Source organism: Emys orbicularis, chromosome 12, assembly GCF_028017835.1.
Source record: "Emys orbicularis isolate rEmyOrb1 chromosome 12, rEmyOrb1.hap1, whole genome shotgun sequence".
In the NCBI taxonomy this organism is placed as follows: Eukaryota; Metazoa; Chordata; order Testudines; family Emydidae; genus Emys; species Emys orbicularis.
The window spans coordinates 47,272,395-47,394,290 of NC_088694.1; the positions used below are offsets into that span (position 1 = coordinate 47,272,395).

The 121,896-nt window shown below is 49.4% G+C and overlaps 3 protein-coding genes and 2 pseudogenes across 3 annotated transcripts; 3 read left to right on the forward strand and 2 right to left on the reverse strand.

Moving 5' to 3' along the window:
* LOC135886976 (mast cell protease 1A-like) overlaps positions 1–2,971 on the forward strand; it is a 3,165-nt pseudogene extending 194 nt beyond the window's left edge.
* An 11,776-nt stretch (positions 2,972–14,747) lies between these two features.
* On the forward strand, positions 14,748–19,488 carry LOC135886977 (cathepsin G-like; annotated as a pseudogene).
* Positions 19,489–42,615: 23,127 nt separating this feature from the next.
* LOC135886347 (granzyme B-like) lies at positions 42,616–47,107 on the forward strand. The gene is made up of 5 exons (XM_065414142.1): positions 42,616–42,673; positions 43,624–43,780; positions 44,011–44,146; positions 45,966–46,226; positions 46,964–47,107. Exons 1-5 carry the CDS (start codon positions 42,616–42,618, stop codon positions 47,105–47,107), a joined length of 756 nt encoding a protein of 251 aa, XP_065270214.1.
* A 24,182-nt stretch (positions 47,108–71,289) lies between these two features.
* Positions 71,290–90,615, reverse strand: LOC135886982 (HLA class II histocompatibility antigen, DP beta 1 chain-like). Its single transcript, XM_065414758.1, has 6 exons — positions 90,525–90,615; positions 90,102–90,377; positions 89,505–89,774; positions 89,124–89,411; positions 72,496–72,600; positions 71,290–71,441 (listed from the first exon to the last, which is right to left on the reverse strand). The coding sequence occupies exons 1-6, from the start codon at positions 90,598–90,600 to the stop codon at positions 71,314–71,316; spliced, it is 1,143 nt and encodes a 380-aa protein (XP_065270830.1). The 5' UTR covers positions 90,601–90,615; the 3' UTR covers positions 71,290–71,313.
* A 12,706-nt stretch (positions 90,616–103,321) lies between these two features.
* Positions 103,322–106,294, reverse strand: LOC135886981 (DLA class II histocompatibility antigen, DR-1 beta chain-like). The gene is made up of 6 exons (XM_065414757.1): positions 106,115–106,294; positions 105,693–105,968; positions 104,962–105,231; positions 104,581–104,868; positions 104,028–104,132; positions 103,322–103,449 (listed from the first exon to the last, which is right to left on the reverse strand). The coding sequence occupies exons 1-6, from the start codon at positions 106,182–106,184 to the stop codon at positions 103,322–103,324; spliced, it is 1,137 nt and encodes a 378-aa protein (XP_065270829.1). The 5' UTR covers positions 106,185–106,294.
* Positions 106,295–121,896: the final 15,602 nt, after the last annotated feature.

Below are 121,896 nucleotides of genomic sequence, written 5' to 3' on the forward strand. Positions count from 1 at the left end.
GCTGGAGTGCCGTGGGACCTGGGGGGCTAGCAGTGTTTGCCCAACTGGCGAGCCTCAGGGCAGTGGGGTCTGGGGATGGTTATCAGTGTGTGTGTGCCCAGAACAAAGCTGAGGTGCCCCACAGCCATGGGGTCTGGGGGCATCGGTGTGTGCCCAAGACACAACTGGGGAGTTGTGGGGTCTGGAGTCAGGTGGGCAGGGAGCTAAAGGGGCAGGGGGAGAGGAGGGGATTGATGCTACCACAATAAATGCCCTGAGAGGGAGGCAACACAGAGAAGCTCAATAAGGGCTGATGAGAACAGTGCGTACCAAGACAGGAAAGGCAGATCTGTGCAGCCTGCGTGGTTACAGCAGGGAGGCTGGAAGCCAGGACGCCTGGGTTCATTTTGCAGTTCCACCACACATTGTGCTGGAGGGAGTCACTTTCTCTCTTTGTGCTGGGATTTCCCAGTGTGTGAAATGGGAATGAGGCTCCATCCTTTAAACTCTCTGGAGCAGGGATTCTCACTCTGTTTCTGTGCAATGCCCAGAACAAAGGGGCCCTGGGGGTCTGTGCAGCACCCGACACAATGGGGACTTGATCTTGGTTGGGGGTCTGTGCAGCACCTGGCACAACAGGGGCCCTGATCTCAGCTGGGGTCTGGGCAGCGCTTGGCACAGCAGGGCCCTGATCTCTGTCAGTGTCTATGCAGTGCCCAGCACAATGGGGCCCTGATCTTGGCTGGCAGACAGATACACGCGCTAGCTCTTTGGGGGGCCTGAACTAACTCCTTCTCTTGGGGGCTCTGCCAGGGGAGATCATTGGGGGACAGGAAGCCCAGCCTCACTCCAGACCCTATATGGCTTTCGTGAAGACAGAGACAGAAGGAAAAGGAGGAAGCAGGTGTGGAGGGTTCCTGATTCAGGAGGACGTGGTGGTGACGGCAGCTCATTGTAACTGCAACTTTGGGTTAGAAATGCAAGATCCCCTGTCCCTGAGCCATCAATTCCCCTTCCCTGCTTCCAGGTCAAAGCTGGTACGCCCTAAAGGTGAAAAACCCTGGAGCACTGGTTTCTATACATACATCTTGAGTGCAAGGCAGCAACTACACACACCCACTTTAATGAGGTTAACAACCCATGACTGAATCCAGAGTGTTCACCTGTCCGCATCCCCTTGTATTTCCCAGCACCATCACTGTGCTCCTGGGGGCCCACAACAGTTCTGTACATGAACCTGGGATCATGCAGGAGATCCGGGTACATCATCGAATCCCCCACCCAGAATACAACGATGAAACAGATGAAAATGACATCATGCTACTGCAGGTACCACCCTATTTACATCACCCTGCCCCAATGAACTCACACGACTGCAGGTACCACCCCCATCTCATCACCCCGCCCCCAGTGACCTCACACTGCTGCAGGTACCGCCCCCATCCCATCACTCCACCCCCAGTGACCTCACACTGCTGCAGGTACCGCTCCCATCTCATCACCCCACCCCCAGTGACCTCACACTGCTGCAGGTACTGCCCCCATCCCATCACCCCACCCCAATGACCTCACACTGCTGCAGATACCGCCCCATCCCATCGCCGCGCCACCAGTGACCTCACACTGCTGCAGGTACCGCCTCCATCTCATCACCCCGCCCCCAGTGACCTCACACTGCTGCAGGTACCGCCTCCATCCCATCATCCCATCCCCAATGAGCACATGGCATCACGGTGTTGTGCAGTTTTCACGGGGATGCCCCATTTGGTCCCATCTAGCCCCATCCCGCGGTGGCAGATCCGGCCCCCAAGAGGAGTTTGATTTCCCTTTTCTCACCCTGATCACAGCTGAGGCACAAAGCCAATCTGATCGAGACTGTGGACACCATCCCCTTACCCCAGAAGAAGGTGAACCGGGGGATGTGTGCAGTGTGGCCGGCTGCAGCCAGACTAGTAGCAAGGTAAACGCCTGGCCCTCCCAGACCCTGCAGGAGGTGCAACTGAAGGTCATGAGCAAGGACGTCTGTCTGTCCCCACCCTATCTGCGCTATGACCCGTCCGTGATGCTGTGCGTGGGGGATCCCAAGGAGAGGAAGGCATCATTCCGGGTGAGTGTGGGACAGGGGCACCTGGCGCCCGGGGCAAGGTGCTGCTATAACAGGAGACTGACAGAGCTGGGCAGAATGGGGAGAGCCAGGATCCATGGTGAGCCAGGCAGATCCCGGGAATGAAGGACTGTAATGGGCCAGATACTGGGAATCATGGATGAAAGCTAGAAATCAGGGGCAAGAAAGAGGCAGATCTTTTAAATGGGGCATGAGTCCTAATATTGGTACAGAAACTGGCAAGATCATAGAAATCAGGGACAGAAATCTGCTGCATGTTCAACACAGACAAGACTCAATCAGATGTATCATACTAGTCAGGGACATATTCTGGAAATCAGGGTTGGGAATCAGCTGGATCCTAGGAGTCAGAGGGGGGAATTGCTGAATCAAGAATCCAGGGGTGGATCTGAGAAATCAGCATGAGATCCTAAAAATCAAGGGCAGGTGTCAGCCAGATGCTGGAAATCAGGATTTTGAATCAAGGATGAGAGCTGAGCAGATTAAAGACATGAGGGATGGATGCTAGAAATCAGACACTGGAACTGGCCAGATCCTAGAAATCAGGGACAGGGGTCGGCTGGATCCCTGGACTGGGGGGTGGGAGTCCTGGGAGTGACTTAACCGTGAGTCCCCAGGCAGGGGGATACAGAGCTGGATTTCAGGACTGTGAATACAGAATGCAGCCTGCCCTTCTCTTGGACTTCTGTAACCCCGCGTCTGGTGTTTGCTTCTCAGGGTGACTCTGGGGGCCCCCTGGTCTGTGAAGGGAAGGCCCAGGGCATAGTCTCCCATGGCAGTGCTGATGGGTCACCACCCAGGCTGTTCACCAAGGTCTCCAAATATGTCTCCTGGATCAAGAAAACTTTGTGCAAGCAGAAGCCTTAGAGGGGAGCATCCATCTCCTCTAGCATGACTGGAGAGATAGCTGGGTATTGCAGAGCAAAGGCTGGCTGGCTGGCTGGGTTTTGCAGTTGGATGGATGGATGGATGGATGGATGGATGGATGGATGGATGGATGTGTAGCCAATGATTTTGATTTATTGTCCGTTTATTTTTGTTATGATTAACTAACATGTGAGATCATATATAATCATTGTATGCTAAATAGAGTTAAATTGTTGGATTATAGAAGTATAAAATTGATCAGTAATTAGAAGTGATAATTTGCTATTAGGTATCTAAATAAGGAAGACTGAAACGCAAGGCCTACAAGCTGAGGTCTGTAAGATTTTAGCTTAGCCATACTACGCCATAGGCTTAAGAAATTCTTGACATAAGTAAGTGACCAAAGAATGACCCTGTCAAGGCCGATTCCCCACTCTGTGACTTTGAGTGCAGAAGGTGGGGTCCCGCAAGGATTCTAAAAATTAATACTGGCCACTCCAGGCTTGTATTACACTCCCAAGATTACAGCTTTTCTCAGACCTTGGCTTGATAAACGCTGCCACCACCCAAATGCAAAAAAACCCTTGGACCCAGGAAGGAGCACTTTTGAATTCCTCCCTGTGGGGTACTCTCAAGCCCTTTCACCCTCCCCCTCCTCCCCCCAGGGGAAGTGCTGAGAAAGAAAACAAAGGAAATTAGCTGTTGCCACCAGATAATCAAAAAACGTATGTACAAACCTCTTAGGACACCAAATATCCAATCCTGTTCTTAAAAAAGGTAAATTTTATTAAAAACAAAAAGGAAGAAAATACATCTGGAACTTAGGCTTTTGCTAGATTTTAAAAAAGAGCAATTCCAAAAAAAATTAAGCACCCAAAATAGCTTTCTTGGGGGTTCATCTTAAAGGTTACAAGCAAACAAAAGCATCTGGGGTTAGCACAGAGGAGATCCACAAGTCAAAATAAAGAAATAAACCTGATTGCGTTTACCTAAACATTCCTTATCCAAATGGTTCCTTCTAGGTATGGAAGATAATTTTTCACATGTGTTCAACCTTACACAGCATTCCTGCTTATAGCATTGCTGCTCAGTGTCCCTGCAGCTGAGAGAGAACAACAGACAAAGGGAAAGTTTCTTTCCCAATTTTAAAAAGTTCTAGCCCTCCCATTGGCTCTTTTGGTCAGTTGCCCACTTTTTTTTTCTTTACCTGGGGGACTTTTTAACCCTTTACAGGTAAAGCAAGTAGAGAACAGCTACCAAGAGGGATTTTACTGCTAACTGGCTGGTTGGGTGTCCATCAAAGGGAGCTACCTCCCCCCCACACACTTTATTTATCCCAGACCCTATGCCACAAGCTATTGGGAAAAGATGTACCCATGGGTGATATTGAGAAAAATTTACAGTAAGAGTAATTTTTTGCTTACAAGGTACCCGAAAGTGACATTTTCCCAACACATGCCCTTACCACAGGGTGTACAATGTGCATAAATGCTAATAAGCTATGGTCAGAATTGCATTAAAAAAGAGGGTGCCCAGATTAGGAAAATTACACTCCCTATGGGAAACCCCAGCAGGAACCATCCCTCTACTGATGACCATTTGGCCAGGCAGCCATCAGACCTTAAGAATATCGTTAAGAATCTGAGTGTAACTATATATGTAATGTGTGTCTAGGTCTCTATAGAATTTCTACATGCTTGGGTCATCATAATTTTAACTGTAACTTTAATAAAACTTGTAAAACCTACTGACCTTTGTACTTGTGAATGTACGTGTGGTCACTGTCATTGGTCTTTGTATCTTCTAGAGACTCTAAATCTGATGCAAATAGCAGAGGTGACTTTCACCTTGTGAGCTTGAAACTGTAGCTACCAGAGCCGAACCCACGGTGGTGTAACACCACATTACAAAGGTGAGAGATGGATAAATATTTCAGAAGGGTAGATGCTAAGCTAGATGGATGGATATTGGGGATGGATGGAAAGAAAGGGTAGACAAGACTTACGGATATTGCAGAAGAATGGATGGACAGATGGATATTGAAGGATGGATGATGAAGAAGATGAGAAGACTGTAGACAGATGTATATTGCAGAAGGACGGATGGAGGGATGATGGATGGATGGATGTGGCAGATAAGAAGACAGACAGCTGGATATTGAGAGGAAAGATGGACAGAGAGCTACTGATGTTCCAGAGAAATGAACAAACAACCAGTCGAGCCTGTCATGAGATTTCCCTCCAGTCAGAACTTACCTGTATCATTTTCCAAGACTACTGTCTCTGCCCTAGCCTTACAGATTCAATTCTATGTTTCTTCCCCACTATCTTTTTAAAATTCATATGGACGTCCTTTTCTGGCATCCCAGTGATTTCATATGTCATCAAACTCTGAGGATTTGAATGGAGCGGATAAGGAGGTTCCCTAGCTCGTAAGTTTCTGCCATGTTAATTCGCAATTCCTAGAGAGGACAACTCATGCACTTACCAGGTCAGCAGTTGGGGTCACCAGTGTCATCAGATACTGGCTGTGTGTGTTATCTGTGTGTGCGTTATTGGCTCTGGCCAGACAGCCTGTACATCAGACTTAGATCGAGCTGCCCCAAAAGACCAGAGACTCAGTTCAGTGGCGCAGGTGCTCAGCTGGGTTTATTTCCAACCAAGCATGGTATGAATGCCGTATACATGCTACAGATACAGTAATACATGGAGCCCATGACAGTGGACCCAGCTCAGTGAACGGCGAGACTTTCTGCTCCCCCCTCAGCTGGACAAAGTCACCGTCTCCATCTCCTCTTTTATACACTGATACAAACAAGTTCCGTAATGCCCCTCTGCATTGTTTAGTTACCACCCTTTACCTTTTACTTGTTGGTTCGCTCAAAACATCTCTATCCATCACCCTGTCATCCTGACTTTATCTTTAGGAGACGTCGGTGTATCCCTGTATCATCTTCAGAGAGTGTGTTTAACTTGTATTGGGGGTGTTTACCTTGTATTAGGATGTTCTGGCACCATCCTTCTGGAATGTGTTTGTGTGAATACTTAGTGCCTAGGAGTGCTTGTGTTGTTGCAACACCAGCCCTGGTCTTGGCAAGTTCATGTATCAGATAATGAACCTGCAAACAGGCATCTGCTTAGTTACAGGGCCTGACTTTTGCTCATAGCCTGACTCTTGCTAACTTTACTTTATCTCAGCAGGGCTTGACTTAAATTCAGGGCTTAGGTCTTACACCCGGCTCCTTATAGCAGGCCTCATGTCTCAGGATCTCTCTTTTGACTACACCCTTCATGTCTATCCACCCCTTCTATCTATCCATCCCTCCCTCCACCATCCACACCTCAGGGTGCTGCTTCGAACTGGGGTACCACTGAGCCAGCCTGACCCACCAGTCTGGGCTCCCTTTATACTGTACTGCTGTGACAGGCTCTCACGTCCCCTCCAGCATACATAGAGGTAGGGACACACCCAGCTGCAGCCCTGCATGGGAAGGCTCAGCTAAGGAATTGCCCAATACTCAAGTGCACCCCCCCCCCAGAGGCTAAATGCAAAATTGTACTGTCTTGCGCTGCCCAGAGAACTCTACAGCATAAGCTCATGAAATTTGCCCCCTCCCTCAATATGGAGAGGGACATGCACAGTTTTCTGCCCCAAGTTATAATTTCCACACACACACTGGTTTTAGACAAAACAAGTTTATTAACTACAAAAGAGAGATTTGAAGTGATTATAAAGTATAGCAAAGAGATCAAAGCAGATTACCTAGCAAATAAGACAAATATGCAATCTAAGCTTAATATACTAAAGAAACTGGTTACAAGTAGCAAATTCCCACCCTAAATGTTGTTTTAGGCAGATTGCAGAGATTCTTGAAGGCCAGTTGCACTTGCCTACAGCTTAAACCTTCAGATATTTCATTCACCGGCTAGCCAACTTCTTGCCTGGGCTCAATCCTCCTCCCCCCTACTCCTCCTCCCCCCGTTCAGTCTTTGTTTCTTAGATGTTTACAGCAGTCATCCTGGGCGGGGATTCAGTGAAGAATGAACCATGACTATGTCACCTGCCTTAAATAGGTTTTACATATGGCAGGAATCCTTTGTGTTCCAGTGTGATTCCCATCCCTGGATAGTGGAAAAATACTGATATTATCATGGAATCCAGTAGCAGGTGGCTTGATCACATGACCTTGCAGCCATAACTTAAAGGCTGTTTGCAGCATCCCCAGGAAGGCTTGCCTAGGAAGGCTCCCCGGTAAGAGATTAGCATCTTCTAAGATCTAGTGTTCTTCCTAATGCCCCTTGTCCGCCAGCAATCTAGACTGATTGCATTCTGTCTAGTGGGTATTCCCCAAGTGTAAACACAATTGTAATAGGTGCATAAACAATATTCCTAACTTCAGATCCAAAAATGATACATGCATACTCATCCTTCCTGCTAACACCTCTCGCTATCCAAATATGATAATCATGTTCGGTAAATCATAACCTTTCCAATGATATCTCACATGCTTTATCTTGCACAAAATACATAATAATTATGCCATACACATATCATATTACTACTATGAAGAATATGGGGTGTAATGCCACCTCCAGTGAATTCACACTGCTTCAGGTACTGTCCTCATCCCATCACCCCAACTGCATGACCTCACGCTGCTGCAGGGGCTGCCCCCATTCCATCACCCCACCCTCAGTGACCTCACACTTACTGCAGGTATCACTCTATCCCATCACCAAGCCCCCAGTTGGCATATGGCATAACAGATTTGCCCAGTTCTCATGGGGATGCTCCACCTGGTCCCATCTAACCCCATCCCCCCATGACTGATCAATCCCCCAAAAGGAGTGTGCTTTCCCTTCTCTCCCACCCCCACCCCCCATCACCACTGAGGGACAAGGCCGAGCTGACCCAGACTGTGGGCACCATCCCTCTGTCCCAGAAGAGGGTGAAGAAGGGGGCACTGTGCAGCATGACTGGCTGGGGCCAGATCAGTATCAAGACAAACACCCAGCCGTCGCCGACCCTGCAGTAGGTGGAACTGATGACCATGGGCAGATGCATGTATCTGTCTCGACCCTATCTCCACTATGTCACATCCAAGATGCTGTGCGTGGGGGACCACCAGGAGAGGAAGGCACCATTCCTGGTGAGTGTGGGACAGAGGCACACAGTGCCCCAGACAAGGTGCTGCTAGAACAGGAGACTGATAGGGCTGGGCAGAATGGGGAGAGTCAGGATCCATGGTGAGCCAGGCAGATCCTGGGAACCAGAATTGGACAGATCCTAGCAATAAGGAATAGAGGCTAGGAATTGGGGACAAGAAGCAGGCAGTTCTTTCAAATGAGGAATGGATCCTAATAATTTAGGACAGGAACTGGCTAGATCATAGAAATCAGGGACAGAAATTGGCTGGATATTCAACAGTCTCTAGAAATCAGAGAGAAGAATCAGCCACATCCTGGAAATCAGGGATGGATCTTAACAGTCAGGGACAGATCCTAGAAATCAGGATTGGGAATCAGACAGATCCTAGGAGTCAGAGAGGGGTATTGCTGAATCAAGAACCCGGGGTGGATCAGGAGAAACCCAGGAGAAATCAGCATGAGATCCTAGAAATCAAGGACAGGAGTCAACCAAATGCTGGAAATCAGGTTTTGGAATCAGGGATGGGAACTGAGCAGATTAAAGAAATTGGGGGTGGATGCTAGAAATCAGACACCAGAACTGGGCAGATCCTAGGAATAAGGGATAGGGGTCATCTGGGTCCCTCGATCATGGGGTGGGAGCCCCGGGCAGATCCTGGGAGTGACTTGACTGTGAGTCCCCAGAAAGCGAGGTACAGAGCTGGATTTCAGGACTCTGAGTACAGAATGCAGCCCGCCCTTTGCTTGGACATCAGTAACCCCGTGCCTCCTGATTGCATCTCAGGGCGACTCCAGGGGCCCACTGGTCTGTGATGGGAAGGCCATGGACATTGTCTATTATGGCAGTGATGACTGGTCAACTCCCAGTGTGTTTACCAAGCTCTCCAAATACATGTGCTGGATCAAGAAAACTCTGCGCAATCTGAAGCCTTAAAGGGGAGCATCCATCTCTACTGTGACTGGAGAGATAGATGGGTATTGCAGAGCGATGGCTGGCTGGCTGGCTATTGCAGATGGATGGATGGATGGATGTGTAGCCAATGATTTTAGTTGATTGCTCATTTATTGTGTGATGTTATGATTAACTAACATGTTATGTCATACATAATCTTTCTATGCTAAATAGAGTTAAGATGTAGGATTATAGAAATACAAGATTGATCAGTAGTTAGAAGTGATAATTTGCTATTAGGTATCTAAATAAAGGGGGGCTGAAATGCAAGGCCTACAGGCTGGGGCCTGTAAGATAGTAGCTTAGTCATACTAGGCCACAGGCTTAAGAAATGTTTGACATAAGTAACTGGTCAAAGAATGACCCTATGCCACAAGATTAAAGGAAAAGATGTACCCATGGGTGATATTGTGAAAAATGAACAGTAAGAGTAATTTTTTGCTTACAAGATTCCTGGTAGTGATATTTTTCTAACACATTCCCTAACTGCAGGCTGCAGTATGTGCCTAAATGCTAATGAGGAAGTCGGAATCACATTATAAAAATAGGGTGCCCAGATTAGGAAAATTGAGTTCCCTATGGGAAACCCCAGCAGGAACCATCCCTCTACTGATGACCATTTGGCCAGGCAGCCATCAGACCTTAAGAATATCATTAAGAATCTGAGTGTAACTATATATGTAACATGTGCCTAGGTCTGTATAGAATTTCTACATCCTTGGGTCATCATAACTTTAACTGTAACTTTATAAAACTTCTAAAACAGACTAGACCTTGTCCTTGTGAAATGTGTGTGTGGTCATGACCCTTGGTCTTTATGTGTTCCTAGAGACTCTAAATCTGAAGCAAGTATCAGAGGTGACTTTCACTCTGTGAGCTTGAAACTGTAGCCACTAGTGCCAAACCTACGGTGATGTAATACTACAGTACAAAATTCACTTTAAATAAAATAAAAAGGATACCGATGGATGGCTATTGCAGAAGGGTGGATGGAGAGCTAGATGGATGGATATTGGGGATGGATAGAAATGGTAGATGAGAAGACTTATAGATATTGCAGAAGGATGGGTAGACAGATGATGGACAGATACTGCGCAACCATGGTGGATGGCAGACAAGAAGGCAGACAGATGGATATTGCAGAAGGATGGATGATGGATAGATATTGTAAAAGGAGGGATGGATGAAGGATGGAACGATGTTGAAGCAGGAGGGAGGGAGGGAGGGATGGAGGGATGGATGTGGGAGATGAGAAGACGAACAGCTGGATATTGCAAAGGAAAGATGGACAGAGAAATGAACAACCAGTTGAGCCTGCTTTGAGATCTCCCTCCAGGCAGAACTTACTCTTATTATTTTCCAATGCTACAGTCTCTGCCCTAGCCTTTCAGATTCCATTCTATGTTTCTTCCCCACTAACTTTTTAAAATTAATATGGACCTCCTTTGCTGGCAATCCAGTGCGTCCATATCTCATCAAACTCTGTGGGGATTTGCAAGGAGGGGATAAGGGGGTTCCCTAGCTCGTAACTTTCTGCCATATTATAACGTGATTCCTACAGAGGACAAATCACATACTTACCAGATCAGCAGTCGGGGTCACCAGTGTTGTCAGTTGTTGGCTGCATGTGTGTTTTCTGTGTGTGCTTTGCTGGCTCTGGCCAGATAGCCTGTACAGCAGACTTCAGTCCAAGTGCCCAAGAAGGCCACAGACTCGGTTCAGTGGCGAAGGCGCTCGGCCAGGTTTATTGCTGACAAAGGACGGTATTAGTGCCATATATATGACAATGGGCTCAGCTCAGTGAGGGGGGGACACCCCTTCTGTGACCCCCCCTTTTATACACTGATATAAACAAATTGCCCCTCTGACGTGGTTAGTTACCACCATTTACCTTGTACATGTTTGTTCATTCAAAACATCTCTATCCATCACCCTATCATCCTGACCTTATCTTTAGAAGACATCCGTGTGTCCCTGTATCACCTTCAGGAAGTGTGTTTCACTTGTATTGGGGGTGTTTCACTTGTATTAGAATGTTCTGGCACAAGCCTTATGGAATGTGTTTACATGAATGCTTAGTGCCTAGGAGTGCTTGTGTTGTTGCAACACCAGCCCTTATAGCAGGCCTCACATCTCAAGATCTGTCTTTCGACTACACCCTCCACGTACACCCACCCTTTCTATCCCTCCCTCCCCACCCGCTCCAGCCACCCACCCCCTGAATGGGTTACCCATTGCTCAGCTCTGTTGGCACCTTCACTTTTGCCATGTTTTGTTGTTAATTTCACTCCCTGTCCTCCAGCTGCTGGAGTGTAGTGATGTTCAGTCTTATGGGTATTTAATTCCTTTCAGGGCCTTTTGAACTGGCCGCCGCTATCACAAACAGCCAGGCTGGGATGTTCAAAGCCTCCTGCAGGAGTGAGTTATCTAAATCCCATTGATATTCAGTAGGATCCTAACACGCTGCCACCCCTTTACAACCTGCAGCCCATCCTGTCAAGTGCTGGGGCTCAATCCCATGGAATCCCAGCACCCAGCATCTCCCAATGGGGGAATATGGGGAGATTTTCACAAGAGTCAAACATGTAATGGCCCCCCAAAAAACATATGGCCAGGAGCACGTACACACTGGAGTCCACTTAGTGCAATGGGAACAGTTCCCCATGGGATCCAGCCTCACCCTACACAGCTACACTTCATGTGAGGATGGGTGAGAAATGGATATGGGGCCTTTCCCCTCTAGGGGGCATCAGCTCCAATAAAGCCCCAGAATGAGGAATGGCTGGCTCCAGGGTAGTGGGAAATGGGTCAGGGGGTCTTTCCCCTCTAGGGGGTGCTAACATCCATCCAAGACTGGCTGGCTCAGGGGGGTTGAGAATCAGATTAATTTTTTCTGCCCCTGTCCCCAATCTGAGTGTCTGTGGGAAGCGGTGCTGTCACAGAAGGGGGAGGGGGGAATCTCATCTCCCTGATCCATGTCCCTTACCCCATCGCACACCCACACTGCGGGGGTGGGGGGAGCATTGAGAAGGATCAAGGGGCCAGGTTCCCACCAGAAGCTGAGTTGAGCCTTGGTCAAACCACGGCTCCCACCACAGTAGCACCAAGCCGGGGTGAGAGCTCAGACTCTGTTGTTAGCTGCTGAACATCCTCCCCCAGCTGAGCTGCAGATGTGTGTGGTATCCAGCAGTGCACAGTTGCCAGGGACACAAGGTGGGTCCCAGATAGGTGTGGTCCCATCTTAGCCTGGCACCAGAACAAGCATCCTCCAGCTGGGCAGGGCTCCGGAGCTCAGTTGTAGGGGGCGTGACCCAGCCAACCTTGATCTTCCCCCCCATCCCCCAGCCTGTGTGGTGGGTGTGACAGGATCCCTGGGGTGCAGCCTGGGACTGTGGGACTGCTGTGTCCCCTTAACTCTCTCTAACCTGGACTGTGTCTCACAACGCCTTGCTAGTGACCAGCAGCAAACCACTCCAGGCCTTATCATCACTCAGCACAACTGCATGTGAAGCCCCACACCCAGCTGTATTGCATGAATGCTCCCAGAGCCACTCATGAATCACACAGAGAAAGGCACCAGCCAGATCGCCCCAGAGCCTAGCACTGCACCTCAGGAATATACTGTCTTGCACTGCTCAAGGTGAGCAATGCAGATTTATTAATTGGTTCAACACTTCATCAATGGAAAGTGGATATACACCAACCTTTGCAAACTTGAGCAGATTTGCCACACACATCATACAAACTCACTGGTAAACATAAACAGTTAAATTTATTGACTACAAAAGATAGATTTTAACTGATATTAAGTGACAGGCAAAAAGCCAGAGTTAGTTACCAAAATAAAATAAAATATAAGCACACAGTCTAAACCCTCATCCCTATTAGACTGGGCAACATCTAGATTAAGCTGTTTTTCTCACCCCACTGGATATTGCAGTTCATAGTACACAGATTTCACCCATGAAATCTGGGCCAGCCTCCTCTGTTGGAGTCTTAAGTCTTCTTCTGAGTGTCTTTGTTGCTTGCAGCGTAGGTGGGTGAAGGAGAAAGGCCCAGCATGTGGCCACTGTGTCTGTTTTATACCCTCAGTCCATGTGCTTGGAAAACACAAGTCCAGGCGTGTCCGGGGGGCATTGTGAGTCTCCAGGCTAGGCTCAGCAATTCCCCTGGTGTGGCCTCATGCAGGTGAGTCTTTGCATTGTAGCTCCTTTGCTGGACAATGGCTGTTGATGGGTTGTTTGACACCCTGCCCGGGCATTGGTTACTTTCCTTGCTGTTGCCTCTGGGGAGCTAATATCTGACTGATCCCCCAACTTACAGCATGTTTTAGTGACAACCATACAACACAATTCTCATAACTTCATATGCATTAATGATACACGTATATGGAGAGAGAAATGACTTTTGGCAAATCATAACCTTTCCCCTGATACCTTACAAGGCATCATTTATATGTAAGATCACAATTATATAAAAGTGAGGAGTATGGGGGTTACAGGACACTCCCCCAAGGTATAAAGTGTCAGTGGGGTTTCCAGGAATAGAGATGGCTGGGACCCCACCTGGCAGGTTGAAACATCACACTGAGGTGTCCCCCCCACCCCCATCTCTGCTCCAATCTGGGTGCCTGGAGGAAGAGGCCAGCAAAGCTGGTTCAGTGGATGTCTCAGCCCCACCACACATCTCATCTGGTGCATGCACGGAGCAGGGCTGGGGAGCATCCAAACTTCATCAGGGCTCAGCTCCGCCCCAGATGTGCACAGCTCCAGGCTGTACCAGTGCCTGGATGTGCCCCAGCCCAGCCATGGAGGGCGCCTAGACAAAGAGGAACGTTCCTCCAGCTCCTTCACCTGGATGGGAAGAAGGAGGGGGTGGTGGTGCTGGTGGTGGCATTGATTTGGTGGACAGCAGGCCAGCGAGTCTGTGAGCCTGGGGCTTGTGAAGGTCCCAACCAGACACAAGAGCCCTCCCGGTGCAGAGAGACTCTGAGATGAGGCTGGGTTTTCCACAACACAAGTCCCAACCTGGGCCCTTCCTCTTAGTGGCTGAGCCATTTCCCTCCACTCAGCAGGGCTTCAGGTCACTGCCTAGGGTGAGTGCAGCCCTGCGATGCCCAGGCCCCCCCACCAGAATGGGCTCAGGGGCTGATGGGCCCCAAATAGCAACTCCCCTTTTCCGCCCTCCCCCACAGCTGGTGTGGTGTGGTGTGGGGTCCAAGCACTTAGACAGCAGGTCCCCCACCCATGCCCTAGAGCCCATAACCCTGAGGTTTCCTGCCTTACATCCCCGGTGCCCAGCCATGCCTGTAACCCACCTCCCAGGCAGATGCTGTCCCCTATGGGCCCTGATAGTGCTGCTGCTCCTGTTGCTCCCCGGAGCTCAGGCTGGTGAGTAGGGGAGGCATCAGGGTCCCAGATGTGCACAGACCCCAGGGCGTGAGATGTGCACAGCCCTGGACTACAGGGCCCCAGATGTGCACAAGCCAGCAGATTGCTCTCTGCTAGCTCTGCAGCGTGGCTGTTCAGTGATACCCATGTGTGAACTCCACCCCAGCAGGACTTGGGGGCTGTGGTTTACCCTGAGCCGAGTGGAACCTGGTGGCCCCTTCTTAGTCAGGTCTATAAATGACCCCAGAGGCAGATGTATCACCCACATCCCTGGACTCCCTCTGACGATGCTGCTGCTGCTCCTGCTCCACATTGCCTTTCCCCTGCCCCCTGGGGCTCACGCTGGTGAGTACACAGGGAATAGCCCCCGAGCCTCATAGAGAGCAGAGCCTGGATCTATTGGAGCTGTCTGCAAATCTGGGCTCCTCCCCAGTGTCAGATGCTTCTACCAGGGCCATTGGTGTGTCCCCAGCACCCAGCTGAGCTACCATGGGGTTTGTGGGCCATTGGTGCCTGCTCAGGACCCACCTGGGGAGCCTGAGGGCCTTGGGGTCTGGGGGCGGTTATCACTGTGTGCCCAGGACCCTGTGGAGCTGTGGGCAGGGAGCTAAAGGGACAGGGCGGAGGAGGGGGTTGAAGCTATTGTAAAAAATCCCGAGTGGAAGGCGACACAGAGAAACTTAACACAGGCTGATGTGAACAGCCAACTCCTAGACAGGAAATGCAGAGCTGTGCAGCCTGGTTAGAGTAGGGGGGGCTGGGAGCCAGGACTCCTGGGGTCAGTTTCCGGTTCTGGGAGGGGAGTGGGTTCTAGTGGTTGCGGGGGGGAGGGGGCGGTGCTGGGCATTCTGGGTTCATTTTCCAATTCTGCCACACTACGCAAGGGATCGGGAGTGAGTCACTTTCTCTTTGTGCCTGGATTTCCCAGTGTGTGAAATGAGATTGAGGATCCATCCTTTGTGTATGTAAACCCTCTGGAGCATGGATTCTCACGCTGTTTCTCTGCAGTGCCAGACACAATGGGGGCCTGATCTTGGTTGGAGTCTGTGCAGTGCTCAGGACAATGGGGGTCTGTAGCGAAGCAAGGTCAAGACTCACCGGCACGGCGCCTCCTGCTGGTTGTCCTGGGAATTCACTCTTTCCAGCACGCAGAGCGCCCTCTGCAAGCCGGTGTCTCGCCTGCCGCTGGCCCCATGTCCCTCCCGCAGTACCCCCTCGCTCTGGGTCTCCCCTCCCAGGGGAGCCCTCAACCCTCTAAACCCACCTTGCCTCAGTGGCTACTGCCAGTCATCACCTAGCCCCTAGCCCCCGCTCACTGGGGCAGATGGCAGTCTGTAAAAGCCACTCATCACTGGCAAGGGGCTAGGACCAGCTGCCTCTGCCTACCCATGGGCTGCCTCTCTGCAGCCCCAGTACCTTTCATAGGCCTTCAACAAGGCCTGCAGCCTGGGGGTTTACCCGGCTGGAGCTCCCCAGCTCCCTTTTACCCTTCCCCAGCTCTGCTTTGCTCTGCTATGCTTCAGGTACCTTGCCCCCAGGCAGCCAGCCCTTCCCACTCCAAGGCTAGAGTGAGACTCCTTCTTCAGGTCCTGGCCCACAGCCCTCTTAGCAGGGCCAGCTGGGCCCTAATTGAGCTGGCCACCGCCATGGCTGTTTCCCCAACCAGCCTAGGTTTGCTGCTTTCACTCCTTTTCCCCAGCCACAGCCCTCTCCAGGGCTGCTTTTAACCCCTGCTTACTGGAGTGGGGCAGCCGCCCCACTACGGGGCCCTGATCTTGGTCAGAGGAGGGGTTCACCAGCTGGCTGAAGCGGGGCCCTGAATTAACTCCTTCACTTGCCAGGGGAGATCATCAGGGGACAGGAAGCCCAGCCTCACTCCAGACCCTACATGGCTTTCGTGAAGATAGAGAAAGGAGGAAATCAAAGAAGCATAGATTCATAGATTCATAGATTCTAGGACTGGAAGGGACCTCGAGAGGTCATCGAGTGCAGTCCCCTGCCCTCATGGCAGGACCAAATACTGTCTAGACCATCCCTGATAGACATTTATCTAACCTACTCTTAAATATCTCCAGAGATGGAGATTCCACAACCTCCCTAGGCAATTTATTCCAGTGTTTAACCACCCTGACAGTTAGGAACTTTTTCCTAATGTCCAACCTAGACCTCCCTTGCTGCAGTTTAAGCCCATTGCTTCTTGTTCTATCCTCAGAGGCTAAGGTGAACAAGTTTTCTCCCTCCTCCTTATGACACCCTTTTAGATACCTGAAAACTGCTATCATGTCCCCTCTCAGTCTTCTCTTTTCCAAACTAAACAAACCCAATTCTTTCAGCCTTCCTTCATAGGTCATGTTCTCAAGACCTTTAATCATTCTTGTTGCTCTTCTCTGGACCCTTTCCAATTTCTCCACATCTTTCTTGAAATGCGGTGCCCAGAACTGGACACAATACTCCAGCTGAGGCCTAACCAGAGCAGAGTAGAGCGGAAGAATGACTTCTCGTGTCTTGCTCACAACACACCTGTTAATACATCCCAGAATCATGTTTGCTTTTTTTGCAACAGCATCACACTGTTGACTCATATTTAGCTTGTGGTCCACTATAACCCCTAGATCCCTTTCTGCCGTACTCCTTCCTAGACAGTCTCTTCCCATTCTGTATGTGTGAAACTGATTTTTACTTCCTAAGTGGAGCACTTTGCATTTGTCTTTGTTAAACTTCATCCTGTTTAACTCAGACCATTTCTCCAATTTGTCCAGATCATTTTGAATTATGACCCTGTCCTCCAAAGCAGTTGCAATCCCTCCCAGTTTGGTATCATCCGCAAACTTAATAAGCGTACTTTCTATGCCAATATCTAAGTCGTTAATGAAGATATTGAACAGAGCCGGTCCCAAAACAGACCCCTGCGGAACCCCACTCGTTATGCCTTTCCAGCAGGATTGGGAACCATTAATAACAACTCTCTGAGTACGGTTATCCAGCCAGTTATGCACCCACCTTATAGTAGCCCCATCTAAATTGTATTTGCCTAGTTTGTCGATAAGAATATCAAGCGAGACCGTATCAAATGCCTTACATGTGTGGAGGGTTCCTGATTCGGGAGGACGTGGTGGTAACGGCGGCTCATTGTAACTGCAACCTGGGGTAAGAAATGCAACATGCCTTGCCGCTGAGCCAGCCAGTTCCCCACCCTGAGGCCAAGTCAAAGCTGGCCCCTCCTACAGGGGAAAGACCCTGGAGTGCTGGCTTCTGTACATTCATCCTGAGTGCAAGGCAGTGTCTACACACACACACACACACACACACACACACTTACACACTTTAACTTGGTTAACGACCCATGACTGAGTCCACTGTATTGGCCTGTCTGCAGCACCTGGATCCCCTTGTGTTTTACAGCGACATCACTGTGCTGCTGGGGGCCCACAATGTTGCCATACATGAACTGGGGAGGCAGGAGATCCTTGTACATCGTCGAATCCCCCACCCAGAATTCAATGACGCCACGTTTAAAAATGACCTCATGTTGCTGCAGGTTCCGCCCCCATCCCATTCCCCCACCCCCAGTGACCTCACACTGCTGCAGGTACCACCCCCATCCCATCCCCCCACCCCCAGTGACCTCACAATGCTGCAGGCACCACCCCCATCCCATCACCCTGCCCCCACTGACCTCATATTGCTGCTAGCACTGCCCCTGTTTCATCACCCCACCCCAGTGGGCACATGGAATCACAGCGTTGCACAGTATTCATGGGGATCCCCCACCTTGTCCCACCTAGCCCCATCCCCCCAGGACAGGATCAATCCCCCAAGAGGCATTTGATTTCCCTTCTTTCTCTCTGTCTCCCCCCCCCCCATCACAGCTGAGGAAGACGGCCAAGCTGACACAGACTGTGGGCACTATCCCCTTGGCCCAGAAAGGGGTGAGGGAGGGGGCTGTGTGCTCTGTGGCCGGCTGGGGCCTGACTAGTACTGAGGCAAATGCCCGGGCCTCCCCGACCCTGCAGGAGGTGGAACTGATGGTCATGGGCAAGGGCGTGTGTCTGTCTCGGCCGTATCTGCGCTATGCCCTGTCCAGGGTGCTGTGCGTGGGGGATCCCCAGGAGAGGAAGGCATCATTCCGGGTGAGTGTGGGACAGGGGCACGCGGTGCCCGGGGCAAGGGCTGGGAATATTGGGGAAAGTCAAGATCCCTAGTGAGCCAGGCAGATCCTGGGAACCAGGAACCGGAACCGGACAGATCCTAGGACTCAAGGATGGAATCTAGAAATCAGGGACAAGAACTAGGTAGCTCTTTCAAATGAGGAATATATCCTAATAATTTGGGACAGGAACTGGCAAGATCATAGAAAGCAGGGACAGACCTCAGCTGGGTGTTCAACAGGTTCTAGAAATCAGAGACGAGAATCAGCAACTTTCTGGAAATCAGGAAATCTTAATAGTGAGGGACAGATCCTAGAAATTAGGGTTGGGAATCAGCTGGATGCTTGGAGTCAGAGGGGGGAATTGCTGAATCAAGAACCCAGGGGTGGATCTGAGAAATCAGCATGAGATCCTAGAAATCAGGGGCAGGAGTCAGCCAAATGCTGGAAATCAGGGTTAGGAATCAGGGACAGGAACTGAGCAGAGTAAAGACATGAGGGATGGATGCAAGAAATCAGACATATGAACTGGCCAGATCCTAGAAATCAGGGACAGGGGTCGGCTGGATCCCTAGATTGTGTGTTAGGAGCCCCAGGCAGCTCCCAGGAGTGACTTGACCGTGAGCCCCCAGGAAAGCAGACACAGAGCTGGTTTTCAGGAATGTGAATACAGAATACAGCTTGCCCTTTACTTTGCCATGTCCAACACCACGCCTGGTGTTTATTTCTCAGGGCGACTCTGGGGCCCTCTGGTCTGTGACGGAAAGGCCCAGGGAATTGTGTCCTATGGCAAAGTTGATGGGTCAGCACCCAGGGTGTTCACCAAGGTCTCCAAATACATGTCCTGGATCAAGAAAACTCTGTGCAAGCTGAAGCCTTAAAGGGAAGCATCCATCTCCTCTAGCGTGAGTGGACAGATAGCTGGGTATTGCAGAGGGATGGCTGGCTGGTTGGCTGGGTATTGCAGCTGGAGGGATGGAGGGATGGATGGACGTGTAGCCAATGATTTTAGTTTATTGCTCATTTATTGTTTGATGTTATGATTAACATGTTATGTCATATATAATCTCTGTATGCTAAATAGAGTTAATTTGTTGGATTATAGACGTATAAGACTGATCAGTAGTTACAAGTGATAATTGGGTATTAGGTATCAAAATAAGGGGGGGCTGAAACATAAGGCCTACAGGCTGAGGCCTGTCAGATTTTAGCTTAGACATATTAAGGGGGAGGGATAGTTCAGTGGTTTAAGCATTAGCCTGCTAAACGCACGGTTGTAAATTCAATCCTTGAGGGGGCCATTTAGGGATCTAGGGCAAAAATAAGGATGGTACTTGGTCTTGCTGTGAAGGCAGGGGACTCAACTCAACTCAATGACCTTTCAAGGTCCCTTCCAATTCTATGAAATAGGTATATCTCCATATTAAAAAAAAAAAAAAAAAAAGTCATAGGCTTAAGAAATGCTTGACATAAGTAAGTTACCAAAGAATGACCCTATCCCACAAGATAATGGGAAAAGATCTACCCATGGGGGATATTGCAAAAAGTGAGTAGTAAGAGTAATTTTTTGCTTACAAGGTATCAGGTACTCAGATTTTTCTAATGCACGCCCCAACCGCAGGGTGCACAATGTGTGTAAATGCGAATGAGGAGTAGTCGGAATCACAGTATTAATACAGAGTGCTCAGATTAGGAAAATTGAGCCTCCTATGGGAAATTCCAGCAGGAATCATCCCTCTATTGACGATCGTTTGGCCAGGCAGCCATAAGACCTTAAGAATATCATTAAGCATGTGAGTATAACTGTATTTTTAACTTGTGCATAGGGCAGGCCCATACAGAATTTCTTTATGCTTGGGTAATTATAACTTTAACTGTAACTTCAATAAAACTTGTAAAACAGACTAGACCTTGTACCTGTGAATGTGGATGGCTATTGCAGAAGGATGGATATTGGGGATGGATGGATGAAAAAAAAGGTAGAGAAGACTTATGGATATTGCAGAAGGATGGATGGACAGGTGATGGAAAGATACTGCAGAAGGATGAATGGATGGACATGGCAGATGAGAAGACAGAAAGACGGATATTGCAGAACGATGGGATGGATTGATGATGGGAAAATGTTGAAGAAGGATGGAGGGAGGGATGTGGCAGATATTGCAGAGGAAAGATTGACAGAGAGCTACTGATATTCCAGAGAAATGAACAAACAACCAGTCGAGTCTGCTGTGAGATCTCCCTCCAGTCAGAATTTACTCTTATTATTTCCCAAGACTATTGTCTTTGCCTTACCCTTTCCATTCTATGTTTCTTCCTCACTATCTTTTTTTAATTCATATGGACGTCGTTTGCTGGCAACCCAGTGCGTCCATATCTCATCAAACTCTGTGGGGATTTGCAGGGAGGGGATAAAGGGTTTCCCTAGCTTGTAACTTTCTGCCATGTTAGATTATGATTTCTACAGAGAACAACTCACCTACTTACCAGACCAGCGGTCGGGGTCACCAGTGCCGTCAGAGATTGGCTGTGTGTGTGTTATCTGTGTGTGCTTTACTGGCTCTGGCCAGGTAGCCGGTACAGCAGACTTCGATCGAACTGCCCAAGAAGACCACAGACTCAGTTCAGTGGCAAAGGTGCTCAGCCAGGTTTATTGCCGACAAAGTAATGGTATTAGTGTCATATACTTGCTACAGGTACATGACCACATGTATGCTTGTGACAATGGACTTGTTTCAGAACTTTCTGTTCCCCCCTCAGACGGACAAAGACACTCCCTCTGTGTTCCCTCTTTTATACACTGATATAAACAAGTTTTGTATTGCCCTCTGATGTGGTTAGTTACCCCCCTTTACTTTGTACCTGTTGGTTTGATCCGTCACCCTATCATCCTGACCTTATCTTTAGGAGGAGTTGGTCTTCCCCAGCCCTCCTTATGTCACCATCCATCTTTGCCACTTTCAACACCTGGGGCTGTAGGGTGGGTCTCCGCAGGTGTTGGGTGCTCTTATTCCTTCGCACTGGGGGTGGTACTCGGTTATTTTCCTGCAGGAGTCCCACACGGATCCAGCCGCCGAAGCTAGCTGGAGCTAGTTTAGCCACCTTTCGGCTCATCAGGCCAGGTTCTTCCCGCACCTACAGCCCGAGGTGCTGGGGATCACCGAGGTCGTGCTGAGTTGCCTGCTGCACCTCTGGGCTTTGGTGGACGGGCTGACACTGCATCTTGTCAACGTCTATGTCCTGACATCCAGCCCAGAGTGTGTGCATTTATTTCAGCAGGCGTCTTCCTTCCTTGGTTCTTTAGATCCTCGCGAGTGCCTGGTCCTGGGCGGAGATTTCAACTGCACCCCCGAGGAGCGGGACTGCACAGGGACTGAGCCGTGCCCAGCTTCCATGGACGTCCTCAGGGAGATCGTAGGTCATCACTCCCTGGTGGACGTCTGGCGCGACCACCACCTGGACAATTACTCTACGTTTACTTTTGTCCGGGTGGAGGAAAAGTGGTCGAGTCACTCCTAGTTGGATCACATTTATTTTTCTCGACATCATCTTTTGCAGGCCCACTCCTCCAGCATTCAGTTGGCCCTGTTCTCGGACCACCATTTGGAGGCTGTGACAGCCTCTCTTGTCTTGGAGAGGCCGGGGCTGGCCTATTAGCATTTCATTAACAGCCTGCTGGAGGATGTGGGCTTTGTGGTGTCCTTCCGGGGGTTCTGGCTGGCCTGGCAGGAACAGAGGTGTGCCTTTCCCTCAGCGCAGCAGTGGTGGGACGTGGGGAAGGTGTGCGCCCAGCTCTTCTGCTGTAGCCACACCCGGGGAGCCAGCCAGCGGAGGGATGTGGTGATAGAGCAGTTGGAGTGGGAGGTTTTGGAGCTGGAGTGTTCCAGGAGAAGCGGGAGGAGATCCGGGCCCTTGATGATCTTTGAGCCCGGGGTCCCTTTGTTCAATCCTGCATCCATCTCCTGTGGGAGATAGATTGCGGTTCCACTTCTTCTATGTCCTGGAGAAGAAGAAGGGGGGTTAAAGAGCACATCATCTGCCTTTTGGTGGCTGATGGTACCCCCTCACGGATCCGGTGGAGATGTGCGAAAGGGCCCAGGCCTTCTCTGCTGGCCTTTTCTGCCCAGATCCAACTGACACCGATGCCTGCGCAGTGCTATGGGACGAATTCCAAATGGTCAGCATGGGCGACCAGGACTGGCTGGAGCTGCCTCTCACTCTGCCCGAGTTCTCATGCCCACTAATAAATCTCTGGGCATGGACGGGCTCACTGTGGAGTTTTATCACATGTTCTGGGATGTCCTCAGCCTGGACCTTGCCATCGTCTGGGCTGAGTCCTTGGAGAGTGGGATCCTCCCCCTGTCATGCAGGCAAGCGGTGCTTGCCTTGCTGCCAAAGAAGGGGGACCTCCGCGATCTCCAGAATTGGCATCCCATCTCGCTCCTCAGCACTGACAATAAGGTCCTATTGAAGGCCATCTCACTGTGGCTGGGGTCCATGCTGGCGGACGTGGTCCACCCCGACCAGACCTGCAGCATCCCGGGCCGTACCATCTTTGATAACCTTTACGTGGTCCGGGATCTCTTGGAGCTTGGGTGTAGGGATGGTCTGTCATTCGCCCTCCTGTCGTTGGTTCAGGAGAAGGCATTCAACAGGGTGGACCACGGGTATCTCCTGGGCACTCTGTGAGGATTCGGCTTCGGGCCCCAGTTTGTGGGGTTTCTCCAGGTGCTGTACACTTCCGCAGAGTGTTTGGTCAGGCTCAACTGTCAGCTTTGGGAGAGGAGTGCATCAAGATGTACACTGTCAGGTCAGCTGTACACCCTGGTCATTGAGCCCTTCCTCCTTCTCCTTCATAAGAGGTTGATGGGGTTGGTGCTCCGTGAGCCGGAGGTGCGGCTGGTCCTGGCAGCGTATGCTGACGACGTGCTCCTCATGATCCATGACCCAGATAACCTGGTGTGGATGGAGGCTTGCCAAGTTGTTTATTCAGCAGCCTCCTCCACCCGAGTCAGCTGGGTTAAGAGCTCTGGCCTGGTGGTCAGGGCCAGGTGGTGGGTGAGCTCCCTCCCACCCACACTTCAGGCCATCTGGTGGAGCGCGGGTCCGCTACTCTATCTTGGCGTCTACCTTTCTGCCACTCATCTGTCTCCGCCGGAAAACTGGCATGGTTTAGAGGGAAGGGTGGTTGAGCGGCTGCAGAGGTGGGCAAGACTGCTACGGTGCCTTTCCCTCTGGGGGAGAGCGCTGGTGCTTAACCAACTGGTCCTGTCCATGTTCTGGCACCGGCTCAACACCCTGTGCCTGTCCCCAGGGTTCCTGGCCAATCTCCAGTGGTTGGTTCTGTAGGCTCAGAGAGGAGCAATTTCAGGAAGTGGAGGAGGACCCTTAACCCCTGGGAGTGTGTGACCAGCGAGAAGGATTATTGCAGTAAGGGGGTCCCCTGGGGACTGTGGTGAGCGGTTCCAGGGGTGGAGGAGTCTGCAGCTTGACCCTGGGAGAGAGATGGTGACCTGGAGAAGGGCTGGCACAGTAGGGGTTCTTCCTGGAAACCATGGGGACCTGAGAGCACACAGGCCTGCGAGTCCACAGCAACTTGGGAACAGCGAAGTGATGGCCTATCACCCTCTCCTTAAGCAGATCGAGGGACGTGATCATTCCCCTCTATTCGGCATTGGTGAGGCCTCATCTGGAGTACTGTGTCCAGTTTTGGGCCCCACACTACAAGAAGGATGTGGAAAAATTGGAAACAGTCCAACGGAGGGCAACAAAAATGATTAGGGGGCTGGGGCACATGACTTATGAGGAGAGGCTGAGGGAACTGGGATTGTTTAGTCTCCAGAAGAGAAGAATGAGGGGGGATTTGATAGCTGCTTTCAACTACCTGAAAGGGGGTTCCAAAGAGGATGGCTCTAGACTGTTCTCAGTGGGAGCAGATGACAGAACAAGGAGCAATGGTCTCAAGTTGCAGTGGGGGAGTGTAGTGAGCTGGTGTGGCTCCCCGCTGCCTGGAGAGGGTCGAGCCCCAGCGAACCGTTGTACAGAGAGGTCTAGGTTGGATATTAGGAAAAACTTTTTCACTAGGAGGGTGGTGAAGCACTGGAATGGGTTACCTAGGGAGGTGGTGGAATCTCCTTCCTTGGAGGTTTTTAAGGCCCAGCTTGACAAAGCCCTGGCTGGGATGATTTAGTTGGGGTTGGTCCTGCTTTGAGCAGGGGGTGGTACTAGATGACCTTGTTGCTGGCACAGAGGTGCCCGAGGCAAAGCAACAGGGGTTCGTTGCCCGGCGTGCTTCGCGCCAATAAACACACCGGGGTGGAGAAACAATCAAAGGTTTATTTGAGATCTCAAAGTGGTGCAAGGAGACAGGCAAATCTCAAATCGAGCACACAGAACAAAGCAGCTTCTCTCTTCTTATACTTTACAATTAAGCCCCCCCTCTCTCCCCCTGCACCCCCCCCCACTCCCCCTCCCCGCTCTACCGAAGACATGTTCATACATTTAAGCCGTTAAGTCATTCTAGGGCTATAAATCTAGCTTGTTAGTAACATTCCTCTAAACAATCATTGGGTCTTATTTACTCTAGTTTACCACCCCTCCTCCAGCTAGAAACATACAAACCTCATCATTATTGCTTAGGACCTGGTTATAAGCAAGGTCGTAATAGGTAACTGACTATTTACACATTCCAATTCCTGTCCTTGGCTTTTAAGGCCGCTTAGAGTTAAACATGGAAGAACAGAGTTTAAACATGGAAGAACTCTGGTTCATATATAGGCCTAATGACGTCATCAGTTCCCTCCTTTGAGAATACTCAACAAACTTTTGGCTGAGTTTTCTCATATTCTGTAGACAAGATATGATTGAGTGCCATGGAGCTGGGGTTCTCAATGAGAGGGTATGCTGGGATTTCTGGGGAACGGGGGGCACAAAGCTTACGGAGGAGCAATTTAAAACAAGCAATCAGGAGGAGGGTGACCAGGCACAGTACCACACCTGTGAGGAGGAGACGCACAAGGCTATTTCCCAGTCCTCCTAGGTTGGGCAACCAACTCCAAAGGGAATCGAAACCTGTGGGTTCCCTTTCCTGAGCCTTCCACTGCTCAAAAGCCTGTTCGGCTGACAGGACGTGCTTGTTAATGTCCTGTGAGTTTTCTGGGACATAAGTACAACATTCACTCCCAATAAGGGCACACACTCCGCCCTGGGAGGCTAAAACATAATCTAAGGCCTGTCTGTTTTGCAGGGACAGCAACCGGAGCTGGTAAAGCTCTGAATTAAGGCTTTTCTCTATGGCCAAGGTCTCATTGGCATACTTGGTGAGAAACACAGAGAGCCTATGATAAAATTGAGCCAGTCGTCCCACCCCATAGGATGGGAGAAAGATCATACCCAATCTGTCTCCTTCTGAAATGGGCTCTGGGGTGGCATACAAAGATCTATGCTGCCTAGGGCGGCCAGGGGGCAGTTTAGGGAAAACACGAAGGGGAGGGGCAAGATATCCTAGGTAGCAGCTTCCATACCACCGATGCGGCAGCCACTTATAGGCAGAGGTACCGCAAATATAAAAGGAGTGGCCATTCCCTACCAAGCCATTATAACCGCTACTCCACTTATTTGCTTGTCTGGCATTCAACGATCCGAGCCAGGCGGTAGAGTTGGATTTGCCTTTAACATAGACAGGGATGGAAGTGTCACTGTCAGGGGATAAATAATACTGACAGGTGCTATTCCCAGCAAACCAGGTGTGATTGCTGGACTTAAACTGTCGATAGCACACCAAACCAGGGGCCACTGGCCGCAACCTAATAGGGGAAGGGATATACGTTGAGTTGGCCTGCGGCTTCCAGGGGTCGTCCCTTAATGCATACTGGGACTCAATGGTACAGTTCTGTGACAAGGGGGTACCTGAGACATTTTTCCCCCTACTGAACCATCCCCAACAGATATCTGACCAATTCTGGGGAACTACCCTCCAGGGTGACCCTGCAGCGTGGTGCGGGATTTGGGAGCATACCCAGCAGTTGGAGAGGTTAAACTCTTGGGCAAAGCAAACCTTCAGGGACTCATATGTATTTGTCTCTAAGTTAGTAGGGATTCCTTTCCATCCCGCATGGGCCTGGGGGGAAACGGGAGTTAACAAGAGGAGTGTCTCTATGGCAAAGAGCACCACTGTGGCAGACCCTAGACCTGAACCCATATTGGGCAGGTGACCCTAGGGCCTAACAATCACAATTCCCCAAATACCCACAAAATAACAATTACCAATAGCAAGCAGATTAAAAACAACAGGGACCAGGCCACCAGGTTAGGCCGGCCCTGTGAAAATAAACACAACCAACGCTCAGAGGTCTCGCGGGGAGTGCGCTGTGACTGTCCAAAGAGAGCACAGGGCATTCCCAGCAGACACTATTGTCGCCTGAATAACAGCTTAAGTCCCAGCTCGTCGCTGGCAGTCTTCTCTGCAGGCTGGACGGTCCACCGTTCAGGAGCAGGCACCGCTTTCAGGCGAGAGTGATGAATCCAGTTCTTGTGTCCCTCAACCTTTGCCGCTGTATGGGAGACCAGCAGGACGGTGTGAGGTCCCTTCCACTTCTCTTGGAGAGGCTCGTCCTTCCAGGTCCGAACGAGTACGGAGTCACCTGGCTGCAAGGAGTGGATCGGGGCATCCAGCGGGAGAGGCTGCAAATCTTTGGTATACCTGTGGAGAGAACAAAGAACAGCAGACAGAGAGCACATGTACTGAGATAAGAAACCACACCCCATTTCCCACTCCCCTGCCAGAACCGGTGTACCATTCATAGGCCATGCCCTTCCAAACATAATCTCGAAGGGACTGAGCCCTAACCTGCCCTTAGGGAGAGCGCGAATGCGGAGCAAAACAAGGGGCAAAGCATCAGGCCACTTAAGGGAAGCCTCTTGGCAAACCTTTGAGAGGTGCCGCTTAAGAGTCTGATTTGTACGCTCCACTACCCCACTGGCCTGCGGTCGCCATGGCGTGTGAAGCTTCCAGGGGATCTGTAGGGCATCCGATATCTTCTGAACGACTTGGGATGTGAAGTGTGTTCCATTATCAGATTCCATCCACTGGGGGAGCCCGAAGCGAGGAATGATCTCCTTGACAAATTTGAGAGCCACTGTCTTGGCAGTGTTGTTACGACATGGAAAGGCCTCAGGCCATCCGCTGAATCGATCCACCAAGACAAGGAGGTATCTGAATCCTTGGGTCCGGGGGAACTCAGTAAAATCTATTTGCCAAACCAGTCCCGGGCCTGGGGTAGGCTCCAGAGTGGCTGGCAACACTGACACTCCCGGTCGAGGGTTATTCTTCTGGCAGACTAAACATTCAGCCTGCACCTGGGAGGCCAGAGGCCTAAGTCCAGAGGTTAAAAAATATTTACCCATTAGCTGAGAGAGAGCCTCTCTTCCTGCGTGAGTGGTTTGATGTAGCCGCTGCAACACCGGCCGAATTAGGCCCTTTGGTAATAGGATCTTTCCTTCCAGAGAGTGGAACCACCCCTCTTTTTCCTGGAGACCGAGCCTGCCTGCCAGGTTCCTTTCTTCGCCACAGTACTGAGGGGTCGGGAGCTCCCCCACTGATGGGATGAGGGCATGCATATGGGCATCTTCAGCTTCCAGTGGTTCCAGGGTAGCAGCTCGCTTGGCCTCCCTATCCGCTCTAGCATTACCTCTGGCCACATCCTGCTCTTCCTTCTGATGAGCCTTGCAGTGTACCACTGCTACTGCTGAGGGGAGCTGCACCGCTTCTAACAGCCGGAGAATCTGGGATCCATGTTTGACAGGAGAGCTTTGAGCTGTCAACATTCCTCGTTGCTTCCATAAACCAGCATGGGCGTGTAGTACTCCAAAGGCATATCTGGAATCAGTAAAAATGTTAACTCTTTTCCCTTTTGACAGTTCAAGTGCACGGGTTAAGGCTACCAATTCAGCCAGCTGGGCTGATGTCCCAGCAGGTAAACCCTCTGCTTCCACAGTTTCGTGGACAGATACAACAGCATAGCCAGCCCTCCTTTGCCCATTTACAACTGTACTACTGCCGTCCGTATACCACTCATAATCAGCATTCAGGAGGAGTTGAACTTTTAAGTCTGGGCGGCTGGAGTATTGAGCATCTATGACCTCCAAACAGTCGTGTTCCTGCTCCTCTGTCTCCGGTAACAAGGTAGCTGGGTTAAGGGAGGGACAGGTCTGTAAGGTAACTTCAGGATTTTCTACAAGCTTTGCCTGATACCGAGCTACCCGAGCCTGGGTAAGCCAGAGACCACCCTTAGTATCCAGCAGGGCTTGAACCATATGGGGAGTATACACTTGCACAGTTCCCCCCAGTGTCAGTTTCTCAGCTTCCCCAAGCACTAAGGCAGTTGCTGCGACCGCTCGCAAACATGCTGGCCATCCCTTAGCAACTTGATCCAGCTGTTTAGAGAAATATGCCACGGGACGTTTCCAGGTGCCTAATAACTGAGTAAGCACTCCCAGGGCCACACCTTTTCTTTCATGCACATACAATTGGAATGGCTTAGTGAGGTCGGGCAAACCAAGGGCTGGGGCTTCCATCAGTTTCCTTTTTAAAACCTTAAATGCTTTGTCGGCTTCTGAGGACCAGTAAAAGGGGTCATGATCCGCTCCCATAACACATTCATACAAGGGTTTAGCCCACAGTCCAAACTCTGGGATCCAAATCCTACAGAAGCCTGCCATACCCAGAAATGCCCTGAGCCATTTACGATTGCTTGGGATAGGAATTTGGCAGATAGCTTCCTTTCTTTCATTTGAAAGCTGACGTTCCCCCTGCCTTATGTAAAATCCTAAGTAGAGTACTTCTGGAAGGGCAATTTGAGCCTTACTCTGTGCTACTCGATATCCTCGGAGTCCAACAAAGTTCAGGAGACTCACAGTGGCTTTAAGGCAAGAGGTTAGACTCACAGCAGCAATTAACAAGTCATCCACATATTGCAGGAGGAGGACTTTGTCCTCGTTGTCCCACTCCTCCAAGTCTCTAGCCAGGGCCTGGCTGAAAAGGGTGGGGGAATTTTTAAATCCCTGGGCCAGCACTGTCCAGCAAAACTGCTTTCTAACCCTCCTTCTGTCCTCCCACTCGAAGGAGAAAATCTCCTGTGACTGGGGGTCAACCGGAATCGTGAAGAAAGCATCCTTTAAATCCAGGACTGAAAAATGGGTGTACTGCCCCCCTATAGAGGCCAACAATGTATACGGATTGGGAACAAGGGGGTGTAGAGTCTTAACCCGCTCATTAACTGCCCTCAGGTCCTGGACCAGCCGGTATGTGCCATTGGGCTTTTGTACAGGCAAGATAGGAGTGTTCCAAGCTGACTGGCATTCTCGAAGTACCCCGCACTTTAGGAACTGGTCTATAGTTTCCTGCAGTCCCTCTCTGGCTTCCTTTTTGATTGGATACTGCTTGATTCGCACTGGACCTTTTCCTGGCAAGAGCTGAACAGTAACAGGAGTATGATGGGCTGCCTTTCCTGGGATCCCTGATGCCCATACCAGAGGAAAAACCCGCTTCTCCCACTGACTCCACTCTGGGGCTTGCATAGCTGAGGGCTCAATTGCAAGTGTCATTATCCAGGCATTCTCTGGGGGTAAGGTGAGGGTTATTTCATCTTGAGTGAAATGCAGGGTAGCACCTAAGCGACAAAGCAGGTCCCGTCCCAATAGTGGCGTTGGACAATCGGGGAGGTAAACCAGTTTGTGAGATAGAGTTCTGTTCCCCAAAGCACATTCCGCTGGGGCATATACTGGGCACTTAGTTCCTTTCCCTGTTGCTCCCACCACAGTGAGGGAATCTGCCACAGGCAGCTGAAGGGGTTGGTTTATGGCGGTTCGTGCAGCTCCAGAGTCTATTAAAAAGTCTATGTCTGAATCTCCCACCCGCATTTTTACTCGGGGTTCCGGGGGCAGGATAGTCCGTCTCCCCTGACACCCCTATTCTTGATCCTCTGCTGCCATCATAGGGGTACCTTCCCTTTCGGGGCACTCATTTTTCCAATGTCCCTCCTTTCGGCATATGGCACACTGATTGCGACCCAGACGCCTTTCCTGTAAGCCAGGGCGCCCACGCCCACGTCCTCTCATTCCCCGGCCTCTTCCACCTTCCTGAAATCTTCCCCTGCCACCAGCCTGTACTGCTGCAACCATCATTTTCACTTGCCTCTTTTCCTTTTCTCCTTCCCTAAGGCTGTAAGCCCTGTTTGCAGTTTCCAGAATTTGTGCCATTGTCATGCCCATCAAATCCTCCTTTTTCTGCAGTTTCCTTTTAATATCAGGGGCAGCACGGCTGGTAAAGATACCCTTTATAATTGCCTCAGTAGCCTGATCATCGGGGTTTGCATTAGTAGTTTGCCTAATGGTATCCCGAATACGCTGCAGAAAAGCAACCGGACTCTCTTTTGGCTCCTGTACTAGCTCATATGGCTTAGCCCAATTGTTATGTCGGACAGCTGAGTGTCGGAGACCATGTAATAGGAGCTCCTTGTATACAGTGAGAAGGGTGAAATCCGCCGGCACATTGGGATTCCACTGGGGGTCTGCTGTAGGGACCTGAGCTGCAGCAACAGGGACGTTTGCTGCATCTGCCTCATGTCTACGCTGTGCCTCCTCCCGTGCCTTAGACACAACCTGATTTCGCTCCACCTCAGACAGCAGGGTTCGCATAAGGACATTCCAGTCATCCCAGTCAGGCTTATGACTAGCCAGACACCCTTCAAAAACCGAGATAAACTTGCTTGGATTCGTAGAGAATTCTCCTGCCTGTGTCTTAAAAGCTGCCAGATCCACTGGGTTAAAAGGCACATGGGTGTAAACCTGCATTGTAGTGGCTCGGCGATTATCTGCTCCAGGACGGGCTATCCGAGTCTCAGTAATCAATGGATAGAATCCCACCGAGGGGGCAATCTCTGGGACCTGAGGCACCCTGTCTTTATATGGTGGGGGTGTTGGAGCCGAAGGGGACACCGACTCTGCCATTACAACCGGGGGAGGGTTCTGGGGACTAACAGTAGTTACTACCGAACCTGTCGGAGTCAAATTACACCTTTGCAAAAGATCTGACCTATTTCTTAACAACATAAACAACTGTACATACATATGTTCATTCCATTTACCCGTTCGCTGACAAAACAAAAGCAATTGAAGGATCGTATTATAATTAAGTGATCCCTCCGGTGGCCACCTTTCCTGGTCCTCTAGCTGGTATTGAGGCCAGTCTACTGTACAGAATCTTTTCAGTTTACTTTTAATCAACGGATCTGATCCAAACACTTTCCAATTCACCAGAATGCATTCTAAGGGTGTACACCTTACCCTGCCTGCAGTACTCTGCCCCTGCCCCATATTAGGGAGACTCTGGGCGTCCCCAAGTCAAAACAGGTAGACACTGGGCGTCCCCAGGTCAAGACAGATAAAGTCCCCACTGGACTGTTCCTACCTTATCCACAGGACCGGTTCCCCACCGTCGCCCGCAGCTGCTTCTCCACTACTCAAGCGCGTTGCACCATTGTGCCCTCCGGGGTCGAGCAAACCACGTCTCCGCCGAGGCCCCCGATGAAGTCACCGGTGCGCGCTGGGCGTTGGTCGTCGCCGTAGTCCGTCGGCCTCCAAGAGGGGTCCGGGCAAGGCTAAATTTCAGCCTCGAGCCCACCCAGGGACGCCAAGACTGTTGCTGACACAGAGGTGCCCGAGGCAAAGCAACAGGGGTTCGTTGCCCGGCGTGCTTCGCGCCAATAAACACACCGGGGTGGAGAAACAATCAAAGGTTTATTTGAGATCTCAAAGTGGTGCAAGGAGACAGGCAAATCTCAAATCGAGCACACAGAACAAAGCAGCTTCTCTCTTCTTATACTTTACAATTAAGCCCCCCCTCTCTCCCCCTGCACCCCCCCCCACTCCCCCTCCCCGCTCTACCGAAGACATGTTCATACATTTAAGCCGTTAAGTCATTCTAGGGCTATAAATCTAGCTTGTTAGTAACATTCCTCTAAACAATCATTGGGTCTTATTTACTCTAGTTTACCACCCCTCCTCCAGCTAGAAACATACAAACCTCATCATTATTGCTTAGGACCTGGTTATAAGCAAGGTCGTAATAGGTAACTGACTATTTACACATTCCAATTCCTGTCCTTGGCTTTTAAGGCCGCTTAAAGTTAAACATGGAAGAACAGAGTTTAAACATGGAAGAACTCTGGTTCATATATAGGCCTAATGACGTCATCAACCTCCTGAGGTCCCTTCCAACCCTGATATTCTATGATTCTTTGGGAAGACTGTCAAATTGAACCAGGCTGGGCCTGCGGAAAGGCTCCGGTATCTAGCCCCCTTCCTGGGTCTCAAGCCCATAGAGCTGTTTAGCCAGATGGGCGGGGTGGCAGACTGGCTCCAATTCCCAGCCCCAACATATATGTCATATATGAGTCTCCTGGGCTCGGGCCCCTCGGACCCCCAGTGGGAGTGGAAGGTGGTGGTGAATGGGGAGACATTCCTGGGGTGGCGAGACCCTGGGACCAAGAGAACTGTTGTCAGGCCCCGAGTGGTGCAGTTTCACCAGATGCAGAGGGGCTGTGTGACCTGGGTGAAGGTCCCAGGATGAAGCCCCTCACCCTGCCTATGGCCCAGATCCCTGTGCAGACACAGGAGGGGTTGGGCTGGTAATTGGAGTTCTCCCAGATACCAGCTGTGAGGTCCTGTTGAGGAATGACTATGTCTCTTTGTGACAGGATCCAGGCCCTGCTCCTGTAACGGCCGAGGATTTGAATTTGAATCCAGGGAACCAACTGGCTGAGACTGAAGTGGTCAGTGAAAATGTAAATGATCTGGCTGGCTGGCGGGAGGAGCTGCTGGGCTCAGGATAGATGCCTGTCTGTAACCAGAGCCCTGGAGCTCAGTGGGACAGAGAGATGCTCCCCCCCCACCCCCCGCACAAGAGGTAGGTGGCTTATGCTGGCTCTGATGCGGTGAGCAAAGCCGCGGGCTCGCTGCCTGCCCTCACTGGGACAGCAGGGGTAAAGCTGAGCCTAGGGGGATCGGAGACCCCAGCTGAGTGTGGGGAACCACAGCCAGGGTGGGACAGCTGCCAGCCAGGGCTGCCTTGTCCAGAGGGCCAAAAGGCCTGGGACAAGGGTAAAGCATGGATAAAGCATGGATAAACCTGCCTGTCATAAAGGAGCCTTTTCAGAAGGTGGCCCTGGGCTTGGTGAGGGACGAATGGGAGGGGGATGTCTCCCCCAATGGAGAATCAGTGGTGGAGCATGTGCTGACTTTCCGGGAAAAGCTCACTGAGCTCATGGGTCCGGCCAGGGAGAACCTAGCCAGGGCCCAAGGGAGACAGAGGGTCTGGGACAACCGCTCAGCCTATGGCAAAGGGGACCAGGTCAGTGTTCTCATCCCGGTGAGGAAGAATAAGCTGCAAGCTGCCTGGGACGGGCCCTTCAAGGCAGGGCCGATGCAAGGATTTTTCACGCCCTAGGCAAAACTTCCACCTTGCGCCCTCCCCGCTCCCTGCGCCTAGGTCGCCTAATAGGTTGCACCGACCCTGCTTCAAGGTAAGCCAGCAGCTGAATGAGGAGAACGATGTGGTGGAACTGCCCAACTGGGCACCGAGGGGACCAGGTCAACGTGATAGATACATACTGTGACAGGGAGAGGCTGGTACTGGCCGTGTGTGGCCAGTGGGAGAATGGGGAAGATCCCCTTGTGGGTCTCTTCCCTGAGACCGGAGCCGGCTCCTTGCTGGAATCAATTCCCCTTTCTGACCAACTAACCCCTGCCCTGGAGGCAGGGATCAGAGAGATGCTGCATTCGTACCAACAGCTGTTTTCCAACCAGCCTGGGCTCACTAACGGAACTGTCCACTGGGTGGAGCCGGGAGCCAGCCCTCCCATCAGGTGTTCCCCATTCAGAGTAACTGGGAACACAGCCCAGGCCCTGGAGGGAGGGGTCAGAGGCATGCTGGCTTTAGGGGTGATCCAGCCGTCCACCAGACCTGGGGCTGGTCCCAAGGAAAGACGGGTCGATCCGATTCTGTGTGGCCTATTGGAAGTTCAATGCCATCACCATGTCTGGTGCCTGCCCATACCTAGGCCTGATGAGATCCTAGACAATTTGGGGGGGACTCAGTACCCCATGACCAGGGATCTCACCAAAGGCTACTGGCAGGTGCCTTTGGATCCAGGTGCCAGGTTTAAACCTGCTTTTGTCACCCCTCTGGGGCTGTACAAGTCCCTAGTCCTACCTTTCAGCCTCAAGGAGGCGCAGATCACCTACCATCCCCAGGTAGATCAGTTACTGAGGGGAATGGAGAATTTTACCCTACCGTACATGGATTATATTTGTGCCATTAGCCAGACCTGGGAGGACCATGTGTCCCAGGTGAAGAGGGGGCTGAGTCGCCTCCAGGATGCAGGGCTGACTGTAAAAGCTGGGACGGGCAAGGGGGGGATGGCAGAGGTGTTGTACCTGGGCCACAAGGTGGGGAGCGGCTGCCTAAAGCCAGAGCCAGATAAGGGGAGGGGGGGCGATCAGAGACTGGCTGCTCCCCAGACTAAGAAACAGGCCCAGGCCTTTATTGGGGGGGGGGGGCACTACCGGAGGCTTGTGCCCTACTTTAGCTCTGTGTCAGCTCCCATCACTGAGCTATGCAGGAAGGGGAAGCCAGACAAGCTGGTCTGGAACGGGCAGTGCCAGAGGGCTCTCTGCACGCTGAAGGTGGATCTGGTCAAGGGCCCGGTGCTGGGAAACCCAGACTTTGACAAGCCCTTTATGGTGTTCACTGATGCCCCAGACACAGGGCTGGGTGCGGAGCCGGCACAGGCCAATGCAAAGGGGGAGAAACACCCCATCATGTACCTGAGCAGGAAGCTGCTGCCCCGGGAGCAGGGCTATGTGGCCATAGAGAAGGAGTGCCTGGCCATGGTGTGGGCTCTTAAAAGGCTGCAGCCGGATCTATTTGGGTGGCGCCTCTGTGTATCTGGACCACTCGCCCTGCCGTAGCTGCACCAGATGAGAGGGGCCAACACCAAGCTCCTCAGGTGGAGTCTGTCTCCCAGGATTATGAGATGGAGGTGGTCCACGTTAAGGGGAGTGCAAATGTTATGGCTGATGCTTTGTCCCAGAGAGGGAGGCCTGAACTTCCCGAGGTCACTGGCTAAAGTTCGGTCTCGAAGGGGAGAGAGATGTGACGAAGTGGGGATTTTCCCTTGTTCTATTGTGTGTGAGTCTGTGTGGGTCCTGCTGTTTTGCATGGATGCTGTGTGTGACTTTTGTGGAGGCTGCTCCAGCGGCCTGCATGGATGCTAAGGCCGCTCCTTCATAACCTGAGACCCAGGAGCGGGGTGCAACCAGGTGACTCTGGCCCAGGAGGCGAGACAAAGGCCGGAGGAGGAGCAACGGACAGGACGGGGGCCAGGCAACTGGAAGCGAATCAGTCTTAGCTGGCTTGGGGCTCAGGGGGAGGACCAGAGCCCTGGCTCTGAGCTCCCCTCCCCCCAAGATGGACTTTGCTGAAAGTCACTGATTTCTGTGCTAACAAGTTCTTCCCTATGCTGTGTTCCTGTCAACTAATAAACCTTCTGTTTTACCGGCTGGCTGAGACTCACTGCTGGCTGCAGAATGGGGGTGCAGGGCCCTCTGGCTTCCCCCGGAGCCCTACCCGGGCAGACTCGCTGCAGAAAGTGCACGGTGTGGAAGGGGATGCTGAATGCTCCGAGGTCAGACCCAGGAAGGCCGAAGCTGTGTAAGGTTCTTGCCCTGGAGACAATCTGCTCAGAGAGAGGAGTCTCCCCAGAGTCCTGGCTGGCTTTGTAGGGAGTAGTTCCAGAGCATCGCCCGGTGACTCCGTGACAGATGGATGATGGATAAATATTGCAGAAGGAGGGAGGGATGGATGGATGATGGATAGATGTTGAAGCAGGATGGAGGGAGGGAGAGATGGAGGGATGGATCAGTCGAGCCTGCCGTGAGATTTCCCTCCAGTCAGAACTCTTTATTTTCCAAGACTTCTGCCTCTGCCCTAGCCGATTCCATTCTATGTTTCTTCCCCAAGTTCTTTTTAAAATTCATATCGACCTCCTTTGCTGGCAACCCAATGCCTCCATATCTCATCAAACTCCGTGGGGATTTTCAGGGAGGGGATAAGAGGGTTCCCTAGCTCGTAGCTTTCTGCTATATTAGATCACGATTCCTACAGAGGCCAACTTACCTACTTACCAGATTAGCGGTCAGGGTTACCAGTGTTATCAGTTGTTGGCTACGTGTGTGTTTTCTGAGTGTGCTGGTGTAGCCTGACCCAAAGTTGGGTAAATATAAATGTAATTTAAGGATTAAGAGGTTCTTGTTCCAAGATCAGGCCCAGTAAGATTATTGTAAAATTATCATATAATTTGGGAACCCCGATGTGCACAGGTGCAACACTCAGACTATAGGAACTCTCTCTATATATAAATATATGATTTATTAATAATTTAGCAAAGATTATACACACACTTAAACTTAACAAAGCAGATAGAGATAACACAGAAAGTACATTTGGACGTCCATACTTACACCCTTATCTTTCATACTTAACCATTATCTTTCTCATCACCGTCATCGTCCTCATCTTCCCTGGTGGCCATCATTCTGGCCCCTCCCAAGGTCTGCATTTCTCCAACCTCCCTGCTGCCCCTGAGATGTTACTTTTATAGTAGGTTATGCTGACGCTGCCATGACCAGTGCATATTCAATAGAGGTCCTTATTTGTATTTCCTCTCCTTAAGGTGCCCGTTTTCTATAGGTTAGTATATGTATGATGTTACCCTATTAGCATACACGTCAATTTGCTGTCATGGCAGCTTTACAGTCGGAGGTCCTGTCTGGAACTTTCCAGATGTTGGTGTCAGCTACGTTCTGTGCTGGGGTCAGCTGGGTTCTGTGGGTGACTAATGTCAGTATTCTAGACAAAATTCCCCCTCTGGCATACCACTTTCAGTTCCCTATAACTTATGAGTTACTTAAGTTTATCTATACCAAAGGTTATAGGCCTCAAGCCTCACACGATCTACTAAAGCCAAATCTTATGGATAAAAGCCTGTAGGTTCCTTGCATTACTACTAAATATAATAAAGCAGGATAACAAAGCAATGAATATAATACAGGTAAGCTGGCCCACTGGGCTACACTGGCCAGATAACCTGTACAACAGACTTCAATTGAACTGTCCAAAAAGACCACAGACTTGGTTCATTGGCAAAGGCTCTCGGCCAGGTTTATTGCCGACAAAGCATGGTATTAGTGCCGTATAGATGGTACAGGTACACTAATACATGTATGCCCGTGACAATAGACTCAGCTCAGTGAGGGTCACTCCCCCCTCAGCCAGACAAGGACACTCCCTCTGTGACCCCCCCTTTTATACACTGATACAAATAAGTTACGTATTGCCCCTCTGATGTGGTTAGTTACCACCCTTTACCGTATACCTGTTGGTTCGATCAAAACATCTCTATCCATCACACTGTCATCTTGACCTTATCTTTAGGAGGGGTCAGTGTGTCCCTATATCATCTTCAGGGAGTGTGTTTAACTTTTACAAGGGGTGTTTACCTTGTATTAAGATGTTCTGGCACAATCTTTCTGGAATGTGTTTACATTAATACTTAGTGCCTAGGAGTGCTTGTGATTTTGCCACACCAGCCCTGTCCTTGGCAAGTTCGTGTACTGGATACTGAACCTGCAAGTAGGCAACTGCTTAGTTACAGGGCTTCACTTTTGCTTGTAGCCTGAATCTTACAAACTTTACTTTCTCTCAGCAGGGCCTGACTTTAGTTCAGGCCTTAGATTTTACACCAGGCCCCTTATAGCAGGCCTCATGTCTCAGGATCTCTTTCTCCTACATCCTCCATGTCCATCCACACCATTTGATCTCTCCATCCTGCCATCCATCCCTCCCTCCCTCTCTCCCTATGCATATGCAAGTCTCCATCACTTCCTCCCTCCCCACCACCCCCTCCAACCCCTGACAGTGTTACCCATTGCTGTAGTATGTCAGCTGTGTTGATGCCTTCACCTCTGCCATGTTTGCTTGTTACTTTCACTCCCTGTCCTCTAGCTGCTGGCAACCATAGAGTGTTGTGACAATCAGCCTTCTTCAGTGTTTAATTCTTTCCAGGGCCTTTAGAACTGACCACCGCTATTACAGACAGCCAGGCTGGGATGTCCAGAGCCTCCTGCAGAGTGAGGCATCTAAATCCCATGGACTTTCAATGGGTTTTGGACCCCTAACACCCTGACATCCCCTTTATAATTCCCAGCCCATCCTGTCAAGTGCTGGCATTTCAATCCCACATAAATTCAGTGCTCAGCATCTCCCAATGGGGGGATGTGATAAATGGGGGTGGGGAGTAGCTCCCTTTTATAGACACCCAGCCAGCCAATTAGCTATAAAATCCCTGCTAGTAGCTGTTCTCTTCTTGCTTTACCTGTAAAGGATTAAAAAGCCCATAGGTAAAAGGAAGGGAGTGGGCACCTGACCAAAAGAGCCAATGGGAAGGCTAGAACTTTTTAAAATTGGAAAAAAAACTTCCCCTTTGTCTGTCTGTCTGTTGTTCTCCAGAGAGAGGGAACAGAGCAGGGACAGGGCTGGAACTATGCTGTAAAAGCTTGTACCAGGTATGAAAATCATCATATCATACCTAGAAGCTACTCATTTGAAACCCCAGATATGTAAGTAGATCAGGAAATGTCTAGGAAGATGCAATTAGGGTTTTCTTTTACTTCTTTATGGCTTGTGAACTCCTCTGTGCTAACCCCAGGTGCTTTTGTTTTGCCTGTGACCTTTAAGCTGGATCTCAAGAGAGTTATCTTGATGCTTAATTGTTTTTCTTAAATCTAGCAAAAAGCCTAAGTTTCAGATATATTTTCTTTCTTTTTGTTTTTAATAAATTTTACCTTTTTTTAAGAACAGGATTGGATTTTTGTGTCCTAAGAAGTTTGTGCACATGCTGTTTAATTAGCTGGTGGCAACAGCTGATTTTCTTCATTTTCTTTCTCAGCTCTTCCCCGGAGGGGAGGGGGGGGGTGAAAGGGCTTGAGGGTACCACACAGGAAGGATTTCCCAAGTGCGCCTTCTTGGGTTCTCAAAAGGGGGTTTTTGCACTTGGGTGGTGGCAGCATCTACCCTTCCAAAATCAGAGAAAAGCTGTAACCTTGGGAGTTTAATAGCAGCCTGGAGTAGCCAGTATTAATTTTTAGAATCCTTGCAGGCCCCCAGCTTCTGCACTCAAAGTGCCAGAGTGGGGATTCAGTCTTGACAAGGGATATGGGGAGATTTTCACAAGCGCCAAACATTCAATGGGCCCCCCTAGTACATATGGCCAGGAGCAGGTACACACAGGAGTCCACTCAGCCCCTCAACCAGTGCTATGGAAACAGCGTCTCATGGGATCCAGTCTCTCAGTACACAGCGACCCTTCATGTGAGGGTGGGTGGTAAATTGACACAGGGCCTTTCTCCTCTAGGGGGTGCTGACTGCAAATGAGACCTAGGGCAGGGACTGGCTTGATCAGGGTGGGAGGGGGTCAGGAATGGGACATGGGGCCTTTTCCCTCTAGGTGGTGCCAGCTCCAATCTAGTCCCAGGGCAAAGACTGGTTGGCTCAGGGGGGCAGGGAATGGGACATGGGGTCTTTCCCCTCTAGGGGGTGCTGGCTCTGACCAGTCCCAGGGACAGGGACTGGCTGGCTCAGAGGGACTGGGAATGGGACATAGGGCCTTTTCCTTCTGGGGGACACCGGCTGTGGAAAAGCCCCAAGGTGGGGCACTGCCTGGCAAAGGAGGGTGGGAAATTGGACATGGGACCTTTCCCCTCTAGGGGGCACCATCTCCAAGCCAAAACTGGCAGGCTTAGAGGGGTTAAGAATCAGATTCACTGTTTCTGCCCCTGTCCCCAGTCTGGGTGTCTGTGGTAAGTGATGCTGTTACAGACGAGCAGGATCTGGTCTCCCTGATGCACATCCCTTCCCCCGGCTCACAATCGCAAGGCGGGGGAGGCAGGCAGTTGAGAAGGATCAAGGGACCAGAGCCCAACCAGCAGCTAAGCTGAGTCTTAGTCAAACCACGGCTCCCACCACAATAGCACAAAGCTGGGGTGAGAGCAAAGACTCTGTTGTTAGCTGCTGATCCACCTCCCCAAGCTCCACTCCAGATGTGTGCAGTACCCAGCTGTGCACAGCTGCCAGGGGCATAGGGGGGTCCCAGCTAGGTGTGTCCCCAGCTGTGCCTTGCACCAGAATGGACAGCCCCCAGCTGGGCAGGGCGCCTGGGGCTCAGCTGTGGGGGTTGGGACCCATCTGGGCTTGATCTTCCCTCCCAGCCTGTGTGGTGGCATTTCCAGGAAAGGAGAGGGCTGAGGCCCCACGTGGCAGAAGGAAACATCACACTGAGGTGTCCCTCCCCCATGTCTGCTCCAATCCAGGCGCCTGGAGGAAGAGGCCAGCAAAGCTGGTTCAGTCGATGTCTCAGCCCTAGCCACATGTCTCACCAGGCGCGTGCATGGAGCGGGGGGGCCAAGCTGCATCAGGGCTCAGCTACGTGCCAGATGTGCACTGCCCCAGGCTGGACCAGTGCCCAGATGTGCCAGAGCCCTAGCTGTGGAAGGAATCAGGCCACAGCAGAGCCTTATTCCTGTTTCTTCACCTGGATGAGGAGGGAAGAGGTGGCGTTGCTTTGCAAGACATCAGGCAAGCGAGGCTGTGAGCCTGCGGCTGGTGAAGGTCCCAACCGGGCACAGGAGCGGCCCTGGTGCACTGAGATGCTGAGATGAGGCTGGGTTAACCAGCCTCATCTCTTTTCACTTCCCCCTACTGCTCGGCAGGGCTGCAGGGCACTGTCCAGGGTGAGCGCAGCCCTGCGATATGCGATACCCGTGACCCCACCAGAATAGACTCTGCAGTCGAGGGGCTGCAGATGGTGACTCCCCTTTCCAAACTCCCCGCCAGCTGGTGTGGTGGGGGCTGCAGGCGCTGAGATGGCAAGTCCCCCATCCACACACCGGAGCGCATGACCCTGAGGTTTCCTGCCTTGCATCCGCGCTGCTCAGACAGGCCTGTAACCGACCTCCCAGGCAGATGCACCCCCAGCTGGGTCCTGACAATGCTGCTCCTACTCCTTCTCCCCAGAGCTGGTGAGTGGGGGTGGGTCATAGTGGCCCCAATGTGCACAGCCGCCAGGGGGCTCAGGGCCTCAGACGTGCACAGTCCCCAGGGGGTTCAGGACCCCGGATATTCATGTCCCCTGGATTACAGGACCCCAGATGTGTGCAACTCCAAGGGTGCAGAACCCAAATGTGCACAGGCCCAGGGGTGCAGGACCCCACATAGCCACAGCCCTGGAGGTTAGGAGCCCCAGATATGCACAGTCCCATGGGGGCAGGAAGCCACATGTGCACAGCCCCCCAGGGATGCAGGACCCCACATGTACACAGTCCCCAAAGGGTGCAGGGCCCCATATATTCACATGCCGAGAGGCTCTAGGGCCCCAAATGTGCATAGCCCCAAGGGTTGCAGGGCCCCAGATGTGCACAGCCCCAAAGGATGTAAGGCCCCAGAAGAGCACAGTCCTGGGGATCAGAGTGCTAGATATGCACAGCTCCCAGGGGGTGCAGGGCTCCAGATGTGTTTAGCCCCAGGGGATGCAGGGCCCCAGATGTGCACAGCTCCAAGAGAGCAGGGCCCCAGATATGCACAGCCCCAGGAGTACAGGGCCATAGATGTCCACATCCAAAGAGTTTGCTCTCTGCCAGCTCTGCAGGGTGGCTGGTGAGTCCCTTATGCTACTTGTGAACTTCTCCCCAGCAGGATTCAAGGCTGTGGTTTACTCTGAGTCAAGCATCACGGGAGAGTGAGGGGAGCAGCCTCTCCCTTTCCTTTTCCCCTGGCCAGTTCTATAAGTGACCCCAGAGGCAGATGCATCACCTTCTTCCTCAGACCGCCTCTGAGGATGCTGCTGCTGCTCCTGTTCCCCATGGTCTTTCCCCTGCTCCCGGGGGTTAAGGCTGGTGAGTACAGGAGGGGATAGGCCACCCTGGCCTCATAGGGAGTGGAGCCTGGCACTATCGGACCTGTCTGCAAACCCAGGCTCCTCCCTAGAGTCAGATGCTTCCACCAGGGCCATCGGTGTGTCCCCAGCACCCAGCTGGAGTGCGCTAGGGCCTGGGGGGCTCTTGGTTTATGCTCAGGACCCAACTGGTGAGCTTCAGGGCCATGGGGTCTGGGGATGGTTATTGGTGTGTATGTGCCCTGGACAAAGCTGAGGTGCCCCACAGCCATGGGGTCTGAGGGCATTGGTGTGTGCCCAGGACCCGGCTGTGGAGTTGAGGGGTCTGGGGGCAGGTGGGCAGGGAGCTAAAGGATGCGGGGGAGAGGAGGGGGCTGATGCTACCATAATAAATTGCCTGAGAGGGAGGCGACAAAGAGAAACTCAGTAAGGGCTGATGTGAACGGCCAACTCCTAGACAGAAAATGCAGAGCTGTGCAGCCTGTGTGGGTAGAGCAGGGATGGCTGGGAGCCAGGACTCCTGGGGTCAGTGTCCGGATCTGGGAGGGGAGTGGGTTCTAGTGGTTAGAGTGGGTGATTGTGGGAGAGTTGAGCATCAGGACTCCTGGGTTCTTTTTCCAATTCTGCCCCACTCTGCACCAGTGATCTGGAGTGAGTCACTTTCCCATTGTGCCTGGATTTCCCAGTGTGTGAAATGGGGATGAGGATCCGTCCTTTGTCTACATGAACTCTGTGGGGCAGGGCTTCTCACTGTTTCTCTGCAGTGCCTAGCACAATGGGGGCTCATCTCAGGCGGTGTCTGCGCAGCACTCGGCACAACAGAGGCCCTGGTCTCATCGGGGTCTGTGCAGCGCTAAGGACAACGGGGGCTCTGACCTAGGTTAGCGGATGGGTACACAGCTGGCTGGATTGGGGACCTGAACTAACTCCATCTCTTGGCATCTCTGCCAGGGGAGATCATCTGGGGATGGGAAGCCCGGCCTCACTCCAGACCCTACATGGCCTTTGTGAAAATAGAGAGAGAAGGAAAAGGAGAAATCAGGTGCGGAGGGTTCCTCATCTGGGAGGACGTGGTAGTGACGGCGGCTCATTGTAACTGCAACATTGGGTGAGAAATGCAGGGTCCCCTGCCCCTGAGCCAGCCATTCTCCTAACCTGGGGCCACATAAAGCTGCCCCCTTCCCTGCAGGGGGAAGGCACCAGAGCTCTGGCTTCTGAACATTCAGACTGAGTGCAAAGCAGAGTCTACACCCACCCTCTTTAACGAGGTTAACGGCCCATGACTGAATCCAGAGCGTTGGCCTATCTGCAGCACCTGCATCTCCTTGTATTTCACAGCAACATCACTGTGCTGCTTGGGGCCCACAACACTGAAATAGATGAACCAGGGACGCAGAAGATCTTGGTACATCGTCGAATCCCCCACCCAGAATTCAATGGCATCACGTTTGAAAATGACCTCATGCTGCTGCAGGTACCACCCCCATCCCATCACCCCGCCCACAGTGACCTCACACTGCTGCAGGTACCACCCCCATCCCATCACCCCGCCCCCAGTGATCTCACACTGCTGCAGGTACCACCCCCATCCCATCACCCCGCCCCCAGTGATCTCACACTGCTGCAGGTACCACCCCCATCCCATCACCCCGCCCCCAGTGATCTCACACTGCTGTAGGTACTGCCCCATCCCATCACCCTGGCCCACAGTGATCTCACACTGCTGCAGGTACTGCCCCATCCTATCACCCTGGCCCACAGTGATCTCACACTGCTGCAGGTACCACCCCCATCCCATCACCCCGCCCCCAGTGATCTCACACTGCTGCAGGTACCACCCCCATCCCATCACCCCGCCCCCAGTGATCTCACACTGCTGTAGGTACTGCCCCATCCCATCACCCTGGCCCACAGTGATCTCACACTGCTGCAGGTACTGCCCCATCCTATCACCCTGGCCCACAGTGATCTCACACTGTTGTAGGTACTGCCCCATCCCATCACCCTGGCCCACAGTGATCTCACACTGCTGCAGGTACTGCCCCATCCCATCACCCTGGCCCACAGTGATCTCACACTGTTGTAGGTACTGCCCCATCCCATCACCCTGGCCCACAGTGATCTCACAGTGCTGCAGGTACTGCCCCATCCCATCACCCTGCCCCCAGTGATCTCACACTGCTGCAGGTACCACCCCCATCCCATCACCCCGCCCCCAGTGATCTCACACTGCTGCAGGTACCACCCCCATCCCATCACCCCGCCCCCAGTGATCTCACACTGCTGCAGGTACCACCCCCATCCCATCACCCCGCCCCCAGTGATCTCACACTGCTGCAGGTACCACCCCCATCCCATCACCCCGCCCCCAGTGATCTCACACTGCTGTAGGTACTGCCCCATCCCATCACCCTGGCCCACAGTGATCTCACACTGCTGCAGGTACTGCCCCATCCTATCACCCTGGCCCACAGTGATCTCACACTGCTGCAGGTACCACCCCCATCCCATCACCCCGCCCCCAGTGATCTCACACTGCTGCAGGTACCACCCCCATCCCATCACCCCGCCCCCAGTGATCTCACACTGCTGTAGGTACTGCCCCATCCCATCACCCTGGCCCACAGTGATCTCACACTGCTGCAGGTACTGCCCCATCCTATCACCCTGGCCCACAGTGATCTCACACTGTTGTAGGTACTGCCCCATCCCATCACCCTGGCCCACAGTGATCTCACACTGCTGCAGGTACTGCCCCATCCCATCACCCTGGCCCACAGTGATCTCACACTGTTGTAGGTACTGCCCCATCCCATCACCCTGGCCCACAGTGATCTCACAGTGCTGCAGGTACTGCCCCATCCCATCACCCCGCCCCCAGTGATCTCACACTGCTGCAGGTACCACCCCCATCCCATCACCCCGCCCCCAGTGATCTCACACTGCTGCAGGTACCACCCCCATCCCATCACCCCGCCCCCAGTGATCTCACACTGCTGCAGGTACCACCCCCATCCCATCACCCCGCCCCCAGTGATCTCACACTGCTGCAGGTACTGCCCCATCCCATCACCCCGCCCCCAGTGATCTCACACTGCTGCAGGTACTGCCCCATCCCATCACCCTGGCCCACAGTGATCTCACACTGCTGCAGGTGCCACCTACTCTCATCACCCCACCCCAGTGGGCATGTGGCAGCACAGTTGTCATGGGGATGCCCCACCTGGTCCCATTCCCCCAGGACAGGATGCAGCCCCCACGAGGAGTTTGATTTCCCTTCTCTCCCATCACAGCTGAGGGACAAGGCCAAGCTGACCCAGACTGTGGGCACCATCTCCCTGTCCCAGAAGAAGGTGAAGAAGGGGGCAGTGTGCAGCGTGGCTGGCTGGGGTCAGACCAGTTACAAAACAAATGACAAGCCCTCTCCGACCCTGCAGGAGGTGGAACTGACGGTCATGGGCAAGAAAATGTGTCTGTCTCAGCCCTCCCTGCACTATGTCCCGTCCAGGATGCTGTGCGTGGGGGGCCCCCAGGGGAGGAAGTCGCCATTCCGGGTGAGTGTGGGACAGAGGCACGCGGCACCTGGGGCAAGGTGCTGCTAGAATAGGAGACTAACAGGGCTGGGCAGAATGGGGAGAGTCAGGATCCATGGTGAGCCAGACAGATCCTGGCAATCAGGAACTGGAACTGGCCAGATCCTAGGAATCAGGAATGGAATCTGGAAATCAGGGACAAGAACCAGGCAGATCTTTCAAATGAGGAATGGATCCTAATAATTTGGGACAGGAACTGGCTAGATCATACAAATCAAGGACAAAAACCAGGCACATCCTGGAAAACAGGGAAGGATCTTAATAGTGAGGGACAGATCCTAGAAATCAGGTTTGGGAATCAGCTGGATCCTAGGAGAGAGATGATGGGAATTAGTGAATGAAGAACCCAGGGGTGGATCTGAGAAATCAGCAGGAATTCCTAGTAATCAAGGGCAGGAGTCAACCAGATGCTAGAAATCAGGATTCAGAATGAGGGATGGGAACTGAGCAGGTTAAAGAAATCGGGGATGGATGCTAGAAATCAGACACTGGAACTGGGCAGATCTGAGAAATCAGGGACAGGGGTCGGCTGCATCCCTGGACTTTGGAGTGGGAGCCCTGGGCACATCCTGGGAGTGACTTGATCATGAGTCCCGAGGAACTGCGGTACAGCGCTGGATTTCAGGACCGTGAATAGAGAATGCAGCCTGCCCTTTGCTTGGACATCAATAACCCCATGCCTGGTGTTTGCTTCTCAGGGCGACTCTGGGGGCCCCCTGGTCTGTGATGGGAAGGCCACAGGCATTGTCTCCCATGGCAGCAGTGACAGGTCAACTCCCGGTGTGTTTACCAGGCTCTCCAAATACATGTGCTGGATCAAGAAAACTCTGCAAAAGCTGTAGCTTTAGAGAGGAGCGTCCATCTCCTCCAGCCTGACTGGAGATATACATGGGTATTGCAGAGGCACGGCTGGCTGGCTATGGCAGATGGATGGATGGATGTGTAGCCAATGATTTTAGTTTATTACTCTTTTATTGTGTGACATTATGATTAACTAACATGTTATGTCATATATAATCTCTGTATGGTGAATAGAGTAAAGTTGTAGGATTATAGAAGTATAAGATTGATCAGTAGTTAGAAGGTATAATTAGGTATTTGGTGTCTAAGTAAGGAGGGCTCAAACACAAGGTCTACAGCCTGTAAAATTTTAGTTTAGCCATACTAGGCCATAGCCTTAAGAACTGCTTGTCATGAGTAAGCGACCAAAGAATGACCCTATCCCACAAGATTACGGGGAAAGATGTACCCACGGGTGATATTGTGAAAAATTAAGAGCAAGAGTAATTTTTTGCTTACAAGGTACCGGTAGTCACATTTTCCTAACACACGCCCTAACTGCAGGGTGCACAATGTGTGTAAATGCTAATGAGGTATAGTCAGAATCGTCCCTAGGGGGGTGTGGGGCCCGAGACAACTCCACTCCTCCAGCTCAGGTCCCACCCCCACTCCACCCCTTCTCCCAACACCCCGCCCCCACCCTGCCTCTTCCCACCCCTGCTCCGCACCCTCCCTGCACCCATTCCACCCCTTCCCCCAAGCCGCTGCCCTGCCTCTTTCTGGTTTCTGCCCGCTCCCCTGAGTGACGCGGGGAGCCAGCGGGGCAGAGCGGAGCTGGGCAGGCTGGAGATTGGTTGCTTGCTGTTGCCAGTGCCAGGCCCCCTGCAAACCCCCCAGGCCGCCCTGGACCCCATGTCCCGAAGTGCAGGGCCCCACAAAGCGTCCCTCCTATGGACGGGATGGCTCTGGTCAGAATCATATTATAAAAAGAGGGTGCCCAGATTAGGAAAATTGAGCTCCCTGTGGGAAACCCGAGCAGGAACCATCCCTCTACTGGCAATCAATTGGCCAGGCAGCCATCACACCTTAAGAATATCCTTAAGGATGTGAGTATATCTATATTTGAAGCTTGTGCATAGGTCTTTATAGGATTTCTATATGCTTGGGTAATCATAATTTTAACTGCACCTTTAATAAAATGTTTAAAATAGACTGAATCTTGTCCTTGTCAATGTATGTGTGGTCACGACCCTTGGTCCTTATGTGTTCCTAGAGACTCTAAATCTGAAGCAAGTAGCAGAGGTGACTTTCACTCTGTGAGCTTGAAACTGTAGCTACTAGAGCCGAACCCACGGTGTTGTAATACCACACTACAAAATTCACTTTAAATAAAATAAAAGGCAACAGATGGATGGCTATTTTGGAAGGGTGGATGGAGAGCTGGATGGATGGATATTGTGAATGGATGGATAGAAAAGGTAGATGAGAAGACTTATAGATATTGCAGAAGGATGGATGGACAGATGATGGATAGATACTGCAGAATGATGGATGGATGGACATGGCAGATAAGAAGACAGAAGGATGGATAGATGGATGGATAATACAGAAGAATGGATGGATGGGTATTGTAGAAGGATGGCTGGATAGATGGATGGATGGATATTGCAAGAGGATAGACAGATTGATACTGAAGAAGGATGGATGATCAGGAATAGATACTGGGGAACGATGAATGGATGGACATAGTAGATAAGAAGACAGATAGATGGATATTGAATAAGCATGTATGGAGAGACTGATATTGCAGAAGGATTGATGATGGATAGATGTTGATACAGGATAGATGGAGGGATTGATGGAGGGATGTGGCAGATAAGAAGAGAGACAGCTGGATATTGCAGAGGAAAGATGGACAGAAAGCTACTGAAGTTCCAGAGAAATGAACAAACAACCAGTCGAGTCAGCCATGACATTTCCCTCCAATCAGAATTTACTCTTATTTTCCAAGGCTACCGTCTCTGCCCTAGCTATACAGATTCAGTTCTATGTTTCTTCCCCACTATCTTTCATAAATTCATATGGACGTCCTTTGCTGGCAACCCAGTGCATCCATATCTCATCAAACTCCATGGGGAATTTCAGGGAGGGGATAAGGGAGTTCCCTAGCTCTTAGCTTTCTGCCATATTAGATCACGATTCCTGCAGAGGACAATTCACCTACTTACCAGATCAGCGGTCAGGGTCACCAGTGTTGTCAGCTGCATGTGTTTTCTCCTTGTCTGCTGCACTGGCTCTGGCCAGGTATCCCGTACAGCAGACTTCAATCAAACTACCCAAGAAGACCACAGACTCGGTTCAGTGGCGAAGGTGCTCAGCCAGGTTTATTGCCCACAAAGCACAGTATTAGTGCCCTTTATGTGCTACAGGTACATGAACACATGTGCGCCCGTGACAATGGGCTCAGCACAGTATGTGTGTGGGGGATTTTCCACTCCCCCCTCAACCAGACAAAGACACCCCCTCTGTGACCCCCCTTTTATACTCTGATGTTAGTGCCTGGGCGGGAGGGCATACTGAGATTTCTCGATTGGAGCAAACTGCAAAGAATGGGGCAGACGATCCCCAAAACTGGTGGTTATTCTAATACTTAGATTCACCAAGCCTGCAACAAAACGGCTTCTACGATACCTTACTGGTTACCTAGAAGCCAAACACAGCTCCCTTAAAGCACCCCAGCCCTGGGCTCCCACCCAACCAGCCATGTCAAATATGATGACATTATTAATAATCTTGTTAATCATATATAAATGTCTACCAAACCCAAAGGATTGGACACATCACCCACCACATCAACAAATATTTCAGATCTTACCCATATACACACTTACATCCAGTTCATACTAACTACACTAAGATTTATTAAAAAAGAAAAGAGAGAGAGCATTGGTTAAAAGATCGTTACACTTACAGATATGAATAGAGCCCTTAGGTCAATATCATAGTAGAGATGTTGAGCTTTAGAGTTGCAAAAAGTTCTTTCAGAATTAGTTCATCGGTTATAGTCCACATAGGCAGTTCATGGCCAATATCAGGATGATCCAGACGGGAGCTGGAGACCTCAGCCTTGCAACTCAAACTTCCCCTGACAAAGCTTGAGAAGGTCTCAGATAACAGGATCACATCCTACAGTTCTTTTTATAGATCTCTGGAAGGCTCTTGACAGCCTCTTGACAGCAGGTATTCCTTGGGTGATAGTAGGTGATCACTGTGGCTTTGAAGAAAAACCTCCTATTTACTATGTGTACACAGGCAATTAGTTGCATACATCAGCATAAGGTAATTCTCCATTAAGCAGTTCATAGATGGTTTACTACAAACTTCAAAGAGAAATATAGACAATGATATTCTTACACCCAAGTTTCATCTTAATGTTAATATTCCCTTGTAATCTCTGACTCAATAGGCTATAGTAACAGACAGGAACCTTCTGGTAACATTGTTAACCTTTAACAAGATATAGGTAAACACACAAACACAATTAGTATTTACCGCTAATTCTCTAACAATACAGGTTTGCATTTCAAAGCTCTAGCCTATTTAACATGGCTTTGTAAGCTATTGATAATGATCATTTGGTATACTTTCCTAATGTCTTTATGCCCCTGCTCTCAATCCGGGTGTCTGTGGGAAGCAGTGCTGTCACAGACGGCGGGGGGGAGGGGAAATCTGGTCACCCTGACCCACGTCCCTCTCCCCAGGTCACACCCACACTGCGAGGGAGGGGGGCAGTTGAGAAGGATCAAGGGCCGAGCTCTGAGCTGAGTCTTGGTCAAACCATGGCTCCCACCACAGTAGCACCAAGCTAGGCATCACCCTCCACCTTCAGCTAAATACCTCAGCTAAATACCTTTTAAAATCTGGCCCCATGTACACTACGTTTAGAGGAACTATACCAGATTGTGATTGTTTTCTTTCAAACTGATTGTTGCCCCCTTGGAAGTGATAGGAATTGTCTGGCCCAAGAAGAAAAATGAATATTGAAAGGCAGAGACACCAAACGTGTGTGAGACTTTGAAACATTTAAATAAATTGCTTTAAAAGGGTGGGGGGACCCAATTAATAGGCTGGTTTAATACAGAAATGCAGTGTCAGAAATGACTAAAGCATAAAGAGCCTCAGATAAGCGAAGAATGACAGAGAATGATGATGCACCATCGCCATCTACTAGATAGTGACGGAAGCAGCAGAGAAAATAAGACCAGAAATCTGTGAGTCTTGGTAAGTGTCCAATAGAAAATAAGAGGATTGCCATCCTCCAATGAACCCCAAAACAGCATCAGCATGGTGAACTTCAGAGTTTTGCTGAAGCCACCAGTGAACCTAGGGAACTGAGAAGTTCTACCAGACACGTGGACAAGCCACGTGTCCCGCTCTCTCCTGTCTCAGGCTTACCAGGCTGAGAAGAAGTGGTGAAACTTCCTTTCAGAGATTGCATCTCTTGGTGTTCCTTTAATCGCGGTGTCTGAAAGATCCCCTGTTGCATCTGCATTTTCTAGCATGACCCCAAGGAACCACATCTTGGATTTTAACCAAGCAATGCCATTTGCATGTTTCTGCTTCATCCATCCAGGTCAATGGCCTAAGAGAACCTCCTACAAGAACTTTAAGCAACTGCTTTTGATAGTTAAACTAGTCCCTTTGAAATCAAACACTAGAAACAGTAAGGACCACATTACTAGAGTGCCTTCAGACAAAGTGCAGGAGAGAACTACTTGAAGGGTGGGAAATATATCCAAGATATGGAAGAACTGATGACCATAAATAAATGAAGTAAGAAATCTGACTGGTTGTTTGGTTCGTGGCATAAGTCCTGGTCCATAACACTGGCCTCTCTATGGCCTTTGAATGCAAGACTGTGAGTATTTTGAGTCTGGTACATCCCTAGGATAGTTGGTGTATCTAATCTTTGATCTGTAAAGCTGATGATTATATACCTTGTTGATTGTAGAAGTACTGTTCAGAGTAGAATTAGACCAGAGAAGAGTTTAGCATTAAAATGAGAACACTAACGCTCCCTGGACTCAATAATATGGGGTTATCCTCATTACATTTCATTCAAACATGGACTGCAAATCCAGTTTGCTAGATTTCAGCTTTCAAATCTACTCTGGCACCTTGGCAAATCCATATTTTAGTAGTATTGACCCCTGTTCTCACTTACAACACTTCAGGGATTCCTCTGGTTTCTACTGAACTCTTGACTGTGAGGGAGCCCAAAGCAAATTCTAGGCTGTGACTAACAGTAACAATTGGAGAAAGAACATGACATTCAATCACTGACATTACAGGTGAGATTTGGAGGGAGGTTTGGGAAAGGCTGTGAAGGAGGTGGATGAAGGAGAATTGAAAAAAGCAGAAGTGGTGGAGGGAGAAGTTTGGGCCGGCCGTGTGTCCTCATCATTAAACCTGATTGAGATATTGATTTCGATGGAAAACTGGATTGTTTTGCAAAAGGAAAATATTCATAGCAACTGTCGGCTTCCCTCAAAAACTTGGCTACAAATAAAACATTTTTCAGTTTCAGCAAATATATTTTTGTTTTTGGCACCATTTTGCCAAACATTTTTCAGTTTCTGGCACGTTTTTGCCCAATTATTCAGTTTTCGGCACTTTTCTGCCCAATTTTCTGGGATTTCAGCAGCTTTTAGTCAATTTTTTTGGTTTTGGTTTTTCAACAGAGTCTCCAAATTTTGTTGTGCACACTGTATCGAAAAAAGTCTTACTAAAATCAAGATATATCCCCTGCTTCCCCCTATCTACTAGGTCTGTAACCCTGTTCAACAAAGAAATCAGGTTAGCTGGGCCTGGTTTCTTCTTGATAAATCCATGCTAGCTATTCCTTATAATCCTATTATCCATGAGGCGCTTACAAGCTGGTTGGTTAATAATTTCTTCCAGTATCTTTCCAAGTATCGAGGTTAGACTGGTCTATAATTCCCTTGGTCATCTTTCTTCCCCTTTTTATAGATAGGTACCATGCTTGCTCTTCTCTGGTCAGCTGGGACCTCACCTGTCCTATGTAAGTTCTGAAAAATAACTGCTAACCATTTCAAGACCGCTACAACTAGTTCCTTAAGTACCCTAGTGTAAATTCCATCAGGCCCTGCTGACTTCAATACATCTAACTTCTCTAAATGTTCTTTAATCTGTTCTTTCCCTAGTTTGTCCTGTGTTCCTTCCCCCTGATTATTAATATTAACTGTGTTCAACAATTGGTCACCATTGGCCATTTTAGCATAGACTGAAGCAAAATAATAATTAAACATCTCAGCCTTCTTGATGTGACTAGTTATTAGCTCTCCTTCCTTACTAAGCAGAAGACCTACACTTTTCTTCCTCTTTCTCTTTCTCCTAATGTATGTCAAGAACCTTTCCTGATTGCCTTTTCTGTCCCATGCTAGATGTGTCGTTTTGTGCAATTACCTTTCTGATTTTGTTCTCACATGTTTCTGCTTCTTTTCTACTCCTGCTTGGCAATTTGGCCCCATTTATAACTTTTGCAGGATTCCTTTTTATCTTTCAGATCATTAAAGAGCTCCAGATGGAGCCACATTGACCTTTTACTGTTCTTCCTATCTTTTCTTTACAATGGATTACATTGCAGTTATGCAAAACTACTTCACTAGGAGGGTGGTGAAGCACTAGAATGGGTTACTTAGGGAGGTGGTGGAATCTCCTTCCTTAGAGGTTTTTAAGGCCCAGCTTGACAAAGCCCTGGCTGGGAAGATTTAGTTGGGGTTGGTCCTGCTTTGAGCCGGGGGTTGGACTAGATGACCTCCTGAGGTCTCTTCGAACGCTAATATTCTATGATTCTGTGCCTTTAATATTGTCTCCTTGAGAATCTGCTAGTTCTCCTGCACTACGTTTTCCTGTATGTTTTCTTCCCATCAGACAGCACCTACCAGTTCTCTGAGTTTGTTCATCTCTGCTATGTGGAAGTCTACTTTCCTTATTTTGTTGCTCTCACTCCTTCCATTCCTTAGACTCACAAAACCTTATCATTTCATGATCACTTTCACCCAAATTGCCTTCCACTTTCAGATTCGCAACCAATTCCTCCCTGTAGGTCAGAATCAACTCTAAAATGGCTGTCCCCTGAATACCTCCTCCACTTTCTCAAACCAAAAGTTGCCCTAGTACATTCCAAGAACATATTGAATGGTATGAAAACAGCCACTCAATGTGCAGCGGCAGCCAAAAAAAGCGAACAGAATGTTGGGAATCATTAGGAAAGGGACAGATAATAGGACTGAAAATATCATATTGCCTCTATATAAATCCATGGTACACCCACATCTTGAATCCTGTGTGCAGATGTGATGGCCCCATCTCAGAAAAGATGTACTGGAATTGGAGAAGGTTCAGAAAAGGGCAACAAAAATGATGAGGGGTATGGAACAGCTTCTGTATGAGGAGAGAGTAACAAGATTGGGACTTTTCATCTTGGAAAAGAGATGACTAAGGGGGGATATGATAGAGGTCTATAAAATCATGACTGGTGTGGAGAAAGTAAATAAGGAAGTGTTATTTACCCCTTCTCATAACACAAGAACTAGGGGTCACCAAATGAAATAGGCAGCAGGTTTAAAACAAACAAAAGTATTTCTTCGCACAACGCACAGTCAACCTGTTAAATTCTTTCCCAGAGGATACTGTGTAGGCCAAGACTATAACTGGGTTTTAAAAAGAACTAGATTCATAGAGTCATAGATTCTAGGACTGGAAGGGACTTCGAGAGGTCATCGAGTCCAGTCCCCTGCCCTCATGGCAGGACCAAATACTATCTAGACCATCCCTGATAGACATTTATCTAACCTACTCTTAAATATCTCCAGAGATGGAGATTCCACAACCTCCCTAGGCAATTTATTCCACTGTTTAACCACCCTGACAGTTAGGAACTTTTTCCTAATGTCCAAGATATATTCATGGAAGATAGGTCCAACAATGGTTATTTGCCAGGATGGGCAGGGATTGTGTCCCTAGTCTGTTTGCCAGGAGCTGGGAATGGGCGACAGGGGATGGATCACTTGATGATTACCTGTTCTGTTCGTTCCCACTGGGGCACCTGGCATTGGCCACTGTTGGAAGACAGGATACTGAGCTAGGTGGACCTTTGGTCGGTCCAAGTATGGCCATTCTTATGTTTGTTTTTTGCCATATGACTTTTCCAACAGACGTCTGGGTAGATACAATCTCCCATTACTACCAGCTCTTGCATTTTGCAGCTTGCTGTTCTTTGTTTCAGAAATGCCTCCTCCACTTTCTCTACTTCATTTGGTGATCTATTGTAGACCCCCTACCATGACATCGCCCGTTTGTGTCCCTTTTATCTTTACCCAGAGACTTTCATCTGGTCTGCCTCTCACCTCCTTTTACACTGCAGAAGAAGTGTATATATTTTCTGGATTCACCCCTGAGCTTTGCCCTTTCCTCCTAAACAATACAACTTAGAGTCATAGAATCATAGAATATTAGGGTTTGAACAGACCTCAGCAGGTCATCTAATCCAATCCCCTGCTCAAAGCAGGACCAACACCAACTAAATCATCCCAGCCAGGGCTTTGTCAAGCCGGGCCTTAAAAACCTCTAAGGATGGTGTCAGGGTCCCCCCCCCCCACTCTGAACTCTGGGGTACTGATTTGGGGACCCACATGAAAGACCCCCTAAGCTTATTTTCTACCAGCTTAGGTTAAAACTTCCCAAGGCACAAATTCCTTTCCTTGTCCTTGGATGGTATTGCTGCCACCACCAAGTGATTTACACAAAAATTTAGGGAAGAGTCACTTGGAATCCCTATTCCCCCAAAATATCCCCCCAAGTCCCTTCACCCCCTTTCCCGGGGAGGCTTGAGAATAATATACCAACTAATTGCCTTAGCAATGAGGGCACAGACCAGACCCTTTGTCTTCAGAACACTGAAAATCAATCAGGTTCTTAAAAGAAGAACTTTATTATAAAGAAAAAAGTAAAAGAATCACACCTGCAAAATCAGGATGGAACGTAACTTTACAGGGTAATGAAAAGATTTAAAGCACAGAGGATTCCCCTCTGGGCTCAGCTTCACAGTTACAAAAACAGGAATAAAACTACCTCTGTAGCATAGGAAAATTCACACAAGCCAAAACAAAAGATAACTTAACACATTTCCTTGCCCTACTTACAATTGCTGTGGTTTTAGATGGATTATTCCAGGTATATTTTCAGGAGATGTTGTACCTGCTTGGCTTCTCCCGCCGTCCAGAGAGGGAACAACAAAAGAGAGCAACAAACAAATCCTTCCCCCCGCCAGATTTGAAAATATCTTCTTTCCTCATTAGTCCTTCTGATCAGGTGCCAACTAAGTTATTTGAACTGCTTAACCCCTTACACGTAACGTGATTCAGTACAGCTGCCTCTATATTTTTGACAGATGGAGATTCCACCACCTCCCTAGGTAACCCATTCCAGTGCTTCACCACCCTCCTACTGAAATAATGTTTCCTAATATCCAACCTAGACCTCCCCCACTGCAACTTGAGACTATTGCTTCTTGTTCTGTCATCTGCCACCACTGAGAACAGCCAAGCTCCATCCTTTTTGGAACCCCACTTCAGGTAGTTGAAGGCTGCTATCAAATCCCCCCTCACTCTTCTCCTCTGCAGACTAAATAACCCCAGTTCCCTCAGCCTCTCCTCGTAAGTCATGTGCCCCAGTCCCCTAATCATTTTTGTTGCCCTCCGCTGGACTTTCTCCAATTTGTCCACATCCCTTCTGTACTGGGGGCCCCAAAACTAGACACAATACTCCAGGTGTGGCCTCACCAGTGCCAAACAGAGGGGAATAATCACATCCCTTGATCTGCTGGCAATGCTCTTACTAATGCAGCCCAATATGGCATTAGCCATCTTGGCAACAAGGGCACACTGCTGACTCATATCCAGCTTCTCATCCACTGTAATCCCCAGGTCCTTTTCTGCAGAACTGCCGCTTAGCCAGATGGTCCCCAGCCTATAGCGGTGCATGGGATTCTTCCTTCCTAAGTGCAGGACTCTGCACTTGTCCTTGTTGAACCTCATCAGATTTCTTTTGGCCCCATCCTCCAATTTGTCTAGGTCACTCTGGACCCTATCCCTACCCTCCAGCATATCTACCTTTCCCCACTCTTAGTGTCATCTGTGAACTTGCTGAGGGTGCAATCCATCCCATCATCCAGATCATTAATAAAGATGTTGAACAAAACTGGCTCAGGACCGACCCCTGGGGCACTCCACTTGATACTGGCTGCCAACTAGACATCGAGCTGTTGATCACTGCCCTTTGAGCCCGACAATCTAGCCAGCTTTCTATCCACCTTATAGTCCATTCATCCAATCCATACTTCTTTAACTTGCTGGAGGGGGAGGGGCACAGGTTTAGTTTTCCAGCACGCTGGACTGAGCTGTGTTTGAAGTCTAGCAGTCCCCATGGAAATAAAGGCCTAAACACCAAGTGGCTATTTGTGAACCAGGAGGTCACGTCTGGTTCATTTCTGGGTAGATGGGAGAGAGACGGTCTGGGGGACACAAGCCCAGAGTATTGTGGGATAGCATTGGTGGACTACTCAAATATGAGCCTGGCAAGAAAGCTTCAGCCACACTCTGCCAGGTATGTGGTTAGGGTCACACACCTGGCATATGTGGGATCTGCCAGCAGGATGTGAGATCAGACCCACCCCTTGGGTGAGGCAGCTGCCCTGTGTCCAGAAGTGGTGCAGGTCCATGTCGGAGGGCTTTGCTTGTGGACAGTTTGGGCTTAAATATATGTCCAAGCCTGGACACACTGCAGTGTAGACACACGCAGTGTGGGCTTGGATAAGTCACCTCCAATCTCTGAGCCTCAGTTGCACCTCTTCTGACTGGGGTTTAAATGATACTTCCCTTGTCGCTGTAGGGCCTGATGTGCAGCCAGGGGAAAGAGGACAGTTGATTTCAGGGGGGTGAGAGGGGTCCCTTGGCTTCCCAAGGCAGGCAGAGTGGGCTAGAGCAAAGGGAACTGGGCTGGGATCCTGCCTTCCCTGCTGCACCCACAAGGAAATGCTCCTTTCCAGGGAACCCACTGCTGTAAGCTGATTGCATGGCCCACGGGAGGAGAAATATGGCCTCTGAGCCCTGCCCTGATGTCACCTCTTGTGCCATGGTTCATCATGGGTTGTGAGGCCTACGGCCTGGTGTTGAGTGTGGGTGGCCCGTGGGTCCCAACAGGCCCTAGAGAGGATACTGAGACTGGAAGACTCTGAGGTCCCTCAGTACTGGAAGGCCCGGGAGGAACGTAAGGCCCATGGGACCCACAAAGCCTGTGAAGACAAAGAGGCCTGTGAAGCCTCTTTCGTTTGTTCCTCTCCTGGAGCTCATGTCTCGTTTTTTTACAGTATCAACTTTCCCCCCAATTTTCATGGTTCTTTTCTAGTTTCCCACCATCATCTCTACAGAGACTCCAACTCCTAGGCACATCCCACCTCCCTCCTGCTTTCCTTCTTTTGCCTCCATTTTTTACCAGTCTATAGACCCCAAACCAAGGAGAAAACCAAGGAAATTCAATGCAAACAACTTGGTGAATGCTGCAAAATCGATTCTTTATTCAGGTTGGACAAATATTTTGCATTTCGGCAGAAGATTTGATCCCAAAATAATCCCAAAGCAGGTTGTAATGAGAGAAGACAGGGAGATGTAATGAAATCATCTGCCTTGGTAAGGAGGTTTGGAGACAAGGTGGGTATTAGGAAGTGGATGATCTGGGTGTGCAGAGGAGGTGGGCATTGAGAAGGAGGTGGATGAAGGAGAATGGAAAAAGCCGAAGTGGTGAAAGAAGTTTGGGCCAGCTGTTTGTCATCATTATGAAAGCTGGCTGAAATATTGATTACAAGGGGAAATTGGATTGTTTTACACAAAGAAAATATTCCCAGCGAGTGTCGACTTCCCTTGAAAACAGGGTCATTTTTTTGGTTATTTGCATAGCTGCAAATAAAACATTTTTCAGTTTTCAGGATATATATATATAATTTTGGCACCATTTTGCCAATAATTTTTTTCAGTTTTTGGCACCTTTTTGCCAAATTACTCAGGTTTCAGGTTTCAGCAGCTCTTAGTCAATTTTGTTTTTGTTGTTGTTTTGGTTTTTCAATAGAGAATCCAAATTTTGCACAGGAAAATCAAACCCCATTTTCAGATCAGCTGTAATAATAATAGGAAGGGAAGGACATTTAATGAAACTGTCTACATTGCAAACAAGATTTGGGTAAAGCTGGGAACAGGAGCAAAAACAGGAGGAGGAATGGCAGGAATTCTGGGAGAAACTTTGGGAAGCTCGGGAAAAGATCTGAAGCGGCAGTACTAGGGCAAAGAAGCTCACATGCCCACATTCAGAATATCATCATGGTGCTGGCATTCTCCATCCTCACAGATGTTCAGGCGACCAGAGACAGAGGGACACGGTCGGGTGTGTTGTATTCTTTGGTGAACTGGGTGTTCCTACAGAACAAGATGGGCTCCTGGCTTATGCAGAGGCGGTACTGCCAGATGTAGAGGTTCTGCTTGTGCTCCAAGTTCACCTGGACTGACTCCTCTTCTTCTCGGGCTTCAGTCCAGTCCTCCTGCCATGTGTAGATGCTTTTCACGCTGTATTTATCCTTGAGGGAGAACTGGAACTGGGTGATGAGCTTGGTGATCTCTCCAGCCTCGCAGGACATCTCAGCAGAAACACTCCAGTTGCGCTCGATGCTGGACATGTAGTGCAGGGTGAAGCCCACCTTGAGGGTGACCATGTCAGACCAGGCGATGGGGGAGTCGGAGTCATATTTCAGGGTCTTGATGCATTCCCAGCCCCCACAGGCGATGCCTTTGGTGAAGGTCAGCCCCCCGGGGAAGAAGCTGAGCACATCTGGGTAGATGGACTAGAAGGAGATCAGGCTGGCAGCGGAGCTCATGTCCTGGTACAGGTAGAACTGAGCCCCCCACTTCTCATCCACCTTGATCAGGGTTAGGAATTCCTGGATCCCAAAGTAGTAGACCCTCTCGCTGCATTCAGGGTCCAGGCAGGAGTCAAACCCACCTTCATCTGTGCTCAAATCCTCCACACTGCGGACTATAACCCAATCCTGGAAGATGATGAAGAACTTCCCACCACACTTCAAATAGTGTCTCCACCACAGCAACAACAAGGAGTCTGGTGGCACCTTAAAGACTAACAGATTTATTTGGGCATAAGCTTTCGTGGGTAAAAACCTCACTTCTTCAGATGCATAGAGTGAAAGTTACAGATGCAGGCATTATATACTGACACATGGAGAGCAGGGAGTTACTTCGCAAGTGGAGAACCAGTGTTGACAGGGCCAATTCAATCAGGGTGGATGTCGTCCACTCCCAATAATAGATGAGGAGGTGTCAATTCCAGGAGAGGAAAAGCTGCTTCTGTAATGAGCCAGCCACTCCCAGTCCCTATTCAACCCAAATTAATGGTGTTAAATTTGCAAATGAATTTTAGTTCTGCTGTTTCTCTTTGAAGTCTGTTTCTGAAGTTTTTTTGTTCAATGATAGTGACTTTTAAATCTGTAATAGAATGACCAGGGAGATTGAAGTGTTCACTTACTGGCTTATGTATGTTACCATTCCTGATGTCCGATTTGTGTGGTTTTTACCCACGAAAGCTTATGCCCAAATAAATCTGTTAGTCTTTAAGGTGCCACCAGACTCCTTGTTGTTTTTGTAGATACAGACTGACACGGCTACCCCCCTGATACTCTCCACCACAGCAGTTGGGATGCAGCTCACAGACCTTGGCCTCTTCATCCATGCTCAGGTACTTCACCACCTGGTAGGAGCCGAGCTGCCCTTCATGATGTAGACATTGGGGTCCCCCACACAGCCCAGGTACGAGGGTGCAATCTCAGGATCTTGATGTTGTGCCCCTTCTCAAGGAGCTCCATCTGCAGGTAGCAGCTCAGGTCAGAGTGGACAAAGTCTCCATTGTCGCTGCGGAAGATGTCTGTGCCTAGAGAGTCCTTCTGAGGGACCAGTGATCCAGGGACTGGCCTGTAGGCCTCGTATGGGGACAAAGGGGAGACAGAGGGAGGGGAGCTGTTGGCAAAAGGATCAAGGCAGTTTGAGAAGATCATGTGCACGTGGTGTTGGACTGGGGAACATCAGGGGACTTCTCTGTTTCTATCAAGGAAAAAATGTTCAGTAACACCAAGAGTGAATCCCTCAGGGCAACCACGACCTCTCTTCACTCACCCCAGTGAAGCTATGGCCGATATACACCAGCTGGGGATCTGTCCCTTTGACACCAATGGAGCTAGAGACATTTGACCTTAGATCATCTGATCTTACGTGAATCTTTGATGCTTGAAGACCCCCCAGTTCCAACAGTGACCAGGCACCTGGTATAGGAATTGGGCAGCCCTGGGAGGTGTCTGCATTGAAATCTCCTAGATGTGCCCTGCAGCCCTATCTCCAGGATGTGGCATTGTCCTGAGGGAAGGAGAGGAAGACAAAGCCCAGGGTCCTGCCTTGGGAGGATCCTGCCTCACATAGGATCCCACTTAACACTGTTGATCTATCTGACTGGGCCATGTCTCCTCTGTCTCACCCCGTAAGTATGAAGGGCTGTCCTGCTGTCAAGGCTGATTCCCCACTCTGGCACTTCAAGTGCATAAGGTGGGAGCCTGCAAGTATTCTAAAAAATAATACTGGCCACTCCGGGCTGCTATTAAACTCCCAAGGTCACAGCTTCTCTCTGACCTTGGATGTGTAAATGCTGCCACCACCCAAGTGCAAAACAACCCCTTTGGACCCAGGAAGGCACATATGGGAATTCCTCCCTTTGGGGTACCCTCAAGCCCTTTCACACCCCTACAGGGAAGAGCTGAGAAAGAAAACAAAGGAAATCAGCTGTCAGGGTTCCCTTCCCACTCTAAACTCTAGGGTACAGATGTGGGGACCCGCATGAATGAGCCCCTAAGCTTATGTCTACCAGCTTAGGTTAAAAACTTCCCCAAGGCTCAAATTCCTTCCTTGCCCTTGGTATCTCTGCCATCACCAACTGATTTAAAGAACATTCAGGGAGGGCCACTTGGAGCCCTACCTCCTCCAAAATATCCTCCCAAGTCCCTACACCCCTTTTCCTGGGGAGGCTTGAGAATAATATCCTAACCAATTGGTTACAAAGTGAGCACAGATCAAACCCCCTGGGTCTTTAGGACACTGAAAAACAATCAGGTTCCTAAAAGAAGTTTATTTAAAAAACATAAAAGAATCACCTCTATAAAATCAGGATGGAAGATAACTTTATAGGGTAACAAAAAGATTCAAAACACAGAGGATTTCCCCTCTAGGCAAAACTTTAAAGTTACAAAAACAGGGATAAACCTCCCTCTTAGCACAGGGAAAATTCCCAAGCTAAAACAAAAGATAATCTAACGCATTTTCTTGCTATTACTTACTATTTTTGTAATATTAGATGCTTAGTTCAGATATGTCTTAGGGAGATGTATTTTCCCTGCTCTGTTTCCTTGTTGACTCAGGGAGACACAGACAAAAAACCTTCCCCCACAGATTTGAAAGTATCTTCTCCCCTTATTGGTCCTTTTGGTCAGGTGCCACCCAGGTTATCTGAGCTTCTTAACCCTTTACAGGTAAAGGAGGAATTAACCCTTTACAGGGTAAGGAGGGATTTTATGCTACCCTTAGCTGTATGTTTATGACATCAGCTGTTGCTACCAGCTAATTAAAGAACATGCACAAACCTCTTAGGACACAAAAAAACCCAATCCTGTTCTTAAAAAAGGTAAATTTTATTAAAAACAAAAAGAAAATATATCTGGGATTTAGGCTATTGCTAGATTTAAAAAGAGTAAATATAATAATTAAACATCAAGAATGGTTTTCCTGAGGTCCAGCTTAATGGTTACAAGCAAAACAAAAGCATTTGGGGGTTAGCACAGAGGAAATCCACAAGCCAAAATAAAGAAATAAACCTGATCGTGTCTATCTAAACATTCCCTGTCCCAGTGATTCCTTCTGGGTATGGAAGATAATTTTTCATACCTGGTTTAAACCTTACACAGCATTCCTGCTTATAGCATTGCTGCTCCGTGTCCCTACAGCCCCGAGAGAACAACAGACAACAAAGGGAAGTTTTTTCACCATTTTAAAAAGTTCTAGCCCTCCCATTGGCTATTTTGGTCAGGTGCCCACTCTTTTTTTTTTTTTTTTTTTTTTTTTTTTGGTGGTACCTATGCAGGGAGGCTTTTTAACCCTTTACAGGTAAAACAAGCAGAGAACAGCTACCGAGAGGGATTTTACAGCTAACAGTCTGGCCGGGTGTCCATCAAAGGGAGCTACCCCCCTCCCTTCATTTATCACATATCCTATGAAAAGTCTTCTGAGATGAAATCCTCTAAGCCTTCTTCCCCTCCATTGCCCCTTACATGGAGCCAGGTTGGGTAAGGAACGAGGGAGTTATGAAACATCACACCCAGCAAACAAAGCCATTCTGGAGAAGTTCCTAGGAACTGGGAGTAAAAGGAAATGACTCAGTAGAGTGATGGGGAGTGGAGAAATGACAGATTTGCCCACAAAGATAGACTTTTAATAGTTCTGCTAGTGCCCCTCAATTCTTACCCACAGCTCCCTATTATCCCAACTCTGGACTCCTCTCCCAAGCTCTGCTGAGGCCCTTCAGTCCCAATTTGCAACCCCCTGCTATCCCAGGGTTAGTCTCACCCCCTCCCCCAGCAAACAGCTCCGCTTGTGCACGGCACTGTTTGGCTCTGAGAACTGTTTCCATTGATGACACAGCCATGCATGGGGATGCACCTTTCACTGTCACAGGGACGAGGAGATGTCCCTGCTCAGATGCTTGGCTTATCGGTCAGGCCTCAGTGCTAACAACCTGCTACAGATGAGAGAGTTTTACCCTGGGTGTCCTCTGCCCAGAGAAGCAAAGACTTTGAGAGCTGAACCACTTGGCCCAGTGGGAAGCAAAGTCCTGAGCTCTGGTTTACAAACCAAGCCTTGAGCTATGGTGCCAGCAGCCCTGTATGATAGACCAGAGCCAGGGGTGAGGGGCTTGTCTGGGCACCTCTGGAATGACCCTTTCCCCTCCAACCAGCCCTCCTGGATTTGCTATTCTGACCTCCTGAGAGTTTGTTTCTCTGCTCAGCTCATTCTCTTCTAAGGAACCCAGAGCAGGAGGTTATCCCTGGGCAAACCCAAAGGCAGAACTTCCGGGTATGGTATGGGCAAGGTGCATTTATGCAAACACTGCCTCATTGTAACAATTGGTTATTGACTCTGGGGTGGCTAACACAACAGAGGAAGAACAATCCAAAGCTAAAGCATAAGACAATTTGCTCAGTTACACACACCCCACTTCACCAAGATCTCTTTCACAACTGATCCACGAAAGTCCACCCTTTGAACCAACTTCCCAAAAATCACTTGAACCCCAGGATCAAATTAACACTTCTAAGTATCTAACAAAGTCCTCCATTTATGACACATTGTCTAGACTGAGTGCAGTTCAAGGGGCTCGCACACAATCTTGTTTTATGTTTGTATACACCTGGAACTTGAGCTGCAGTATGAATCCATTAACTATGGTATACGCACCTCGGGCGTTCCACAGTCTTAGTTATAAGGTGATCATTGTGACGGGTGCCCCCTTTCGATATGCCACCTGATGTGCTGATATACCACTGAGCCCACTTACTCTGCCAGCTTGGGCACCCTTATTACCTGTCTTGCTGAGCCAAGCTATTAATCCTCCTCTAGCACACACATAGGCAGGGCCACACCCAACTGCAGAACGACACAGACACTGAGATCAGCTCTGGGAAGACTCAGCTTAAGGGATTTTCCCCAGCACTCAGATGTCCACCTCCCTTGGAGTGCAGACCCAAAGATATATTATGAAATCTGCCTCCTCCCTCAATGTGCAGGAAGGTGTGCACAGCCTCTTACCCCCTCCTCCCCCCAATTATGAATTGCACGAACTGGGTTATATTATGAACAAGAAATAAGTTTATTAACTACAAAAGGTGAATTTTAAGTGAATATAAGAGATAACAGACAGAACAAAGCAGATTAGTAAGCAAATAAAACCAAACATGCAAAGTACGCTTGTTTTACTTAAGAAATTGGTTACAAATAGTAATTTCTCACCCTAAATATTGAATTAGGCAGGATGCAGAGTTTTTGTAACTCAGAGTTCCAGTTATTTTTCTTACAGACTGGACCCCCGTCTCAGTCTGGACTCACCACTGCCTTTCCCTTCAGGTTGGTTTCTTTTCCCTTCAGGTACTTTCAGCAGTCTTTCTTCTTGGATAGGCCAAAGAGCAGAGTCTCGTTTGTCTTCCTCCCCACCCTTAAATAAGATTTACATAAGATGAGAATCCTTTGTTTCCCAAACTTGACCCCCCTTCTCTTTCAGTGGAAAGTTACAAGAAGTTAAAGACAATGCTTAGTATCAGGTGACCAGACCACCTGACCTAGTATTGTCACAGCTACATCCCAGGACGCCTCCCAGGAGGGATCAGAGTAGCAGCCGTGTTAGTCTGTATCCGCAAAAATAACAGGAGTACTTGTGGCACCTTAGAGACTAACAAATTTATTAGAGCATAAGCTTTCGTGGGCTACAACCCACTTCTTCGGATGCATATAGAGTGAACCATATATTGAGGAGATATATATACACACACATACAGAGAGCATGAACAGGTGGGAGTTGTCTTACCAACTCTGAGAGGCCAATTAAGTAAGAGAAAAAAATCTTTTGAAGTGATAATCAAGATGGCTCAGTACAGACAGTTTGATAAGAAGCAAGTGTGAAAATACTTACAAGGGGAGATAGATTCAATGTTTGTAATGGCTCAGCCACTCCCAATCCCTATTTAGCCCTGAGTTGATTGTGTCTAGTTTGCATATCAATTCCAGCTCAGCAGTCTCTCGTTGGAGTCTGTTTTTGAAGTTTTTCTGTTTTAAGATAGCCACCCGCAGGTCTGTCAAAGAATGGCCAGACAGGTTAAAGTGTTCTCCCACTGGTTTTTGAGTATTATGATTCCTGATGTCAGATTTGTGTCCATTAATTCTTTTGCGTAGAGACTGTCCGGTTTGGCCAATGTACATGGCAGAGGGGCATTGCTGGCACATGATGGCATATATCACATTGGTAGATGTGCAGGTGAACGAGCCCCTGATGGTATAGCTGATGTGATTAGGCCCTATGATGGTGTCACTTGAATAGATATGTGGACAGAGTTGGCATCGGGCTTTGTTACAAGGATAGGTTCCTGGGTCAGTGTTTTTGTTCAGTGATGTGTGGTTGCTGGTGAGTATTTGCTTTAGGTTGGGGGGTTGTCTGTAAGCGAGGACAGGTCTGTCTCCCAAGATCTGTGAGAGTAAAGGATCATCTTTCAGGATAGGTTGTAGATCTCTGATGATGCGCTGGAGAGGTTTTAGTTGGGGGCTGAAGGTGACAGCTAGTGGTGTTCTGTTATTCTCTTTGTTGGCCCTGTCTTGTAGGAGGTGACTTCTGGGTACTCGTCTGGCTCTGTCAATCTGTTTTTTCACTTCAGCAGGTGGGTATTGTAGTTTTAAGAATGCTTGATACAAGATCTCTATCAACCTCTCCAGCGCATCATCAGAGATCTACAACCTATCCTGAAAGATGATCCTTTACTCTCACAGATCTTGGGAGACAGACCTGTCCTCGCTTACAGACAACCCCCCAACCTAAAGCAAATACTCACCAGCAACCACACATCACTGAACAAAAACACTGACCCAGGAACCTATCCTTGTAACAAAGCCCGATGCCAACTCTGTCCACATATCTATTCAAGTGACACCATCATAGGGCCTAATCACATCAGCTATACCATCAGGGGCTCGTTCACCTGCACATCTACCAATGTGATATATGCCATCATGTGCCAGCAATGCCCCTCTGCCATGTACATTGGCCAAACCGGACAGTCTCTACGCAAAAGAATTAATGGACACAAATCTGACATCAGGAATCATAATACTCAAAAACCAGTGGGAGAACACTTTAACCTGTCTGGCCATTCTTTGACAGACCTGCGGGTGGCTATCTTAAAACAGAAAAACTTCAAAAACAGACTCCAACGAGAGACTGCTGAGCTGGAATTGATATGCAAACTAGACACAATCAACTCAGGGCTAAATAGGGATTGGGAGTGGCTGAGCCATTACAAACATTGAATCTATCTCCCCTTGTAAGTATTTTCACACTTGCTTCTTATCAAACTGTCTGTACTGAGCCATCTTGATTATCACTTCAAAAGATTTTTTTCTCTTACTTAATTGGCCTCTCAGAGTTGGTAAGACAACTCCCACCTGTTCATGCTCTCTGTATGTGTGTGTATATATATCTCCTCAATATATGGTTCACTCTATATGCATCCGAAGAAGTGGGTTGTAGCCCACGAAAGCTTATGCTCTAATAAATTTGTTAGTCTCTAAGGTGCCACAAGTACTCCTGTTATTTTTCCCAGGAGGGAGAGAGGTTAGTATCATCACAGTCTTGTTCTTCCTTCCTAATGGTCCATCAAATCTGATGGCCTGTCGTCTGGTGGGTGTCTGCCGAATACACACCCAGTTGTAATTGTTACATAGTCCATATTCCTAACTTTAGATACAGAAATGATACATGCATACAAATTGGATAATTCCATTCAGTAAATCATAACCTTTCCAATGATATCTCACATGAGCCATCTTGAATAAAGCAACAGAGGGTACTGTGGCACCTTTAAGACTAACAGAAGTATTGGGAGCATAAGCTTTCGTGGGTAAGAACCTCACTTCTTCAGATGCAAGACTTGCATCTGAAGAAGTGAGGTTCTTACCCATGAAAGCTTATGCTCCCAATACTTCTGTTAGTCTTAAAGGTGCCACAGGACCCTCTGTTGCTTTTTACAGATTCTGACTAACACGGCTACCCCTCTGATATCTTGAATAAAGTACATCTAGGTCATGTTATATCCATATCATAAGCATATTTTCATAAAGAATATGGAGTGTAATGTCACAACCGTATTTCCCAAAGGGAAAACAGGACACTGCATAGGGCTAGCCCAAGGCCCCTCTTTGCCCCCTCCCCACACAGGGCTGACCTGAGCCACTAATCTTAGGCTAGGTCTACACTGGGGGGGGATCGATTTAAGATACGCAAATTCAGCTACATGAATAGCGTAGCTGAATTCGACATATCCGAGCTGACTTACCCCGCTGTGAGGACGGCGGCAAATCGACCGCCGCGGCTCTCCCGTCGACGGCGCTTACTCCTACCTGGGCTGGTGAAGTACGCGTGTCGATTCGGGGATCGATTGTCACGTCCCGACGAGACGCGATAATTCAATCCCCGAGATATCGATTTCTACCCGCCGATCCACGCGGGTAGTGAAGACAAGCCCTTAGCCACTTCCAACCCCCACACGGGGCTGCTCCAAGCCTCTTGCCCAAGCCCTGCCCCTCCTCCCTGCATGTGGCAGGGGTCGCTGCTTTCCCAAGCCCTGCCTGCCCCCCACATGAGGCTGGGGTCGCTGTACACTCGAGCCCTGCCTTCCACCCCTGCATCACTGCTCACCTCCTGTGTGACTTTTTTGACAAAAGTGGTCATTTGTCGCATTTGCTCTTGCCAACTGACCAAAAAAGTCAGGACACCCGGAACAGCCTGTGTGGGGTGGAAAGGGGTGAACTTTTAATTTCTGATTGCAAAGTAATTTTATTTAAGATATTGCTAAATATATTTAGTCCAGAAGAACAAGAAAAGGGAGGCCAACTCTCACTAGTCATTCAGGGACGTGACACCCGCTGCTTTCAATGCAGGGATTCTTCTACATAAATGAAGTTGGGGGACCTTTCAATCGGGGCATAGGAGCTACAGAATCATGTGATACTGAAAGACCCTGTACTCAACTTTATAAGTGTCATAAGAACATAAGTCATCTGGATCTGTGTGGGCTGGGAGGAAGTCATAGGATTTTTCTGCAGGTGCTAAAATCATTGGCAAGTAATAAATGCAAATCTCTAGAGCACTGTTGACCAGGGGCTCTAGAGACCCTAGTTCAAGACCTGTGGGATTATAACAGTTCAGAGAAACCTCACCACCCTAGGGGAGATTGCATAGACCAATTGGAGCTGGTTAAAGAAGGCACGGCTGAAACCAAACCAAACAACAACTAACCCTGGCTCTACAAAAGAAAGGAAAATAAGCCAACAAAAATGACAGCCCACAAGCGATAAACTGGGAAACTGATTTTGTTTTCTTTCCTGTTTATACAAACACCTTCAGTGGCCGAGTGCTGATGTATGTACCTTGCCAGTGGTTCAAGAGTGAGATTAAAAAGGAGGAGTGAGAGGGGACAGCCTTGTCTTGGTGCTCTTTCTAGCAGAAAAGTGGGAGAAATAATTCCCATTAGTTGGAGTGACGTGCAGGGAGAGTTGTGTAAGTCATTGACCCAGTTGAGGAATATGGAAAATGCTGAAAGTCTGTGTTTTTTAAGGACTGCCATTAGATGAGGCCACTCATCCCTATCAAATGCTTTCTCTGCATCTAAAGATAAGTCTATGAAGGGTAAATCTGACATCTGAGTTTGTTGGATCAAGTGAGCGATTTTTCTCATATTATCAGCAGCCTATCTTCCTTTAATGAAACCAAACTCATCTGTGTGTATAATTCATGGGATAATGGTGTTGAGTTGTGTCGCTAACATTTTTGCAATTATTTTGCGATATGTGTTCCATAGAAATATGGAGTGGAAGTCACAACAATTGAAACCATCTTTGTTCCTCTTTAATATTCAATTAATTAATTAAAGCAGTTCTCATGTCATGAGACATTATTCCTTTTTGGAATGTTTCAGTGAGGACCTTTCTACTGGTAAGTGGCAAACTGGCAGACACAAAAATAGAGGAGGCACGCGCTGGGGTGGGGGGCCAGGAGGAAACCTGCAATTCAGGGCATGGCCCAGCAATAAGGTAAGGGGGGGCTGCCGCAACACAGAACCAGGGTCTGGGGCCAGGCCCCCAAAACTGCAGACTTAACTGAAACAGCTCAGCAGGCTACCTGTCTCCAGCACCCAGACACACAGTTCCCAATGGGATCCAAACCCCAAATAAATCAGTTTTACTCTGTATAAAGCTTAAATTGTTCACCCTCTATGTCACTGATAGAGAGATATGCACAGCTGTTTGCTCTCTCAGGTATTAATCACTTACTCTGGGTTTATTAATAAACTAAAGTGATTTTATTAAGTATAAAAAGTAGGATTTAAGTTTCAAGAAATAACAGACAGAACAAAGTGAGTCACAAAGCAAAATAAAGCAAAAACACGCAAGTCTAAGCCCAATACATTAAGAAACTGATTACAGGTAATATCTCACCCTCAGAGATGTTCCAATGAGATTCTTTCACAGACTAGACTCCTTCCTAGTCTGGGCCCAATCCTTTCCCCTTGTACAGTCTTTGGTAGATCCAGCAGACATCTCAGGTTGTAAGCAGGGGTTTTCTATTGACTGGCAGCCCCCTTTCTCCTGCTCCACCCCCTTTTATAACTTTGGCACAAGGCGGGAAACTTTTGTCTGTGCTTGGTCCTCACCCCCGCCTCATCAATGGAAAAGTACAAGGACTAAGATGGATTCCAGTATCATGTGACATGGTCACATGTCACTGTAATACCCCTAGTCTCCATTCTTCCTGGGTTGGCCGACACATACACAGGAAGGCTTCCAGGTAAATAAACCATTTACAACCAATTGTCCTAGTCAGTGGGAGCCATCAAGTTCCTAATGCCCCATTGACGGCCCTCATTGGTGTGACTACAACAGTGATACAAGTTTATATCTTATTCTCCTAACTCCACATATAGAAATAATACATGCAAACAAATATGATGAACACACTTAGTAGATTACAAGCTTCCTAAGGACACCATACAAGGGACCATTTGCATAAAGCATATTCCATTTACATTATATTCACATTCATAAGCATATTTCCATAAAACATATGGAGTGCAACGTCACACACCCCACCCTGTACTTCAGGGATTTTGGCCTTATTTGTTACCCCACCCCAGCCCCTGCACCTTCCCTTTGCCAGGGATGGTCCATGTGGCTCCAGTCTGTGGTGATGGCCATTACACAGCTGTCTCTGTGTCTGGTCACTTGGTGGCATCCGTGAGAGAAGGTGCTGTGGACGAGGAGCCTCCTGCTGGCTTAGTGGTGGCTGGAGCAGAGTCGACAGGCTCTGGCTGTGTCTGTGCCGGGTGATATGGCCCCTTCTGGGCCCCTGCAAGGGAAGCACAAACAACAATTGACTCATCTGGAGACCTTGCTGCCTGGGAGCAAGGGTGTGTGTGTGGGAACAATGGGGATCATAGCTGGGGGGCAGCTTCCCACAGCCACTCCCCCTTTATCCAGCCAGGGCTCAGCATGGAGCCCCTGGGATCTCATGCTAAGCGTGGCCAGGCTGGCTTGGTATGTGTCTGGGAGACCAAGTGCTGCAGGATGGGGGCTCAGTAGGGAGCGCTCTCCCCCACCAGTCAGTGCTGACCCCATTACCCCAGTGTGGCTCTAGGGCAGTGGTTCCCAAACTGGGGTTCATGAACCCCTGGGGGTTCGCGAAATGTCACAGGGGGTTCTTGGGAAAAAAATCCCTAATGGTGGACAGAGCTGTCCCTAGGGACCCCAGGCAGCAGAGATCAAAGCAAGCATATCTATCACACTGAGGAGATTTAAACTTCAAGCCTCCTTATAAGAAATGGAAAGGGAGGTGGATATTTTTTGCTGTTTTTAAAATCAAATAGGCAGCTAGTATTGTTTTTAAAATTATCATGACAAACAAGTTTAAGCTTTGTTGTAACATGCGTTGTTTGCCTGGACTGCTCAAGACCTGAATGCTTGTGTAGGAGGAACTCTGTGAGTTGGCTTCTTAAATACCTTCATGTTGTTTCACATCTGAGACTCCTTCATGAAACATAGGAGTCTTGTCCTATAACAGGCTTATTCAAAGTGATACAAGCTATGAAAGTGAGATCTTGGAAGAGTTTTCATAATGTAATAAAAATACTGTAATAATACATAATAATTAATAATAAATAGTGTGTAAAAAGCATGTCATAAAAACAAATTTTATATTTCCAAGATCACTGCTTTTTATAATTTATACTCAGGTAAAGGAGAAAAATCCCTGGAAATATTCATTTTTAGGAGGGGGTTCATGAGACTTGACATTTTAGTGAAAGGGGTTCACAGGTTGTTAAAGTTTGGGAACCACTGCTCTAGGGAACGCTGTGCTGCAGGGCAGGAGCTGTGCTGCAGGGAAGGGTGGGGGCATCACTCACCTGGCCTCCTCCTCAGGTACCAGCCCAAGGCCCCGATTCCCAGCACAGCGAGGATGCAGCCAGCAACAATTGCCAGGACACCACACTGGCCTGTGGCCTGGGAATCTGGAAATGCCCCGAGACAAACTGAGCCATAGCGCCTCAAACCCTTTTGCCTCTCACTGCCCCTGCACCTGCCTGATATCTCTGGGCTAGTGCCTCCATCCCCCGGTTGAACTGGCCCTCCCAGCCACCCATCCCATGTGTCTGCCCTGCATCTAGACAGCCCCTTCTCTGCCTTCCCCTCCCAGTCTGTGAGCCCCCCCTCTCATTTCCCCTCCCCTCTGTGCCCCACTAAAACCCCTTCTCTGCATGCCCCTCATTATTTGCCAGCTGCCCAAGGCCCCCCTATGCTTTCCCCTCACCTCTGAGCCCCGCCATTGTGCTCCTCTTCCTGCCCCTCCCCTTTGAACCCCCCAAAACACTTCTCTACCTACCCCATCCCTAGTACCTCTCTCTGGCTACCCATATCCTGGTAACCCCCAAAATGGAAAATTGTTCCATCAAACCATCTTCTCTTGTACTAGATTGGGGTGTATTTCTACTAGCCTTCTGAAATGTATTTACATAAATATCTAGTGTATTATTATTTTGCCAATTATTTTATATTACTCTAGTTCACAGCCTTTGGTTCAGGCCTCAGGCCCTGCACCAGGCCCCATGCTTCACGTTTTCTCTCTCCCTACTGTATTTGGATGTTGAGGGTGTGGATGGGTGGCACAGGTATAGGGAGAAAGGTTGTGGCTGTGGATGGAGTGTGGGTTGCAAATGAGAACAGGTGGCTGGCAAGCCTTCTATGGGCTGTTTGTGAAAAATCTGTATTTTATTAGCTGATGTCAAGCCAGATGAATGTGTTGCTTTCACAGTCATGCAGCATGGAGGTTTGAAGCTGATTGCTGTGGAATAAGAAAAACGTGCACTTCCAGGGTTGCTAACTCGTGGATTCTGGCCAGTTCCTGGATCACAAGGTACCATAAGCTTGCAGGAGAGGAAGGAGTGGGCCATGAGAAGGGGATTTCTGACTACAAGCTGATCTGCGTGAAGAAAGGCGGCCTGCATTGGCATCACATTTTGCCCACCCTGCAGCATCTGAGTGGTTAGGTTGTGATCTATATATAAAAGAAGAGAGGGAACCAAATGCCTCATGGTGCTGGCATCCTCCGTCATCAGGGATGCTTGGGGGACTGGAGGAGCAGGATATGGTTGGGCAGGATTTTTGTGTGTGTGTGTGTGTGTGAACTGGATGTCCCTTCAGAACAAGTCGGACATCTGGCCTATGCCGAGGCGATACTGCCAGATGTAGAGGTTCTTTTGGGGCTCCAGGGTCACCTGGATGGACTCTTCTTCTTCTCGGGCTTTGTTCCAGTCCTTCTGCTCCATGTAGATACTTCTCCTGCCGTAGGAGAACTGGGCCTGGGTGATGAGCTTGGTGAGCTCTCCGGCCCCAAGGGACATCTCAGATGAGATGCTCCAGTTGTGCTCGATGCTGGACATCTTCTGCTTGGCGTAGCCCACCTTGCGGATGACCTTGTTGGCCCAGATGATGAGGGAGTCAGAGTCGTTGTGCAGGGTCTTGATGCACTCCCAGCCGCTGGTTGAGATGCCCTTCGTGAGGGTCAAGCCCCCAGGGAAGAAGTTCAGCATGTTGGGGTGGATGGAGTAGAAGGAATCCAGCTTGTCAAATCTCATGTCTGGGTACAGGAAGAACTGAGCCCCCCACTTCTCATCCATCTTGATCAGGGCTAGGAACTGATCAATCCCGAAGTAGTAGAGCCCCTTGCGGTATTCAGGGGGCAGGAGAAAGTTATTTTCACCTTCAGCTGTCCTCAAATTAGTCACACTGCGGATTACACCCTGGTTTTGGAAAATGATGAAGAAGGTCCAACAAACCCTCCCGTAGTTGTCCCTACTGCAGCACCTGGGATGCAGCTCAAAGACCTGAGCTCCCTTATCTGTGCTTAGGTCCTTCACCACCCGGTAGCAGCTGCCCTTGATGATGTAGATATTGGATTCCTGCCTACTGCCCATGTAGTGATCCCCAACCAGGCATTCAGGGTGCAGTCTCTGGATCTTAATGTTGCGCCCCTTCTCGAGGAATTCAGTCATCTGCAGGTAGCAGCCCAGGTCGGAGCGGACGACGCAGTTTCCATTGCTGTTGTGAAAGATGTCTGTGCCTGGGGAGTCTTTCTGAGGGACCAGTGATCCCATGATTGGCCTGGAACCCTGGGGTGGGGACAAAGCGGAGGGAAGGGATCAAAGCAAAAGGATCAAAGCAGCTTGAGAAGACCATGTGCACGTGGGGTTGGATTGGGAGACACCAGGGGACTTCTCTGTTTCTATGAAGGGAAAAACTTTTCAGTGACACCAGGAGTGAATCTCTCAGAGCAACAACGACCCCTCTTCTCTCACCCCAGTGGAGCTACGGCTGATATACACCAGCTGGAGATCTGGCCCAGTGACACCAATGGAGCTATTGCCAATATACAGCAGCTGGGGTCTGGCCCACTAAAATCTGCAGGGGATCTGGCCTACTGTTTCCAATGGAGCTGCAGCCCTTTGACATTAGCTCATCTGATCTTTTGTGAATCTTTCATGCTTTAAGACCCCCCCCCCCCCCGGTTCCAAGAGTGACCAGGCACCTGGGATAGGAATTGGGGAGTCCTGGGAGGTGTCTGCAGTGAAGACTCCTAGATGTGCCCTGGGCCTGCAACACTATCTCCAGGACGTGGGATTGTCTTGAGAGAGGGAGGGGAGGGGAAAGTTCAGAGTCCTGCCTTGAGAGGATCCTGCCTTACCCGGGATCCCACTTACCTCCCTTGATCTATCTGACTGGGCCATGTCTCCGCCGTCTCACCCAGTAAGTACAAAGCGCTGCCATGCGTGGGGATAGAGGTGAGGAAATAAAAACAAGTTCCTGACGTATAACTCTGTGCCCAGTAAGGAGCTCAAAAGAAAATAATGCATCAAAGTTTCCTCAATCTCGACCCACAGCCCCCTGCTATCCTAGTCCTTGGCTGCCCACTCTGCCGGTGCCCCTCAGTTCCTACCTTCAGCCGCCTGCTAGCCCAGCTCAGTGTTTTCCCCAGGAATTGAAGTGAGAAGGGCTGTTCAAATTTACAGTGGAGTGAGGCCCAAGGGGTGAGATTGTGAGGGTGAAGATGGGTTGTATGGCACCATAGTAAAAGCAAAAAAAATCATTTTTTTAAAAAAGTGTATTTAATTTAAATTTACTTTTGAAAAATTAATTTTAATATAATAATAATGTTTTAGTACAGAAACTCCATGAGACAGTGATGATGCAAGATAACAACCTTGGCAAATAATGTTTTCTAAATATCTTGTCCTATTAGGAAATGTATATTTATGTATGTTTTCTAGTCATAAATCAAGCATTCTGGAGCAAAGTCACTAAAACATACTAATCTAGCTGTCCTAAGAATGAGAAATTGTATTAATTCCTTCTATATGTACATAAACTTTCAAAAAAATTCAATAAAAAAGGAGTTAAGTTTACTGTGGCTGCCCGGTTGCTATAAGCGAGTTTCTTACGTTTTCATCCCTCAGAACAGTCCCCCAAAATGCTCTTTCACTGCTTCATCTCACCTAACCCTGCAATTGGGAAGAGCGGGACACGTGGCTTGTCCGTGTGTCTGGTCGCACTTCTGAGTTCTCCAACTTCATTGGTGGCTTCGATTAACTGTATGGTCCACCATGCTAGCCCCAGTGTATACATCCTCTTTTGGGGTTCGTTGGAGGACAGCAATCCTTTTGTATTGGACCTTTGCCAGCAGCTCTGAGATTTCCCTTCTCTGCTGATTCCATCACTCTCCAGTAGATGGCACTGGTGCATCAACATTTTCTTTCAGTCTTTGCTTATAGGAGGCATTCTATGTGTTAGTCATTGATTTAAACATTGTATTTCTGTATTAACCAGCCTATTAATTGGGTTCCTCCCCTTTTTGAGCAATTTCTTTTAAAGTTTTTAAGTCACACACGTGCTGGGTGTTTCTGCCTTTCAATAATTCAGTTTCCTTCTTGTCCCAGAGAATTCCTATCACTTCCAGGGGCAACAAATGGTTTAAAAGAAAACAGACACAATCTTGTCTAGTTCCTGAAAAGTAGTGGACACGGAGACAGATTTTAAAAGGCATTTAGGTGCCTGAAGATGCCAGTTTAGGTTTTTTATGAACACCGTGGGTGTCTGCAGGAGCGAGAGCTTCTTGGGTTAAGTCTTGCGTTGGCCTCCTGGAAATTAATGGGATCAAATCCCTGCTTATAACTTCCCAGTGCCCTCCTCTCAGCTTGCAAACCCAGCTCATCCACTTCCCCTTCCCCAGCTTCTCTCCAAATCTCCTTATCGAGGCAGGTGATTTCATGACATGTTCTCTCTGTCTTCTCTCATGACTGGCAGCCTGAATTCTGCTTTGGGATCATTCTGGGCTCGAATCTGCTGCTGAAACGCAGAGAATTAGTCAAGCCAGAATAAATAATTGATTTTTTTTCAGCATTCACCAGGTTACTGGGGTGGAATTTCCTTGATTTGCTCCTTGGTTCAGGGTCTGTAGAAGTGTAAAAAGCTGGAGGGAGCCATGATGATCGTAATTGTCTTCACACAGGGCTGCAAGTGCTAACAGCAGGTTGAGCTGCATTGATTTAATTCTTTAATTTCCATCCCCCCAGTTCATCTAGAGGGGAAAGGCTGCATGTCCATTCCTGCCTCCCTGAGCCACCAATTCCCCAGCTCTGGGGCTGGATGGGAGCCAGCGCCTCCTAGAGGGGAAAGGCCCCATTACAGATTCACTGACCCTCGCATAAACAGGAGAATCTTCAGCCCCAGTCAGTTACATCCTGCTCCACCTGAACCGACCCCTGGCAGGTGCGACTGGTCCTTTTTATACTGCCCTATTCTGCCCACTCCCAGTCTTCCAGCCCATACAGGACCAATTCTTGTTGGTTCTGCTGGGTTGGATCTCAGGGGGCACTCTAGGCGTTTCGAACTTGCTGGTTTTTCCCCCAGACAGGAGAGCTTCTTCGGGCATGGTGCCCCCACATGGCAGAGCCCCAGTAGGGGGCAGAAAATGCCCAGCACACCCTGTAACAGCACGTGGGGCAGGGGACATACAAGACGCAGGTAAGGGAGAGGTACCCAGGCAGGGAACCTATTTCATCCCCCCCTGAGCCTTCCACATCCCCTCCACCCTGTGTCTACCCTACCTTCTCCCTCCTGAGCACCCAGCATGTAGCTATAAAGGTGTCACTGCTGGACGGAGCTGGGGGGGAGGGGCAGTAGGAATGGGACCCTGAGAGCCATGGGACAGGAACAGCCTGTGGAACTCACCACCACATGAATTCAACAGACACTCAAGGGCCAATCAGAAGTTCATGGATATCACCTCCAGCAAGGCAGAGGAGCCACATGCCGGGGTGGGGGGCCAGGGGGAACGCCTGCAATTCAGGGCATGGCCCAGCAATAAAGTAAGGGGGGCAGGAGGGAGTGGCTCCCTTGGGCAGGTTATTCCACAATTCATAGATTCATAGATTCATAGATTCTAGGACTGGAAGGGACCTCGAGAGGTCATCGAGTCCAGTCCCCTGCCCGCATGGCAGGACCAAATACTGTCTAGACCATCCCTGATAGACATTTATCTAACCTACTCTTAAATATCTCCAGAGATGGAGATTCCACAACCTCCCTAGGCAATTTATTCCAGTGTTTAACCACCCTGACAGTTAGGAACTTTTTCCTAATGTCCAACCTAGACCTCCCTTGCTGCAGTTTAAGCCCATTGCTTCTTGTTCTATCCTCAGAGGCTAAGATGAACAAGTTTTCTCCCTCCTCCTTATGACACCCTTTTAGATACCTGAAAACTGCTATCATGTCCCCTCTCAGTCTTCTCTTTTCCAAACTAAACAAACCCAATTCTTTCAGCCTTCCTTCATAGGTCATGTTCTCAAGACCTTTAATCATTCTTGTTGCTCTTCTCTGGACCCTTTCCAATTTCTCCACATCTTTCTTGAAATGCGGTGCCCAGAACTGGACACAATACTCCAGCTGAGGCCTAACCAGAGCAGAGTAGAGCGGAAGAATGACTTCTCGTGTCTTGCTCACAACACACCTGTTAATACATCCCAGAATCATGTTTGCTTTTTTTGCAACAGCATCACACTGTTGACTCATATTTAGCTTGTGGTCCACTATAACCCCTAGATCCCTTTCTGCCGTACTCCTTCCTAGCCAGTTTCTTCCCATTCTGTATGTGTGAAACTGATTTTTTCTTCGTAAGTGGAGCACTTTGCATTTGTCTTTGTTAAACTTCATCCTGTTTAACTCAGACCATTTCTCCAATTTGTCCAGATCATTTTGAATTATGACCCTGTCCTCCAAAGCAGTTGCAATCCCTCCCAGTTTGGTATCATCCGCAAACTTAATAAGCGTACTTTCTATGCCAATATCTAAGTCGTTAATGAAGATATTGAACAGAGCCGGTCCCAAAACAGACCCCTGCGGAACCCCACTCTTTATGCCTTTCCAGCAGGATTGGGAACCATTAATAACAACTCTCTGAGTACGGTTATCCAGCCAGTTATGCACCCACCTTATAGTAGCCCCATCTAAATTGTATTTGCCTAGTTTATCGATAAGAATATCATGTGAGACCGTATCAAATGCCTTACTAAAGTCTAGGTATACCACATCCACAGCTTCTCCCTTATCCACAAGACTCGTTATCCTATCGAAGAAAGCTATCAGATTGGTTTGACATGATTTGTTCTTTACAAATCCATGCTGGCTGTTCCCGATCACCTTACCACCTTCCAAGTGTTTGCAGATGATTTCCTTAATTACTTGCTCCATTATCTTCCCTGGCACAGAAGTTAAACTAACTGGTCTGTAGTTTCCTGGGTTGTTTTTATTTCCCTTTTTATAGATGGGCACTATATTTGCCCTTTTCCAGTCTTCTGGAATCTCTCCCGTCTCCCATGATTTTCCAAAGATAATAGCTAGAGGCTCAGATACCTCCTCTATTAGCTCCTTGAGTATTCTAGGATGCATTTCATCAGGCCCTGGTGACTTGCAGGCATCTAACTTTTCTAAGTGATTTTTAACTTGTTCTTTTTTTATTTTATCTGCTGAACCTACCCCCTTCCCATTAGCATTCACTATGTTAGGCATTCCTTCAGACTTCTCGGTGAAGACCGAAACAAAGAAGTCATTAAGCATCTCTGCCATTTCCAAGTTTCCTGTTACTGTTTCTCCCTCTTCACTAAGCAGTGGGCCTACCCTGTCTTTGGTCTTCCTCTTGCTTCTAATGTATTGATAAAAAGTCTTCTTGTTTCCCTTTATTCCCGTAGCTAGTTTGAGCTCATTTTATGCCTTTGCCTTTCTAATCTTGCCCCTGCATTCCTGTGTTGTTTGCCTATATTCATCTTTTGTAATCTGTCCTAGTTTCCATTTTTTATATGACTCCTTTTTATTTTTTAGATCATGCAAGATCTCGTGGTTAAGCCAAGGTGGTCTTTTGCCACATTTTCTATCTTTCCTAATTGTCTGCCAGGGGGGTGCCACTCTCAAAGGCCAGGCTAGATGGGCTCCCTGGGCTGATGGACCCTAGGGGTCCTTCAGCAACAGCACAGATTTCGAGCATGCCATGGCAAAATCTGGGCCAGCTACCTCCCAGCTACATTCCAGCTCCAGGTGATTCACTGAGGGGGATGGATTCACATACAGCTGGGGAGAGCTGGGAATGAAACCCCACAAGCTCTACTGCCCAGTCCCCTGACTCCAGTGCTCTAACCACTAGACCCCACTCCCCTCCCAGAGCCAGGGAGAGAACCCAGGCATCCTGGCCCCCAACCCTCCCACTACAATCACTAGACCTCCCCCCTCTCTGAGCACGGGATAGAACCCAGGAGTACTGATCCCCAGACCACCCCAACACACACACACACACATACACTCTCAAACCACTGGACACTACTGCCCTTTCCGAGCTGGGAACAGAACCCAGGCATTATGCTTTCCCTCCCCCCCCCCCCCCCCCGTAACCCTCCCCAACCCTTTAATGGATATGCAGCTGGGAGGATCCAGCTGGCTGCTTCCCCTCCCTTTTAGCTATGACTTCCTGTTGTGGGGCGGTCCACACGGATCTCTAACCAGCGCCTTGGAGAGGGTCACAGGGCACTGAGAGCGCAGGCCTTGAAGAGGGGCGCATGGCCACATCTTCACTCCCAGTGCCAGTGTGATCCACGTGCCATCCTCGCCCCCTTCCAGGCTGCCCCATTGCCCCATTCTGGGGACTCTGCAAGTGGAGCCTCTCCAAGGTCCCTCCCCTACTGGGGTGGGGGGAGCAGAGGCTCCGCTGGGCTGCTGGTTACCCGTGGTTCCTGGTGCAGAGCCAAATTCCACACCGCCCCACCTGGGGCCAGGACCCTCTTCCCCCACAGACCCAGGGCCAAGCCCCTCTTGGTGTGACCCTCTCCCAAATCCTCCCCCAACCTCTGCTTCTGGGGCCTGGCCGGTCTCAGCATCAGCTCACCCTGTGCCCGGGGTAGTGGAAAATTCCTGCCTCCTATCGATTCTTGTGAGCAATTGGACCCAGAGCGTGTCAGCCCGACCCACCAGCCAGGCATCTCAGAGCCCTGTCCCACCCTGTCTCCAGCTCTGGACGATCACTGATGCTTCAGAGGAAGGTGAGAAAACATTACAGAATACAGGGAGCCAATGGGGCATCAGGGTAACTCTTCCTGCCTCACCCCTGCAGGGGAAGTCCGGAAGCATGAGATTGGATGATAGTAATTGTCTTCATACAGGGCTGCAAGTGTCAGCACCAGGTTGAGCTGCTTTGGTTTAGTTCCTTATCTTCCATCCCCTGCCCTCCCCCCCCCCCCTCAGTTCATCTAGAGGGGAAAGGCCCCGTGTCCCATTCCCCACTCCCTGAGTCACCAATCCCGCAGCCCTGGGGCTGGATTGGAGCCAGCACCCCCTACAGGGAAAAGGCCCCTTGACACAGTCACTGACCCTCTCAAAAACAGGGGACTCTTCAGCCGCAATCGGTTATGGCCTGTTCTCCTCACTGGAAATGTACAAACTGCTGCAGGCACAGGGGGTGTGACTGCAATATGGACCAGGCAGATAAGAGTCTGGCAGGGATACCACTATCTGGTGAAACAACTGTGGCCCCCGTCAGAGAGCAGGGTTTGGGGTGGACATAATTGGTGTTACCTATCAGCTCTGCATGCTTGGGGAACCGGAGTGCAGTATCCAGCCTGTCTGACTCATGAAGGACACCCCCCCACACACCTGCCTTTGCTAGAACCAAAACTGCTCAGAAGACGTATGAAAAGCAATGAAATGGCAGTGAGAGACACACCTAAGCCCCTCCGGAAAAGGGTGACAGGATTAAGGAAACTCTGTTAGCCTCATTTGCATCAAAGATGGGACAAGGAGGCATCTCCATTAGCATACGGAATGGAGAACAGAAATTCCAAGGCAAGCACCGCACTGAACTCTGGGACCAGCAAAACAGGGAAGCACTGCATGATGGGAAATCTCTGCTCCAGATGTTAATGAACCCACGCCTGCACACATCCAGCTCAGTAATTATCGGACCAGTTCTAGTAATAAATCCTCTATTGGTATCCAAAATACTGAAACTGCCTAATTGCATTGGGAACTCCCTTGAAGGAACAGCGCCCATAGCCAGGAATGATCATTCCTATTATTCAGCCAGAACAAAACCACTTTGGTATACCACTTGAGCCATCAGTTTACCCAAAAACAAATCTAGTGTCCCCCCTTGTACCATTCGTCTTTCCCTACAAAAACCCCTACCCATGCTCAAGTAAGTGTTCTGATGCCTGGATCCAAAATCTGCATCAGTTCCATTGGGACTTCATCTTCTCCTGACTGATTGTGCTGGGGGCTCTGCCCGTCTCCAGCACTCTGGACTCTCAGCTACTACCAACACCTGGGACCCCCAATCGATTCAAGCTTCATGGCCTGGTGAGAACACCCCCCCCCCCCCCCGTGACATTCTATACCTTGGAGGAGCGTACTGTAACCCCCATATTCCTCATTTTCATATAATTGTGATCTTATATATAAAGTATGCCTTGTAAGGTATCAGGGGAAAGGTTATGATCTGCTGAAAGTCATTTCTCTATCCATATATGTATATCATTAATGCATATGAAGTTATGAGAATTGTGTAGTATGGCTATCACTAAAACATACTGTGCATTGGGGAATTAGCCAGATATTAGCTCCCCAGAGGCAACAACAAGGAAAGTAGCCAGCACCCGGGTGGGGAGTCAGGCAACCCATCAACAGCCATTGTCCAGCAAGGGATCCACAATGTGATGACTCACCTGCATGAGGCCACACCAGGAGATTTGCTCAACCTTGCTTGGAGAGATTCAGTAATGCTCACCTGATTCTGAAGGGGGGAAGAAAGGACATGATAAAAGGAAGAGACATTTGCCATCCTCCCTCTCTCTCTCTTCCACCTACATCTACAGACACCACCACCACCAAGCAACTGAAGCGCTGATCAAAGGGGAGAGCCTGGCTGAAGAGCAGCGAGCCTGTGGTGAGAAGCATCTAAATTTGTAAGGACATTGAAAGTGTTAAGATCAGCGTTTTGCTTTTATTTCATTTGACCAAATCTGACTTGTTATACTTTGACTTACAATCATTTAAAATCTATGTTTATAGTTAATAAATCTGTTTGTTTATTCGACCCGAAGCAGTGTGTTTGGTTTGAAGGGTGTCAGAGACTCCCCTTGGGATAACAAGCCTGGTACATATCAATTTCTTTGTTAAATTGATGAACTTATATAAGCTTGCAGCATCCAGCGGGCATAACTGGTCACTGCAAGACAGAGGTTCCTAGGGTTGTGTCTGGGACTGGAGATATTGGCTAGTGTCATTCGCTTGCAAGTATCTGGGAGCAGCAGTTTGTTTGGCTGCCCCATTACCTGGCAATAAATAACATTCATGGTTAAGCTGGTTCCTTCCCCACTCCCCTCCCCCTTGTGGGTGTTTTTGGCTTCCCCATTCAATCTGCAACAACGCTCCTCATACCTAAGCTAAAGATCCCTGCCGCACCCAAAAATCCTGTGGGGTTTGCTCATCAAGTGGGCTGTTACTAGAACGATTGTACCGTGAAAGTGGGGATAGGGATGTGCTGAACCTGGGGCATATGAGAGTGGCAGCCTGGAAGTGCTGCTTGACCCAGCCCGCTCAAGCATACTCTACTCTGGTGTGATGCTCATGGCATATGGGGGTGACAGCTTGGAAATACTGCTTGACCCAGCCTACTAAGTCCAGAGACAAATAAGGGGTCCGCTTGGGAGTGCTGATTGAGCCAGTCCTCTCACACATACTATTAGTGTGTGTGTGTGTTTGTCTGATTCTGGGGCTGCAAAAACCCAGCCCTGGGGAACCTAGGTCCTGCAGGATAGCGTCATTGGGACAGAACTTGCAGCAGGGAGAAGTAGAGCTCCACATGAGAACACAAGTGACATAACCAGAACATTGGTAGAATTACAGAACACCCCCTCTCCCAGAAGAGTAACTCTAATAAATGAACATACCCCAAAGTAACGGGCAAATCTGGTAACAGAGTCAGAGTCTTGATACACTTGCAGCCTCTGGAGAGGTGCCCTTGGTGAATATCAGGACCCCAGGGAAGAAATTCAGGCTCTCAGGTGGATGGAGTAGAAGGAGATCAGTTTGGGGTATATCTTATCCTGGTTAAGGTGGAATTGAACCCCCACTTCTCGTCCACCTCGATCAGGGTTAGGAATAGCTGGATCCTCAAGTAGTAGAATTCCTTGCAGCATTCAGGTTCTGGGCCAGGGGGGAGTTACAGTGCCTTCATCTGTTCTCAAAGCCATGATGCAGCAGACTATGTACCTGTCTTTGAAGAGGATGCTAAATGTCCCACCACACTTCACATAGTGGTCCCCACCATGGCACCTGAGAGGCAACTCATAGATGTTGGCTCTCTCATCTGTGCTCAGGCCCTTCATCACCTCTGTAAGAGCAGGAATCCTGGGGCATAGCCGCTGAAAGAAAGAACTGTGACACAGGTAGCTGATATTTGACACCCAGGTGAGTGACGGACACTGATCTATCACCTTTTATTATATCTTTAATTTTTGTTAATTCTTTTTATTTACAAATTATTTTAAGTGTGGTGTTGGCCTTGATATTAAGGCATGGATTATCCCATAGTGGTGCAAGGAGAGAATTAGTAAAATACGATGCTGTAATCATCTTAACACACTTCCGGATGCCCCTTGCAGATGCAAGTTTGGATTTTTTTCCCTTAAGGGTGAGGGTACCATCTTAAGATATATGAAAGAAGAGGGGGAACCAAATGACATAGCTGAGATTTTTTCACTCTCAAACCAAGTTGGTGTGTACACAGAGCTACTGGAGGAGGATCAACTTACAGTAGGATGCATTTGGAATGCTAGATAATATAGACACAATTCTGACAGCCCCATACCTCTAGTTGCCCAGGATTTTTTAAATGTCTTCTGTGACAAGCGAGGTTCTCTTTTATCCTATATAAATGGGATGATAAGCCTATTTATTTGAGCAAAAGCAAGGGAGAGACCTTGAAAGGTCTGATGATTTAAGACACTCTTCCCTAGATATTCAGTATGAATGTTTCTGTACTCTCCAGTAAGGATAGAGGGAGGATATGCCACCTCTGTACAGCCTTGGAAATTTCTTTGAATTTATAGTCCATACTTATAGAAACAATTTTGGGAAGATTAGGAGAAATTTTAAGGCCTCAGTAACATTTCCTTGCATATTTGCAATGGAAAATGCTGAAACTGAGACTGAGTGCTGATGTATGTACCTTGCCAGTGGTTCAAGAGTGAGATTAAAAAGAAGGAGTGAGAGGGGACAGCCTTGTCATGGTGCTCTTTCTAGCAGAAAGGTGGGAGAAATAATTCCCATTAGTTGGAGTCACGTGCAGGGAGACTTGTGTAAGTCATTGACCCAATTCAGGAATATGAAAAATGCTGAAAGTTTGTATTTTTTAAGTACTTCCATTAGATAAGGCCACTCAACCCTATCAAATGCTTTCTCTGCATCTCGAGATAAGACTATGGAGGGTACATCTGACATCTGAGTTTGTTAGATCAAGTGAATGATTTTTCTCATATTATCAGTAACCTATCTTCTTTTAATGAAACCAAACTCATCTGTGTGTATAATTCATGGGATAATGGTGTTCAGTTGTGTCGCTAACATTTTTGCAATTATTTTGCAATATGTGTTCAATAGAAATATGGAGTGGAAGTCACCACAGTTGAAACCATCTTTGTTCCTCTTTAATATTCAATTAATTAATTAAAGCAGTTCTCATGTCATGAGACATGGTTCCTTTTTGGAATGTTTCAGTGAAGACCTTTCTACTGGTAAGTGGCAAACTGGCAGACACAAAAATAGAGGAGCCACGTGCCAGGGTGGGGGACCAGGGGGAAAGCCTGCAATTCAGGGCATGGCCCAGCAATAAGGTAAGGGGGGCCTGCTGCAACACAGACCCAGGGTCTGGGGAATGCCCCCAAAGCTGCAAACTTAACTGAAAACAGCTCAGCAGGCTACCTATCTGCAGCACCCAGACATGCAGTTCTCAATGGGATCCAAACCCCAAATAAATCCATTTTAATCTGTATAAAGCTTAAACTCTTCGCCCTCTATATCAGTGATAGAGAGATATGCACAGCTTTTTGCTCCCTCAGCTATTAATCATTTACTCTGGGTTTATTAATAAACTAAAGTGATTTTATTAAGTATAAAAAGTAGGATTTAAGTTTCAAGTAATAACAGATTTAGGTTTCAAGTAATAACAGAACAAAGTGAGTCACAAAGCAAAATAAAGCAAAAACACGCAAGCCCAATACATTAAGAAACTGATTACAGGTAATATCTCACCCTCAGAGATGTTCCAATAAGCTTCTTTCACAGACTAGACTCCTTCCTAGTCTGGGCCTAGTCCTTTCCCCTGGTAGAGTCTTTGTTAGATCCAGCAGACATCTCAGGTGGTAAGCAGGGGTTTTCTATTGACTGGCAGCACCCTTTCTCCTGTTCCACCCTATAGCGATGCGGCGACTCACTGGTGCGGCGCCTCCTGCTGGTTGTCCAGGAAATTAGCTTTTCCAGCTCCAGAGCACCCTCTGCTGGCTGATGTCCTGCTTGCCGCTGGTCTCCATGTCCCTCCCAGACCCCGGTGCCCTTTACTCAGGGGTTCTGCCCAACGCAGCAACCCCCCAATCTGGGACTCCCCACCCCAGGAAACCCCCACCCTATATCCCCACCTCGCCTCAGTCTATCGCCACTGCCAGTCATCACCTAGCCCCCGTTCCCTGGGGCAGACTGCAGTGTAAGTGCCACTCATCACCGGCAAGGGGGGTTTGGACGTGCTGCCTCTGCCTACCCTTGGGCTGCCCCTCTGCAACCCCAGTACCCTTTCCGGCCTTTAACAAGGCCTGCAGCCTGGGGGGCGGGTTTCCAGGCTGGAGCTCCCCCAGTTCCTCTAGCCTTCCCCCAGCCCTGCTCCACTTTAGGTACTCTGTTCAGCTCCCAGCAGCCAGGCCCTTCTCTCTCTATGGCCTGAGAGAGAGACTCTTTGTCGGAGCTCCTGGCCCACTGCACTCTTATAAGGGCCAGCTGGGCCCTGATTGGGCCATGGCCCCAGCTGTGGCTGTTTCCCCTTTCAGCCCAGGCTTGCTGCTTACCCCAGCAGCAGCCCTCTCACAGCCTCAGCCCTTTCCCTGGGCTGGTTTAACCCATACAGGGTCGGAGTGGGGTGACTACCCCTCTACACACACCCTTTTATAGCTTTGGAACAAGGCGGGAATCTTTTGTCTGTGCTTGGTCCCCACCCCCGCCTCATCAGTGGAAAAGTACAAGGGCTAAGCTGGATTCCAGTATCATGTGACATGGTCATATGTCACTGTAAGACCCCTAGTCTCCATTCTTCCTGGGTTGGCCAACACATACACAGGAATGCTTGCAGATAAATAAACCATTTACAACCAATTGTCCTAGTCAATGGGAGCCATCAAGTTCCTAATGCCCCATTGACGGCCCTCATTGGTGTGACTACAACAGTGATACAAGTTTATATCTTAGTCTCCTAACTCCATATATAGAAACAAATAAGATGAACACATTTAGTAGATTATAAGCTTCCTAAGGACACCATACAAGGGACCATTTGCATAAAGCATATTCCATTTACATCATATTCACATTCATAAGCATATTTCCATAAAACATATGGAGTGCAATGTCACACACCCCACCCTGTACCTCAGGGATTTTGGCCTTATCCATTACCCCCTAACCCCTGCACCTCCCCTTTGCCAGGGATGGTCCATGTGGCTCCAGTCTGTGGTGATGGCCATTACACAGCTGTCTCCGTGTCTGGTCACTCGGTGGCATCCGTGAGAGAAGGTGCTGTGGACAAGGAGCCTCCTGCTGGCTTAGTGGTGGCTGGAGCAGAGTCGACAGGCTCTGGCTGTGTCTGTGCCGGGTGATATGGCCCCTTCTGGGCCCCTGCAGGGGAAGCACAAGCAACAATTGACTCATCTGGAGACCTTGGTGCCTCGGAGCGAGGGTGTGTGTGTGGGGACAATGGGGATCACAGCTGGGGGACAGCTTCCCACAGCCACTCCCCCTTTATCCAGCCAGGGCTCAGCATGGAGCCCCTGGGATCTCATGGTAAGCAGGGCCAGCCTGGCTTGCTATGTGTCTGGGAGACCAAGTGCTGCAGGGTGGGGGCTCAGTAGGGAGCGCTCTCCCCCACCAGTCAGTGCTGACCCCATTACCCAAGTGTGGCTCTAGGGAACGCTGTGCTGCAGGGCAGGAGCTGTGCTGCAGGGAAGGGGGTCATCACTCACCTGGCCTCCTCCTCAGGTACCAGCCCAGGGCCACGATTCCAAGCAGCGCAACGATGCAGGCAGGAACAATCACCAGGATACCAGGTTGGCCTGTGGCCTGGGAATCTGTAAATGTCCCGAGACAAACTGAGCCATGGGCTGGCCAAAGCCCTTTTGCCACTCACTGCTCCTGCACCTGCCTGATATCTCTGGGCTAGTGCCTCCATCCCCCGGTTGAACTGGCCCTCCCAGCCACCCATCCCCCATGTGTCTGCCCTGCATCTAGACAGCCCCTTCTCTGCCTTCCCCTCCCAGTCTGTGAGCCCCCCTCTCTCATATCCTCTCCCCTCTGTGCCCCACTAGAACCCCTTCTCTGCATACCCCTCATTATTTGCCAGCTGCCTAAAACCCCCCTGTGCTTTCCCCTCACCTCTGAGCCCCGCATTGTGCTCCTCTGCCTGCCCCTCCCCTTTGAACCCCCCAAAACACTTCTCTACCTACCCCTAACCCTAGTACCTCTCTCTGCCTACCCATATCCTGGTACCCCCCAAAATGGTCCCTCTGCACTTCCCAACTCCCTTTTCCCCCATCCCTTGTTTCCATCTCCTCCCTCAATAGGAGTGGCCCCATTCCTAGCTTCTCCCCACTGCTCCCCCTGTTCTGCCCCCCCCCCCAGTACTCACCCAAGGTCACCCTCAGAGGGGTATCCCCCAGGCTGCTGTGTCTCACCACACACACATGCTCTGTGGGGTCGATCCCCTCCTGCCCCAGCTCGATGGACACCTGGATCTGGAAGGTGGGGTCCCCATTTGGCCGGATCCCGCTGGTCAGCTGCTCCCCCAGGGCCACCTGGCCCCCCCGCTCCCAGGTCACCTCGATGTCACGGGGATAGAACCCCGTCACATGGCAGATGAGGCGCTGCTGCCGGTCCTGGGTCCCTGGGACGAAGGCCACATGCACTGAGGGCTGGGCTGGGGGGAGGGCGAGGAAGGGATATTAGTCACAGTGAATGGGATAGCAGGGGACTGCAGGTCGAGACTGAGGGGCATTGGCAGAACTATCACCTGTCTTCTGAGTGGTGAATGGCACAGACCTCTCCATCCAGAACCTGCACTGCTGCAGTGGGAGGTGATTCAGCACAGCAGAAGTCTCCCCTTCACGGTTCCAGCGCTCTGCCACTCGCCAGGCTGCCGGGTGCACCGAAAACCAGCGGTTCTGGTCGGTCTGATGCTGCAGCATGTCCTCCCCATTGAGGGAATATCTGGTGACAGCTCGGACAGCACCAGTGGCATCATCCAGCTCACAGGTCTTCAAGACCTGCATGTAGTAGGGCTCTGGGTGAAGAATGGGTGTGTGAGCAACTGAGTATGCAGCTACCACCAGGGGCCAGAGTGGGGGAGAAATTTTCCCATGCATAGAACTCAGGATTCCTGACTCCCAGCACTCCCCACCCTGCAATCCGCCAGACCCCACTCCTCTCCCAGAGCTGGGAATAGAACTGAGAAGTCCTGGATCCCAGCCTCCCTCCCTGACTCTAACCACTATGTATCAGGAAAGTCACTCCCCTCTTGTGTCCCCCCCTCAGTTCCCTCCCACCTCCTTTGAGCTGCCCAACTATTCCCTTTCTGAGCCAAGCTCAGTTCTGAGGGAAGGGAACTCACCCGCCTTTGGGGCGCTGGCGTTCATCTCCCGCACCAGGCCCTGGTACTCAGTCTCCACCCAGAAGTCCCAGGCCAGGCACCCAGCCCTGCGTGCATTCCAGAACTGCTGGCTTTCCTGGTTCCCTGGGCTGTACCCATTGCGGGGAGCTTGCCTGCGTGTGTTGCTGTCATAGACTGAGAGCACCAGGTCATTCACCCTCATCACTTGCAGTCGCTTGGGCAGACCAGAGGCCACCTGAGGGGAGATGAGCTGGAGATAGGAGATATGGTGAACCCCTGTAGGAAAGAGAGAGACCGGGATGGGAATGGGACCTAGGCATGTAGGACTCCAACCCAAGGGGACCCTGCAGCACCCAGCCCTGGGGGGAAATGACTGGGATGGGAAATAGGACTGAGGCATCCAGCAGAACAGGGGTCACTTACCAGCCAGGGTGATGGAGCAGAGAGACAGAAGCCAGAAGGAGACCAAGGCAGGATTGGGCCAAGGAGCCATCGCCATGGAGGGGATGGGACTGCAGCTCTACAGGGTGGTGTCTGGGGCCAGGACCCAGAGAGCTGGAGAGGGCACGGCCGCCCCTTCCTATTCTGAGCTCTCTGCTGCTCTGACAGGAAACACAAGAGCGGAAATCCAGACCCACAAGATGAGCAAACTTCAAGAGAGACAAATCAACCGTCCATTCCCCGCACTGCTCGCTGCGTCACAGGAAGCCTCGCTCTCCAACAAGACCATAAAGCTTGAATAACTCCTATTGTTTGTTCGTAGTTGTCTCTGTTATAACGTGTTTACTTTATGGGGAGGTTTTCTGTGAGCACAGCAACAGAGTGGTCAGGTGACCTAACCCACAGCAGTTGAAATGGGTAGGGACTATCCAGAGACAAAAGACTTGTGGGTGGTATGGCTAAGTGTAAAAGGCTGGAATGTCACGCTGTTCAGGCTGCTGGAGCTGTGCCAGCTGCTCAGTTCTTCTATCCCGGAAGCTCCAGTGGTATCAACACTGCCAACAGTCCCGTATTACAAGGGACGTCCCTTATTTAAATAGAAAATTGCCTGTCCCATACTCAATCAGTAGGGGGTGCTGTTTCTCCTATATTTCAACAGCAGAGGGTCAGTACACATGGGTGCATCTTTCCACACTGCTCCGGACCCTGGCCCTTCAGTGCTGTACAGGGAAAGCAGACTGGACTATGCTCAAGCCCCTGAGCACAGCCCCATCTGTTTTCCCTATGCAAGCTCTGCCTGGCAACGCAAGTGGACGGAACTGTGTGCCCTGGGGCTGCGCTGAAGGGCCGGGTCGGCAAGAGGCTCTGTCTGGCAGGGGCGTCAGAACTCCCAGAGTGTAGCCGCCCTGCTCACAGAGTCTCTGCCTACGTCCCCAGCAGAGGAGCATAACTGCTGGTTGGTGGCTGCTGCCGCTGCAGCCTGGGGGAGCGAGATGGGCAGGGAGCCTGGTTCTGGCAGCCAAGACCACTGTCAGTGCTGCAAAAAGCAGCAAGAAACACCTCTGGCAAATGTAGGTGAGTCCTGCTTGCTATTATTATTAATAATGATAATGATATTGGGAGGAGGGGTGGGGTGGGGGTATTAAGAAAACCGTCCCTTATTTTTGAAAAACAATGTTGGCAACCCTAATAGCTCATAAAAAAAGACCGCAGGCACAGTTCAGTAACAAAGGCACATGGCCAGGTGTATTGCCTTCCAGGCACTGTCCTAATGCCCTGGCTCCGTGGTGACAGGTAAACTAACACATGAGTACCCAGTGACAAGGAGCGGTTCAGTCAGCAGTGGGAGTCTCTGTTGTCCCCAAGGCCTCACAAAGGGGTAAGTTGAGGTACCCCTATATTTATAGACTGAGACAAACAACCTACGTGCCACCTTATGTGCTGCATGACACCTGCTTGTTACTTCCCCTTGTTCCTGATATCTTTGACAAAACATCCTTATACATTGTTCCATCAAACCATCTTATCTTTTACTAGATTGGGGTGTATTTCTACTAGCCTTCTGAAATGTATTTACATAAATATCTAGCATATTATTGTTTTGCCAATTATATTATATTACTCTGGTTCACAGCCTTTGGTTCAGGCCTCAGACCCTGCACCAGGCCCCATGCTTCAAGTTTTCTCTCTCTCTACTATATTTGGATGTGGAGGGTGTGGATGAGGGGCACAGGTATAGGGAGAAAGGTTGTGGCTGTGGATGAGGTGTGGGTTGCAAATGAGAACTGGTGGCTGGCAAGCCTTCCATTGGTTGTTTGTGAAAAGTCTGTATTTTATTAGCTGATGTCAAGGCAGATGAATGCAGTGCTTGCAAAGACATGCAGCATGGAGGTTTGAAGCTGACCATTGTGGGATAAGAAATACGTGCACTGCCAGGGTTGCCAGGAGGTGGATTCTGTCCAATTCCTGGATCTCGAGGTACCATAAGCTTGCAGGAGAGGAAGGAGCGGGCCATGAGCAGGGGATTCCTGACAACAAGCTGATCTGGGTGGAGAGAGGCGGCCTGCGCTGGCATCACATTTCACCCATCCTGCACCATCTAAGTGGTTAGGGTATGATCTATATATAAAAGAAGAGAGGGAACCAAATGCCATAGCTAAACTTTTTTCAACCTCAAACCTGGCCAGTGTATATACTGTGCTACTGGAGGGGGGCCATATTACAATAGGGTGCATTAGGAATGCTAGATAATATAGATACAGATCTGGCAATTCCATACCTCCGTTGCCCAGTATTTTTAAAGGTCTTGTGTGACAAGCGAGGCTGCCTTTTATTCCACGTAATTGCATGAGAAGCCTCTTTATTTGAGAAAAGAATAAGGTAGAGAGCTTGAAAGGCAATAGGCAAATGAGATAAGTCATTCTTGGACAGATATTCATGCTGACTGCTTCTGTTATACCCAGTAAGGATAAAGGGAGGAGATACCACCTCTCTACATCTCTGTAAACTTCTTTTAATATACAGGACAACTTTTAACACATCAGCAAAATATTTCCTTGCATACTTGAAATGGAAAATGCTGAAATTAAGAAGGATCTGGGCTTTAGGATATATCCATAGCTTTTGATTTATTCTAGTTTTGGAGAGATCTTTCAAAAACTATCAACTACATTCTATAATGATTGGATTAATGAGTATGGATTCTTCAACAGTACAAAAACATTACTGGCATATACACTGATTTGCTATTCTTCCCTGTTTATAGTCACACAGCTGAGTGCTGATGTATGTACATTGACAGTGGTTCAAGAGTGAGAATAAAACAGAGGAGTGAGAGGGGACAGTCTTGTCATGTCCCTCTCTCTAGATGAAATGTGGGAGAAATAACTGTGTTGATAGTAATGGGCAAAGAGAGTTTTATAATACTGTGACCCAGTTCAGGAATATTGGTCCAAATCTGAAATTTTTAGGACAGCCATTCGATAAGGCCACTGTGACATTCCCCTCTGGTGTTATCTGGACGGGTGATCTGCTAAGTCACTCCAATCCTTGACTCTGGGAGCCAGCCTTATCCTACTCTGCTGTGAGAACCCCACTCCTGGGCTGTTCACACACAGCCTCTGGCATGAAAGTTGCTCCCAGCTACTTGCAAGAGAATGACACTAGCCAATATCTCCGGTCCCAGACACAACCCTAGGAACCTCCATCTTGCAGTGTCCAGTTATGCCCACTGGACACTGCAAGCTTCTATAAGTTCATCAATTTAAAAAAGAAATTGATATGTACCAGGCTTGTTCTCCCAATGGGAGTCACTGCAAACCAAACGCACTGCTTCGGGTAGAATAAAAAAACAGATTTATTAACTATAAAGGTAGATTTTAAGTGATTATAAGTCAAAGCATAACAAGTCAGATTTGGTCAAATGAAATAAAAGCAAAACGCATTCTAAGCTTATCTTAACACTTTCAATGTCCTTAAAAACTTGGCTGCTTCTCACCACAGGCTGGCTGGTTACTTTTCAGTCAGGCTCTCCCCTTTGATCGCTTGGTGGTGGTGGTGGTGTCTGTAGATGTAGGTGGAAGAGAGAGAGCATGGCAAAATGTCTCTCCCTTTTATCATGTCCTTTTTTCCTCTTGGCTTTGGCCCCCGTCCTTCAGAGTCAGGTGAGCATTACCTCATCGCAGTCCCAAACTGCCCAAAGGAAGGGGGTGACTCCCTCGAGGGTCTAACAGATTCTTTTGTTGCTGCCTAAGCCAATGTCCATTGTTCCCATGAGGCTGGGCTGGGTTTGTCCCATCCCTGCCCTGATGAGGTGTGAACTGCCTCTCTGTTCTTGGAGAGTTTTTGCATGGGCTTGCTTTAAGCCATGAGGATACATTTTCAGCCTCATAACTATATACATGAAATTATAACCTATAACCTGTAACATTATTGTAACAATTACTGTAACAATTACTATAACATCACTATAACAACCATTCTCAGTGCATTATGAGCCTTCTGAAGACACCCAACATGACAAACTTTGCATTGGATACCACACAATCATGTTATAAAGATGAACATGGGGGTGTAAGTTGTTACCCCGAGGTACAGAGCATCACAGCCACTCAACCTTATCAAATGCTTTCTCCATATATAGAGATAAGGTTATGAAGGGTACGTTTGAGATCTGAATTTGCTGGATCAAGTGAGCAATTTTTCTAGTATCAGCAGCAGCCAATCTTCTTTTAATAAAACCAACCTGATCTGTGCATAATGGATAGTATGATGATATTCAGACATGTCACTAAATTTTTTGCAATTATTTTGCTGTCTGTATTCAATAGGTATATGGGGCAGAGGTTCCCACAGTTGCAACCATCTTTGTTCATCTTTAAGATTAAAGTAATTAAAGCAGTCCTCATATCATGAGAAATGGTTCTCTTTTGGAAAGTTTCAGTGAAGATTTTCCTACCATTAAGGAGTAAGAGCAAAGTGGAACTGCACAAACAGAAATGTTCATAGAATGATGCCTTAAGGTGTGTCTCTCAGTGATGACAATCACTTTGATATGGGTATACAGAAAAATTATAAGCACAAAACAAACTGTTACACTTCATGTGAAAATGAATATGTGTAACCCTTTTGCCAGTTGGAGTCAGGAGCAACAAGGGCCGGGTTCAATACCTAGGGGTTCCTTTTCAACAGTACAACACAAAACCGTCTTGAACCCTCACCAAGTAACCTAGGACAGTTACACACCACCCATTGGGTGCCTATAAAGGCAAATACTTCCCCTTTTGCAAGAACAGAGTCTGATTGTAGAAAATAAACTTTTAAATAAAAGGTGGAAGATAACTTGGCATTAACTTGGGGAAATGCTGCAAGCAGGAGTTGTAAGCATAAAGCCATGAGCAAAACACCCACCCTGGAGTACGTTGGGCAGTGTCCTTTTGCCTCAAGTTCTTAAGTTCAGCAACCAAAAGTTACTTTAACGTGTCCCTCTCTCCTTCCTCCACTGCATCCCACTCACAGTTGTTGTCTTTGGTCAATGAAGACCCAGAGCTGAGAGGTGCATTTGCAGAGTCCTCCTCCTACCCTGGTGTGGTGGGGGACCTGGCTTCCTCAGCTGTTCAGGGGCTCGCTCCAGTATTAGCCATCCTGCTGTCTGCTCACTGCTCTGCTCCGCTGGCTGCCCTGCCATCCACTCACCTCTGTGCTCCACCAGCCACCCTACTGGTCACTCACTGCTCAGTAGCGTAGCTGTGGGGAAGCAGGGGGCGCGGCCGCGCCCCCCTGAGCACATTTTCCAAAAGCTGCGCCTTTCCCGGCTGCCAGCACTGGGCTCCAGACTCAAAGTCCGGAACTGGGTTTTGCATGTGGTCGCTGGCTGGCTCTGGGCTCTGCACTGCCCTCCCCCATCCCCAGCCCTGCTTTCTCGCTCCGGGGCTGCAGTCGGCTGGTTGCCTGCCTCCCCGGGAATGAGGAGGAGCCGCCGGCCCGCAGCTGCCCGGCTCCCTAAGCCAGGGTTGGCGCTGCTGGGAGGGGAAGGGGCTGCAGCGCAGCCCCCAACGCCGCGGGAGGCTGAGGAACAGCAGCCCCGTTGGTCCCAGGCAGCCCCATGCAGAGCGAAGGGGGCTCTGAAGCCCAGCTGGGGCCGGTGGAGAAGGAAGGGAAAGGGGGGGTTCTCCTGGTCTCTCTTCAGCGGATGGGGCTGAGAGAGCGGCAGAACCAGGAGGCAAAGAAGTGATATGTGAAAACAGAGTACTAGGTTAGTCATGCCCATTTTGAGCAAAATGCCTGGATTTTGGAAAGCAAATATTTATTTTTTTTCTACCATACATAATTATATATAATGCATAATTGATGTGAGGACAAAACTTAATGATTATCCTACATTCTTGTCTCATTACATCATTTTTATAGCACAGAAATGTAGACGTCGCCTATGGGTTTGGAGATTTTGCCGATGACATGTTTTAAATCCGAGTGTATTTTAAGGATGAAGTTATATGTCTTTCAACAAGTAGGTTAAAAACCGGAGTCTTAATAGAACCTTAATTAGAGAGTGGAAATACTGGGCCCTAATCCTACAGTGAGAACCATATAGACCCCAAGGTGCACATACTTCTCATGGCAAGATTGGGGTAGTAAAGGGAAACCTTTTAGCTATAAAGAGACCAGTCTGAAATTCAGTTACAATGCATTTGTTATTATTCATTATTTCTATTAAGATGGCACCTAGAAGCCCCAGCCTTGATTAGTGTCCCATTGTGCTAGGCATTGTACAAAACCACAGTAAGATACAGTCTCTGACCTGCATGTTTATAGTCTAAATAGACATGTCAGATAAGGAAAGGAGGGGAAGTTACTTGCCCATGGTCAAACAGTAGGTCAGTGGCAGAATTGGGAACAGGATCTAGATCTTATCCACTGACCTATACTGTCTTTTAGCACAGAAATGTAGGGCTATTCCCTCTATGTATTTAATATTGGGAAAATATTGTTATAAGAATATTACAGCAGCAACAAGAGTGCTAGAACAATTTGTATAGTGAGGGTGCTGAGAGACATTGAGCCCCCTCCCGTACTCACCCCCCCTCAGTGCTGCACCCGGGGCTGTGAAACTGATCTCAGTGCAGCTTGTGAAGGAAGGAGGGTAAATGTGCTTTAAGGTGCCAGTTATGTCTCCTCAGTCTCACTGCTGACTAGCTGCAGACCCAGTGCTCAGAATTAAGCAGTGTTCTCAGGGCTACTATACTCTATACTAGTTTTCAATTGCCTGCTAAATGCTTCAGCCATGTCACCTTTTCACTTAGCTATCTCCTGAATAGTGGTGACTGGGAATGGGGGGGGGGGGAGTGTAGCAGATGCCAATTTGAGGTGAATAGTCTCTTGGCCAGATTCTACTCGGTTTATGGTGCTTTGTGCTATGGATTGGAGCAAAGTGGCTGGTGAATATCAGTTGTGGGTACAGGAGGGTTTCATTGCATCTTCTCTTGGCCCCAGCTACTGTTCTCCCTTCTTGTTGCATTGATACTGGGTGGGTGTGTCTCACCTTTTTTTAAAAAATCATATATGCTAGGGACAGTCTTGTCCTCTTCTCCTCCCCTGATGTCAGTGTAGATGCAGGCAGTGCAAAATGTACTACAGTCATATAGTATCTCAATGCACAGCTGCATGTCTCTGATCTGAGGTTTGAAGAACAATGTGGCACTAGCTATTTTACAGGATGTCTAGATTTCATTCCTGTAGTAACAGAGCTGGTGATAGGAAAGCAGGAAGAGGTTTGTTTTTTGTTGGTTGGGGGTGTGTGTGTGTACACAGCTTAAATTGGTTAAAAACCCTAACTTTCAGTACTCAGTGTTTCAAAAATGGTAGACTGCCAACCTGTGTCGTAGAGATGTCTTTTGTTTAAGTACAAATAAATATGTATAACGAATTTAAAAGTATGTAATTAGTAATTTGATATGTCGGGTGGCGCCTTTTTTTATGTGTTCGCTCCCCCTGATGTTAGAACCTGGCTACGCCACTGTCACTGCTGCACTCCACTCCGCCGGCCACCCTGCCGGCCACTCACCACTTCGCTGGCTACCCTGCTGGTCCCTCGCCACCCTGACAGCCGCCCTGACGGCTACTCACTACTCTGCTCTGCACCCTCTGGGATGTATTGATGTCCCACCACGTAACACAGCTCACATGGCTAGTGCAGGCTGGGAAGTCTCTTGCATCAGAGACACTGTCCCAAAGCCGGCCTAATGCTTAGGCCTGGTTACCAGTGATTTCAGCTCTATTGGTCTGCAACAAGACTCTCCATTGAGTCTCAATCAGCTCTGTTATTACACAGTGGAAACAGGAAGGGTCAAATGATGTCTGGGAGGGCCCACACTACCAGGTACAAGTACTTGTCCCCACCTTCTCTCAACTCTCCTGGGCTTTGGTATCCATGTCCCCTGCCTAGTGAGTGCAGATTTGTTGTGATGGAGTCCCCCGGGTGCAACCTGGATTGTAGGACTACTGAGCCCTCCAAATCCAACAACCTGGGCTGCCTATCACACTGTGATGCTGATGTCAAGCTACAAACCTCTGGCAAGCACTGCACTTATACAGCCATCCACGGGCAGGGACACGCCCAACTGAGTTACATGAATGATCTCCCAGCCACTCATGAACCATTAATAGAGAGGCTCCAGCCAGTTTCCCCCAGCTCACCAATCTTGCACCCCAGAGCTGTATTATCTGACACTGGTCAGAAGCCTGGCCAGGGTAAGTTCATTACCTAGTTCACCACTTCATCAAAGGAAGTGGACATGCACCAGCCTTTGTAACCTGAGCTGAGATTTCCCCAGGCAATTCAACCAAAACACACTGTTTAGGTAAAACATAAAACAGATTCATTAACTACAGAAAGATAGACTTGAAGTGATTATAAGTAGCAAGCATAGAGATCAAAGTTGGTTACCTAAGAAACAAAAATAAAGTTGCAGTCTAATTCTAATTTAAACAGACTAAGCAAGATTTGAATCAAGCAGTGTTTCACCCTGAGAGATAGTACAGGCAGGTTACAGTTCCTCAGTACATAGACTAGGACTCTTCCAGCCTGGGACGAAACTTCCCACTTCAAAGACTTTGTCTTCCAGACGTGCTTCCGGGTGTTGAGATGGGAATGGAGGGGGGAGAGGCTTTCTCTGCATCTAGAGACAAGGCTATGGAGGGAGCATCTGACATCTGAGCTCGCTGGATCAAGTGAGTGATTTTTCTTATGTTATCAGCAGCCAATCTTCCTTTAATAAAAGCAACCTCATATGCATGTACAATTGATGGGATGGTGATGTTTAATTGTGTTGCTAAATGTTCTGCAATTATATTTCAATCTGTGTTCAACAGCAATATGGGGCGGAAGTTGCCACAGTTGAAACCATCTTTGTTCCTCTTTAATATTCACGTAATTAAAGCAGTTCTCATGTCATGAGACATGGTTCCTTCTCGGAAAGTTTCAGTGAAAACGTTTCTACCAGTAAAGAGTAACAGAAAAGTGAGGGGCACAAAAATAGAAATGTTAAGAACATGAAGCCTTAAGATGGCTGTGTGTGATCAGGCAATCACTTTGATGGGGTACATGGAAAAACTATAAGCACATAATAAACAGTTACATGTTGTGTGGAAATAAATATGGCTAACATGATTTTATGGTACATAAGGGGTAAGGGTTGCACTATGGAGGCAAGGTGCATTCCTATGAAACACGTAGTGTTTATTGCAAATGGACAAAACAACTGTCAATAAGACATGCTATTTAATTAAAAACCCATAGAGGCTCCAACAAGGAGCCACGATAGGTTTCGTTTTCTTTTTCAGACTGCTGTGTGCTTCGGATGCAAAAACCTACCCAGCACCAAGACAGATCAGTGAATATAAGAATGGAGCTTAACCATTAACACTCTTATCCAAAAGTTCTGTTTAGTCGTGGTGTAAAGTAATCACTATTAGGAAGTAAAAACCCATATGGCAATGTTTTGTAAATGGAAAAAGAATAATTGCATTAAACCTAAGCAATTATATAAAACATTGCAAATCCCTAGATTAAAAACAAATCCAACAAGTATTTTAGGGTTACATCTATTGAAATTATTGTTGAGTAATATTTAGTTTATTAATATGCAAAGTGTTACATTTCACCAGTCTGCAGTCAGTGGCGTTTCATCAAAAATGGTTACAAACCATTGAAAGACGTTATGGACAAAAAAGGAAATTTAAATGCATGAGCCTGCCAAGGTGAGGCAGCAGTGAAACCAAAGGCAGTTTGGTGGAATTGGAAGGGGAGTCAAGATGTCTGGGACTGGTATGTCACTCAGAAAGGAAGCTGACAGAGAGATGCTGTGGGAACATGACCGAGCATTTCAACAGAAGCTAGCAGCAGAACTACTTGATCCATTTCATGAGCTAGGCTTTCAGCCAGAATTAGCATCAAAAGTACCATATTATGTGTTAGTATATAGGCCTGTTTGTTAGCCTGAGACAGAATTTTGGGTTTGACTTTTTGATACTTTTATACTTTATACTAATATGTATGAAGAACAAAAGACAAAGACACTGTGTGTTACATCTGCCCACAAGCAGATGGGGTGAAAAGAGATAAGAGATGGAACTAAAGTGTTACAGGGTATGGTGGGAGTGTTATTATGAGCATACACTGGAAGGCTGCCTGGCTCTTTTCTTAAGCCAAGGTTAAGCAACAAGTTAAGAGGGGCAAGGGGGTTGGGGGTCAGGCATAAAAATACTAAAAGCCAAAGCCTGGCCTTGACCAGAGCACAACCTCACTCCTTACCCCTCCCATGGGATACAAAAGAGGTGGGATGAAGACCCCAGACCCACGACCCCCAAAACGGAACATGACCATAAGTTGTAAGGGGTGTCACTAGGGGCGTGCACTGCAGGTATATTTGGACCTGCTAAGAAGGAGGACGTGGGAATAGGAAATGGGAATGGGAATGGGGAGGGGGAAGGGGGGACACAGGCATGGCTCTGTGGCGTCAGAGCTGGGAACGGAACACTGGGAAACAGACTCTGCCGGCGTGCAGAGCTATGGATCTGCTTGCTTGGGACTAACCCCAATAAACATCACATGGCCTGCACTGCGGACTTCCCGTCTTCTGCTTTGTGTCTGCATGACAAGAACCAGGGGAGAGGGTGAAGGGAAAGCCTTCTAGCATTATGAAAGGCAACAAAAAAAAATTAATAAAGAGCTTTTAACTATATGTACCATGCCCTATCCACCCAGTTACCTCCGTTAGTGACAATCCCCTGGGTTTTGATGTACAGGCCTAGATTCTTCTGGATCCCGCCTCCAACTCACCAGGGTGTAACTTCCTTATTTTCTTCCCGTATGAATTTATATGGCCATGCCTCCACCCCCCTCGCTCCTTCCTGGCAGGGTCACCAGGGCAGCTTGGGAGGAAAATTCTAACCACAGTATAAACCCTATTTACTATATAGTTGAAGACTCCCCAGAAATAGCACAGACACATACAATATATCCAATATAGTAATTATATTAAACAGGAGATAGAACATAACATAACATAATATAACAGGGTAAAGCACTATTCTCAGGACCACCAGTGCCCACGCTGATAATACCCTTGAATTTCCCCAGTCATGTGACCTGATACAGCAAATGTAAAATTAGTGTCCCGTTGCTTAACACATACTTTGTAGGGGCCCTTGATGACCTGTGACTGCGATATCTTCCGTGCCGCAGTTAGCAACTTGGCTGACTGGGTTCAGTAGAGCCCAAAAAACTCACACCTGTATAAGATGATGTCCCTACATTGTTTTAATAGGCAGCAGGTAATAAAATCCCCAAACCCTGACCCCCTGGCTTCAGGGCAACAGTTCAGGATGTAGGGAGTCTCCTACACAACTTCCCTGACCAGCTAACTAAAACATGGTGCACTCACAACTCTGAAAATGATCCTCAGGTTCAGAGATGATGATGATCCTCAGGGGGCTGATGATCATGCCGCAGGCATCCTCTTTGTACAAGAATCAGGCTGTTTCTGATCCCCGGATTTCCCCTTGCCTCAAAGGGATGCAAAGCTCAAGGTGCAGGTTACAAAACTATAATAAAAATCCAACCTTTAGTGTGCTACCTTAGCGCTCAGACAGACTCACAGCTGATGGGAGCCCTGGACTAGCAGCCAGAGCAGAGCTTGTCATGTGGTGACAGATCTCACCTAGGGAACTGGAGCTAACTCAGTCTGGCTGGGGGAAGTTTTCCCAACAAAGCTCTACTAACTAGGAGTAACTTGAAGAGTGAAAGCATCAAGCTGAGGAATCTCGATCCAGGTCCCCAGAAGCCAGTTCTCAGAGGAAACCCTCCATGCAGGCCTCGGACTAACCCACTCCCCACACACCCAGACTCTCCAAAATGGCTTCCCTGACCCTCTCCCCAGGCACCCAGGGGTGGGCATCTCACTCCCTATTGGTCAGGCTTGTTCTTCTTCCTGCGCTTTCACGTCTCAACCATTTGACTCTGCCCCCTCCTCTGAGAAGGCTGCCTGCTACTCTCCTGCAAGTCAACAGTAGCCTGTCATCCTAAACTGTGTCTCTCCTCTCTCCCGCTTGGTTGTCAGCAGACTCAGTCTTGCCTCTGCTCCCCTTCCTCCCAGGGACAGTGTGCTTATCCCTAAGTTAAATGCACACAGAGCCTCGGGGACCTAGGTAATTTCCTTGGGGGGTTATATATATATCCAGGCCATGACATGAATCCAATAAAAAACTTTCTGAAGGTGAAACTTGTACTGATGAGTCATGTATCAAAATGTGCCACAAATTCCCAAACGGAGAATGACTGAGGGTCCGCCTGGGTGAGGACAAAGAATGGACACTGGGGGTGCTTTTAGGGGGCCTGGGATCTATGGGGTACAGGGATGATTGGAGGGTGGGGAACAGCACAGGACGAAGGTTCAGTAGAGGTACATCCCATCCCACTCTGTAACCTCAGGGATATTGGCCTTATCCGTGACCCCCCAGTGCCTCCTCTTTGCCAGAGATGGTCCATGTGGCTCCCTCCGGGGGGGAGGGATAACTCAGTGGTTTGAGTGTTGGCCTGCTAAACCCAGGATTGTGAGTTCAATCCTTGAGAGGGCCATCTGGGGCAAAATCAGTACTTGGTCCTGCTAGTGAAGGCAGGGGGCTGCACTCAATGACCTTTCAGGGTCCCTTCCAGCTCTATGAGATAGGTATATCTCCATATATTTAGCTGATAGCCCTGGCGCAGCCAGCTTCGCATCTGGTCACTTGGTGGCATCCAGGAGAGAAAATGTCATGGAAAAGGTGCCTCCTGCTGGCTTAGCCGTGGCTTGAGCAGAGTCAGTGGTCCATGGCTGTGTCTGCGCCGGGTGATATGGCCCCTTACGGGCCCCTGCAGGGGAAGCCCAACCAGGAATTTACTCATCTGGAGACCCTGCCACCTGGGATTCGCTCCTGCCCCTTGGAGCAAGGGTGCTTGTGGATAGGGGTATGATCTGGTATACAAAATCCATGCTGGGATCGAAGGGGTTAAAAGACTATACTGAGCCCAGCTAGGCCCACCCCCAACCCAGCAGAGCAGGCTGCAACTGGAGACAGGGCTGAAAAGGGAGCAGCCCAGCTCAGAAGGGGAAGGTTGCAAGGAGCAGACCTACCCTGCAGCCTCCTGCAAAGGAGTCAGAAATACCTCCTGGGGGGCAGGGACACTATTCACTAGACCACCCAGCCCAACCAAGGACCCTACTATGGGGGCAATGGGGATTACATTGATGGGTGGCTTCCCACAGCCATGACCCTTATATCCAGCTAGGCCTCAGCACAGAGCCCCTGGGATCACATGGTAAGCAGGGCTAGGCTGGCTTGACTTGACTGGGAGACCAAGTGCTGTGGGGTAGGAGCTCAGTCCTAGGGAGCACTCTGCTGCAGTGGGTGGGGAGGGGGGCTCAGAGAGGCACTGGGGGCATCACTCACCTTGCCTCCTTCTCAGGTACCAGCCCAGGGCCCCGATGCCCAGCACAGTGAGGATGCAGCCAGTAACAATCAATGAGACACGAGCTTGGCCCATGGTCTGGGAATCTGGAAATGCCCCAAGACACATTGAGCCATGGGTCCCCCAAAATCCCTTCCACCCTTCCCCTCCCTGGGGCCTGCCCACCGACTCCATGCCCGAGAATCCTAAACTAGCAACCTCCCTTCCCCAGCCAGTCTGGCCATCTCAGTCACCCATCCCCCATGTGGCTATCCTGCAGCTAGAAACCTCATTTACTGTCTCCCCTGCCTCTCTGTGAGCCCCCCCTTATCCCCTCTCTGGTTTTCCCTCCCCTCTGAGCCCCCCAAAACATGTCTCCCCTTCCCCCTAAGACCTCTCTCTAACTATCCCCTGGTGACCCCCAAAACTCCAGCTCTGCATTTCCCACCTCCCTCATCCCCCCCGCTCCTCCACCATAGCCCTCCCCACAGTAGGAGGCACCCCATTCCAAGCCTCTTCCCACTGTTCTGCCACTCTGCCCCCCCTAGTACTCACCCCAGGTCACCCTCAGGGGGTCACCCCCCAGGGTGATATGTCTCACCACACACACATGCTCAGTGGGGCTGACCCCCTCCTGCCCCAGCTCGATGGACACCTGGATCTGGAAGGTGGGGTCTCCATTTGGCTGGATCCCGCTGGTCAGCTGCTCCCCCTGGGCCACCTGGCCCCCCCGCTCCCAGATCACCTCGATGTCGCGGGGATAGAACCCTGTCACGTGGCAGATGAGGCGGCGCAGCCGGTCCTGAGTCCCTGGGACAAGGGCCACACGCGCTGTGGGTTGGGCTGAGGGCAGGGGGAAAAAGGGTTATTAATCACAGGGAATGGGATAGCAGGGGCTGCGGGTCAGGAATTGAGGGGCATCAGCAGAGATGTCACCTGTCTTCTGAGCAGTGAATGGCGCAGAGCTTTCAATCCAGAACTTGCATCGCTGGGGTGTGAACAGTTTCATCACTCCAAAAGTCTCCCCTTCACGGTTCCAGCGCTCCGCCACTCGCCAGGCTGCTGGGTGCACCGAGAACCAGCGGTTCTGGTCGGACTGGTACCGCAGCACGTCCTCCCCATTGAGGGAATATCTGGTGATGGCTTGGGCAGCACCGGTGGCATCGTCCAGTTCACAGGTCTTCAGGACTTGCATGTAGTAGGGCTCTGGGGGCAGAATGGCTGCGTGAGCAACTGGGCATGGAACTGCCACCGGGGGCAGAGTGGGGCTGAAATTCTTTCATGCATGGAACCCAGGAGTTCTGACTTCCTGCCGCCCCCTCCCCCCAACATGCAACCCACCAGACTCTACACCTCTCCCAGAGTTTGGGATGGTACTGAGGAGTCCTGCCCCCTACCACTCTGCTCTAACCACCAGAGCACTCCCCTCCCAAAGCTGGGACAGAACCCAGGAGTCCCAGCTCCCAACTTGCCCTGTTCTAACCACTATTCCTCTGGGAGAGCAGGAATACAACCCCAGAGTCCTGGCTCCCAGCATCCCTCCTTCCACTACATATAAGGGAAATCACTCCCCTCTGGTGTCCTCTCCCAGCTCCCTTCCACCTCCTTTGAGCCGCCCACCCATCCCTTTCCTGAGTCAAGTGGAATGCTGGGGCTGAAGGACTCACCTGTTTTGGGGGAGCTGGTGTTCATTTCACGCACCAGGGCCTGGTACTCAGTCTCCACCCAGGAGTCCCAGACTGGGCACCGAGCACTGCGCACGCTCCAGAACTGGTGGCTGTTCTTGTCCCCTGGGGTGTAGCCATGGCGAGGAGCCAGCTTGCCGGTGTTGCTGTCATAGGCTGAGAGCACCAGGTCATTCATCCTCTCCACACTCAGCCGCCTGGGCAGCCCAGGGGCCGCCTGTGGGGAGATGAGCTGGAGATAGGAGAGGCGGTGAACCCCTGTAGTAAGGAGAGCATCTGTGATGGGAATGGGATCCAGACATGTGGGACACAATCCCAACGGGCCCCTGCAGCACCCAGCCCCAGGGGAAAGAGACTGGGATGGGGAATGGAACCCAGGCATCGGCAGAACAGAGGTCACTTACCAGCACAGGCAACAGAGCAGAGACACATGAGCCAGAAGGACACTGAGACAGGTTTGGCCTGAGGCGCCATCACCCTGGAGGGGACAGGGCGGCAGCTCTGCAGGTTCAGGCCTGGGGCCAGGACCCAGAGAGCTGGAGAGGGCACGGCCGCCCCTCCCTGTGCTGAGCTCTCTGCTGCTCTGACAGGAAACACAAGAGGGGAAACTCAGACCCACAAGCTGAGAAAATTCAACAGAGACAAATCAACTGTCCGTTCCCCGCACTGCTCGCTGCGTCACAGGAAGCCTCGCTCTCCACCAGCACAATAGAGACTGAATAACTCCTGTTGCTTGTTCCAGTTGAATCTGTTATAACGTGTGTTTACTTTATGGGGAAGTTTTCTATGAGCACAGCAGAAGAGTCATCAGGTGACCCAACCCACAGCTGTTGAAATCAATAGGGACTATCCAGAGACAGAAGACTTGTGGGTGGTGTTGTTATGTGTAGAAGGCTGGAATGTCACACTGTTCCGGCTGCTGGAGCTGTGCCCGCTGCTCAGTTTTTCTATCCCGGAAGCTCCAGTGGTATCAACACTGCCAACAGTCCCGTATTACAAGGGACATCCCTTATTCAAATAGAAAATTGCCTGTCCCATACTCAATCAGTACGGGACGCCTTTTATCCTATATTTCAACAGTAGAGAGCCACTACACATGGGTGAATCTTTCCACTCCCCTCCGGACCCTGGCCCTTCGGTGCTGTGCCAGGAAAGCAGATGGGGCCATGCTCAAGCCCTTGAGTGCAACCCTGTCTGCTTTCTGTGAGCAGGTTCTGTATGGCAGGGCGAGTGAACAGGGCTGTGTGCCCTGGAGCTACACTGAAGGGCCAGGGTCAAGAAGGGGATCTGTCTGACAGGGGGGTCAGTACTCCCAGGGTGTAGCATCCCCGCGCACAGAGACTCTGCCAGCGTCCCCAGCAAAGGAGCATAATTGCTGGTTGGTGGCTGCTGCAGCTGCAGCTTGGGGGAGCGAGACGGGCAGGTTCTGGCAGCCAAGACCACTGTCAGTGGTGCAAAAAGCAGCAAGAAACAGCCCTGGCAAATGTAGGTGAGTCCTGCTTGGTATTATTATGATAATGATATCGGGAGGAGGGGTGGGACGGGGGTGACAAGAAAACAGTCCCTTATTTTTGAAATACAATATTGTCACCCCAAATGCTAGCAGATCAGGCAGCTTGCGAATTCAGCAGACCTCGATGTTGCTCATAAAGAAAGACCACAGGCTCGGTTTGGTGACAAAGGCATTTGGCCAGGTGTATTGCCCTCAAGGCACAGTCCTAGCGCCCTAACTCAGTGGTGACAGGTACACTGACACATGAGTGCCCAGTGGCAAGGAAGGGCTCAATCAGTGCCAGTCTCTGCTGTCCCCTAGGCCACACAAAGGGGTAAGTTGAGGTACCCCAACATTTATAGCATGAGACAAACAACTTACGTACCACCTTATGTGCTGCATGACACCTGCTTGTTACTTCCCCTTGTTCCTGATATCTTTGACAAAACATCCCTATTCATTGTTCCATCAAACCATCTTATCTTGTACTAGATTGGGGTGTATTTGTAGGAGCCTTCTAAAATGTATTTATATAAATATCTAGTAAATCAGCGGTTCTCAAACTTTAGCAACCCAAGAACCCCTATTTTGATTTAAAATTTTCTGGGGACCCCCAAGCCCCCCTGCTCAGCCCTTGCCCCACCCCTTTCCCCAGGGCCATGCCCCTGGCCCACCCCTTCTCCGAGGCCCTACCCCCCACTCAGTCCATCCCCCCTCACTCCATCGCTCACTCTCCCCCATGCTCACTCACTTTCACCAGGCTGGGGCTGGGGGTTGGAGTGTAGGAGAGGGTGAGGGGTGCAGGGTCTGGGAGGGAGTTTGGGTACAGGAAGGGGTGAGGGCTGTGGGCTGAGGCAGGGGGTTGGGGTGCAGGAGGGAGTGAGAGGGAAGGGCTTACCTCAGGCGGCTCCCGAAACCAACTGGCAGAAGCTCCTAGGTGGGGAGGCCAGGGGGTCTCTGCGAGCTGCCCCTGTCCACAGGCACCACCTGCGCAGCTCGCATTGGCCACAGTTTCCAGCCAATGGGAGCTGCAGAGTCAGTGCTTGGGGCGGGGGCAGCGCGAGGAGATCCCCTGTCCCCCGCATCCCAGGGGCTGAAGGGACGTGCCCGTCGCTTCCGGAAGCGGTGGGGAGCCAAGACAGGTAAGCCTGTTCCCCAGTGTGCTGGAGGCATGCCTAGGAGGGAGGGGGATGAGTTTCTCAGCGGGACCTGCAGACACCCTGGAGTCCCCTTGGGGACCTCCATGGGTCTGCGGACCCCAGTTTGAGAAATGCTGTAGTATATTATTTTGTCAAAGCCAAGCTACTCTGGTTCTCAGCCTTTGGCTCAGACCTCAGGTCCTGCACCAGGCCCCATGCTCCAGGCTCTCTCTCTCTGCTACAGTTGGGTGTGGAGGGTGGTGATAGGGGGCACAGGTATAGGGAGAGGGGTTGTGGCTGTGGATGAGGTGTGGGTGGCAAATGAGGACAGGTGGTTGGCAAGCCATGCATTGGTCATTTGTGAAAAATCTGTATTTTACTAGCTGATGTCGAGGCAAGTGAATGTGGCGCTTTCGAATACAAGCAGCATGGAGGTTTGGAGCTGACAGCGTGGCAACCTGACCGCTGTGGGATAAGAAATATGTGCACTACCAGGGTTGCCAGGAGGTGGATTCTGGCCAATACCTGGATCCCGAGCTAGCATAAGCTTGTAGGAAAGGAAGGAGTGGGCCATGAGGTGATTCCTGACAACAAGCTGCTCTGGGTGGAGAGAGGCGGCCTGTGCTCGCATCACATTTCACCCACCCTGCACCATCTAGTGGTTAGGTTGTGATCTATATATAAAAGAAGAGAGGGAACCAAATGCCATAGCTAAGCTTTTTTCAACCTCAAACCTGGCCAGTGTGTTTACGGAGCTACTGGAGGGGAATCATATTACAATAGGGTGCATTAGGAATGCTAGATAATATAGATACAAATCTGGCCACCCCATACCTCCAGTTGCCCAGTATTTTTAAAAGGTCTTCTGTGACAAATGAGGCTGTCTTTTATCCCATATCAATTCCATCAGAGGCCCATTTTTTTGAGCAAAGAGCAAGGGACAGACCTTCAAAGGCAATAGGCTAATGAGATAAATCATTCTTGGACAGATATTCATGTTGACTGTTTCTATCCTCCCCAGTAAGGATAAAAGGAGGAGATACCACCTCTCTACATCTTTGGACATTTCTTTTAGTATATGGGACAACTTTTAACACATCAGCAAGTTCTTTCCTTGCATACTTGCAATGGAAAATGCTGAATCTAAGAAGGATCTGGTCTTTTGGATATATCCATAGCTTCTGATTTATTCTAGTTAATGCAAAAATGAGAGATCTTTAAAAAAATATCAACTACATTCAGTAATGATGGGATTGATGAGGATGGATTCTTCAATAGTACAAACATGTTATTGACATATAAACTGATTTTGTATTCTTTCCTGTTTATAGTCACACCTTCAGTGGCTGAGTGCTGAGGTATGTACACTGCCAGTGGTTCTAGAGTGAGATTAAAAAGAAGGAGCGAGAGGGGACAGCCCTGTCATGGCCCTCTCTCTAGTTGAAATGTGGGAGAAATAATTGTATTGATAGTGATGTGCAGGGAGAGTTTTATAATACTGTGACCTAATTCAGGAATATTGGATCTAATCTGAAATTTTTAGGACAGCCATTCAATAAGGCCACTCAACCCTATCAAATCCTTTATCTGCATCTAGAGATAAGATTATGGAGGGTACATCTGAACTTGCTGGATCAAGTGAGCAATTTTTCTAGTATCATCAGCAGCCACTTTTCTTTTAATGAAACCAACCTGATCTGTGCATAATTGATGGTATGATGATATTCAGTCATGTCGCTAAAATGTTTGCAATTATGTTGCTATCTGTATTCAATAGGGATATGGGGCGGAGGTCGCCACAGTTGCAACCATCTTTGTTCATCTGTAAGATTAAAGTAATTAAAGCAGTCCTCATGTCACGAGACATGGTTCCTTTTTGGAAAGTTTCAGTGAAGACCTTCCTCCCAGTAAGGAGTAAGAGCAAAGTGGAATTGCATAAATAGAAATATTAATAGCATGAAGCCTTAAGGTGTGTCTCTAAGTGATCAGAAAATCACTTTGATAGAGGTTTATGGAAAAACTATAAGCACAAAACAGTTACACTTCATGTGAAAATGAATATGGTGTAACCCTTCTGCTAGTTGGAGTCAGCAGTAACAAGAGCTGGGTTCAATACCTAGGGGTTCCTTTTCAACAATACAACACAAAACCATCTTGAACCCGCACCAAGTAACCTGGGATTATTACACACCACCATTTGGTGCCTATAGAGGTAATACTTCCCTCTTGCAAGAACAGAGTCTGAGTGTAGAAAAGAAACTTTTAATAAAAAGGGAGATGATAACTCGGCATTAACTTGGGAAAATGCAACAAGCAGGAGTTGAAAGCATAAAGCCATGAGCAAAACACCCACCCTAGAGTACATTGGGCAGTGTCCTTTTGCCTCAAATTCTTAAGTCCAGCAACCAAACGTTGCTTTAACATGCCCCTCCCTTATTCCTCCAGTGCACCCCACTCACAGTTGTTCTCCTTAGTCAGTGAAGACCCAGAGTTCAGAGGTGCCTCTGTAGAGTTCACTTCCTACCCTGGCGGGGGGGCACCTTGATTCCGCCTCTGTCCAGGGAATCACTCCAGTATTAGCCATCCTGCCGGATGCTCACTGCTCAGCCCCACCGGTTTCCCTGCCGGTCACTTGCCGCTGCACTCCGCTCCACCAGCCACCCTGATGGCCACTCACCACTCCGCCAGCTGCCCTGCTGGTCCCTCGCCACCCTGACGGCTGCCCTGTCAGCTACTCACCACTTTGTTCTGCTTTGCACCCTCTAGATGTATTGATGTCCCACCATGTAACACAGCTCTCAGTGATTTCAGCCGTTAGTGGGGGAGTCTCATGGCTAGTGCAGACTGGGAAGTCTCTTGCATCAGAGTCACTGTCCCAAAGCCGGCCTAATGCTTAGGCCTGGTTATCAGTCATTTCAGCCCTATTGGTCTGCAACAAGACTCTTCACTGAGTCTCAATCAGTTCTGTTATTACACAGTGGAAACAGGAAGGGTCAAATGATGTCTAGGACCCTCAGGGAGGGCCCACACCACCAGGTATAAGTACTTGTCCCCACCCTCTTTCAACTCCACTGGGCTTTGGCACCCATGCCCCTTGCCTAGCGGATGCAGTTTAGTTGAGGGTGAGTCCTTCATTCAGGGTGTGACAGCCTGGATTGTGGGACTGCTGAGGCATCCAAACCCAACAACCTGAGCTGCCTCTCACACTGTGATGCTGATGTCAAGCTACAAACCTCTGACAGGCCCTGCACTTACACAGACATACACAGGCAGGGACACACCCAACTGAGTTACATGAATGATCTCCCAGCCACTCATGAACCATTAATAGAGAAGCTTCAGCCAGTTTCCTCCAGCTCACCAGTCTTGCACCCCAGAACTGTAACATCTGACACTGGTCAGAAGCCTGGCCAAGGTAAGCTCATTACCTAGTTCACCACTTTGTCAACAGAAGTGGACATGCCCCAGCCTTTGTAATCTGAGCTGAGATTCCCCAAGCACTTCAACCAAAACACACTGTTTTAGGTAAAATATAATACAGATTCATTAACTACAGAAAGATAGACTTTAAATTATTATAAGTCGCAAGCATAGAGATCACAGTTGGTTACCTAAGAAACAAAAATAAACGTGCAGTCTAATTCTAATTTAAAGAGACTAAGCAAGATTTGAACCAAGCACCCTAACAGATGGTACAAGCAGGTAACATTTCCTCAATACACAGGCTAGGACAACCTCCAGCCTGGCACCAAACTTCCCCAGTTCAAAGTCTTTGTCTTCCAGACATGCTTCCAGGTGCTAAGATGGGGGCGGAGGGAGAGAGGCCAAATGATGATGTCATTCTCCCTCTTTTATACTTTCTTCCAGCTTGCTGGAAAGATCTTTTCTGTGACTTGGGTTAGTCCACCCCTATGGCATACATGCCTTCTCTGAGAAGTCTCTGGGAGAGTGAATTGGGTGTTGATGAGCCATTAATGCCCATCTGGCTGGTGATGGCTACTCCTTTGTTGTAACTGAAAGGCTGGCTGTGGGTGTTCTCAACTTCACAACATATTTCAGTGACAGATAGAGCAATGCTTCATAACTCCACATACAATGATAGCACACACAATCCAACAGGATATTAATGTTCAACAGATCAAGACTTTTTAAATGATACCTCACAAGGCATATTTTTACAACATATATCATAATTATATGACAGTGGTGAATATGGGGGTTTCAGGGTGCTACTTTGAGGTACAGAGTGTCACACAGGGTACAAGTACAGTTCTGCTGCCCTTGATTAGCACAACAAGGATAATAACTCTTTAGTACCCCTGCCCCCAATAACAAAATGACATGGGAATCCAACACCAGCGGAAAGTCATTATATCCCCATCATGCTGAGCACCTAGGCAGGGTGGTTGTGCCCATGCAAACAAGGTTGGCTCCTGAAGTCTTCTTCCCCAGTTCACCACTAGATGTCAGGGGAGAGCTCATTCAGACCCTACATCAGCTAACATGATTTTATGGCACATAAAGGATAAGGGTTGCTTTATGGAAGGAAGGTGCATTCCCATGAAAAATGGAGTGTTTATCGCAATGGATAAAACAACTGTCAATAAGACATGCTATTTAATTCAAACCCAAAGATGCTCCAACAAGGAGCCACAATAGCTTGTGTTTTCTTTTTCACATGGCTGTGTGCTTTGGATGCGAAAACCAACCCGGCACCAAGACAGACCAGTGAATATATAAATGGAGTGTCACCATTAACACGCTTATCCAAAGTTGTGTTTAGCCGTGGTGTCAGGTAAATGTTGTTAGCAAGAAAAAACCTATATGGTAGTGATAGGAAAATGGAAAAAGAATAATTGTATTAAAACTAAGCATTTGTATAAAAGATTGAAATGCCCTTGATTAAAAACAAATCCAACAAGTAGCTTAGAGTTACATCTATTGAAAAGATTGTTTCACAATGTTTAGTTTATTAACATGCCCCAGTCAGTGGGGTTTGGTCAAAAATGGTTCCAAGCTATTGAGAGACATTATGGACAAATAAGGAAACTTTTAAAATGTGTGAGCCTGCCAATGTGGAGCAGCAACGAAACCGAAGGCAGCTTGGAGGAATCGGCTCGGTGACTGAGATTTTTGGACTGGTATGTCGCTCTGAAAGCAAGCTCACAGAGAGATGCTGTGGGAACATGACCAAGCATTTCAACAGGAGCTAGCAGCAGAACTACTTGATACATTACATGAGCAAGGCTTTCAGTCAGAATTTGCATCTTAAGTATCATATTTTGTAAAGCAACAGCTCAAAATACTATTAATAAAGAGCTTTTCACTTTTGTATGTAGTGCCCCTCCCCCGCGTCCACCCAGTTATCTCCTTTAGCACCAGTCTCCTTACATGTTTTGATGGACAGGCCTGGGTTATTCTGGATCCTGCTTCCCACTCAGCAGGATGTAACTTTTTTATTTTCTTCCCCTTTGAATTTATGTGGCGGTGCCTCCACCCTCCTCACTACTTCCTGGCAGCATCAGCAGGGCAGCTTGGGAGAAAAATTCTAAGCTCAGGATAACCCCCACTTACTTGCCTGATAGTTGGACACTCCCCAGAAATAACACAAACACACACAATATATTCAACACAGTAATTGTATTAAACAAGAGATAAATATAACATTACAGGGTAAAGCAGTATTCTCAGGGTCACCAGAGCCCACACTGATAATACCCATGAATTTCCCATCACATAACCTGATATAGCAAATGTAAAATTAGGGTCCCGTTGCTATGCATATTTTGTAGGGGCCCTTAATGACCTGTGACCACAATATCTTAAATGCACCAGCTGATGAGGTTCAGTAAAGCCCAAAAGACTCACAAGTAGGATAAGGTGATAAGTCCCTGCACAGGTTTAATAAGCAGCAGGTAATACAATCCCCAAACCCCTGAGTTGAAGACACAATTCTGGGACTAGGGGGTCCCCAAACAATTTCCGTGAAGGTGAAAATTGTATTTATGGGTCAAGCATAGCGCCACAACTTCCCAAACGCAGAATGATTGAGATGCTGCCCGGTGGGGTGGGAAGAAAGAGAATGGAAATGGGGGAGGTTGTAGAGGGGGCTGGGAGCTCTGAGGAACAGGGGTGATTGGAGGGCGGTGAACAGCACAGGATGGAAGTTCAACAGGTACATCCCACCCTGTAAACTCAGTTATTTTGCCCTTATCCATGACCCATCCCCACCCCCAGCATCTTCTCTTCACCAGGGATGCTCCATGTGGCCTCAGCGCAAACTCATGGCCCTGGCACAGCCAGTGCTGCATCTGGTCACTCGGCATCCGGGAGAGAAAGTGCCGTGAAAGGTCGAGGCGCCACCTGATGGCTTAGCCGTGGCTGGAGCAGAGTCGACAGTCCATGGCTGTGTCTGCGCTGGGCGATACAGTCCCATACGGCCCCCTGCAGGGGAAGCCCAAGCAGGAATTGATTCATCTGGAGACCTGGCTCACTCTTGTCCCCTGCAGTGAGGGTGTGTGTGCAGGTGGAGCAGGGGAGGGAGGATCTGATATACAAACCCCACACTGGGACGGAGGGGTTAAAAGACTAAAGTGGGCCCAGCTAGGCCCGACCCCAACCCAGAGAGGGCTGCAACTGGAGACAGGGCTGAAAAGGGAGCAGCCCAGCTCAGAAGTGGGAGATTGGGAGGAGCAGACCTACCCTGCAGCCTCCTGCAAAAGGAGTCAGAGAAGCCTGGCTGAGACACCGGGGACTGTGTGCTGAGCCCGGTTGGGGCTGAGGTTTGGTTTCCCTTTTATATTGTCTTTCTCCGTATCTGGGGCTGGAAGTGGAGAGAGAGCAGTGGTGCGAAGTGATGCAGGGAGAGTAATGCAGAGGGTCCACAACCCCCCCGCCCAAGGGGTCAATGCCGCTGACCCTCCTAAGGCCCTGGGTTGGAGCCTGGAGGTCTGAGTGGGTCGGGGCTCGACTAGCACAACTCTCCCCCAGGTGAGTGGATTGTAACCATTGGGCCACCCAGCCCACCATGGACCCTACTACAGGGGCCAATGGGGATCACATCTGCGGGTGGCTTCCCACTGCCACGACCCCTATATCCCACCAGGCCTGAGCACGGAGCCCCTGGGATCTCATGCTAAGCAGGGCCAGGCTGGCGTGGTACTTGGCTGGGAGACCAAGAGCTGCAGGGTGGGGGCTCACCAGGGGGCACTCTCCCCTGCCGGTTAATGCTGTCCCCAGGGACCCAGTGCAGTGGTAGGGGGCTCTGCGCTGCAGGGAGACAGGTGGGGACTCAGGAGGGGGTGCTGTTCTGCAGGGGGCATCACTCACCTTGCCTCCTCCTCAGGTACCAGCCCAGGGCCCCAACTCCCTGCACAGTGAGGATGCAGCCAGCAACGATCGCCAGGATAGCAGCCTGGCCCGTGGTTTGGGAATCTAGAAGTGCCCGAGAGAGACTGAGCCATGGGCCCACCCAAAGCCCCTGTGCCCCTCATCTCTCCTGGGGCCTCCCACCCCCCACCTGCTCTCTGCCCAATAAACCTGGGCTAGCATCCTTCCTTCCCCAGCCGATCTGCCCCTCCCAGCCAGGCCCTGTGTCTTCCCTGCAGCTAGACACCCCCTTCTCTGCCCCTCTCCCTGTCTGACCCCCCAAACCCCTCTCTGCTTCCCTTCCACCCCAGAACCCTCCTCTCTGGTTTCCCCTCCCCTCCGAGTCCCCCAGAATGCCCCTGTGACTGCCCCTCCCCTCTGAGCCAGCCAAAACCCATTTCCACCTCCACCTGCCCCCAGTACCTCTCTTTGTCTACCAATCCCCTGGTGCCCCTCAAAACTGCCCCTCTACATTTCCCACCTCCCTCATCCCCCCACCCTTGTGTCCATCTCCCCCATATCCCTCCCCTCAGTGTGCGGCACCCCATTCCCAGTATCTCCCCACTGCTCCGCCTACTCTGTGCTCCCAGTACTCACCCCAGGTCACCCTCAGAGGGGCATCCCTCAGGTTGATGTGTCTCACCACATACACATGCTCTGCGGGACAGACCTCCTCCTGCCCCAGCTCGATGGACAGCTGGATAGTCAAGGTGGGGTCCCCGTTCAGCCGGATGCTGCTGGTCAATTGCTCCCTCTGGGCCACTTGGCCCCCTCGCTCCCAGGTCACACTGAAAAAGGGTTAATAGTCACAGGGAATAGGACAGCAGGGGGCTGTGGGTTGGGACTGACAAGCACCAGTAGATCTGGGAGGTAGCCAAGCCTGGGACTGCAGTGGGCTGCGGGTTGGGATTACGGGCCGGGCATCGGCACAGCTCTTGGGTTGGGAGAGAGGCCCGGGCTGGGAAAACAGGGGCTGCAGACCCAGAGTGAGGGGCACCGGCAGAGCTGTCACATATCGTCTGAGCAGTGAAAGGCACCGTGATCTTTCTGGATCCATACCATGATGCATTCCTGGGGTGTGGAAAGTTTCATGACAGTGAAAGTTTCCCGTTCACGGTTCCAGTGCTCTGCCACTCGCCAGGCTGCCGGATGTACTGAGAACCAGTGGTTCTGGTCGGTCTGGTGCTGTAGCATGTCCTCCCCATTGAGGGGATATCTGGTGACAGCTTGGATGTCACAGATGTCATCATCCAATTCGCAGTCTTCAGGATCTGCATGTAGTAGGGCTCTGGGGGCAGAATGGCTGCGTGAGCAACTGAGCACAGAGCAGCAGGCAGAGTGGGGCTAAGCTGTCCCATTCATAGATCCCAGGGGTCCTGACTCCCAGTGCCCCACCCCCTCCAGAACCCACCAGCCCCCACTCCTCTCCCTGAGCTGGGGAAAGAACTGAGGATCTCTGCCTCCCAGCCCCCCTGTTCCAACCCACCAGACTCTGAGCGGCCGCGGCGCGCGCACCACTTCTCCCCCCCCCCTCCTTCTCTCCTAGGCTTGAGAGCCTGGGGGGAGGAGGCAGGGCTGGGGATTTGGGGAAGGGGCAGAGTTGAGGTGGGGCCGGGGGTGGGGTAAAAAAAAACGGGGGGGCGGCCAAAATTGTTTTTGCTTGGGGCGGCAAAAATCCTAGAGCCGGCCCTGACCAGATCCCACTTCCCTCCTACAGCCAGGTATAGAACCCAGGAGTCCTGGATCCAAACCCCCACTTTAACTGCTATGTATCCCCTCTGGTGTACCCTCCCGCAGTTCCCTCCTACCCAGTCACCTGCTCATCACCTTCCTGAGCCAAGCTGAGTGCTGGGGTCTGTGGATTCACCTGTTTTTGGGGAGCTGGTGTTCATCTCTCACACCAGGCCCTGGTACTCGGTCTCCACACAGTAGTCCAAGGCCAGGCACTCGAGCTACCTGCTCTCCAGAACTGATGGGTCCCCTGGTCATCCAGGGTTTAGCCAGTCCAGGGATCCAGCCTGCCGGTGTTGCTGTCATAAGCTGAGAGCACCAGGTCATTCACCCTCATCACATGAAGCTGTCTGGGAAGACCGGGGGCCGCTTGTGGGGAGATGAGCTGGAGATAGGAGACACAGTGAACCCCTACAGGAAGGAGAGAGCCTGTGATGGCAGTGAGATCCAGACATCTGGGACAGCAACCTGAGGGGCCCTGCAGCACCCAGCCCTGGGGAAAGACACTGGGATGGGGAATGGGACCTAGGTGTCCAGGAGAACTGGGGTCACTGGTGACAGGGACGAGAGAGAGGAGCCAGAAGGAGACCAAGGCAGGTTGGGCCCAAAGAGCCATTTCCCTGGATGGGACAGGATGGCAGCTCTACAGGATGGGGTCTGGGGCCAGGACCCAGAGAGCTGAAGAGGGCACAGCCGCCGCTCCCTCTGCTGAGATCTCTGCTCCTCTGACAGGTGACACCTGAGAGGAAACCCAGCCAGACCCACAAGCTGAGCAAAATTCAATAAAGACAAATCAACCGTCCCTTTCCAGTCCTGCTCACTGCTTCACAGGAAGCGTCGCTCCCCACCAGCACAATAAAGTCTGAATAACTCCTGTAGCTTGTTCCAATTGTCTCTGTTACAACATGTGATTATTTTATGGGGGAGTTTTCTGTGAGCACAGAAAACTAGTCCTCAGCCGTTCCCCACAACTGCTATTATATTTGGTAGGGACTATCCAGAGACACGGGACTTTGGGGGTGGTTGAGGAGAGTGGGGCTGGAGGGCACAGATATAGGGAGAAGGGTTGTGGGGGTCACAAATGAGGACAGGGGGTTGGGAAGCCTTGGATCGGTTATGTGTGAAAATCTGTATTTTACTAGCCGGGCAGAAGAAGCTACGTCCTGATCTCGAGGCACATTAATGCAGTGCTTCCAAAGCCATGCAATGTGGAGGTTTGGAGCTGAGAATGCAGGCACCTTGACTGCTGTGGGATAAGAAATGTGTGCGCTGATCAGGGTAGCCAACATGTATATTGTGGCCAATTCCTGGGTCACGAGGTAGCAGAAGCTTGCAGGAGAGGGAGGATTGGCCCATGAGAGGGAGATTCCTGACGACAGGCTGATCTGCATGGACCAAGCTGGCCTGCTTTGGCATCACGTTTTGCTTGCCCTGCAGCATCTTAAGCTGTGAGTTAAGAAATTGTGATATATCAGACACTGTGGTGTCATCCAGGAGCGCTGGAAGCTTCCTAAACTGGGGAGTCCACTAGTGCCTGAACCGTGGTCCTGCCCCCCCTTCCCCCCGAGGCCCTGCTCCTGCACCACCCCTTTTAAAATGGATGGGGCTATGCCCCCTGCCCCTGCCCCTCCCCCCCCTCCCCCATTCTGGCCACGCTGGTGTGATCTCGGCCTAATTCCTGGTACTCATCTCACAGAATGTGAGAGCAGATGCGGACGGCGTCAGAGATCGGTGTCCAGGAGCTGGGATAGTTTTCCCTGATTTGGCTGAGCCTCTCAATCACTGCAGCAGTGACAACACAAAAACTGTTAATCAGTGTTGGAAGAACGTTAATCGGGAAATCGAAGGGTGCGTGGCTGACCACTTGTGGCACCGAACAAAAAAAAGCTCTAACACACCCCTGTTGCTTGGAGATAGGGTATGTCTATTCGGCAGGGATCTTTGTCCCAAACATAAAACTCTCTGTGTTTTGGAACAAACCCGGTCTCTGATTTCTCTTGCCATCCCTGCCACAAACTCCACCCATTGTGACACATGACGAGGAACACCAGGCGACGGTCACACAGTTGTTCTTCACTCCAGGCAATGCATGTGAGTCAGGTTATAAGAGTGGGGAAGATTTCAGAGAGAAGCATTCCCTGCATGCGCTGATAGATGGGGAGCTGGGTACAGTAGTAGCAAGGGGGCCAGGTTACAGTGAAAGGATCAGGGGCATGGCTGGGAAGGTATGCTGAAACAGGGCTTGTGGGGCCCAGCTGATGCGTGTTGGTCTGGCCGGCTGAGTATGCAAATTGCAGGACACAATACGTACAACAGTTTAGTTGATCGCTAACTCCTACGAACAAGATCTCTTCTCCTGTTCAAAAGAACTAGGATGTTAATGGCAAAACAAAACAAAAATGTTAATGCCGAATGAAGGTTGCTTGGTGGTATTGTCGTCGACTTGCAGAATGGTGAGATGAGCAAAACTCAAACGTCTGGAAACCAGGAAAGGCCCCAGGTTTGGTTGCCCCACTCCACTGTCCCTCTATCCTCTTTGTGCAATGCCTCACTACACACAACACACACTCTCGCTGGCCTTGGAACTAGCAGATCCAGGAGGTTTGAGATCCTGGCTGACATTCACACATTTAGCTAATTCCCAGAATGAATACCACATGTGGGCAATTGAAGAATGATGTCACAGCCTTTTACATAGAGAATTAGTAAGATCAGATTCTGTAGTCTTCTTCATATGCTGCAGGATGGGTAGTCTCTTATGATATGTAAAAGAAGAGAGGGAACCCAAATGGCATAGCAAAACGTTTTTCAACCTCGAACAAGGTGGGTTTGTACACAGAGCTAATGGAGGGGAATCATCTGACTATAGGGTGCAATTGGAATGCTAGATAATATAGATACAAATCTGGCAATCCCATACCTCCAGTTACCTAGCATTTTTTAAAAGGTCTTTTGTGAGAACCAAGGCTGGTTTTTATCCCACATAAATTGCATGAGAAGCCTCTTTCTTTGAGAAAAGAGTAAGGTAGAGAACTTGAAAGGAAATAGGCTAATGAGATAAGTCATTCTTAGACAGATATTCATGCTGACTGTTTCTATTCTCCCCAGTAAGGATAGAAGGAGGAGATCCCACCTCTCTACATCCTTGAAAATTTCTTTCAATATATAGGACAACTTTTAAAACCTGAACAATTCATTTCCTTGCTTACTTGCAAAGGAAAATGTTGGAACTCAGAAGGATCTGGTCTTTTGGATATACCCATAGCTTTTGATTTATTCCAGTTAATGCAAAAATCAGAGATCTTTCCAAAAATATCAACTACATTCAGTACAAAAATGTCATTAGCATATAAACTGATTGTGTATTTTTTCCTGATTCTAATCATACCTTCGCTAGCTGAGTTTTGATGTATGTGCATTGCCAGTGGTTCAAGAGTGAGATTAAAAAGGAGGTGTGAGAAGGGACATCCCTGTTGTGTCCCTCTGTCAAGTTGAACTGTGGGAGAAATAATTCCATTAGTTGATAGTGAAGTGCAGGCAGAGTTGTAGAATACACTGACCCAATTCAGTAATATTGGTCCAAATCCAAATTTTTTTAGGACAGCCATTAGATCAGGCTACTCAACCGTATCTAATGCTTTCTTTCCATCTAGAGAGAAGGCTATGGAGGGTCCATCTGACATCTGAGTTTCCTGGATCAAGTGAGTGATTTTTCTCATGTTATCAGCAGCCAATCTTCCTTTAATGTAACCAACCTGATCTGTGTGTATAACTGATGGGATGATGATGTTCAGTTGTGTCGCTAAAATTTTTACAATTATTATGCAATCTGTGCTCAATAGAGATTTGAGGGCAGAAGTTGCCACGATTGCAACCATCTTTGTCCATCTTTAATATTCAAGTAATTAAAGCAGTTCTCGTGTCACGAGACATCGCTATTTTTTGGAATGTTTCAGTGAAGACCTTTGAACAAATAGAAGAAATGTTTAAGAAATTAGGAAATGTTTTGAAGAAGTCTTCCATTCTAGGAATCTCTCGTCTTTCTTGAACAAATCTCCTTCTGTTTTATAATTAAGCTCAAGCTGTCTGTGATATACGGGCAAGGCACTGTGGTAAAAATGGTAAACTGGGGTGCACCATTCTTTTGAGTGCCAAAGGACTGGGATTTCTCTGGGGATCCCATTATCAGGGACTGGTGGTGGTAGGCAGCTGATAAAGCAGCTAGTATAAGCAAGAGCCCTTCTCTCTGGAGGCAAGGGGTAACAGGGTAACTGTGTGACACATCTTCCTGAGTACCCTGAGGATCATCTGGCCTTATGACGTACAGATATTTCCCCCCTTCGTCTCCACAGAAACCCCAACTCCCGGGCCTTTCCTGGCTCCCTTCTGCTTCCCTTCTTTTGCTTCCATTTTTACCCATCTGTAGATCCCAGATCAAGGAGAAAACCAAGAAAGT

What these genes read in the sequence shown, in the direction of transcription:
- LOC135886347 (XM_065414142.1), top strand. Translation starts at nt 42,616, where the DNA reads ATGCTGCTGCTGCTCCTGTTCCCCATGGTCTTTCCCCTGCTCCCGGGG. An exon ending in CATTGTAACTGCAACATTGG is followed by an intron (nt 43,781 to 44,010) that starts GTGAGAAATGCA and finishes TGTATTTCACAG; the next exon opens with CAACATCACTGTGCTGCTTG. An exon ending in GGAGGAAGTCGCCATTCCGG is followed by an intron (nt 46,227 to 46,963) that starts GTGAGTGTGGGA and finishes TTTGCTTCTCAG; the next exon opens with GGCGACTCTGGGGGCCCCCT.
- LOC135886982 (XM_065414758.1), bottom strand. Translation starts at nt 90,600, where the DNA reads ATGGCGATGGCTCCTTGGCCCAATCCTGCCTTGGTCTCCTTCTGGCTT. An exon ending in ATTCACCACTCAGAAGACAG is followed by an intron (nt 89,412 to 89,504) that starts GTGATAGTTCTG and finishes CCCTCCCCCCAG; the next exon opens with CCCAGCCCTCAGTGCATGTG. An exon ending in CCCTCTGAGGGTGACCTTGG is followed by an intron (nt 72,601 to 89,123) that starts GTGAGTACTGGG and finishes GGGCATTTCCAG; the next exon opens with ATTCCCAGGCCACAGGCCAG.
- LOC135886981 (XM_065414757.1), bottom strand. Translation starts at nt 106,184, where the DNA reads ATGGCGCCTCAGGCCAAACCTGTCTCAGTGTCCTTCTGGCTCATGTGT. An exon ending in CTGCTCTGTTGCCTGTGCTG is followed by an intron (nt 105,969 to 106,114) that starts GTAAGTGACCTC and finishes TCCTTACTACAG; the next exon opens with GGGTTCACCGCCTCTCCTAT. An exon ending in GTACCTGAGAAGGAGGCAAG is followed by an intron (nt 103,450 to 104,027) that starts GTGAGTGATGCC and finishes CTTCCCCTGCAG; the next exon opens with GGGCCCGTAAGGGGCCATAT.